The sequence below is a fragment of the Polyodon spathula genome, chromosome 20 (assembly GCF_017654505.1).
Source record: "Polyodon spathula isolate WHYD16114869_AA chromosome 20, ASM1765450v1, whole genome shotgun sequence".
Lineage (NCBI taxonomy): Eukaryota > Metazoa > Chordata > Actinopteri > Acipenseriformes > Polyodontidae > Polyodon > Polyodon spathula.
The window spans coordinates 8,904,329-9,048,507 of NC_054553.1; positions in this window are offsets into that span (position 1 = coordinate 8,904,329).

The window sequence follows — 144,179 nt, forward strand, 5'->3', positions numbered from 1 at the left end:
TGGGATTAACTGGGTGGCTGGTGCCATCCTGGCTGCTCATAGCTACAAGCTAACAAGGTGTTATGGAAGGTATTTTTAAGTTCTGAGTTTCATTGTCTTTTTCTCAGGATATCTGTTACACTTTCAAGGTCATTTTACCCAAGCAGTGTCTTCAGTGGCAAAATATGTTACTGGCTAACGGTATGTCAGTTAATTGGGAAAGCAGGTGATTAATGACAGGGAATAAACTGTTGAATAGGTGGAGAGTATGATCAAAGAAGTGCAACATTATCTGAAATCACAGATTGCAAACATAACTCCTTATTTAGTGCAGTAGCAGATATCATGCTTTTTTTAAATAAACATTTACTTTACCATGCATTCCTTTAATAACTGCACATTTGAGACCTATATAACAAATGGAAATGCACAACAGGTAAGATTGATGGAATAATTTTATTACCCACAACCACTTTCAAAAAAGCTATGCACTACAAAATATCCTTGAAATTTGACCCTGTGACACAGACGTTATTTCTTTAAAACCTAGCTGGTCATGGCAGAACAAAAAAAACATGCCTTCATTTACAATAGCAGCAATTCAATTTTTTAGCTTTGTCACTACAATTTATAACCAATTCTCCAGATGCTGCTACTTGTTGAAGCAGCACATTTCCTACAGTACTTTTGTCTTATGGGAACTTGTTTTCAAAATAATTGATTCAATAGAGCTGCTACTATTGAATGTAATGAAAAGCCCATTGGAATCTGCCAAAAGCAGGATCAATCAAATCCTTCTCTCTCTCTCTCTCTCTCTCTCTCTCTCTCTCTCTCTCTCTCTCTCTCTCTCTCTCTCTCTCTCTCTCTCTCTCTCCCCTCGAAGTTGTTAAAATTAGTGTTTATTGTTAAAACTGATCTGGTACGAACATTGTCGTGGGATTGGGGCTGGGATTGAGCTGGAAGAGGTGTCAGATTTTCCTCAATGATACCCCAAGATGAACAGCGTTTAAGTCATATATTAAAATAAATGACGTATCATAGCTTTACAGTCATAAGCAGTAAGGCAGCAGCTGCTCTGTCACATACTGCCTCAAATAAATTGAGGATTGCTCTGTCCACTGAGGCTGCTAATTGTATTTTCTTTTAGCAGCTAGTTTTTGTCAGGGTCCATCAGTCTTACATGACATCTGTAAAATGACAGTTATCCTAGTTTTTGCCAGCGTCTGCAGTTAGGTCAAATACTTTTTTTTTTTTTTTTTTTTTGCAAACTTTCAGAACATTTTCAAATGTTAGAGCCAGGGGTCTATTTTAAAAAGACCTAAACTGCGATGCATTTCTGCTTAATAACTCTATTAATTTTGCTGTATTGAACTACTTGTTCACTAAAAAACACAGTGGGCTGAGGTTCCCAAAAGATTAGGCTTATAAATTAAATTAAACAAGGCTCAAGGTCATTTCAGAGAATTAGCTTTAATTATTACGCAGTAAGCACAAATCTAACCCAAACCATATAACTATAAATTAAACTATGCAGTTATACTACTAAACATGTCATTATAGCCAAGCAGTTATACTATAGCACCAGATTAAACCAGCAGCACAAGTGATCTGAATTTCTCTTACATGGTTCAGTTCAAACACAACACATCTCAGTATTGTTACTAAAGTACCATACCAAACCTGTGTAGACTATACCAATACCAATAGAAGGAACTTCACAACTAGAACATCCACAGTGTTAAATAATCAAGCAGCATCATCTGGTAACCTCAGGAATAATTAAATTGTAGCTATTTCAGTGGTTACCAGGCACAACTACTTGATTAAAAATGAAATACTGTTGTACAGTGCATTGTTGTAAATCAATGCGTTGACATTTCTATCAGGTGGTATCAGTATTTTTATGCTGTCTTTATTCTTTATTATTTTATGATGCTACGAGCTTCCCAAGGCAATGTTCTTAAGTGACGGTTATTGTTATTAAACAAAACTGGTCAATATTATATATCATTGTAAGTATTTATTTACATTCTTTGTTTCACTGTAATCCAAATGACAATTACTTCAAGACAAGCTCCAAAACACTGGAGCAATATTATAATTTGAAGCCTTTTCAATGAATATTTCTTGATTTATATTTACACCTAAAACATGTAGCACACATTTTCTCTAAATGGACTCAATGGGCAACAGCAGATCTGACAAACTTGTATAGAGACCTGATAGTAGGCACTCCTAGAGGGGAGGGGGGACCACACAAATAAGTGTAGCAAAAGTCTATAAAGTGACCTATGGGTCACACCTTTTTTCAGCTTTCCATACCCACTTTCCCTGCAATTAAAGGCTCTATGGAATGGTTGCATATGAGAACATTCTAATTGTCTTGCAAAGACTAATCAAGTCTAATTGCCCATAGAGGTGCAGTAGCCCAAACCAGTCTGCCTTCATAAATAAATGAATAATATTTGGGGTACCACTTCAACTGTGGGACAGGTTTCTTGTGTATACATTTTAAGATGGGATTATTCAAGGATACCAAGTACTTTTTGTGACAAGAAACCTCAAATGCTACAAAGTTACATAAAAAAAAAAAAAGACTTTATATTTCAAAAGCCAAAATACAATGACTTTAAGTTAGTTTAAATGTTAGCTTGCGTAGTTCAGGAGGCATGCAGCAGGGGGCTTCCAATTTCCTGTCAGTTAATACCTATTTCTATTTAAGCCCTGATCTCTTGCACCTTCGCTGTCTAGCATTTCGTTTTCCTCCTCCTCCCCTCCTCCACCTTCTCATACATGCCTTCGCATTGGTCGTCTCTGGGGGGCAAGTGATCATCAATTCCCCGACCTCAGCGCAGGCTTCAGCCTCCCTTGACCTTCAGGGGGGTTCTCAGCATGTGAGTCAGAGCGGACCCCCGGCCACACTCTATTCTTTCGCAGCTCCTGCGCTTATCTTGCCTCACTCAAGGCTCTGTTCTATACTTTGTTTCTGTTCGGGACGTGGCTACTCATGCTCGAATCCCATACTAACCTCTATGCCTTGTTCTTATCTCAGGTCCCAGGCAGCGTGAAGTCTCGGCCAATTGGAGGTTTAACTAGCGCCCCTCTACAGAAGTCTCAGACGCTGGGTACCACTCCCTGTCTATCTCCTTTCGTGTCCCGGTCTTCTGGGACCGTCTTCCACTGAGGGGTGGCTTCCCGAGTCATAACCCTCATATATGTTTTCGGTTGCTAGGTCCTTCGGCCCTGGGCTTGTGTCGGCATCGCCGCCCTCAGTCAGTGACCACTTTCTGTATCCTGTCTTCGGTTGCTGGGTCCTTCTGCCCTGGGCTCGTGTCGGCATTGCCACCCTCAGTTAGTGACCACTTTCTGCATCCTGTCTTCGGTTGCTGGGTCCTTCGCCCCTGGGCTTGTATCGGCATTGCCGCCCTCAGTCAGTGACCACCTTCTATCCTAGCTTCCATGTCCAGCTTCGCTGGTCTGCTACTAGAGTGGGCCTCGCCTGCTCTTCTATCCTAGGTCCGGTCCTTTCTAGCCGGCACTCCGTCCTTCTTATCGCTCCCTTCTGCTTCTTCTGCCCTATCTCTACCCCGCAGCTCACGCCTCGTGAAATTAACAGAAAGTCCTGAATATGTTTTGAAATTGAGAATTTGGGTGCATAGTTATTTTCACCACCAGTAAATCAAGAATCAGAGGTTGCATGGCATGACTAGGGACTTACTGTATTGACTGAACAGCTCTGAAATACATACAGGCTGGACCGTGGAATTGCAGTTCTATAATCGCTTTACAAACAACTCTGTATCACACCGGATTCTGCTTTATTTCATCTCTCTTTGTTCAGTGCAGTTCTTAGGAAGATATTTTATGAAGTATTCCTTGACGTGGAACACACTTTCCATTAACACCTCACTGACCTGTTCCCATTTTGATACATAAATAAACCATAGTGATTTAAATGTAATTATATTCTTAATAGTGGTAGCTTGTCAGCTCATAGATTATTTAGTCGAGATGCTGAAAATCGTCAGCTGTCAGAAAGCACATAAATAAAATTATTTATATCACAGTGAATCATTCACCCCACAAATGTGCATTTTAAATATTAATGTACACGTTTGTAATTACAAATGTTTAAATCCATGTAGACAACAATGGAACTTGGATTAGACATTTGCGAGGATGATAGCCAGAAAATGGTTTTATCTGAAATAAGTCTTATCATTGCAGATAACATGTGTAACAGCAACACTTTTTAAAGTGCAGTTCAATCAAGCTGTAAATGCTGGGGGTGGGGGATGTGCAAAGCTGAAGAAAAATTACCATGGTCCTACCAAAGGACAGTAGTAAATGGTGCATCATTTTCCTGTAGTTTATAAATCACAGAGTGGAAACAAAATTAGATTAAGAGGGTCCTTTAAAAAGTTCTGACTAAAAGCTGCAATGAATTACCCACTTGTTGGGGAAAGGATTATGTATTTTTATTAATGTTTAATGAATGGCTTGTGTTTTTTTTCTTCTTTAAAGTCATATAGCATGGTCATTTCTAAAAATGTCCTTGGGATTTTCTTTAACAAAAGGTTAATGCAACAAAATATTACTGCAAGAATTAATTACTATTACTAAATATATGATGAACCTGCAATATATATATATAAGTCTGGGACAAACATAAATGAACTAGTCCTCAGAATTTATATTTTCAAATCATACATTTCTTAGTTTTTTGCTACAGTTACTACATTTTAATGCCCCATCACCTAGTTCTGTGGCTTGCCATTCTAATCCTTTGTAGTCCAACAGTCCATGTTTTTGTTTTAACAAGGGACTAAATGCATGTTGTCCAGTGCACACAAGATAGCTTTCAAACATACCTGATGTCACACTACAGACACTTACATATAGAACTGTTTGCCCAATTGTGGTGACATTTTATAAAAACATTATTTAGCAAAGTTACATTTTACATATACATGTCTATAGAGAACAACATGCAATTTAGGTTATCATAATCTGTCTGTCTGTTTTTTCATCTGTCTGAATGTCTTGCTTACTATTAACATACTGTACATTGATGCTTGGCTACGCAAATCCTATTGGTTCCTCAACCTATATAGTCCAGGTTGACCTTGCAATACTTGATCTGCAAGCCTTTCTCCTCCACCTCCTTTGCAACTGTATCTCCATTCTGGGAGTTGGTGGCTCTCCATCATTTGGCCCTGGTGACCTCTGACGGCGTTGCACCTCAAACGAGGGAAGCTCCTATCGGTCCAGAAGGTGAGATCCTGGGCCAAACAGTCAATCATCTCACACTACACTTTACATGTTACACTGCTGAGGTTCAATCTTTGAACAAGAGAATCGTTTAGTAAATTGTGATGAAACTGGGTTGGAACATTCTTTTATTATTTAGTGTATCATAAATTGATGCTATATGGAGGTATGGAGATCTACTTTTTTGTGTTATTGAAAGCCCTCCTTATAAAATGTTAACCACAGTATTTTAGCAGTTTTACTATGTTTTTCTCATGTTCATACTATGTATTTACCATAATTTACTGTGGTTTGCCATGTTTATTAGGATGCTTTACCATACCTCGCTATTCTTTTCAATGCTTGCCTATGCTTTACCGTGCTTAATTACACTTTGCTATGCTTTTACTATAGCAAACTTTTTTAAGGGTCTAATTTTGTATTTACCGCCATGGTTAGGGATGTATGTCACCAACATGCCAGTTGTTCTCTGAATTGTATTATCATACTTCAAAAACACTCAATAATAAATTCAAGGTACAATTTATGTTATCGGCTAGTGCATTCATAACACTGATGGAGTGTTTGTTGAATTGGTTTAGGTGATTATATGTTTTACCCTTCTTCAGTATCATATGTTAAAAAAAAAAAAAAAAAAAAAAAAAAGTATAGGTTAAAATATATTAATTCACAGCACTATAATACACTGCTAGTTTTAATAAATTACATATTTTGTTGCTGGGAATGATGGCGGAATGAACTATGTAAAGGTGATGCTGTGGGTTAATGGATTTGACATCATCTACTATGTATGTTAAACTGAAGGAAACACATACATATATATTAAAGTAGCTATAAATTAATGACTGTGTACATGTACATTTTGTAACTAAGTCACTGGCAACAATACTGTTTTTATTTTTAGCTTTATCTGCTAGCCAATACAAATGTTACATTTAGGCTGGGAGAATTTGAGCAGAATGCTTGTCGCTATAGTTGTGTATACAGTAACTGTCCAAGATCAAATCAAATCAAATTGTATATATATGGCACCTTTCACACAAAAAAGTATCTCCAAAGGACTGTACAAGGCAAAAGAAAGTCAGAATAATATACATGTGTATCGAGAAATAGAGTAAAAACAAAGCAAGATCAAAAACAAAACCGGTTTGGTATAATGTTAAAACAATTTAAGTACAAAGAAAGGCGTGTACAAGACAAGGTTTAAAAGTTAATTAAAAAAAAAAAAGCTAAACTACAAAAGTATGTTATATTTAATTGACTTGTATATGTTAGGGATGAACACACTCCTGATATTTCTGTTAGATTTCATTCGGTGCCAATTCTTGCTGTCGTGTTCTTCAGGACACATAAAGAATTTCATGGATGGCTCAGTATCTATCACTAACAACTTGTCATTTATCACAGTTGAGCAATACAGGCAAGTATAAATATGATTAATATCACTTGACCATTTTCAGAAAGAAGCTGTATAAATCATTTCAAACTGCTCAATATGCTCTTTTTGAGAAAGGCTTTCAGAAAAAAGTGTAGCAAAAAAAAAAAAAAAAAACATTTACAGACAAGCCAACTGACGAATATTATTGGTGCAGGGGTGTCTTAAAACATGAGGACCTGTCCTTGGTAAATTTTATTTAAGTATTTCTTGATAAAGAATCTAATTATGTGGCTAATAAACGGTCTGCATATAAATTATTGACATTTCACAACCCTATAAGAGCAAACCTGGTAAGACCATCTACACAATTCACAATTGATACCTACTGCCACTCATTAAAAAGATAACCAAGGTATGAAAATTGAGAGGTGTTCTTTTATAAAGCTTAAACATATAGTAACTTGAAAATATGTTTTCCTCACATGAATTTGCTTAAGTATCTATATTCAATCATTCTGTCTGGGCTCAAAATGTTCCCAAAATATTTAAAAGATGAAAAATTAATTTGTGTCAACGCAAAATATACATTTACTGTATCATTTTCTGTTTATTACCTTATGAAAAACAGGGTTCCGATTCAAAGATTGTATCATTGTATGTACCTTTATATAACTGCAGTGTTTTGTTTACTGCACATTACTTGAAAGGATGCAGCTACATACCCTTGTTACAAATTGCAGCAATAACCACAACAGTTCTTAAGATAGTCATTGTTGGGTTAGTGGTCAGATGGTCATGTTAATTTTCTGTTTAAGTAATCGGTTGGAGAACAAACCAGTAAATATATATATATATATATATATATATATATATACACACACACACACACACACACACACACAGATATCACTGTAAGTAGATGTAGAGCTTTTTCAATTGAGCTGGGTGTACAGTCAATATGGAATCACCAGCCAACAATCTTTAGGAATTTCCTCACTGGAATTACAAAAATATATTTTATGGTTTTGTTTAGTATTGTTAGCTCTATTCTCACTAACTTGTATACAGTACTTTTTTAATTACGTGGGACAGAAGGTGGGACATTTTGTTTGAAAATGCTTTTATACGAATTCTATTCAGCACACTTGCTATAGAAACAGCTTTCTTTTTCTATTAGGTCCCAGTCCAATTTCCTGTCCACATTGACAATACGTGTGCTAAAAGGTAAGAGAGAGCTGGATAGATGCCTAACAAAAGCTACTTTCCCAGGCAGTCAACATTAGAAAGGCAACAGTGATTTTATACGTTGAGGTAAATGGATTGCCAGCCTGTGGTACACCATTATTTTACAAAAAAAGATGAGTGTCTTTTTAAACTTGTGGTCATAGGGGGTAAGAATAAGCTTTGCATAAGCTTTACATAATTAGTGAATCACATCAACCAATGATTTCTACCGGTCCAACAAGTAGATTGATAACTGAAATAGCTTGTGATGTGTTGAAACAGCACAATATAATGTAACAGTGTATCAGATGTAACCTTTAAAACACACCTCGCCCGAAGCCAAACTGCCAAATATGTACAGTGGTGCCTAAAAGTATTGACGCTGTGTGGTTTCTAAAAAACAATCTTTTAGCTGTCTGAATGTACTGTAGTTAAATACTCCTGTCCAAAAAACATTCCACAAGTACAAAAGATGTGATATCTACAAAAGGGGTCAAACGACAAATCAAAAAGTTCAGCCCTGTAAAGATGTAATCAAGTACTGTAGCTAAAATAAACCAGGCACAATTGGGGCAAAAGCTACAACTGTACCACTATATATATATATATATATATATATATATATATATATATATATATATATATATATATATATATATATATATATATATATATATATAAAAGACAAGTTCAAACATTGCATTCCCCAGTTCTTTACATTTCCCACAAGTATGCAGTTTGACGAAGATCAGTCTTTATTTATCATGTTTTGCCCCTTCAACAACAACAAGATCCACCCTTTCACTACCTCTCTCTCGATAGTACCACGGTGATTACATTTTTTTTGCATACGATGTTAAGAGTGTTTAGAATTGTCCGGAATTAATAATGGCAAGACCTGTGACAAGACATGTGTTTTTACAGAAACAATGAACAAGAATATGTAGAGTAAAGAAACAGATGGACATAGAATACAACTTATATAACTGTCATTTCCTGAGCTTTAAAGACCACACACATTTTTTGTCAGCTATTGGATAAGCCAACATTTCTACGTTCTCCTTTTAAATGTGTACAATAACAGTTGGCTGTCATTGTCTGTTATAAAGTATGCATTGTAAATTTCTCTGACCTTCAGTTAAAAAGTTAGCTTTTTTATTGTTCTCTGTTAATAGATTCAAGGCCCTCTATCAACTTACCTTGAAATGTTTCACGTTTTTTAATTCCATGGATTCCTTTGAGAGATATAGATACACAGTCAAGAGATGTGATTTAACAATCAAAGAAATTCTTTTTCACCCATGCACAAATTGATGAAAAAAATGTTGTTCTTCCCTGCTTTTTTCAACTTTTGAGTGTTTTTTGGCACTGTGAGATGATACATTTTAAAAGGTTAGATTGGATTTCTATCTGTGTGATACTATGCAAAATGTCAGTCCATACCAGTCACCAGTAAACACATATTTACTGTACAGCCAGCGTGCCTGAAAAAGATTGCAATACATTTCACTGTTTATTTTTGTTTAAAACTATATCAAATAAATGATTGTGTCCTACATAAGTTCCTATGCTCAAGATTTGATCCACAAATAAAATTACCACAATTCCCAAAATGGATGTTACACTGAGGTTACTGTGGTACAATGTTCAAATTGAAAAAGTCACATTTCTAAGGTAGATAATGAAAAGTGCAACATTTAGTGGAATAATTGATTTGTATGATGTATACATGTATTAAGATTGTCTAAAATCTGTGCTACTTCAAATTAGAAAATGATTGAGTGCAAACAGCCAATCAGCTTCCACATCTAGCAGGCTTCTATTTTGTATAGATGCCCGCTGGAACGTTGAAGTGCTTAACTGCCAATTATATTTTAAAACCAATCCGTGCACAGATATTGGCTTTTTTCCTTAACATTCAAATCTACAACTAATCTGATAACATAAAAATCTACTTAAACATACTTTCTGACGCTGGTCTAGAGACAAGGGAAATCAGGTATATGACAGGACATCATAATGAAGGCTCAATTCGCAGCTATTGGAGAGCAAATTAACAGGGAAGACATGATTGGTTCTTATCGGCTGGATCCAAACAACACCCTCCCTCAAAAATGGCCAGTCAAACTCCCAACCCTGTTTCAGTTCTTTCCGCACGAGCCAATCCATTTCCTGCCTGCTTGAATGACACCCCGCCTCCAACAACAAGTTTCGAGTCAGACTCAATACTACACAGACTATTCAACAATTGTACATGTCCAGATAAATCATAATAAGAAAGAGAAAGACCCCAATAAATAAATGTTAACAATAATAATAATTTTAAAGAGAAAATAAATAAATAATTTTCTAATAGCGATAGAACCCCCTCGATGCGGCTCTACAGTGTGGTAGATGACCGTGACTTTAGTTGGCGTCCGCATCAACGGGCTCTATCGCTTAAATAGAACCTCAGTTTGAGTACAGAATGTAGAACATTGTTACAATATGAATTCTGTGAGTTTAGTTGATGGACTTTGGTAAACTTTGGTTCACAACTCATAACCACTCATTGGTACTGGCAATAAAATATAAATGATCAAAACCAATAAATAAATACAAATTAGGACTATATGCAGTGAACAATGTTTTGTGCTGTAATACCCTTGCTTTGTAAAATGCTTTCAGGTACTTCAGTGAATATTAGAATGCTTTAGAACTGTAAAGATCACAGACAAAATTTTTCACCTTGATGACACAACTTCCAGTTCAGTACAAGCCCATCAAATAAACATATATACATTTCACCAGGCTCCTGCAGAGAATGTGCCCTTTTAATGGTCGAAGGGATGCATGAAGTTTAACTTAGCAGTCCAATAACTCCCAATGGAGGAGACGCAGCATTAGTCACCAAGTATAGGGCTCTCAAGGGCTAAAGCTGTCTCAACCTAAAGACAAAAATGCTCTAAGAATCACAGCGTTGTTTACCCTTTTATAAACAAAAAGATGAATCTGCACTACTACAGCCCAAACACAGGATAAGGCTGATATTGAACTGGAAACATCTGTCACTTCTTTTGATCTTAGAAACTTGGCAATCCTTACCTGAAAAAGGATACAACAGAGGTTGTATTTGAAACGCTCATGCACCCCTGGTTTATTTATACACAAATCACAGATATGTCAAGCAAGATGTTGCTTTAGCATAAGAATGTGCTTGTGCTATATCACCCATGGGAAACACAGTGCTTTAAAAAATCCTACCAAAATGAAGACTGACCTCTATACTTATTGGGAGAGTTTGAAGCTACTTAACTTACGAAGCCAACTGATCCTGGTATGAACCTCTTCCTGCAGCAACAAAGCTGCTTTTCCCACTAGCTGACTACAAATACGCTGCATCAATCCACAGTCATCATTCCTACCATTTTTATGCAGCTACCTGTGGTCGCCCCAACAGAGCACCTGTTTTTCTTTTGCTATATCATCAAGCTCTTTGGTTTTAAAAGCTTAGAATCCTCACTGAGTCGTGCCCACTATCTATTTGAGGATGTGATGCACCTGCAACCAAGACTCGTCACATTTTCAAGCACCTAGTTGATCAGTGTAAACAGAGGACATGGTTCAATTTAGCAGTTTACTCAAATGCCTATGAGAGTAAGTACTCTTCTGTCACAGATTTCAGTCAATAAAAATGTGACTAGATGTTTGTGCTTAGTATACTGCGCGTTTATTGTGCATTGTATCACTAAAAAGCTAATATATGATGGTACGATGACCTTCTTGGAGTCTACACAGAGCACCTAACCTATGCTGTGAGGCAGAAAAGGGTATAAACCCAGCAACCAAGATGGAGGGGAGATGGCTGAGAAACAGGGACCACATTGCAAGGTAGAACATTGAAACCACTGAGACCACAGGTTGAAAACCTTTTGTTAGAAAGAACCTTAAGTAAAGGTACATGATGGTACAGTGTGACTTGTTGGTTATTTCCTACTATAAATACTTATTTTGTGTTCATCAAAGCCACACCTGTACCACAAATTTAATTTGTTACTTACCAAATTAAAGCAAAGTCAAGTAGTCTAATATGTAGAAACTATGCCAAACGTGGTGCAATATTTTTTCAATTAAAGCCTTTACTGCACAGAAACACAATTTCTGGTTTTAAATCCAATGAAAACAAACACAATTTCAGTTTTCAAAAATCCATTTCAGGTGGTCTCTTTAGTGTATTCAATTGTTTGATTTGTGTGCCACTTTGAAGTAATGCTGTGGACCAAGATAGCCTGCGATACTGACTACACAATTTGGCTTGATAGATCAAGCCTTTACATCTAATTTATTGACACAGACAACAATACAACGATCCATCACACGGGTATGGGTACGATTAAGTATATTCTATAATCAATAAACTGCATTAAAAGATTTTTTTAAAAAAGTACACGAAACAACTGTTGCTAAAATATCACTTAAAACTTCATATGATAAACAGGATACAGTTTTCTAATATCAGTCTTTAACAGGTTACCTGAGTAAATGGACTGAAACCATATTTTTTTTTTTTTTTTTAAAACTAAAAACCATGTAATCCAACCATTGCAGATATGACTAATTTATATTTTTAACACATGTATATTTCAGTTGGGGATTTAACCAAGCAGCTTCCATTTGTTTTGCTTTAGAGCGCTTCTAGTAGCTAAATGTTTTTGTGGGTATCATTTGTCCATCTGCCCTGCAGTGCTGTAACTGTTATACAGTAGAGGTGAAAAGAAATAGTTATTGTGTGGCTCATTGCAAATCCCAAGGCAACTGGAACCTACAGCAAAGCAGTGGGCAGCACTCACTAGGATAATAGATATCATTTTTTGTGTTTTTGAAACAGACAGAGACAGCTGCTGAGTATGTGCTTGCAGCATTTTAATATAAGGTGCTGCATCACACTTCTGTCAGGAAATAAGGTCAAACTTTATATGTAAACAGTAGATCCAGTTACTGATGCTTGTAATATGTAATTTGTAAGGAATTATTTTTATCCAGGCTGATTTTACAGGTTCAGAATATTCTTGGAGTTGATGCTAATATGCACTGCTTGAACTTCAAATGTTTATTAATGTCTTCTTTATTAATGTGTTTGTTTAATGACCTTAACTGCTGCACACTTAAAATTGTTACCTTAAAGCCTCTACACACTGGACACTATGCTACAAGCGAATGTATAGTAAGACACACTGAAACAATTTCACACAAGGATTAATGTCCATTTTTGCGATTTTGTTGTTTTTATTGTAATAATAAGGAGTTAAAATCACATTATACGTTATAAAGTGAAAGTTGGCCGTACAGTTAATAAAATATAATATTTAAGGCCGAATGCCAAACTAAAAGGGAACCAGTGTGCTCAGGACATTCCCAGTATCCACAGTATAAAAGCAAGTAGAACTGTAAACTCTGTTTCAGCACTGAGAATCCGCAATGAATAAATGATTTATTGGTTGCAGTTGCTCAGGGACGAGGCATGCTGCAAGGTGGTGGCTGGGGAGGAGGAGGCCGAAACAAAAGCAGCGACATGGGAGAACAACACACAGAGCCTTTATGCTCGAGGCCGGCTGGAAAAATATGAACTGTTACATGCATACAGGATAGCTATGGGCCACCTCCCCCCAAAAGACGAGGCTGCCAAACCACGATAGAAAAGTAATAATAATAATTAGTGAGACACGACAAATATTTTTTATGTGAGTAGGGTAGCCCTGAGGGTAGCCCTTCCTCCAAGTGGTCGACTCCCATTTCGGCTTCCCAGCGTGTGACTGAGAGCCTGAAACAAAAGAAGTAACATGGGAGAATAACACACAGAGCCTTTATGTGCTTGCTGATGATATGTTGGTCAGGGGCGGATTCTCCTTCCCAAAAAGCAACCAAGCTTACAAATCTGTAAGGCCTCAAAATATATAAGTCACAACATTTTAAAATCTAGTTTTCTCTGCTTTTGAAGCTAATGAATTAAAACACCAGTAGATGGCAGCAGTGGTATTTCAGATCCATTTTATCCAGGACCTTTACTGAATGCAGTACCTGAACAGATAAAAGGTTCTAAGCAAATGCTGAAAGGTTACTAGAATAATTAACAGTAATGTCAGAACACCCACACCTCACAGTAAACTTCTTTAATCCAAGTGCTTGCAATATTGACCTTACTTATCCTGCTCTCATCTTCACTCTTATTGTGAAAAGCTAACTGTAAACAAAGAAAGAAACAATTCAGGAGCAAGTAAGTGCTCCAAATGTAGTACAACATGATCTCAAATGAGTAGATATGTGATTAAAATGGAATACATGTGAAAACAGTACAGATATTTTGGGGCAATCAGAGGCCCTCACATATAGACCTAGGGGCAGCTGTAAAGGCAGAGAAGGGACAGGTGAAAGGGTGATAATGGTAACATGAGTGCTGTTGGCTGACTGGAATATGGAAAATTTATTAGGGGTGTGCACAAACCAAGGTTGGTGATTTAAATCTGATTTTTAAGATTTTTTTTTTTTTTTTTTTTTTTTTTACCAAACCAAACTAAATTACAATGTGTGTCTTCAGAATACCATTTCAGTGCAGTATTTGTTTTTTTTTTTTTTTACATCTTTGTTCCATTTATGTGCCACAGAATTGGGCGCCATTCACGCTTGCACTCACATTTGAGCTGTGATCATAATACAGCCCTAAGAGTTTACGATGTTGATGTTAATAAAAAAGGTTTTTAAACCATATTTGTGTTTTTCTTGAGAAACTATATAAAATAGGTAGTAAATGAAAAAAAAAATGATTTAAATCAATGATTTTTATTTTTTTAAACATCAGTTGAGGTCCTGAACAAGAGCAAACCAGGAATAAGTCATGAACTGGGGCGAAGCTGCAGAACGAACGTAAGGGATGCAATGGACTTGGGCAACCTCACCCAAAAACAACTAGACGGTCATTTGGGGAAGACCGTGCTTACTACCCGGCTCCAAAATTAGTTAAAATAAGCACCTGAATTCAAAGGGGTGTTGGAGTCTTAATGCAACTATCTGGAAGCTGCTTTACAGTGAATCAGATGCCTCTGTGAGCAGCTCAGTTTATTTTTATTAAGAAAGGCACTTCAATTTACTATCCATGTATTGGAGACATGCAGTTAGTTTTGTTTGTCTGCTTACTTTTACTGTCGGTACACTGATTCAATTCACAGATAATGCCACAGCAGAGTCATATATCAAAATTGTAGTAATGGACTTTATTATTATTATTATTATTATTATTATTATTATTATATTATTATTATAATAATTAATAATAATAATAATAATAAATATTATTATTATTATTATGAAACTGTTTTTAAAGATTTCAATTGTTAGTTTTCCTAAATATATGTATTAAATATCCTGACAATGTTTGAATGGCAGATTTGCAAAATAACAACTTTATAAGCACTTTTCCTAGAATATAGTAATAGTAATTTACAATATAGTAATTTTATTTTTTGGTATTGATTTTTGGTATAGCCTACAGTGGTATTATTTTAGTATACAATCCCCACCCCCACTTCCTTCCTGGCCAACACGGAAGTATGTATTTCAATGGAATGTGGGGGGTGGTGTGGTCTGGCTGTAATTCAATGAAACTGTGTCTGTGTTTTATGTGACAGCTCCTGGATGTAAACAAACCTGGGAGAATATATATATATATATATATATATATATATATATATATATATATATATATATATATATATATATATATACACACACACACACACACACACACACACACACACACACACACACACACACACACACACACAGAGTGTTATGGAATCGTTTTCCCCAAATCTTGAGATTTTTGCATTTTGATTTGAGAGAAATTAAAATTATTTGCTCTGGCAACAAAGGCAACAAGGATTTGTCCACAAAAATGTCATTCGAGGTGCGCTGATTCCCACAGAAGCACTCTGCTGCAGGGTCACGATGTAATAATCAGCCCTTAGCCTATAGCCAACTATATGCGTTCCCAGAAATTAGAACTAGTTACTGTGCCAAATACAAGAATGTCTAAAATGTTTACAGAATGATTGACTGACAGTGAAAAAAAAAAAAAACATCAAGCTTGCAAAAAAATAAAAACAAATGCATCACTTACACAAGCATGCACTTACAATTCAATGCAGCAACCACAACAAACAATTCATTCAGAATGAATAATATTAACTGGAGAGCACACATTAAAACTTTATCACCCATTAATTAATTGACCGTAAGGTTGCAATATTCCGTTTGTTTAAAGCAATCGTCCAGTGCAAAAAAAAAAAAACGAATACAAGACGCGGGCTACAAGCTCAGGAGCAAAAAATATGCCCATTTAAACAATAATATCCAAGTTAGCCATCCAGTAAGATAAAATGATACAATTTTGTTTATCTCACCCATTTGAGAGAAGTGTAGCAATCAGATCTTCTGAGTTTTAGTGTTCAAATTAAATCTTCATTGTTCATTAGTTTGTAATCCACGAGGGAAAAAAGATAGACAACACAGCGGCAGTTAGGTTAACCTGGTCTTAACTGAACTTTCTTTCTTTTCAAGTGCTAATAGAGACTACTGATAAAGAAAATACTAACAAGTGGTAGTCCCTCCCAGCAGACCTGCAGGTGCGTGGCAAAGTATTGTATGTAAACTTGCCCTGGGTGCTAAACTCTGCTAGGTACAGACGGGGATTGTAGTAACCACACACTGGCCATGACTTGTAGACATTAAAGGTTTGCTGACAAGGTTTTTTTTTTTTAACTTTTGTATTAATCAACCCCCCCAACTTCAGGATTGTGTTTTGGGGTTAAATTTCTCAACTTATACTAGTACTAGTACTTATACTTATAATAGCAGTATAGAGCAGTATTGAACTGTAGTATATGGCTGTTAAAGTATGACTTTGTAGTCATGTTCCTTTAGTTTGTGAAGAGACTTCTCATCACCCAGCTTGACAGAAACTCAAAGAAAACTCTTTTTGCACTCGGAAAAATATAATTGATTTAAATCAAGTGCCTTAGTCACCATGCAAAATAGCCGTAACTGGGGTGGAGGCTAGGCAAATACAGCAAAGGGCAGCTTTATCTTTTATGAATTTAGATGTTCCGATTTATAAAACTTGACAGCAAATGCAATAACTTCAAATCATCACAGGGAGTCACAGACCACACAAAGGAATACATCTACTACAATGTTGTTTAAATTAAACATCTGGATGAACCAATTAATATTAATCTCCGAATGGAGACGTTTTTAGCACCCATAAAATAATGGATGGCAGCAAAAATCGAATTACTGTGGACACATATCCTCATTAATTGCTATGTGAAACATAACTAAATGGAAGCTAATACATGATATAATCCTCTGTTACCAAACTCTCTAAAGCATACATCAAGCAGTGGATTGTTAATGCCAATTGTTTCATCACAACAATCCTGAAATAAACGTCAATGAGCCTTGCAGTAACATAGTGCCACATGGTGCTGAATGTAATGAGACATGGAATCAATGCAGACAAGGTGTAATGGACTGCAACGTCATCACTCACCCTGCGCAGTGACAATGTGAGGGTTTTATTACATGTCATTTGTAAAAGTTACATTTAGACATCACCTTCTTAGCAAGTTTGAATAGGAGAGTTCATTATTTAGATCTCAATGTCTATGGATGTTAAAAAGTTTGTCAACAGTTAATAGGGTTTAAAAAAAAAATGTACTCCAGTTAACCACTCATAAATGTTTGAATCTGTTTTGTTTGTTTGATATTACTTTGTTAAACTGTGCTGTTTTTATTAAGCGTCCTCGTAAGAAACAGTGAAACGTTTCACTGCCATATTATTTTAACCACTAGCCATATTAATGTTACTATTTGTTTTCACGTGTCTATTTTGTCTGCTGTTTTAAGGCACTTGAAGTTTGAGCCATACACATGTGAACAGTTACATAGGTTTACATAGGTTTTATTTTTAAACATAGGTTTCAAAATAAAAAAAAAAAGAATACATTGCTTATAACTATACAACAAAAGATATAAACAAAGATAATTATCAAAAAGAGATAGCAAACAGTTAATTTTTGTTATCTTTCATGGGGTTTTACCTCCCTCCTAGTCTTTATATTGTACCTTATTTGACTCTGCCTGGTGCATAACTTATTATATAAAGAAGGAAGAGACTGACGGTTTTATGAAAAAGGGTTGTTTTCAACAGAAATTTTCTTGATTGGTTACAAGTGTGGGACCTATTTGGAGGCCGCACCATTGGCTATATTGTGATAGCCCCGGTATTTTATTTTTTTCTGTGTGGCTCCTCTTCTTTTTTGTGTGTTCCCTCTTTGTGCTGCCCGCTGAGATTTGTGGGGTGGGGCTGCCACCTGAGAGGAGGAAGAAGTGAGATAGCGGCATAGTATTGTGCAGTGGTGGTGGACTACTTACCGGGACGAACACAGCAGGCTCGGTTGGGGCGATACGGTACTGGGAACCTGAAAAGACACCAGCAAAGGAGGTAGTATTCTGATTACAGTCATTGTGTAATTTCATGTTAAACTTGTACAACTGGGAGAAATCTAGCAGCTGCTTACCGTGGGCATTGTACCGGGGTACCACTGGGTGCAGTTGATGACAGCGATACTTACCAGTTCCAGAGTTCAGGAGAGAGCAGCGGCAACGCGGGTTCCATCTGGGCTAGGGAGACAAACAGGTGGAGACAGGCAAGGGCACAAGTCTAGCTAAAGGGAAGTAAATAGCTTTTCTGGATTTAGGAGGAATTGTGAACCTGCTTACCTGTATTTCTTCTTCCCTGAAAGCTACTTTTGTCCTTGGAGGATGCTTCCGGCGGTTGTAGTGCCTCCTGGAAGACAATGATCTCAGGCAGGGACAGTGGGGGGGAGCATAATGCCCCCCTTTTTGTATTCTTCAATCTTTTCCATTCCTTTGCAGGATTCTGGACTACTAACTACGAACTGCATTATTATTCCACTTTGTTGGAATTGCTGTGTTTAGTAATTGAGTGTTTTATCCACGGGAGGGTAGCTCCAAGTAGTATTTCTAGACTTTGTATTTTGTTTGTTTTAGTGGGAGCTTCCTTGTGTAAATTGAACCTAACCCTGTGGAGAATTAATAAAAGATTGTGTTATTAATTTCAACCTTGTTGTTGTGTGTGCAGAACCCAGGGGATCTAAAGAACCTGTGTAGGGATAGTTAAAAGATTTCTCGGTCACAAATGTCCTTGCCCTTCTGAAACCCAAGGTGACGTAGTTGGCTACGTGTATTTAAGTTTCTTTAGTATACTGGTTACTGCAGTCACCCTACCCTTGACAGTTGCGCCACTGGAGAAAATTACATTTTCATACTTACTGGCGCGCCCCTAAAGATCTAGTGTTTGTGTAATGTTTAATATATATATATATATATTTATATATATATATATATAATATATATATATATATACATGAAACAGAACAATCAGTGTCTACAAATATGTTTTGCATATTTTTAAAATATTTCTTACAATTTAAAGCAGATATTATCATGGTTTAATGGGAACCTAGACATTTTTAGAAACCTTTGAATAATGCTAGTGTTTCTTCAGTCTGTATTCTAACTTAGCTTACCATGACTGTAGATAACACTCCCAAACAGGCAGAAGCTTTTGATTGATAGCAGCGAAGAGTTGGTTGGGCTCCAAGCCTTGATTTACTGCTCTGTCCACAGCTATAATCAGATGTAATTCTAAATGTGCCAAACCCCTTTGTGAGAGGGGTGACAAGCTTCCTCCAGCAGGGTCTCTTCCTTTTCACTTAATCTTCTTCAAAATTTGGATAGCTGTCTTATTAACTGACAGATCTTACATGAATTTCCATTAGAAACCAATTAAAATGTGATAAATTCCTAATCCCCTTTACACAATCTCCAGCAAAAGTACTTGTCTTTACAACTAAAACGATTCATTGCAAAAAAATGGCTTATTTCATGGCAAAACCCCACACAATGCTACCGTAAATCGTATTTAGCCGCCTGATTGTTCACCTGACGTTCTGCACCTGCTATCAAATTTGCACTTTGCCATCATTAATCCACTACAATTATATTGAAATGCATTCAAATGAAGAACAGAGCATGCAATTGGGCGGGATTTGGATACTAAGCGGACGCAAACATTGTAATGTGATGTAAGGATTTTGCCTTGCACTTAGGCAATTGCTGACCAGTGGCAGCACCAGGCTCTCCACGATGAGAGAGGTGAGGGGGTGTAGGCAAAAATTTGAGGAGGCTACACTGCTCTTTGTGTGGGCATGATTGTGTCAATGCTAACTTCTCTAAGGACAGATCGTTTGTAATCACACCAGCCCAGGGCTCACGAAGCATTCGTGATCATATTTATTTAAACACTTTAGTCTTCATACACTCTGAAGCTCCTGCTAGATCTGGAAATCAGTCATTTGGTAATATGATTGATGTTAATAGTAGTCCCAGTCCTTCATTTGACATTTTTTATTATTGTTTTTAAGCCTACAGATTTAAAAGCAGACCAAGCAGATTGTTAAATAGATACATGCATGCTGTTTGTTTAAGTCTGGTTTGGTATACAGTTATATACAAAGTTGCAATTTTCAACTATGGTATTCTTGCATAATTGCTAAATTGTATTGCTGTGTTTTGTTACAGATGTGGTTGCAGGTAGTTTACAAACCTTGACATTTCACTGCGCAGGGGAAACGTTGTTGTAAGGCAAATACTTTGATTGAGCATCTTTTATCTCCTGTATGATATTGAAAAGCTTGTCACCTTTTGAACTGTTGCTGTCGTATCACTTTTACTGCCCACTTGTGTCGCACATTGATACAATGTTGAAATAAACCCTTAAACACAAATGACAGTCATAATAAAAAGATCCCCAAAATGAACTGTTATTTGCCATTATCGATACATATCAAAAAATGCAGTGCAGCATAAAAATCAGTTGGGCATTCGATGCCCCCATGTGAACCACAATGCAAATGAGCTGAACTCGTTTACAGTTGTGGTTTTAGAGCTTTTAACGTCATCTCATCTCACCGACACAGGGCAGGATTTGTAACAGCAGTGTATCACACAACATTGCCCGTTATACTGTAATAAAATAAAAAGTCACAAAGTGAACAAATAACTGTAACGTCTATAGGTTATATTTAAGTGTTTAAGCAAGGGGTAGAAGTTGAAATAATTAGAAATGTTAAATAACATGGATTGTTTACAACTGAAAGTTAAAGTAAATATAATGTTTAAAAGTAAACCACTAAGTTTTACTATTTTTTAAAAAAAAAAATTATATTTTAGAGTAGGCACTTTTTTTCTAGTAGGAACTTTTGAACATATCGAAATGGAATCAACAGAAGAGTTTGTGAGATAGCATTTCCTGGAGGGAATGTTTAGTAGTAACGCAGTTCCTCCATCAGCACGAAAGGGAGTAGCTTGTTGTCGGTGCTCACACAGCAAGCGCCCAGTCCTGGGTTCATGTTGAATGTCTGTACTGTATTGTTGATCCCTGATTAAAGTCGTCTTGTTGAAGACGAAACCTGGAATGGTTTTCGATTGTTGAAACATACATGAAGTCTCCGAAAAGTCTTCCACAACTTTAAGTCACATTGATAAGTCATACATTTCAGTTGCTCTATTTCAGAAATTTAAAAAGCCATCACGAGTTATGGGGGGGGGGGGGGGGGGGGGGGGGGGGGGGGGGGGGGGTGCTAAATGCATTGTAAAAGGTAGGCAAACATTTGCTATATTTATTTTAATTTAAAACACAGCCTTAGTTGTATAAGTGGCTCATTATTTCAGGACAGGGGCTGGGTGTAAACCATCAACCATGCAAATCATAAGATCATTTTGCAGGATTGGTTATAGAGCTAATTTAATTCTGATAGGGCTCAGTATCTTTTATGGCACTGCATCACACAACATGACCATATCTATAAGAACTGGCAACCACACCCACCACAAGTGAAAAAGTGAAAAAGTGCCAGGGTCTTCTGCATGAGTGTTTAGCACTGCCAGCATGCTGGGAATTTTTGGGAGATGTTTCCTTTGTTAAGAATTAAGGATGTGTCCATTTGAAATTAGTCAGGGCCAAATATTCAAAGGCCTTGTATGTGTCGCAAGGGGAGTTGTAGAGATTTTAAAGTTAAAAAAGTTGCGATTCTGAGTGAGATCCACAATAGATGGTGCGCTGGAAAAGTTATTCTCTCGCAAGTGCTTTTCCCTCAAATTTGTGGAGGTGTACGCTGGATGCAAATTAATAAGCATACATGCAGCACTACCTGATATACTGCTACTTTTATTCATAAATCAGGAGATACAGTAATTACCAATATACTAGATTGACTCTTCACTTCTTCATGGGTACGCAGGCGTTTTGACAGCCATTATTCCATATCAAGCTCAGGAGGGTGCATCTGTTTTATTGGCCAGTAAGTACTTTCTAACCAACCAGCATGTGCAGTTGTTCGTAATCAAAAATGGGTATGAATAATGAGTACTGTAGGCAAATCAATGTACTTCATTTTAGTAACAGAAAAAAGCAATCAAATCTGAAATCAACTTCTATTTTACTTTACTCGAGGTTATATGTAGCAAGGGACACATTTGTAATTTAAAGCATATTTCAAACATCACGGGTTCATGTGGCTGTGGTGAGATGGTTTTCTTGAATAGTTTATAATGAGCTAGTGGGTTAGACAGCACCCACTGGCCCATACGAATAGGTTGATAATCCTTAATGTTCCATTCAGTGGGCTGATAACAGTCAAATTGGTCAGTTGGACACTGTATCCATTTTTAGAATATATGTCTATTATTGGGCATGGGGTTATGACTTTTGGCCCATGTATTTAAACAAAGACTAGAGGAATGACAAAAATGTTCTTGCCTCTCGGTGGATACTATATACCCTTAATGAAGACAGAAATTTTAAATGGTAATTTGCCACTGTCATTTTAGAGAAAGAAGAAAATAGCAAATCCATGGTAGAGAAGTCCTCATTAAATTTGATGAATACTGCTGATATGCATATTCTAACCTATTATCCTTTGAGTATGACATTTTCTTAGTTTTTAAAGTATTTTGCCCATTCTTCACAGATCTCTGCTCATGAAATCTGTATCCCTTGCACTGTCACTAAACTTTATGTACAGTAGTCAATAAGTGTGCCCATGTGCGGAACACACTCCCATTACTGGATTAGTAATGTATATATTGTTAGCATTTTGAAAGGATTACATGCTGTGCATACATCAACAATGTGAATACGTTAACCCACAGGTTACTTAAAGGCAGTATCTTCGAAGTCTGCTTATTTTATTAAATATGGTTTTGATTTTATGAAACTGCACTTGGCTTCTTTGATATCTTAAATTTGAGAGCTCATCTTCTTTTGCACCGTATATGATTTCTGAATCGATAGCATTATGTTTCCTTCACAGCAAATCATAGAATGAGAAATAAGGTGAACAACATGAAATAAATTACAGCAGCCACTGATGCAACAGAAATGTGCTCCATTGTACCATTGTATTTCCATTGTTCAGGCATTGCCAGTGAAGATTGTATGTGATCTGGTCCAAAAAGGTTAGAGACATAGAAGATCGAGTGTGGCCAAATATGAAAAACAATGCATCATATGTGACACAAGAGGGAGAAAGGAGTATGCCGCACTGTCCAAGTTACAACACAATAAGGGCAGACATGCTTTAAAGATAGGCTGAAGAAATTAGAGTGATAATAGAAAGAAGATGATATAATGAAAAATTCACTATAACATAATAGACATGACGGAGAACAGCAAAACAATTTTGAAGTACATCAAATAATGATGCTAAGAGAATAAAAGAAAATCCCATATCTGTATGAATCAGTGAATATCTTGTTATTACTAGATATACCAATAGTAGTAATAATGTAGAAAACAATGGCTTGGAGTCCATTGTCTGAGAGTAATAAATACATGAGGGGAAGGACACAAATAGGTCCTTTGAAACCCAGGCGTCTTGTTAACATCTTAATAATGAATGATTCAAGCTACAACATCTGTGATTATTTAGACTAAATATTGCTTTAAAATGAGGAAAGAGAAATGTTTGTCTAATAGCTGGCCAAAAAAATAAAGAATAACAAATTAGTGGAGTTTAAAATCCCAATGTTGATCTAAAAAATATGTTGGAGGAAATCATATATTTTATAGGTGAGAGAGATAGGAATAGTGTAACAAAGGCAGTTTGATTGTAATTAAAAAATATTTATGTCAGTTCAAATGTGAAACTATGGGTCACAATAACACAGCTAACTACATGTGTATTATTATTATTATTATTATTATTATTATTATTATTATTATTATTATTATAATAATAATAATAATAATAATAATAATAATAATAATAATAATAATAATAATAATACATGTTAATATTATTACATGTTAATATTAATAACACATTGTACATTGAGAGAGTGAGACTATGGGTAATAACAGCAACATTCAATTGTAAAAGTTGTTTTATAATAAAACAAAATTATAAATACAGTCTAAAGGGTTTCATTGTATTGTTTATATTTGAAATAGAAACACAACATAGAAGTAAACCCTTATTCTTGTATGGCAGGGTATACTTTTCTAAAAGATTATAGGTACAAATATAACAAAAGTGATACGAAGTACATCCGATAATGTTTAAGGAGAACAATGGTACAGTAAGTTGTGTGTTTTTGAAATGCTCACCAACTTCATTTAGGAAATATGCTAAAAAAAATTATATTTGTTTCATGCTGTTTTTTTTTTATTGTGTTTTATTTTTTGGTTTTGTATGTTTTCTATCTCATTCTGAAGCCATTTCAGAGTGTGTGGGGACAACTGAAAATGCAAAGTCAGTGCAAGATCTGACTCGAAGCGCAAACACGTTTTAATGATATAGGAGGAGAAACCTTACTGGGCTAGGTATCTGATTGATAAGACTGCAAGTCTTGTTATATATAGTGGTGATATTACATGTACAGTATATTAATAATAATAATAATAATAATAATAATAATAATAATAATAATAATATAATAATAATAATAATAATAATACATCAACATATGGCTTTTATTATTATTTATTTCTTAGCAGACAACCTTACCCAGGGCGACTTACAGTTGTATACAAACAATACATATGAAGAATTACAGCACAATTAAGAGCACGATACAAAATACAATGACTTCAGACCTAATAAGAGCAAATACAAAACACAGTAACATTTAAAATCGGGGCAGTTCAAGAGCAGATAATAGCATTGATAGTTACAGTGGCTTGCGAAAGTATTGACCCCCCTTGGCATTTTTCCTATTTTGTTGCCTTACAACCTGGAATTAAAATTGATTTTTATTTGGATTTCATGTAATGGACATACACAAAATAGTCCAAATTGGTGAAGTGAAATGAAAAAAATAACTTGTTTCAAAAAATTCAAAAAATAAATAACGGAAAAGTGGTGCGTGCATATGTATTCACCCCCTTTGCTATTAAGCCTCTAAATAAGATCTGGTGCAACCAATTGCCTTCAGAAGTCACATAATTAGTTAAATAAAGTCCACCTGTGTGCAATCTAAGTGTCACATGATCGCAGTATATATACACATGTTCTGAAAGGCCCCAGAGTCTGCAACACCACTAAGCAAGGGGCACCACCAAGCAAGCGGCACCATGAAGACCAAGGAGCTCTCCAAACAGGTCAGGGACAAAGTTGTGGAGAAGTACAGATCAGGGTTGGGTTATAAAAAAATATCTGAAACTTTAAACATCCCACGGAGCACCATTAAAGCCATTATTAAAAAATGGAAAGAATATCGCATCACAACAAACCTGGCAAGAGAGGGCCGCCCACCAAAACTCATGGACCAGGCAAGGAGTGCATTAATCAGAGAGGCAATAAAGAGACCAAAGATAACCCTGAAGGAGCTGCAAAGCTCCACAGCAGAGATTGGAGTATCTGTCCATAAGACCACTTTAAGCCGTACATTCCACAGAGCTGGTCTTTACGGAAGAGTGGCCAGAAAAAAGCCATTGCTTAAAGAAAAAAATAAGCAAACACTTTTGGTGTCACCAAAAAGCATGTGGGAGACTCTCCAAACATATGGAAGAAGGTACTCTGGTCAGATGAGACTAAAATTTAGCTTTTTGGCCATCAAGGAAAACGCTATGTCTGGCGCAAACCCAACACCTCTCATCACCCCGAGAACACCATCCCCACAGTGAAGCATCGTAGTGGCAGCATCATGTCGTGGGGATGTTTTTCATTGGCAGGGACTGTGAAACTGGTCAGAATTGAAGGAATGATGAATGGCGTTAAATACAGGGAAATTCTTGAGGGAAACCTGTTTCAGAGACCTGTTCTGATTTGAGACTGGGACGGAGGTGCACCTTCCAGCAGGACAATGACCCTAAGCATACTGCTAAAGCAACACTCGAGTGGTTTAAGGGGAAACATTTAAATGTCATGGAATGGCCTAGTCAAAGCCCAGACCTCAATCCAATTGAGAATCTGTGGTATGACTTAAAGATTGCTGTACATCAGGGGAACCCATCCAACTTGAAGGCGCTGGAGCAGTTTTGCCTTGAGGAATGGGCAAAAATCCCAGTGGCTAGATGTGCCAAGCTTATACATACATACCCCAAGAGACTTGTAGCTGTAATTGCTGCAAAAGGTGGCTCTACAAAGTATTGACTTTGGGGGGGGTGAATACTTATTCACGCTCAAGTTTTCTGTTTTTTTGTCTTATTTCTTGTTTGTTTCACAATAAAAAATATTTTGCATCTTCAAAGTGGTAGGCATGTTGTGTAAATCAAATGATACAAACCCCCAAAAAATCAATTTTAATTCCAGGTTGTAAGGCAACAAAATAGGAAAAATGCCAAGGGGGGGGGGGGTTCAATACTTTCGCAAGCCTGCGTCACTGTACATCAGGGTAGATACCAATCTATGAACTTCCACTTTACTGTTTGATTGGGTCCTAACCCAAGTCAGGTCCTGTGGGGTCAGGGTGGGTGGGGGGGATAGAGGAAGAATCTGAGAGAGAACAGGAGATGTCCCAAGGCTGATCCTTGGGGGACTCTTGTTGAGAGAGGGTGAGGTGTAGAGGTTGAGCCACACCAATTCACTTGGTAGGTGCAGTCAGAGAGATTGGAGGAGAACCAGACAAGAGCAGTGCCGAAGATTGCCAGATCAGCAAAAGAGGATAAGAGAATAGAGAATAGAGTGATCAACAGTGTCAAAGGCAGTAGAGAGATTGAGGAGAATTGGGACAGAGGAGAGAGAGAGGCAGCACTAAGAGAGAGAGAGGCATCACTAAGTTCTAAGTTGTCTATAATAAAAAAACTGAAATAAAGCAGATTCAAATATACAGTATACATGGTAGACTCTTGAAGAGTATATGGCATTATACAGTTTAGACGAAACTTCAAACAACACAGTTCAGTTAATTTTCCCATCCCACAGTAAATGGCATATGTTTTTTAGTGATAAAGAACAGGCACTTCAGCCACAGTAAAAGCTAACTGGGGGAATAGAGTTGACCTGTAAGTATAGGTATAGAGAAATGATTATGATTGTAACCTCAGCTTTTCTGTGACATTTCCTATCAATTTTGCCTGCATTAATTTTTTTTCTGCTGACATTTCCAATTGTAGATAGCTTCATATTCCTAGACAATGACAGGCATGTCTTCTTTATTGTTTGAGCAGAGCCTAGCTGTTCCCAGTCCCTTTGACTGAAATTGAAAGGGAGTTCATCATGTCCTAATTTACAATCTAAAAACATTTACGAATCTGGCACAGATCACCCACATTCCTCAAGCTATAGGAAGTGGGTGGCGAAAACATGGTACGACTTAAAAAGGTGGATAAATCACCTTCTCATGCTAAAAGACTTTTTTTTTTCAATGGGCTAATTCAGTGGGCTAAGATGTCAGTTCATTTCGGTGGCTTCACTGGCTCAGTTGTCCCACAGATCAGTATTACCATATAGAATTATGCAGTTTTGCTTCATAAAGTCAAATGAAACCTGCTAAATAATGTTACAGTAACATATTGAATTGCTTACTGCTTTAGTTCCATATAATTAACAAAAACCTTACAAAATGTGAAAAATATGACATTTTTTAAATCTAATATTAAATACTGTACTACTATTATGGCTTCCATTAGACTTGCGATATCATTTTTGTAGTTTCTTTGATAATCTTAAATACAATATCTAAATTATGTACACACAAACACACACACACACATATATATATAAGAATCTCCTCCAGTGGACAACCATGTAGGGGAAAAAGGGTAGCGACTCCCATTAGAATTAAGTCTATATCCACACTGAGTTCTCAATAAAAGCAATAATCTTTATTTCATATCTTTAACATTTCACAGTAAACATCGCTAACACGTTTAGACCCATAGGTCTTCTTCAGAGCATAAATAAGAAAGGTGAATATCGCCCTTAAATAAACATTATTCATTTCAGGTGAACAAAAGGAAGCATTAAGCAGATCACATTTCAATTAGACAAACCGGTAGATCGTAGGACTCAATTAACAAATAACACATTATTTTAAAGGCAACAAGTTGAAACAATCAAATACGATCCATAACAATACGTTCTTTTTCTTTCAATAGCAACAACAATATTTAATCTTGCATATTGGTGAATATATACCTACGTCTCATATTAAGTTCATACACAAGTTCAGTTCCTCATTAAACCCAAGTGGTTCCAATATTTGATATGCCTGTATCCAATATGTCTCTCTCTGCAATAGGCACTTTACTGAACTTCCACCATGAGAGTGTTCATTAACCTTCTCCACACACACAATCCGTAGTGAGTGAGTGTGGAGAAGATCCATGTCTAACTTTGTTTGTAGTGCTTAGCAATAGAAAAGCCTTGACTATTATTATTAATAATAATTGCTTTATGTTCGGCAATTCTTAATTTAAAGCTCTTTTTGACTGACCAACATATATCAGCCCACAAGGGCATGTCAACATATAAATTACACTAGTACTGTTGCAATTAATAAAACCATTATTTTATTTATTTTTTCTTACGAGATCTAGGATGGGAAATCTGTTTGCATTGATTGTATTGGAGCCATGCATACAATGGCCACATTTAAAATTACCGTCAATAAATGGTGGCCACTGTGTATTAAAGTTGCAGTTTGCGGCTCGTTCATAGCATATAATGCAATGCATGGTCTATATATTTGCTTTTGAGATTTTTGTTCATTTGTTCGACTTATATAATATATATATATATATATATATATATATATATATATATATATATATATATATATAATATATATAAAGGTTGTAGGAAAAATGTAATTTTATTATCAATAAATGGTGGCCACTGTGTATTAAAGTTGCAGTTTCGGCTCGTTCATATATATAATCAATGCACATCTATATATTTGCTTTTGAGATTTTTGTTCATTTGTTCAAAAACAATAAGAAAAAAAAAACAAAAACATTCAAATAGATAACCAGAACATAAGTTCTAAAGACTCCCTCTATCACCTTTTGAAATAAAACGTTTTACACTGTGTTTCATTACATGTGAAGAGTTGCAGCTAACAATAATGATGCATAACATATAGTACTTGCTTAACAGTAAAAGCTCACTCACAAAATTGAACAGTATTTGCAAAACAGCAATAAACCTTCAGTCCCAAAGTTTAACAGTAAGTACAGTGCTTACATCATGGCCCACAGTCTTCTTTCCCGTTGCTAACCATAAATAACCAATCTTAAAATTATAAGTGATGCAAAACATATGGCCTTAGCTGTAGAATGGGACCAACAGATATTCAAGATTAGTACATAAGGGTCTACGTTTTCAAGGAGTATCTTAAAAAGAATACATGGTGAACAATTGTGAGTCAGCAGACAACAGGGCTTTAGCTGTCTTTCTTTTTTCTTTTTTTACACGAACAGCTAATTAAGTTGTGTTTGGATGAACGCACTATTGATTTGCAAGAGAGCTCATTTAATAAAGCCGGTTCTTTCAAGTCCAAAGGAACAAGTCGTTTTACATAAGCAGAGATGAAAACATGCCAGCTGTGATGTAGTGTATCCAAGGATGAGAGTTGATTATTTTTCTTAACCCATTTTCAAATACTTTCTATCCCAAACTTTTATTTATCTGGTATGATGCATAACATCTCATCACCACTTCCATGTAGAAAGGGTTAAGGGTTGCTAAAATATGTGGCAGTGTGGTACAAAACAAACAGCATTATTTAGACCTCAAAATCACAGTTTCATGAAGAATCTCTCCAGTCTCTTTACTTTCCTTCTCCTGATGGGCAGAAACAATGATATTATTCACTTTAGGAAGTCATTCTGTTGCTAGCAATTCCCATAATTTACAAATGAATGACAAAATTACGGTTGTAGATATATGTACTTGTCAGAAGGGGGTAGCGACAAGTATATGTGAAGTATATGTTTTCAAAAGATATTTTTCTGTAGTTCATAAATGAAGTATGATGAGGTGACCTCTAAAAGAATATGTGCTAACACCTATTTCTGAACTGCCAAGCTGGCTGAATATAACAGAATACATTAACTACTTTTTTTATTTTTAGCAGAGTTGGCTGATTTAAATCAATCAAGTTGAAATCAATCATATCTTGTAATATTAGAGTACCACACTGATGAGTACTGTTATGTTGCTCTCTCCCTCATCTGTCACGTCAAACGTTCTCAAAGCCATTACAAACTAATTTGAATTTAATTCTGGAAAGTAACCTTATTATTGTTGTTGTATCCTTAGATACACAATAGGAAGGTAAACTATATGCACCTCAAAAGTGCCGCATCATTGGTTTATAAAATAGTTGTCTCGGTATAATTAAACGGAATTTCAAATAGGAGAGAATTAAGAGAAAATCAAATTAGCCAAAGATGCCATTGGTTGCCACTACTTTTACTTTTTTTTTTTTAATTCTCTATTTTTAGGCTTTTAAAACTGTTAAACTGTTTGTATATAGTATTATATTCCTCTACTTTAAGACTGAAAATGCACCTCTGCATACATTTGAATAATGCTGTTAAAACTGTTTATGCTAATTATGGAAATTGTAGCTGAACACTGTCGCCATTTGTCAGTAATGCTCAATTTGATTTCCACCATTGCTAAGAGTGGTACAAATGTACATTACTTCAGTTTGTTACTTAATTGCTTTGGTCTCTTGGCTTCCTGTGGTCAGCTAGATGTCTGATGTGCTAGAGCCCATGCAACTGACTGGAAATCACCTGCAGTTATACATTCCGCATCACATTCCATGCATGCATTCTTTGATTGGCTAATTACCCTAGCAAGGCAAGTAGAATGTGTAAAACAAAATGATTTCAATCAGTGCAAGTTCCCCCTGATCAAAATCCTCTTAAATGTATATACACAGTTTTAAGTTTAACATTTACTGTCATACAAGAGTCAATGTTGTATGCATATTTTGATGACGGACATAACAATTAATGCAGAGGAATGCCTCCTGTACTGCACTGTAACTATGCAGGGTCTGTTTAGTATGCTGCAATGTAGACAACATTTTTATAGCAATACCCAATACATTGCCTAAAGATGTCAAATGAAATGGTAAAAAACAGATATATCATAAAGGACATGCGAATAAAAATATGAAAACAATCCTGGTTATCTGTAAACACAGCAGGTAGTAAATGATGTGCTTTGTTGTAAACTCTACAATGCCTGTTCAGTAACACTTTAACATCAATAATACACTTCATCACAATAGTACTTTTAGCATGTATCTCATTATATTACTATGTATCTCATTATATTACTGTTGAAAACAAACCACAAAGTCTATTTTAATCATCAGCTTCCCCCTATGCAATCAAAGCAAACCATCCAAATAAAATCATGTTTACCTTTATTCACAAACATAAAGCAATTTTGTAGACTTTCATTTAGTCATAACTTTCATCTTTTGGTTATTATGAAGCTTACAGTCAATTACTACATTCTCTGCACACATAGGCACATTATGTGTTAGGCAGAAATAAGCAATTTCCTTTGCACTAGGGACAGTGAGTGCTGTACAGTATAAATGTGGGACTATAAGGTCAACTATTTTAGTTGCACTGGCCCTTCTGGGCAAGGTCTCTTTGTACAACTAGGGAACAATTAAGTTTATGACATTTCTGTATTAATAATCAATTCTGTCCAACACTAATTACATATATAAACACCATACCCTTTTACAAAAACTACATGTAGGTTAAATCAGTTAAACCCATGACTGAAACCAAGGTTCCCTGGATTACATGTTTGCATATCTAGGAAAGTGTTTCTGTTTGAGTCTTATATCTTGTCAATTACATATAAAACATGACAGTTTTCTTATAATGCCTTTTAATGTATAAAACATTGTAAATACCCCAGACACAGAAGTTCTGTTTCAAATGGCATGCACAGCAATATTACATTTAGTACCTGTTAAAAGATGATCACACTTCAGGAATACCCAGGACCAGCTATTCTCTGTTGTAACAAAGGTGGTCAATGCATTACATATTTTGTGTCACTCCTAGTGACTAGTACAATAGTAGGAAAAGACCAGCAGGGGAATTGACTACTAACTATTCAGCTCACTAAGTTTGTTCTACACTGTAATATCAGTATTAATAGACCCGGCAGTTTGCGTCTTCACCCTGTGACAACACAATATCTGAATATTTACCTCAATAGGCAGAGGATTCGCATTTGATAGAAAACAACGTATGCTAACTGCAGACACAGTTACAGCCAGTGCTAAGAGCTGGATGAAAAGTTGCCATTTGCCACTCTTGTGATGTTTTCAAATAAAAGCTGTATGAACACATTGCTTGTTAAAATCAACTTGTGTGTGAACCTCCACATACAGAATCTACCTGACAAGCACCAAAACAAGCAAAAACAAAATAGGGAAAGAGAAAGCAAATGTTATGTGAAAGAACCAATGTCTCCACCTCACTGTCTCAGATTCTTAAAAGATTGTATACAGATGTAAATACTGTACATAGTTTATCTGATCATATTTTCCTAGAAATCAGTTTGTTGTTCCATCAATTATTTGCTGTCTAGATGCATGTAAACCTTGCTGAACTGATTCATTCTAACAAAATACTACAAGTGACTGTATAGTAAGTGTGGCATTTAAGGATAAAGTGTGCCATTTTTAGTAGACAGATACAATTTACAATCCTCTTTTACTATTGTAAACATAGCTTTATGACATATTAAAAGCACAGGTGTGTATCTCCTACCTCTTTCCAGTTAGTGGGTACTGAAGGGGTGCTCAGTATGTACAACTGAAAAACAAGTGAGGGATTGTTTCAGTATGAGAGCTGCAAAAGGTGCAATTTGGGTCAATGTTTGAATGTATTTTATTCGTATAATAATTATCAGGATAAACCCTATGTATGATAGTAAACTGAATTTCTTAAATTTTTGGCAGTAGGGCAAACTTATGACAAATTGTCCATGTTTTCTTCTAATTAACATTGCAGTTCCAGGACACTCACGCTAGGTCTTGTATAATCTAAGACTGAGAAGAGCTGTCTTACAAATCCATTATTGCACTTGGAATCAAATAAACTAACATTACAAATACGCAAATCTAGAAAGGTAGGGTCTAGATGACTGTATTCAAATGATGATTTACAGAGGTGAAAAAGGCTACTAGGAATGGCGTCAAATACTATTCCACATTCTTTTTGAATCAGTGGAACTTTAAATTTATCCAGAAATTCTAAGTAATTTAGAGGGTCACCATTGGCTTTTAACAGATCATAAACAAATGCGTTTAAATATAGATTTCCGTTTAAACAAAATGCACCTATTCTTTCAGATATGAAGTCTGTGAGGAGAGAAGTTGTGATAGAAGGCCAATCTTGCTGCTTTCAGTACCTCAAGATAGAATCCAGTGAGTTTATCCGGCAATTTCTGATTACACTATGTAACACAATTTTTGTTCCTGGGTAGTAAGTGTTATTTCCTAATTGCTTATGCCTCAAAAGTATAGAAAATGGCTATTATTCCCCACAAACTTTGCTTTTGTGACCAGGACAGTGATATTTTGAAATTTACCTATTTCCAATGAGAAAACGGTCTTTTCATTCACATAAAGTCAGAAAAAAACAACATATGAATCCAAAATAACATGTATTTATACTAAAGTAATACAAAAATGACTACAAAAAACTTAGAAGTGAGTAGTTTTTTGGGATTTATGATTATACTGTAAATCACTTTCACGAATCAGCCCCCAAATGTAGTCTCCCATCATGTTCTCGTTATACTGTCCTTGGTAGTGTCGTTCAAAGTCTAGTATATCCTGGTGGAAGCGCTCGCCTTGCTCCTTCGAGTACGCTCCCATGTTCTCCTTGAATTTATCAAGACGATGGACCTTGAGGGACATCCTACAGCCCACTGTGCCGTAGTTCTTCACCAGAGTCTCAACCAGCTCCACATAGTTTCGGCCTTGAGATTGCCCAGAAAGCCCCAAACCACTGCGACAAAGCTGTTCCAAGCCGCTTTCTCCTTACTAGTGAGCTTCTTGGGGAATTCATTGCACTCCAGGATCTTCTTTATCTGTGGTCCGACGAAGACACCGGCTTTGACCTTTGCCTCAGACAGCTTAGGGAAGAAGTCTTGAAGGTACTTGAAGGCTGCCGACTCCTTATCTATAGCGCTGACAAATTGTTTCATAAGGCCCAATTTGATGTGCAGTGGTGGCATCAGCATCTTCCGGGGGTCCACCAGTGGCTCCCACTTGACGTTGTTCCTCCCCACAGAGAACTCGGTCCGCTGTGGCCAGTCCCGCCTGTGGTAGTGCGCCTTGGTGTCCATGCTGTCCCAAAGGCAAAGATAGCAGGGAAACTTGGTAAAACCACCTTGGAGACCCATCAGGAATGCCACCATTTCAGCCTCTTGATGCCATCTGGAACTAAACTGAACTGGTGGGCTTAAGGCCCCTGTATTTATACTACTATTTATATTACTGGAAAGTTCTAGAAAGTTCTAGAAGTTACTCCAAGTTTACTCAGCACTGAATCTATCTGGAATGTTCGGGAAAATAGGTAAATTTCAAAATATCACTGTCCTGGTCACAAAAGCAAAGTTTGTGGGGAATAATAGCCATTTTCTGTACTTTTGAGGCATAAGCAATTAGGAAATAACACTTACTACCCAGGAACCAAAATAAATAAAAAATCGGTTACACAATGTAATCAAAGTCACACTTAAGCAAGAAGCTAAGACCCCCATAATTTCCAAAGATTAATTTCAGAATATGAAATCAAATTGAGTCATCCCTTGACAAGGCCTTTCTGATCCATTTTACTCGAAAAGTGTTTTTTACTCAAAATTGATGAAATTTATAATGTTTAATCCACGTTCAGAATATTCATTGGACATGACAGTTTTTTTTAATTTATGATTTTTATTTTTCCATATGAAGTTAAAAATGACTTTGTTTACCTTAAACCAATCTGGATGTCCCTTCTGCTTTGGAGAGCAAAACCTTCCCCGTTCAAGAGTTCTTGCAATGCAATGTGGCGTTTTATTGGTGTCATTACACTTTTTTTTTTTTTTTTTTTTTACTATATTTGGCTCCATCGCATTAACATATATGCTGATATTTTTAACACTATGATCTCAAACATGGCCCCTTTGACATCGTCATCTTTCATGGACCACGCCCCCCACACCCCCAGACTCAGCCCTGCTTTTTTCAACAACTTATAGTGTGAGTATAGGCTGGATTAGGTTAATGGTGTATTCTTAAGAATAATGTTTACTGTTGTGTTATGTAGCCCAGAGCAACTTTATAACATTATGCATGCCTGTCACTTTTATTTGAAACCCACTAATATTAGATTAAGTGGCTGCCAGTATTTTGCTGCATTACACTGTTATTGTTCATTAGCCCCAAACCATAATCTATCAGCTTGTAACAGCAATGCTATAGAAGGCTGTAGCTGAGAGAAAATGTATTCTGTTTAATATTAGTTTGACGAAGAAAACAAACAGCCTATAGAATTTACATGTGTATTCAAAATGATAAAACTCTGTAAAAAGTAACCCAATTGATATTGTTTATTGAGCAACAGGTTTGAAGTGACCTATCGTTGTGCATTATTTTAGGTATTAAACACCAACCTTTTGGTTAAAATAAGCAGTCTTTTGTATGGTTAGAATAGATCAGTATATACAGTAGGTTAAAATTAATATTACAAACTACAGTTCGGCACAGGGTGGCTTACTTTTAGTTATAAGAAAAAAAAAAAACTAAACAAAATACAAAACAAAAACAGTTCTGCCCCTTAAAAGTTGGACCAGGCACACCAAGAAAACACAGAGGGTAGATTCTCAAAGCATTTTAACCCAACTGCCATTAGCTTTTTTTTTTTTTTCAGAAAGGAAAATTGCTCCTAATAAAATTAACAAACCAGAAATAAATTACTTAAACATTTAAATTATGGGGTTGTTAACAGTCTAATGTTTATTTATGTTTTAATTGGTTTTAGAATTGTAATTTGGTGTTTTTTTTTTTTTTCATTTTTCATTTCGTTTCAGAGCTAATGAAGAGTTGGAGAAAATAGCTTTAGGAATCTAGTCCAAACGTGTATTTCAAAGTGTAATTCATTATGTATAGACAGTACCTTCTGTTCCACTTCTTGTTTTTGTGAACTATTACTTCTTTTCCGTTTCTGACCAAGTTAAACATGCAAAGCTCAAGATGCGGGGTGTTAAAGTAGTTCAAGCATCAGTCGCACATACATTAGCTGCTCAAGTTTCTACTTGCACTTACTGTAGAAGCACTTACATTTTGACTCAGTTCAGGATCAACAGCATTTTGAGGTTATAATTAACATTGTATTAATTCATATCATCATGTAACAAAGTGAGTGCATACACAAGCTGAGTGATTGGTTAAGCAGACCTCTTTTTCTGGTTGCATATCTTAATTCTGATACCGTGTAGTTCATGTCAAGGGAGACAAATGGGCTTCAAAAGACAAAAAGCTGTGGACCTAAAACGTAGTTGGGGATTAAACTATTCATTGTTTATTCCTAATAGAACCTCCTCAATTCTCAATGTTGAATAGCAAATCGCAAATGACCTGAGTCTCTAGCAACAGGTTAGCCACAAGCCTCCAAGGTCATTGTTGAAGAACTGTGCCAATAAGGTGATTTATAACATGATCGATATCCAACAGCATTGTTCTACTTACACCCACATATATGAGAGACTTGGCTCTCTACAAATCTAAACTTCTGCAAGGAATAAACTCACAACAATAGTATTCATCCATTGTAGTGATAATGGGGTTTGAACAGCAAAGGAATTGCCGAAAGAAAAAACCTTGATCTTACTGCACACGTTCTCTACCCTTATCAAATGTTCAGTGTTTCATTAAAATCAAGACCCCTTAGACCTGTAATAATGAATGGACAAGTTGCAATTACAAAGCTGTGGCCCATACACAGTATGTATTGGATTTCTGTAATGCACAGGTTTTCATATTGGTTTAATTAGGCTACCTTGGGTTATACAGAAACACATAGTGCAATTAACTACCTTGCAGTCTACTTCCCCTACAGGCAAATTGATTATGTGACACATTTGTTCAAAACAGCGAATGCCTGTTAATTGGATTGTTTTACTTTTAACCTCCTCTCCGGAGATGTTAATATTGCAAGCAAAAACTAATTCCTGCGTAGAGTATGTCGGCTGCACTCATTTGCATTTTTTGAATCCCAGGTGCATTTTATCACTCATTGGCAAGTTCATATGCAATGTCTCAGCTGGCATTTCAGAGAAAGATCAAACAGCAGAAGATGCATTTTAGACTTATACTGTATTCAGATGCATATGGAGAGTTCATAAAGTGTTACCCAATATGCATAAACTGGTACTGCCTCTTCAGTCTTCATTACCGTGATTAAAGTTCTCATTGTAGTATAGATAGTGGCTGAACATAAAAATAGAAACACCTGCAATATATTGTGTAATAAATGGCTTGACCCTCACTTGACGAAATGTGTTTTTAATACATACATGTATTCTGTAATACTGTGTAATGCTGAAAGAATCTCCCTCTGGGGAGATGAGATAGCAATTCAATAAATCTCTATACACCCACAATCCTTCTCCATCAGCAAAGGGACCTAGTTCCAAGTCTGAGCCTGAAGTTTTTTGATCCAGCCCAAAAGGCATCTTCTTTTTGTTCTTGTATATTCAGTGGTCTAGGCTAAGAGACCACTCAAGAAGCAAGCAAAGTGTTCTCTTAGCATTTCTTAGCAGTTCTTTAAGACGGAGTTGACCACCAGACACAATATGAATCAATAAATAAATACATATGTATTACTTGTAATGATGATCATAACATCAACATATGAAACAAACAGAATAAGTAAGAGAAAAGCAATAGGCAAGTGTATGTTATTGAGCTATAATAATAAAGTAACGGACAAACTAACGTTAACAAACTAGCTGTCAAACAAAATTAACATAGCATTCTTACACATGTTAGAAAATGCAGCAGCAGCTCTGGATTATTTAGGAATACCTACACAGGAGCAATGTTCAAGACATGCACAAAATCATTTAACAGAACGGTGAAGCAACTCATCAGAACGGAAGACACCAAACTGCTCAGTGACGTGTGTCTGGTTCAGGTTTTTTTGGGGGAACTTAAACAATTTCCAACTTTTTGTAGCAAGAGAAAAAGTGGTGGGTTTCGCGGTTTGTTTACATACCATTTTGTAGCGATGAGTTGACCTCGTGGAAATACAAAATGAGGCAACGATATGACGGCGGTTCTGGAAACATTTAATAAACCAATCAGTGTGCCTCAAGACACTCTCGCGATGACAAGTCACATTTGAAAAGATTGAATAAACCATTTGAATTTAATTTTGATGATGATGAGTTATCAGGTTACAAAACAGTACTGTATCAGTTGTGAACAAATCTCTAGCGGTGCTAGGCGAAGTTTCCGTTCCTTCAGTTGGAGCATTTACAATGGGAACAATCTGTTTCACTGTACCTGTACCTGCAGTTATTCTTTTTAGCAGCTGACCTAACATTACCCTAGTGTGCTGCATGTTATCCTGGTATACTCTAGGTCCCTTGGTTACTCAGGAAGGCCGAACTAATGTCTTTGTTTATTTAAGCATTGTTGCGGATCACGTCCACTCAACAATGTTGCAATTGTACCTTACACTTGTACCCTAATGACAATGGCTGCTTTTAAAATGATAATACATGCATCCACCATTCTATTGAACAAACATATTATATATGACTGCTGCTTACTGTGTCAGACTTAGATCCTGCTCTGTAGGTTTTATTGGGGTGAAATTGACATACAACACAGGAAGGGACTGCAATGCACATTTAAATTCTACAGTTGTATTTTTTATAAATTTGAACATAAAAAAAAAAAAAAAAAAAAAAAGTATTCTAAACGACCAGCCATCAAAAGACCGTCAATAGAAGTAAAATGGGATCAATGAAATATTGCAGTATTGTAAGAAAATGGATTTTAAAAATCTGGCGTATGACTGCACTCGACCAGAGGATATTGTTTCAGGGGATTGTTTTTTCTGCTTTACTTCTCCATAAATGGTTATGATCTTCTCTGTAGTGAAATTTAACAGAGTAGTTCACTGTGGGGGGGCAGGCATACAGCTGCTGCCATTTCTACAGACAACCTCTTTTAAGAGTTGAGCTTTGCCCATCAGTGAGCAGCATCATTTCAAATCATTTCTTCAGTCCTTCTCAGTGGCAACTGCTTATTTACAGCATTAGAATCAACACCTTGGTTGGTCAAGGACAACATAATTATTTTCCAGTTTGAATGTGTTTGTTATACACATACACAGCATGATACAAATGTATTTGGAGAAATCTTTGTAAAAAATATATTACAACTATTTTCATACTGAGGTTTATCACTAGTACATTTCTCATATACAGGCTTATTCTGCAACAAAATCTGTTGAATTGTTACCTATTTAGTTTGCAAGTAAAACAAAACAAATAATGCTTGAGGATTAAACAGAACTATTAGAATCCAACAAATGTGATCATCATTAAAGTACAAGGAGGTTTGCTTTCCTAATCCCATTAAATCTTACTTAATATGCATTGCCATAATTTCTTAGATCTCACATTTTCCTATATTAAACACAAACATTTTGATAAAGGTGAATTTAATTTATTTGGGAAACAACCAGTCCCCTTTCATTACAAAATGTTGTTTTGTTCAGGTAAAAAATAAAAACATGTTTTTAATACTTTTTTTGGATTGCCCTGAATCTCACTTGCATACAAACACTTGCTATGCCACTTCTCCACTCACCCTAGTGTTATACAACACATTTTAATTAATGTATAGTCAAGCGTTTTTATTTATTTATTTATGTAATCTTTTGAATTATGGATTTGTTCTTCCAGAGTTCAATGTAATAGACCGGTATTTTGACCATTTATTGTATTGGAAGGTTCTGGACTATAATGGTACATTGTTGTGTAATCTGCACAATGTCAGTCTAGAGTGTTCTAGTGAGGTCTACAAAAGTACATACAAGCAACTCTGTTTAGCACTGCATACTTAGGAGTATGCTGAGTGGAGGTTCCAGTCTGTGTACCTGTATAGAAGTTTACCACTATCTTTTTGCAGTTTTAGCATTCTTTTCCCATGGTTGTACTATGCATTTACCATAGTTTGCCCTGGTTGGCCATGTTTATTAATATGCTTTACCATACCTTGTTATTTTTCACAATGCTTACCTATGCTTTACCATACTTTCACTATGTTTTATTGTACTTTATTTTGCTTTTACTATGGTAAACCTTTATAAGGGTAATAGCAATCCAAATGATGCAGGATCCAGGGAAAAGGAGCACTATATTTATGAACACAATGAACTGCAAGTACAGATTAATAGGTGCACATTTATACAGAGTCCACTGTGACCTCAAATCCCAACATAAAACACCCTTAAATAAGTTTTGTAGCAGTACTGATGGAACAGGCATCTCACTGTTTTGTTAATAATAATAATAAAATGTTCAGCACAGTGTTTTAATAATCCAGCAATATAAGGTCTTTTCACTAAATGAGTTATAAAGGAATTAAATGTGGTTCCTGGCAGTCCATCACCGGAAATAAAATAAAGGAAAAAAAAAACACATTTTGGTTTGAATACGGCAGTTGCGACGCAACTCTGGGAACTCCCACTAAATTGTGTCCTTTGGTACTTCTAAAGGAAGGAACCTCAGTCTTACTATGTGTTAAATTGGGCTTGGTTGAATATAGCAATTGGAAAATGGCATCTACTTTCAGGCACTCAGACAGCCTACAATGTCATACATGTGGGCCCCTATATTAAAAAGGGATTATACATTATGGCACCAGAAAGCTGAAAACAATAACAATGCATAATTTGTATTTGATACTTCATAACATACAAGCTAACAGGTGACACAGTATCAATATACATTGACTGCAAGGTGAAAGTGGATGTATAATAATAATAATAATAATAATAATAATAACAATAATAATAATAATAATAATAATAATAATAATAAAAACACCTGAGCGTAATATTTTATCAGACTTTCTTTTTCGGCCTGAAGAAATAAAGAATTTTATATTTTTAATTATTTTTAAATATTTTTACATAACTTGTCTGTTTTGTAGTTTTAATTTTAAATATTTTAACCATGCAAAATAATAATAAATACATATCAAGTTACTTTTGATAGAGTTTTAAAAAAAAAAAAAAAAAAACATTGAAAAGTAAAATAAATCTGTATTTAAGATTTTAATACAGGCATTGTTTATAATTTTCTGAGGTGTAATACAACCTTGATTATTGGGCATTACTTTGGTATTAAACCTCTGTATGGAAGCGGGCATTGTAACATGTAACATGTAATATAACATGTAACACTGCTATAAGAGAGTGTTCATTACCATTTCTATCACTGTGACACCAACCTACCTTGTTAACTAGTCAAAGCAGCACAGACAGTTAACACTTTAAATTGCCTTGTACTCTACAATTAATTACATTTGAGAGCACTAGGGGTAACGTCTGATGGATTAAAAAGACAGGCTCTAAAAATATGCAGTAAGGGAATTTAAGCTAGGTATTTAAATATTGCTACAGTACAAGCTGGAGTTACATGTAATTCTTGGCTGTTTTTCAAGGAGAATTTTTTAGTCTCTGCATATAGGAATACTTCGCCTAAGGGAACACCTTTGTGGTGAAATTGATTTTTCCCATTGTAAATGCTCTCGTTAAAAGAGTGTCTTGAGGGACAGTGATTGGTTTATTAAATATTTCCAGAACTGCCGCCATATCATTGGATTGTTTTGTAGTCCGATTTCCACAAGTGCATCTCATCGCTACAAAATGCCATGTAAACCAACGGCAAAATGAGTCGCTGTTTCTCTTGCTACACAAAGTTGGAGATTGTTCTAGCTCTTGAAAAAAAAAAAAAAAAAAAAACCTGAATCAGACACAAGTCGCCAAACAGTTTGGTGTTTTCCATTCTGGTGAGTTGCTTCACCATTCTGTTAAAAAATGTGCATGTCTTGTATATTGCTGCTGCATTTTGTAACGTGTGTAGGGGTACTGTGTTAATTTAGTTTGACAGTTACTTTATTAATGTTAAGTTAACCCTAAGTAACAGTCATTATTTTTGACTCTGCCATTGTGATAGCTCAAAACACACCCGCCAGCTAATTTCATAGCACATATCGATTTAAGCTTTTTGACTATGTTGCTTTATTATTACAGTTTATTAACATAGACTTACCTATTTTTATGCTTTTACTTATTTAGTTAATTTCATATGTAGATGCATGTGTGTCATGACAAATAATGCATGTATTTATTTATTGACTCATATTGTGTCTGGCGGCTAACTACGTCTTAGAGAACACTTCAGCTAAGAGAACACTTTGCTTGCTGGGGGGGGGGGGGGGGGGGGGGTATTCTCTTAGCAGGAGAGCACTGTATTGCCTTCTTGAAATTATTTACAGAATCCCAAAGTTAAACTCAGTTTTCTCCAGGGGAATTTGTTTTTGTATTTTATTTTAAAGGTCTCTCCCCTACTTGAACCCTAATCACTGGCACCACCATTAATTCTGCTTAACATCAGTTGTTTTGTTATTTGCTCCTCCGGCACTACAATTTGTCATCATTATTCTGTCATAAAATATTAGTTATTTACTTCTGGTGAAACAATAGGTCACATTTAAAAAAGGCTCAATAGTTCCTGAGGCAGTTCTAATTGAGAGTAACACTGTTAGGCTGCTCCACATAACTCTTCACTATACTGAAGGGTTACTCAAAGAGGCTGATGGCGTGATTCATTTTATTTTTAAATGACATTCAGAGAAATGCTTTATAGATTTAGGAGAGAAAAATATACATAACTTAAAAGTTAGTCTGAGTCGGACATGTAGCATACCTTCTTAAAATATTTATCTTTATGTCTATCAATCTCCCCCTGTGACCTTTTTGGCAATAGTTATAAATGAGATGCATTTACTCAAGACAAATTGTCTAAACTACATTGAAGGTGGCTTCAAATTTTTCATAAAGGAAAATTTAACATTAAAACAGTAGAGGTTTAAAACAGATAGATATAATCTGGAAGTAAAACATACCGTATTCTTACTGCAACCATGCAAGGTTAGGAAAAAAAACAAACAAACAAACAAAAAAAAAAAAACGTGTTTTCCAGTATGGTTCTTCAAATGAAGGGGCCTTCAAACTAAATAATAGTACTATACAAATTAAGAAATAAGATGGTTATCAACGAGCTTTATCGTTTGGCAAGGCATTTCTCGTTATGTGAAATACCTTTGTGTTTGACTCAGGATATTTATCTGCATGAGACGGTCCTTACCAGAAGGCAAAGCCCTTCTTCAGGTTATATTGCTAAAATAGAGTACTAGCCATTTAACTGCATGCAATATCAAAAATGAGGCTGCTTGATTTTATGTTTTACTAATAAATCCTGAAAGGATTTTATGACAGAGTGGTATTTCTCTGCCTATATTGCCATCGTGTTACACTAGGCAAGAAAACCTTCCCTTCCAGGAAATCTATTACACTTGCACTTACACCTCTTGGATTTCACCTCAGCAGTGTCTTTGTAGTCATGCATCTTACTGGCTGCAAATTATGTCAGTCACTAGGGGAAATGTCTGGTTGGTTACTAACAGAAAGTGAAATTACTGAAGTGCAAGACTATCAAAAGCAAGGCCTTCAATGATTTCCTTAACATAGTGTAGTACCAGTTATCATTTAAATACATATGTACTCATATATTTCTTTCAAAACTATACATGAGACCTTTATAGTGAATTGATGTGCATGGTGTGGAAAAAATGTGGGATTATTTTATTATTTACGATCACTTTAAAATGAGAATTAAGTGGGTTTCTTTTAAATGCTAGCCAACTACATTAGTAATAGTCTCACCACATAACTAAAGTAGACTGGATTGTGTCTAGTTTGAGTAAGTTAAAGAAGCAGAAAGGTTACATTAAAAATAAGATGTACATTTTCCAGAATTAAAAGGACAATTCTTCACAAAAGGTTAAGAAACCCCTGACCATGTTACCCTGCTCTAAACACCAAGTCACTGTAGCAGCTCCTTATGTCTTTTTTTTTTTGTATTTAGTAGTTGCCAATTTATTTAACCCTATTTCTCCAATTTGAAATGGCCAATTGACTGCTCACCGCTATCACCCCTGCACTGACTTAGGAGTGGTGAAGATGAACACATGCTGCCCTCTGAAACATGTGCCATCAGCCAACCACTTCTTTTCACTCTGCAGACCCACCATGCAGCCAACCCAGAACTACAGCGTTGGAGGGCAATGCAGTTCTGAGCAGCTTACAGGCAGGCCCACATGCACCAGGCCAGTCTTTCAGGGTCGATGGTCCGAGGTGAGCCGAGGACACTGTGGCCCGGGGTGCGCTCTGCCAATTGTGCACCACCCCCTGGGAACTCCTGTCCATGGTTGGCAATGGAATAGCCTGGACTTGAACCGGTGACCTCCAGGCTATAGGGCACATCCTGCATCCATGCAGAGCGCCTTTACCGGATGTGTCACTCGGGAGCCCATCTCCTATGTCTTGACCTTACAAAACAACCACTTTATGTTGGACACCAGCTGGGACGGGTTTTGCTTCTTGTGCCAAGTCTGTGAACACTTCCATTTCATTTCACAAGGGAACTGCTATCAAAAGGAATTGTTCCCTGCCACAAATAACAGGGCACAAAAAACTGCAGAACAATGATTGTTTTGATACCATGATAGCTGCACTAAGAATTCTCATTTTATACATTTAGTAGTGTTGTTTATTGTCACAGTAAATTTAAAATCACTGTGGAATAACCTTTTAGCCTTGCTATGTTGTAGACATTAACTGGTTCCAGTGAAAGGGCTTTGAGGGCTACATTAACTTGGCCCACTGCTACTTTTTGTATCCAGAGGTCAGCTGCTATGTATCCTGCAGAGAACACAGGCCAATTCATGGAGCACTTCCTGTCACACTTCATATCCCAGTTGCCACTTTACCATCCCATGGGTATATTGCAAACCGACACACACATTCACACCTTTTCTAGCACTCAGAAAATTCACACTAAAAATACAGTTGTCATTGCTGACCATGATTATGCATGCCAATCTTTCCACTTCAGTTTCACTTGGAATGGTAATAGGCCAGGATCATAAAACCATAAGGGTTAACCTTTGGAGAAGTCTGGAAAGTGAATATCTGGTACTGAGAGAAAAGAAAGGTTACAAGATATTGATTTACTTATCTGCTTTTGGCAGATGGAGGTCGAGAAAGAAAGAAATAAGAAAGATGCTTGGTTATCGAAAATTGTGGAATAATGAGAATTGAGAATTTCTCAACTGATAAATCTTTTTGGGGCATTTAAAAAAAAGCTCAGTAGTGAAAATTATGACACTGTAATGATTCTTTACTAATTAAGTACTCTGCTGTACCTGTAAGTTACATTAGTAATAGGAGAACATGATTCTCTGACAGAACTGTGGAAGTAGGCTACAGTATGTGTGATCTGAAGTATTTGTCTGTTAATATCCTGCAATCCTTTGGATTTTTAGTGTTGTCTTTTTTGGTAACAGCATACTGTACTAGACTGACCATCGCACAGTACCATCTATTAATTTCGTTTTTTTTTTTTTTTTTTTTTTTTTTCCAGTGTAGCATGCAATAAATGTTGTTTTGGAATAAATGCTTTTAGACCTTGCTGGCATTAAGATTCTTGAGCTGTTGAAACTGATGTTTTAAGTAAAAAGCATATAGTATTCCTAATAGTTAGTGTGAAATGCCCATTGCGTCCACTAATTTTTGTATACTATTGCGCAATACTACTATAGAAAGTATAGTAATCTATCGTATATACTGTAGAATTCCATAGTAGTTTATAACGATACTTTAACATACTCACCAACATTTGGAAATTGGCGGGCCACATATTGCATATCTGGACAAAACTAAATACAAAAATAATTAGGACATGTTGGATACCAAGGATTTACATAAACAAAAACGAAAGAGAGAATGATACAATTCATGGTGTGTAAAGCACACTATAAAAGCAGCTCACTACAATAAAAATACAACAGTTTCAAATGAAACCCAGTAATTACTGGAAATATACAACCATGTGTGTAAATATACTATTATTGCATAAAATGTCGGCAGCTTCCTAAATATGCATGTGACTATGCAACATCTGTGTAATAACCAACGTTAAACAATGACACTGTTTTAAAACGCCAGAGTATACTGTATGCTTTAAGTACCTGGACCTTCTATACTGTGCACATACCTCACACAGATTATGGTGTTTAAATAGAGTGGCAATAAATTAGCTCTGATATATTGGTTTAAAATGTGTACTCCACTTTGAAAGCTACACAATACAAATAGTGGACAATGGGAACTCATTAGAAAGCATTTTCCTCAGTGGTTTCAGGTGCCACACTATTCATTTTCACTTTCCATTTCTTTAATAACAAATGGAAGTTGAAAGCCCAGAAGGGTCACTGTTCCGTTAATGAAAGCTCCCCTTCATAAGTCTTTGGATTCTTAAAAAAGAAGCTGTCCGACAGCATTAGGCCGTGCCATTTGTATGACACAAGGTATCCGTCTGCTTTGTCCTCTTGTCTAAAGAAAAGGGTTAGGCATTCTTAGCTGAAAGAAAGCAGAACAAAAATATTGATATCGAAGAGCCTGTAGAAAAATGCCTGTGCAATAACGTCCTTGCACATTAATGTCAGGGATTACAATCTTACTGTCCAGAATACTGTATGGACTGAATAATCCGTTTTTGATAAGGAATTGTCAGATGAAGATTGTTCCCTGCTGATCTTGACAGATCGGGACAGCATTAAGCCTGCTCTTGTACTTTGGGATGTTTAAACATAATTCTGTCTATGGCTATTGCATTATAAACCATATATAATGCTTCATTAATACTATATAACATAGTTATTAAGAATACATCGTATATTTATAAAACATTAATAAGCAGCACCTTAGTATAAAGTGTTACCCATTTTGTATGTGTATTAAATAAAGAAACAAGTGTAAGTACAGTATAACTACTGTGCAGTTAATGTACTATGCCTCTATACTAACCTAACCTTCCTCTTTTAGTGTGTTATCTGTGCCAAAGTGTGTGCTGTACTGAGGATAACTGTAACCATCTAGCACATTTGAAGTAAAAGCCTACTCCACCATTTGTATTCACAATGCAGACAATACAGCAGAAAGATCATTCACAGTTAGCTGTGAGTGTCAGTCCTGCAACCCAGGTATTAACATTACATTTCCCCTTTGACAACAGAACAAAGGTTCTTGCACTGAGAAGGTTAATATTAGGATGTCGCTATGACACTAGAGTTGCCAGCCTATTATAAAAACTAAATTGATCCCTTAACTGATATAGAAATAACTGTCTCAGAGCCACTGGGGAGAAAATGGCTGATTAAATTGTTTTAACTTACTTCACTGGAAGTTAATGTTTCAATAAAATTAGCCTGAAGCAATGGTAGGGTTAAAGTAAAAAGTTTAAAGAATTAAAAGAACTGATTAGTCAGGAAATGAGAGCTGTATTCATAGTTTGGATGAAGTATGAGCCATAGATTAAAATGGACGACATAAGTATAGAGACTCAGTTTCAAAGGACATTTAACGGATTCCTATTAATATTTTTGTTTTAATGTCAATTACAGTATATTTGGACGGGGTTACATTTTAAAAATAATCTTTTTATTAGAAAAATATATAAATTTTTATTTAATATATATATATATATATATATATATATATATATATATATATATATATATATATATATATAGATAGAGAGAGAGAGAGAGAGAGAGAGAGAGAGAGAGAGAGAGAGAGAGAGAGAGAGAGAGAGAGAGAGTAAATGTATATTATTAATGTGTGGTAACAGTAAAATGTCACCTTAGATTGTACATAACTGCTTGCAAGGGCACATATCTTATGATTTCCAGATAATAGGAAGTATATTATTATAACTCCATTAATACTCAGCGTGCCATTTTGCTAATGGGACGGAATTCCTCTAAATATAATCGCTACTTTAGTCATAATAATAGGCTAATGAGCTCAATCCATCAGCTAAATCACCTTTATTTGTTTCTGCCTATTTTTTTCTCTAGCAGTAATTTAGAGAACTCTTCATGCGGTGAGATGTATTACCAGGCTTCAACTCACCCCCATAGGAAGCTCTTCAGTTCTGTTTGGCACCTACAGAGAGGATTTAATTGTTCTCACTGAGGGAAATAAAAATACAGATGAAGCATCATTTTCTGCATATTCACAGAGGCTTGTTTTTAATGCTTGATCGTCAAAAGGGCAACCTTGAAATGAATAGTAAAATCACTGGGAATACTGTACTTAAATACATCGGTGTTAACTGAATTTCCTTTTCAATGAGCATGTGTGACAGAATGAAGGCTGGGTGCGACTTGGTGATCGTCACACCGCAAGTGAGCCTAACCACTGTGCAAATAGCCAGCATTTAGTATTGGCTAAATTTCAGAGCCAACAAGAAATGTGTGTATTTGCTGGCCAAAGACTTAAGGTCACACAAAATTTTCTTCCTACTTCAAAGATGTGCTATTATAACAATCTAGTAATTTAACACTCTGGGGAACAATGGGAAACTGTATATTTGTTATATATGGAGTGTCCCATGTGACTGACATTGATGTTACCTTTAATGGAGTTCATGGGCTGTGAGCCAGGGCTTCACCCCTTCCGAATTTCACCTGCCTGTCATTATTGACAAATTTCACTTGTCTATCATCATTGACTCCCTATTTAAACCTAGTCCCAGCTCCGCTGCTTCTCTTGCGTTTTGCTTTTTCCCTTCTCCTCCTCACTTCTTGCATATGCCGCGTGCCTCTGTGTCGGTCCCCTCTGGGGGGGTAGTGAGTCTCACTTCCCCAACCTGGAGTTCCAGTAACCCTGCAGGTTCTTCATGTGGTCAGAGGGGACCACCAGCCACATTATTCTTTCGCATCTCATATGCTATATCTTGCCTCAAGAAATAAGGTTCTTTCTTACTTCTTTCTTTATCCTTCTGGGAGGTGACACTCTTACTCTTAGTGCTCGAATACCATAAATAACAATTATTTGTGCTCTTTCAGATTCTCTTTTCTTCATTACATCAAGGCTACATATGAGCTGTTCCATCCTCTGAGGGTCGAACCCGGTCGCTAACTGGAACCCAGTCGTGAGGCCAAGCCTATAACCACTCTTGGAGAAGTCAGAGGACCAGGGTCTGGAGGCCATTAGGGCTAGTCTCGATTCCATAGGGAAGGCTCTCTCGATTGGAGTCAGGCCCGTCTTTTTCTCTCTGCCATGTCTAGAGGCTGAGCCTCCAAGCCTAAGTTGCAAAAAACACTCCCTTCCTCTCGCAGCCCTGGCTCCCGTTCCGTGGATTTTAATATAATTGCCTCCCTGTAATGTGTTTTGTAATATATAAAAGTTGCAGAGTTGGGCACAACATAAGATCTTACAATCTTTGATTGGCTGATAATGCTCAGTTAGAAGGGCATTGAAAGGAAGTCATTGGGGCATGGTTACACATCCCTTCAGAAAATCTTGAATCAGTGCTGCCTTGGGTGTCCATTGTGATTCACAGTGTTATGGCAGGTGCTTTTTTCTATGTTCTGTTTTGATCCTCAGTAACTAGACCATTTTCAGACTGCTAATTATCAGAAGTTAAAGCTTGCATATATGCCACCATTATCTGTATATTGCCCCATAGGAGGCAGTGCAGTCCAGCGGTTAAAGTCCATGGCTTGTAACCAGAAGGTCACTGGTTCAAATCCCACCTCTGCCACCGACTGACTCACTGTGTGACCCTGAGCAAGTCACTTAACCGTCTTGTGCTCCATCCTATGGACGAGATGTTAAATCAATGTCCTGTTGTAAGTGACTGCATATAATGCACAGTTCTGAAAAGTGCTTTGTGATGATGGTCCACTATGAAAAGGTGCTATATAAAAATATGTGTAACATAAAACTGTATAACAACAAATAAAGCTGAGAAAGAGTAAAAAAAAAAAAAACAACATCACATCAGCAAAAAAATCAGCAGTAAAATATGACCACTTGAGGGCAGTATTGTATTTGAATAAGAAAGACAACACACGATAACCAGAATCAGAAAAGAGGGGCTGCTGTTGCCATATATGTCGGTAAAGTACCATGACAAAATTTGCAGATCTGTCAGTCACTATACATTAGGGCTATGAATGTTGAGAACAGGTTAGCTTGATATAGTTAGCAACCTAACTAAAATGCATGTCTAAAGGTTTTGCATGAGTCAACAAATGTTATTGCTGTCTGTTTTAGTTAGAACAACAAACCATGTAACAGTAGCTGAGGTGGTAAAGCAGTGCTTTATTTAAAATAAATGAATACAGTTTTCAATGCAGAACTGTATTAATAAAGGTATTTCTAAAACATAAGACACAATCATTCATGTTCACAGTTCAATTTCTCAATGCAAGATGCATTGTAGGAATAGACAGTGCTGTACACAATCCCATGATATACTGTATTTTTTTCATTATGATGTTTTACTGCCAAAATGGCCAAAAGACAGCTGTGCTCTTTTAACACATGAATTACACTGAATTATTTTGGCCCTGAAAAGATTTGTATTTTTGTCATGGAAAAGACAACAGTGAGTAGGCCTACTACATAAATTGTGACTAGCCTGTGCAGCACATTGAAATAGTCGGATAAGCAGGTGGAAAGTTAAAGTTTCTTACAAGAAAAAAAAAAAGATAAAGAAATAAACCACACACTTGCAATCACTTTAAAAGAAACATATTTATATTTAGCTAATGTTTCATTACTCGAGTACCTTCAAAATAAACCAAAGGGGGATAAAGGTGAAAAAACAAATATTTGTTTTCAGTTTTCTGTTTCTTTGCTTTGACCGTCTCAAAGCAAGACCTTCCCAGTGTTACGCAGAGTTCTGTATCCCCGCATGATTCCATGCCTGTGCAGATGCAGTTTTTCAAAGCTGGACCTGGATGCATAATATATATGTGCCCGAGTCCCGCTGTGTTCTCAAGCACTGCCATTGAGCTCTGCTGCAGTTTGTTTCTGCACAAATATTGAAAATGACCAAGCTAATTCTGTAGCAAAATAAAACAGCACATCTCAGCCTCCTGCGTTGCTCATTACAAGAAACCCTTGATTAAAAGTAACCTTATAAAAGGTTATTGTTCTTTTAAACATGAGTTTTAATTTTATTACATGCATAGCGATCTTGATCTATGCAGGCGTCAAATCTAAGGGGATACAGAATTTTATGGAGATACAGAAATCTGCGTAACACCAGATCACTGTTTAGTGCATGAAGCCCTCAGTCTTTTTTTACTTGCGGATTTTGTGTTGCCATGCAGTCACTGCTATTGTGACAAGTGTCTGACTTTCACTAATTATAAATACATTCACAAAACAAAATGATAGCTACCGCTTAAGAATGAGCTTTTTCAAATGTATGGTTAGCTAAGTTCTTTTCTATCTTCAGGCTATTCATGTCAAATAAAATAAATATCACCTCACGCAGCCTCCATATTTCCATTAGAAAATCTAGGGCTGTATTCATACATGTTTTTAATACAATTACTAGCAACGACACAATCTATTTTACATCTGCGGGTGATTCATAAACAACTATTTTTATATCAAAGAATCAATGATGGTGAACCTTAACAACCAACCCAATTCCAGCTAAAAACTGATTTACATGGGAATTCATTCCACAGACAGGTAGCTTGAATCTGATTAGCTTGTGCATATAAACAAGGTCATTGTGATGTTCACTATTGTCCAACAATGTAATCTCTGGTCGTCAGAGCAACAGTGTTATAGGACAACAGGATCCAGGGGAGGGAACCATACTATTGAAGAGGTATACCTCTGTGAAGACATGTTTTGAACAACTGAATAAAATGTATTTCCTTTCATTCTCTTGACTGCTCATTGGAAATCACCTCCGATCTATGCAAAACTAAGAATCAGTATTATATGTCTATGGTAAACTGTAGTAATTTGGAGGCTTTCTCAGGTTTAGAGACTTCTGTCAAAAAAAGTAATGAAGCAATCTCTTTTTTTTTTTTTTTTTAAAAGCAAGCTAATTATGAGAAAGTGCACACATAGATTTTAATAAATGGGCTTGCCTTATCCTGGCATTGTTGAAGGCCAAACAGTCAAATTATTGCTCTAATTTCATCTTATGCGCATCGAGGAAAAGCTAATGCGCTAATGAATGCTAAGAGAGTTGAGCCCGACAGTCGATTTCCTGCCGTGTGTTTAATTTCTTTTTTTTATTAAAAAGCTTTGAGAAGTATGAGATAGTACAATATGCTGTGGGAAGTAAATGTACAGTGATTTCATATGGTATTATTACCCTCTTGACTGTTATTTAATTTAGCTAGATAATTGAATGTAAGTATGCAATTCTATCCGTGGTCCCTTTGCTCCACGTTGCCATCTTTGAATTATGTTATTGCAGCTACATATTATTCTTTGGGTCTTTTTCTTTTTTAAGCAGCACCTTTTCTGATTCTTAGTGTTTGACAAATGTTTTTTACATATTGTGTGTATTGATACTAAGAATTTTATTTGACTAATCAAACCTATATGCTTTGATCGATCAAAAAATAATTGATCGATTAATCTTGTCTGGAGTGGTATCAAGATCTCAGAATAAAAAAAAATTTAAAAAAAGATGCGATTCAGAAAAGTTTTTTTCTTATTAATTCCATTATGTCATCATTTACCGGGTTAATATAATTCCTCCGTGGGTGCTGGGCAACAGTCAAACAGACTTAAGTTTTTATAATTTTTAAACACTGAGAAAATCAACCCAATCCGACCCCTCTCCATAGACAATGAATAAAAAATAAATAAATAAATAGCCCTGGAGTTCTCTTTATATCCCTTGTGACAGAAGTAAAGGCAAAGTTAAGTATCTTGGCAATATAGAATACCTTTGGACTGTGATGATACTATGCTATATGACAATAAACACTTCTGCCTAGAAGGGAGAAGTAGGTTGTTAAACATTATAGTATAACTAGGGTGGGGCTGGTGTACAAACATTTGAACAGTTAACTTAAAAGTAAAATAAAATTCATATTTTGGAAACCATGCTGTTTGATGAATTACGCAGTACTGTAAAGCCATCAATGCATTAAACCTGTCAGGCCGTGACTTTAAAATACTGAATACTGTTTCTTCTGCTTTACAACCAGCAGACATACCCCTTGGACTGATATGGCTACCATTTCATCTATCAACAAATACGTATATATTAGAAATACTAAAACCTTAAAACGTGTAACCATTTTTACACTACAAGATACCTTACAGTTTCCCTCTCTTGAATCTAAATCCTGATAAAGTAAATTCATGCGACAAAGGCAGGCAGACGTGAACTTGAAAATACCCGATTTATCAAATTCCACTGTACAGTTCTTCACTTATTTTAGGAGCTAGTTTTAGTTCAGCCAGGGTACTAAACTGTTTTCGCTGCCCATTCTCAAAGTGAAATTTCAGCATTGCCAATTACAATAAATCGCTTTTTACCACCAAGGTAGAAACCTTTGAAGTAAAAACTTATGATTGTGAATTACATTGGGTGCTGTATAGGAGGTTGATAGGTTAGGGAAGTGTACACTGAACCCCTCTGATGTCTTTTCTTCTATTAAGCCCAGTGTGCTCAATCAGCCTGCATTGAGAATGCTTAACGAACCACTCTCGCTGAAACCTGAATGATTAAACAGAAAAGGCATATTCTTGAAAGGCAAGAATCATAATGACTCAATTCAAACAGCAACATACATTATGTACAGGATACAGTCTATATTATGCACAAAACAAAATAAATAAATAAAAGAGTTGTCTTTTATCTGTCAGGCTTTATTTTTGAAACAAGGAGGCAACCAGGCATTCAGATCTAGTTCATGAGAATGACAAGATATTGAATGACAGTACATTAGTAGTGTTGTTCACTCAAAAGAAACAGGGTGCCTTTTCTTACACATATGAAGATTCCTTTCCTTTTTCATTTTATTTTTCTTTTACACAGGTTAAGGCTGTGGTGATCATTGTTTTTACCACCTTCTGTTGCTCACTCTTGTGTATGTATTCCACATTTCTTTTATTAAACCTTTTTGCATTGCTATTTTATCCGCATTTCAAATTATACCAAAAGTTATTTCATTCCCACAGTGGTCTGTGTTCCAAGAACATCTCCATTTACTCTACTGAATGTCAACCACCTCTTTTACTGAAATTTACCAAAAAGAGCGTACTTCAACATGATAGTCAAAAGAACGAATGAATGCAATTCTCCACTAAGATACATATGTTGAAGATATAGATGACATATAGAGGTCTCAGCTCTGAAAAAAAGTACTGTAATAGCATGTATTTTCATTAAAAAAAAAAAAAAAATCTGTCCCCTGTGTTTCAAAACTGCCAATTTAAGGGTAAAATATGCTACAACCACTTTAATGAAACATATTAAATATTTGATTTCCAGTTCAATAGTGTGCTTGGTAATAAAACTGAAAGATATTACCTTTATAAGAGGACCACTTTCTCAATTCTAAATGCACATCTTAAACCTATACTGACACCCCCTAAGCCACACTAACTATTATAACATGTTTAATACTGTAGGTTGCCAGTTATTGAACATGCCCCTTGCTTGTAACTTGTTATGCATGTATGTCAGTGATTTCCTTATTATGTGCAAACCAACACTGTCGCCACTTCAAAGCAATACTGTATTGCTGTAACTCTCCTCCACAATCACTGCAGTGGATCTGCCTCTGCATATAGGCAACCAGCTTGAATCAGTAATGAGTTGCTCAGGTTCCTTTGCTTCCCTGTAGCTGTCAATGATACTAACATGCTATTGATAAATTAACACTTGCAATTTGTGATTATTATTATTATTATTATTATTATTATTATTATTATTATTATTATTATTATTATTATTGTTGTTGTTGAATAACTTTGTTCATGTTTTAAATGCTGAGTGTGCAACTAGCTTTTCACAGTTTGTGTGGCTTATAAACCTTCTGCAATATAAACTTTTCTTTATGATATTGGTATATAAGAATGTATAGTATTTTGGTGTACAATACTTATAATAATTGTAATAGGAAGTAACATACACTGTTAAAAAAAAAAAAAATGATGCAAAAGTGTACAGAAAATGCAACACTGTAACCTCTAATTAAACTTGCTGATAAAACTTTAGCCTCGACGCACAGTGTATGTGATCACCTGGTAGTAGAGCCCAATTTGGGTCTAAACATAATTCTGATATTGCCTGCCACATGAGGCAAAACCTTTCAACAAACATGTAATCTGGGAAACGGTCTAAATGTATCTGGTGTCTGATATGGGGCAGACAGGATTTCCCCTGCCTAATTCTTGCTCTCTGATGCCTTCGATGTAACCAAAGAATGGCAAACATCTTCCTACTTCTCCCATGTGTACGAATGGGTTAATACCTTATGTTTTAAAACTGGACTTTTTCTGGTTATATTCACTAATACTTATAATAAACAAATATCCTGAATGTATAGCTACCCTACATTAAAGATCTGTCAGCTTAATAACTCATTTTTGACATAATCTAGTTGACTTGAATATCACTTTTACTTAAATTAAGTACACAGAGTAATGAGCTTTGCTATCTGGAATGTAGTATTTTCTCTTATTTTGGTGGTCCACTCTGTCTCATAAAGGTGAGAAAAATAAATAAAATAAATAAACTGTATTACATTCCCTTACTGCCAAGACAGTGATCAAGGCCAACAATTGTGTTGTTCATAAGAAAGCAAATATGTTTGTCACACATTTAGATAGTGTTTTGCTATGCTTTATCTTAAGCTAATATAAACCGCAATACATTGAGTTTATGTGCTTTACAAAACCACTTGCTTCTCATTACTATTTTTCTCTTATCCTATATGTAATGATGATCATCACAGTATTCATCTTAATAATGTGTATTAGTTTTCATATACCTTAACATTTATTTAAGGCAAACAAGCGATCACATTCAATATCTAAATTCTAATAAAGAGTATGAGTTATCAGAACCTTCTCATACTGATTTAATAGCTTCCCACACATCACTTCCAACTGCTTTTCACTGCATTTCTAATAATAGCCCCTCATTGCTTCAACATGATTCCAGAAAAAAAAAAAAAAAAACGAAGGCCCTTTTGTGAATGATTCAGTAAGATGTTAAAGTTGTGAGTGTTTTTTTTTTTGTTGTTTTTTTTTTTTTTTTTTTTTTTTCTACAACATGTTTAAAACGAACTGGTTGAACTTAATTTAACACATTTTTTGTTATCTCAGGTCAAGGTCTTCCAGTACTCTTTTCCAGTTCCTGAGTTGCTGTTAAACACACATTTCAAAAAAATAAATAAAATTCTAGGCAAAACTCATTACAAAGAAGGACTTGCAGTACGAAACATCATGATCTAATTTATTTTTTGTAATTATTCACATTTTTGTGTACCTACATAACTTTTATATATATATATGTATCTATAGTAGTGAAATAGGTTGACGCAGGCAGGCACATTACACAGGGCGAGGCAATCCACACGCAGGCGGAGAGTGGGCCGAACCCGGGACCTCTTACATTAAAGCATAGCACCCATACCACTGTACAAAAGAGCCGGCTCCTTTGCAAGGAGCATATATCGGACATATGTCTTTGTATGTGATTACGTCACCTACCAGCCCTGCTGCTATATATATATATATATATATACATACACACACACACACACACACTATATATATATATATATATATATATATATATATATATATATATATATATATATATATATATATATTTAAACGATATTAATGAATAACCCTTCTTACAATGAACACCTGTTTTTAACAATCCCAATAGCAACAACTGATTTTTTAAAATGCAAATTAGCCCTATTTGAACGATTATGTACAGGATCGACCCAAATATAACAATCTCAGTACTGACTAACACTGAACTTTTTCCCGTGTCAAGTGTGTTATTCTCTAAGTGAAAACAAAGACCATGGTTGACTAATTCAAAGACAAAATTGACCTAATTCAAAAATGACCTACTGTAGTATGAATCATGTATGATAAATGCAATCATTGCCTGTCTGCCATCTTTACACAACCTGCAACCAGGGAATGGGGGTGAGGAGCAATCTATGCTGGATGAGTTTTTTAAAGAGAAATGACGTGTAATTACGGTATTCAGCATGTAAGTGTACATTCTCTCCTTTTTCATTTCTGTACTGTTTTCTTTAAACACACAACAGCATGATTGCACGGCACAAGAGACATTAGTGTTGGTGTAACTTATATGTGGAAATGGGTTTGTTTGGTGTGGTTTTTGGAGTTATGTTTGATCAAATGATTGTTTACAGACGGGCACTCGACTGAGACTTGTTGCCTGCCTGTCTGTCTTCTCTATGTGTCCTCTGTGCGTTACCATCATTGGTAGTGTCACGTGACCCATTTGTTTACTTTCTGTTTTGTGTTTAATAATCCTGCGCACCTGTGCCAGCGTTTCTCTCCATCTTGCAATGTGGTTACCTACACATGTGTCACAAGAACCTTGTCACAATACCGTTTAAATGTTTATCAATGTGAAGGAATCTTCATAAAAGTACTTGCTATTCACTTCAAATTTGTCATTTTGTCATTATTCTGATACAGAAAACAGCCATACCGTGTTATATGAAAACCCTGATATAACAAACATTTCTCCAAGTCCCATGGGGGTTCGTTATAGTGAAGTTAGCCTGCATATATGTGCTCCCCTTTTTATAATGCTATAGTCAGGAGCCATAATTAAGAGTGTGCTATTTGTGTTACACCTTATAACGACAATACTAGTGTTAGTGTAATGGCATTATGAGACAAATGGGAGCCATAACCATACCACCTTACAGCCTATTCTGCAGTATAAAGGGCCGCCTTATAAAGGAAGAGCACTGTATACAAGCAATTGTGATTGACTAATCACTATAAAACACAAAAAGGGCATCTGATGTCTAACCTAAAAGATCATAAGGTCCCATAGAGTATATAGAGATGCTACACTCTCTAGAACATTGGAACAGTTGTTTTAGAAGTTTCAAATTCTCATGAACAAAAACATGACAGTCAAAGCTATTTAGTTATACAGTGCTGCCCAATCCTCCTAATTAAAAATCAAAGCTCTGAAAGGTTTTAACCTTACACCGAACAGGAATGTTTTTTTTTTTTTTTTTTTTTTTTTTGCAGTAATTTGGAGCAAACCCCAAGGAGTCACTGCATGTAACACATATCCATTTTTAAAGCTCACAACTGGGAGAATTCTTTCTTAAAAACTTAAATTGAGAAGGATGGGGTCATCCAATTAACCCTCACACATGTCCCTTATGGGTTCCCTTATCCTTGTTATTTCCTTGCCAGTGGGTATTGCCTAGATCCTTCAGTCACTAAATTACCACTAAATATGTTATGCTTCCTATTAAGAACCTTATTGAACTACACCTCTCTTCCTGCATCACACAAGCTGTTTTTACAAAGGTCACCTTTAAACAGGTCATGGATTCATAATTTTTATTGTCTTTAACATCTGATTCTTCTCCAGAGGCATTTGTTTCAAGTTCAACCATCCTCTTTAGGACAATGAGAAGTGAAACACATACGCCTCATCTATAAACTTGGTGATTCATCATTTAATTACTGACCTGTCTACAGAAAAATCTATATTGTTAATTATGATTTTTGGGTGGAGGGGCTGGATTCATATTGTCATTACGTATATACCATGTGTGTTGCTTGATACATTTTAAGTTAAACATGGAATCTAATAAAAGATTTGCTCTGACTTGTTAGATAAATATCATACCATGATAATCTATTCTGTACATACCTGTGTGCAATAATGATGCATGTTGTTATTCAAAACATAGACGACAAAATCAGCAAAGTATAAAAAAGTTCTTAAGTTCACATCTGTGTCACTGTTCTAGGAAATGACACAATGGGTGGGTCATAGTTTAGGGTCTTTCTATTCTTCCTAACCATGAGTTTTGTGGAGCGTAGCTGCTTATTAAGCTTTTACCAGTAAAACATAGTTAATGTGAGTAAGGCTGAGTGCTATATCGAGCATATACAGTATTTAAAAAAAAAAATGAATTGTGTTCAAAATTGTTGCAGAATTGCATTTCTAATGGGTTTCCTCTGGTGGCCTTCGCCAAGCAGTGGTTGAGGGTAGTGCTGTCAGCTTCTGCTATGGGAAAAACACCCATGTGCTATGCAAAATGCAGCAGGTGAATATGATGAATTGGATGTTTTGGGGCTGTTTCATTCTGTTGAGGAGGATCTGTCATCTTCTTTAAAGCCTGCCAAATACTTGATCGACAACATGAACATGGCCCAGTGGTGTTTAAGGCATCCTTCTCTGGTGTTTTATTATGTGATGGGTAAATCATGCAGATTAGTTATAGGAATAAGATGCTACCATCATACCATGCTCCCTCTAATTTTGTTATAAACATTCATACAGAGTGAAACACATTTCTTGATTATTCACTCAAGGTTGAAATAAACCCAACTGCATTAGTCCCATATGTATGGGGTGCCATGTGCAAAAATAAAAGCGTTAATATTTTAACATGCATTTGTTTCCCAGATTTAACTTAAATCTTGTATTTTTTCCGTCCCAAATTTAATTTAATCTTAGTTTTTTAATCGTGTAATATGTTTCCCAAATTTAACTTTAAATCTAAAAAAGTTTTCTAACCAGATTTACAACAATGTATATTAAAAAAAATGTGTTTTTTTAGAACTCTAATTACAAGATTTAACATTTTGCTAAATATTTAAATAAATCTTAAATCTCTTAACTCAATATAACATTTAAAACTATTGTAAAAACAAGCTAGAACAAAAATTCATAATTTGTACAAAGTAATTAATTGGGATTAATACAAACTAATGCGGCAGATCTGCTGATATTTGTTAATATGTCATGTTCAGCAGATCAGATTTGGATGTGATGATTTAAATTATGAAAATTAGCAGTATACATGTAGGATCTGCTAAATTAAATTAGATTTGTGTTACAAATGTTTTTTTTTTTTTTTTTCTTTTTAATACATTGTATACATACCTATTTTTGAAAATTCACATTAGACTTTGTTTCACTTTTTATTTAAAAAATCTTTAAAACATTGTTTTATATCATTTGTCTTTGCCTCTGGTAATGGTGGGGCACATTTAAGGGCTGTGGAGTAATCAGTTCATGGTCTGCTCAGTTTCTTATGTTTTTGTTTTTTTTCAGTAGGGTGAAAATAAACCATTTTTTTCAGATTAACACATATGTTTTTGTTGCTGTTTTTCTCTAGTGGACCCAGTATTATATTTTGTGTACATCTTTCATTCTGTATTTGGAGGCATCACAAAAAAAAAATTATAAGCTGTCTTCAGTCCACTTATATTGTTACAATAGTGAGCATTATAAATCGCAAATCAACCACTCAGTGTACATACATCTTATTGTGTATGCAGATGGCATCCAGTGCATAGGACATCACCTTAAGTTAAAAAAATCTAAACAAAACAAAACAAAAAAAAAACAACACACATACCTAATACCTTATGTAAAATTAATCATTCTATTCGCTTCACTCTTTCTTTAAATTCATTAATTTGACACTATTTTCTCCAAATAAAATGTTATTGAAATTGCTATGAACCTTTAAAACCACACATCTCTCTTCAGCTGCTCATCAGACAGTACGCCACCACTGCAGTGTGTCATCTGCAGTGTGGTGAATCCAATTTTCGAACAACTTTCTTCATATTTCTGAAGTATTTGTTTGTACAATTGTACAATGCAGTGGGAACAGAACTGTTACTGATTCTCAAACACAATATCATCCGTCATTGGGTCTCCGCTTTATTAAGCACAGTTTTCCAGACTAAATAAAAACTAAAAAGACAACAGCACATTTGCGAGTTTGTAAAATTCATATAATTTCTGAATAAGGCTACAGCACAGCAGCTAGTAACATGTTACGTAGCAACCATATGTAATTGCATAAAAAGTGCCAATGTAATGGCAGAAAATTTATGAATAAATAAATATTAATGCTGCACTTTAAATAGAAATGTGTGATTACTTTGTTGATTTCAGAAATAAAAAATAAATAAAAACATCAAGGTAAAATACAGTAATGTCTGTGTTTTATTTCTGTACATTTACTATGGAAATAGCTTTAAATGTCCACACCATGAGGCAATTTACATAATTTGTTTAATTCAAATTTTGCACATCTCAAACTATTTGTACTGTCCCCAGAGATTTGAATTAAGCAGAGTTCAATGTACATATATTTAGCTCTTAGTGAAGTGTTGTACAAGTCAAGATGCATTCTGCCTCACTACTGAAGAAAAATCCACAAAAAAGTTTAATTGGTGTAGTTTGAAGAGTACCTATTTCGGTATTATCTTCTTTAATTGTTGTGACCAGGAAAATGTAAGACAGCATGATATTGGTGCTCAAACCTAAGCCTGTTGTGGCACCAAGACACAGAATAAAATACAAATACATTTCATAGCTGCTGGTTTTGTAGTGGTAGTAATATACATTCCTAATTTAAATACAAAAATGTATAGCGAATAAAAAAAAGGTATGATTTGGGACATATTTTGGTTTCATGAGTGGTACATTTTCTTGTGTCCCGTCCCATCCCGTCCCGTCCCATCCCATCCCATCCCATCCCATCCCATGCAACCTCCGGAAACTGGCCCTCCATCACCAAAACTTTGAGAACCCCTGGTCTAAATGATTCACAGGGTTCTCAGCAGGAATTTCTCACAGCATGGTGGTGGAAGGAGTGGGGGGCGGCCCCGGGCTGGGAGGATCGGTCCCACCGGGTGGGGCAGGGGTGGCAGCAACATGGCGAAAGAAATGGTGACCATATATTTATTTTCTTGGGCTTCAAAGACTTTCACAAAACTATATTTTTAATTATAGGTAATCTTGTAAGCTGCAGTCAGGTTTTAATTATTTAGGGTAGTACATTATGTCTCAGCTCTTGGGAAAATTACATTTCTAATTGAAGTGCATTTGAATTGTAGGAGATTGCCAGAAGTCAGATGTTGAAAATGTTCAAAATTGTTTAATCCCTTTAAGCGTTAAGTAATATTAAGGGGGGGTGGAAAACATAAGTTTACACTATACAGAGGGGAATTTTAAAACTATTTGTGCTTCTCAAGGCTTTTTAATGTTGTTGTTTCCTGTTTTCAGTCCCACTGGGTTTCAATTCATCTTCAAATAGAATGATATAACTCATTTAATCAGTAATGTTGCTCTGCCTTACCACACTTTAAGCATCTGGCTGACAAATCCATTTATGAAACGGAGTACTTCATAGGTATGGGCTATAATTTGCTTGTAGTTTTTAGATTATGGGCCTGTCATTTTTTGCACAACTGTGGCAGGAAGATAGTTTTGAAGAAAATTAACCCCAGTGGGTATACACCAGTTCTGCAACTGCAAATGTATTTTTAAAGATCTTTTTAGGTCATACTGTGACTGAATAAATTAGTTTTCAAAACGCAGACGATTTCTTTACAAGAGGCATGCCAGACTGCACAGCTGTTGTTGGTGCAATCCATTAAATCAAGGTTTTATTCCAAACACTGGCTTTTGGAAGAACCACCACTATGACACTATTATTAATATCTATAAGGACTACAAGATCAAATAAATAAATAAATAAAAGGGTTAAAATATTTCACATTTCCAGTGCACTGTATGATTAAATAGATATCCAGGTCTAAATTAAAACAATACATAATACAGTCTCCTTGTATAAAAAAAACGAAAAGTGAATGAATCTAAAAATAAATAAATAAATAAATAAATAGTCAAAGCACAAGACGTATTTATAAAATTACCTCAAAAGATGTAAAAAGTATAAAGGATATGTTAAACAAAAATCTAGCATCCTGAAAAGCTACCGTCTTTTACTATATTTTTTGTACTATAGTCAGTACAGATTTTATAATTGCATATCTTCTTTGCACATATTTTTTTTTACAAAGGTCTCCACCTGAATAGGATAGTATTTTACTGTAAAATACACAATTAATACAACAATATTATACTGTGTTATGCAGGCTAAAGTGTTTATAAAAGACACACACAATAGATGTAAAAACTCCTCTGTTAAGAGAACATGTTTGTTCTTACAGAACGGAAAATATATACTTTTGCTTTGCTTTTTACAAAATACATTTAAAGTATGCAGTCACAGTACATTTGTACCTCTTGTCCAGACAAAGACAGTGAAACAGCAATGCTGTAAGACAGATAAATAGTCACACTATAATGAAATACAAATCAAAAACTACTTTTAAAAAAGTATATGAAATCACTTGTTTTGTCTTTGATAAATGAAAACACTTAGTTCCATGGATGTGTGCACACAATCATAATAAATGCCCTTTTCTTTGACCTCTAGTGGAGGGTGTGTAACTCAAAGACTGCTGTAATAATGCTGTGCTATAAAACTTGACATTTTCAGTAACAAAATTCATAACCTGTCTTTGAATTATTTTTTTTTTTCCAGTAGTTTTGACATTACAGGCAATAAGGACATTGGATGATAATTATTTATATCAAAGCAGAGACAGATTTAAAGGCAGGTTTAATATTTGCTTGCTTGCATCTGTTTGGAATTTGACAAGTCAGTTAAGAAGCATTAAACATGCTTGTCAAGGGGGATTTAAGAATGTAAATTCTGCATTTCAACAGAAGAATATTGCAGTCATCTATAGGACCTGCCTTTTGAATTACTAATATACATTAGTTGCATTTTTACTTCATTGGAAGACAGCAACCTAAAAGAGAGTTCCTTATTGCAGTTTGTTTTACCTGTCAGTGTCCAGACTACATGTGGTAAAGTACTTTCAGAGATCAGCTGTTGTATCACCACACTGAATACCATTTGCTATAAATGATTCCAAAATTCATGTTGCTGGGTTCCTTGAAGATTTTTTTTCCAAAGATTCTGAAGATTTTGTAATTTATCAGTCGTAAGATTTTGATAATAAGATGCTTTAGATCTACATATTTCTTTTGCACGCTGATTTCTACGTTTTCTATATTCTGGTCAGATGAACAAGAGGATAATGCACCTTGTGCAATCTCTATGTTTACATAGAGCTGCAATATCAGAATTATACCAGGGGAGAATGGGCCCTTTATTCTTCTAGATTTCAGAGGAGCTTGAGTGGCACACACAGCATTCAAATTATGTAAAAAAGGAACACATATCATAGACCACATAGAATTCCAATCAGTATTTATATCTCCTGTTATAATTACTTCCCGAGTTGGATTTACTGCATCTAAAATTGTGGAAAATTCATAAAGTATAATTACAAGCTAACTAAAACTAACATGGCATTCACACACAAACACACCATACCCCTGACCCATCTACCCTATAGGGACTAACCAAAGAGGTACATGTTATAATGTAACACCCGCTCACTCAAAGGGGCTAATATGTAGTCTGACTATGCCTATTCAGTGAGATAAAGGACAGAACAATATTATGTAACAGGTCATTATAATTAAGACTGATCAAAATAGTCATTATAAATCACTGAAGTGCAAACTGCAATATTTCACTTTAAAAAGTGCTTAGTGTATTAAGAAGGGGGGTAATTCATTAACCAGGCGTAAAATAGAGGATAATACAAACACTGACCATTGTAAAAAACACAAAACATATGACACATTGTCTGTGCAGGGGAAGGAGCATTAGAGCGAGAGAAAACTGTATAACAATCACTTTACATACCATAGGTTCCAGTGAGCATCCAACAGGCATAAAAACTCCATTCCAAACACAAAAGTTTTTGTTCCCACTCCTGCACAAACAAAACTTACAACAGAGGACAGACGGACAGGCAAACAGACACAAATCCCCAGTTTGCTAGAGATGTGGGCTATTTATATTCAGGTGCGTAAAACCATCAATAATTCAGTTAGTCCGTACCCAATAAGGCATAAAAGGTGAAAAGAGTTGAAAAGCTACTAAAACGTGACAAATCAATTACAAAGTGTTAATCAATAATATACAAAATGTGCAGTAATCAAATCAAAGTGTAAAAATATAAAAGATAAAACATACAAGTGACAGATAAATATGTAAAAGCATTATAGCAAGTTTAAAATAAACAATCAATTAGTTACTAGGAAACAGAAGCCCATGTTGTAGTTTTGAGATATCTGCAGATTCAAATATGAAGTATAACATGCAAGAGAAGATCTAACAAGGCCAGTGGTAACAAGGGGTAATAACAATTCATAATGGCAAAATACCCAATTATTTTGTTGAACCACTATGCACAGTTTTAATTTGTCCATATGTATAAATGCCTTACAACCCCACAAATATATGGCTGTTAACAGCTTTACTGCAATGAAACATATTCAAGTATTGAACTATAATGAGTGACACAAAGAGGAGATTGTTGAATAGTGATGAAATAATGTACTAAAATCAGACTTTACCCAAGGAACAGCACAGAGACAAGGGATGTAGAAATTATTTTACACTGAAAAGCCATTACTGTAGCTGCATTGTCATATCAGATTTTTTTCCTTGGTTTCTTTATTAAATTCTTTAAAGCACCATCAGAATAGAAAGAGAACAAACCTCCCCTTCCCAGATTTGACCGTCCACTATTGATGCATCAGTACCTAATAAGTCCTACTTTTTGAAAACAGGAAAATGTGTTTTATACAAGTTCATTACAACAGTATCATGGCAAGATAATTAATCCAGCTGCTCAACATTGTTATTTTCATGTTTTATTATTTTAAGTCAATTACCAAATTACTCTTTGCATTTATATATATATATATATATATATATATATATATATATATATATATATATATATATATAATATCCTGGTGTGGGGCACACAGATTATAGAAAGTCTGTGTTCCGTGAACTTTGTTGTCAACTCCCCACAACAGTCATACATTGGATCACAAGTACTTGTTTCCACTTCTGAACAAAGGTGAAACATGTGTGATATACCACACAATTCCCCGTTTTTTTGTTAAGGGAGAATTATATATAAAAACATAAACAAGAAAAGTATATAGATCTATATATATATATATTAATATATATATATATATATAATATATATATAATATAATATATTAGGGAATACCACTCATAAATAGTAATACAAAGCCTTTAAACTCCATATACAGTTTCATATAATATTTCTATTTTATATATACATAAATGGAATTCACATAGTGCATGTAACCTACTTGCATAATGATATAGCTTGTTCTTTTGATCTTATTTCTTTCATGATTGAGAATATGTGTTTTATGGTTTACATTTAAAAGTGCTCCTTTATAATGATTAATCCTGACCAAGTTAATACATTTGAATAAAGGCTGGCAATTATCATTTCATTAATCACTTAATAATTAGGGTTTATGACTTAATTGTGACTTTGCACTTTAATATTCAGAGGGAAATGATAAAAAAAATCATTAATCATTTTAACTGTAAGAGATATGAAGCTTTTCTAATAATAGATCTAATTATCGCTGGATGTACTCGAGGAAGAAGGGATTTTGATAAAGAGGGCCTTCATCAGGGCACAAAGCATGGTCTCAGGTGGTCTTATAAATAAGGCTAAAGAAACCCTGATAAAATAATTGAGAAAAACGGTTAAATATAAAAGCTACATCAAAAATCAGTACAATAACACAAATTAAGAGCTTGATTTATGACAGCCAATGCTTGCTTGCACCATGCGGTAAAAGGCAGGGAGCTCCGATTAGACGTAATTGCGTCCATTGAACCCCAGGTAACTCAAGACACTGCCAGTCTATTAACAGTCGCTCCATGTCTGCAACAGGTTTACTTCTGTATGTTCTTTTAAAAGGGGCCATAAAATCAGAGATTACTAGGTTAAATCTGAGCACTTTGTTCAATCTCAACCCTTCTTTACTCCTCTCCCAGGTTGTTATCTGTGTCATGGTTGTGTTCAGTGCAGTGCTTTATGTAAAACAGAGAGCTTTGTACACCCTTTTACTGGTAAATTTTTTCGGATCAAACAAAGGATTACTTGTAATACATTCAATGTTGTTTATTTACTGTTGTGTCCTTGTGGCCGTGGATATGTGGGAAAAACACTTAGACCTCTAAAAATTAGACTTGGTGAACATAAAAGTGCAATAAGATGTAATGATCCCACATCCCCGGGGCCCTGACACTTTAAAGATTGTTCACACAATGTAAATTATTTGAAATGCATAGGTACTGAAGGTGTTACCCATGGTAGAAGGGGAGGGAATATTGCAGTCAAACTATTGAAACGTGAAACTTTTTGGATTTTTAAATTAAATACTTTAATGCCTAAGGGACTCAATGAAGACTTTGAGTTGTCCCTGTTACTTTAGTTACAAGTGGTAATTATTTTGATCAGCTGATTATCTGATATTCTATTGGAACTCTTTAATGGGTGTAATAATACTTGTTGCATAATTATGCTGCATTTAGATATCTCAGATGTTACTGATCCTTTTAGATAAGTGCTTGTAATTTTATAATCACTTAATGACAATAGGATTAATGGGTGTTAAGTATATTGAACCTTTTTTCTGCTAAATCTCCATTTGTTATAATTAAAATTGTATGATGTATTAACATGTGTCGACTATATCTTTGGATTAGTTTTTCTAATTGAGAAAATTGATTATGATTGCTAATGCATGCTTAAATAGATTGCTGCCTTTTGTCAATTGAAAACACTGATGAAGCCTGTGGGCAAAACATGTCTGATTTTCTTTTCTTTGTGTTAAATTTTTGCAATATGTTTTAAAAACAAATTAATAAATCTCAAATGCGGACCTTTTTTCATTTTTTCACTTACTTCTGTATTAATCCAGTCAAGCCATGCACCTAACAAAGGAGCTCTCTCCTGAAAAAAGTCCATATATGCAAATGAAGGATTTCTGGTCAAAATTAAATTTGAATTAGATTTTAAAGTAGGGCTGTGCAGATACAAAGATTTTTTGTCTGTAGGTGATGACTAAAACCCAAATAACTACTACTACGACTAATAATAATAATAATAATAATAATAATAATAATAATAATAATAATAATAATAATAATAATACAACATTTGTTAGCTGACAAGAAAAATCTGCATTTCCCTTAAGTGCCGTCCTCTATACAATAGAGTACTAATTCATTTGAATAAACTTAAACTAAATACTGGGAGATGTAATTTGTTGAGTTTAATAGCAGGACTACAATCCCACAAGGCACTGAGCACAGATACACAACCTGTGCAAATGAGCAAAGTAAAATCCAGGAAGTTCAATCAAAATTATTTTATAATAATAAAACAATGACAAATAACGGCAGATACAGTAACTATGCGTTGTTTTAGTTTGTTAGATTGGTACTCATCCTGGTGCGGTAGTAAAAATGTATAAAAGACAGCATCCATTCACAACTGTACACCACTTCACTGAAAAACCTTCAACTCTTTCTGTTTTTCTGTAAGTACGCACTAACTGCAATTTTGGTTTTGGCCTTCCATTTCTTATCATTTCTGTTTCCATTGCATAGTTTCTCACACTAAACTTTTTACTCCCATTATAGCAAGAATGTGCACTGCTTGCTGTTATATCAAGAACGATTCAGTTCTACAGTTGTATGCCTTGTCTACTTTTTCCAACACACAGGTCAGGAGGTTTTGACCAGCATGCAGCATTTGTTTGACCAGCAAAATAAGAAGACAACCGACGTCAATTGATTGCTTTCATGCAGGCCTATGCATATTTTATATTCTTAAAACGGTATAGTTAAATAAAGTGAATTCCATGGCAATAAATGCATCTGTTGCATACATAGACAACACACCACTGTTTTAGTACAAATTCATGTTGCTTATATACTTGTACTACTTGATTGTGTTCTTTCAGCCAGAATTACGATGAGGATGAAGCTAGGGATAATGGATAAGATGGTGAACAGGAGGGACATCTTGCCATATCACATAAAAGCCACCAAGATGACAGAGACCACCAGGAGAAAGAGCCAGAGATAGAAGTAATTATGAGGAAAACACTGGCTTGTAAGGAAGCATCTGTTTCACATGCTGCTAAATCAACTGTAGATGTCATATATGGGAAACATGTGGCTTCAAAGATGAGGGCAATATAAAACTCTCAAGCCAAGAGACAATTTTAAGATACAGAAAATACTTTTTGAAGATCAGCCTGGCATGATGGCTTCACCTGTCTCCTGTTTCTCATGTTCCTCTTAACTCAATCCAAATCCCAACCAAATACGTATATGTTTCTCACATGGAATCACACATTCTACACATCACAGCCCTTCAGAATACACACCTCCCTCTGCAATACCAACATATGAGCATCATGCATGTAATAATAATAGTAATAAGCCGCTCAGTTTAACCCCATGTCCCTTACTCCGGATTGAGGACAAAATACATTTTATACTTTTGACGCTACTTTGAGGACCAAAATGAAAAAAAAAAATAAAAAATAGAAAAGCATATATGGGTTCAAATACTTGAGATTTAACGTTGCCTGTATTTTGCCCTGGATTGTGAAAAAATAAATTATATAGAAATATATATTTTCCCCCCCTCCCCCTTTTCCCCCCCCCCCCCCCTCCCCCTCCCCCACACCCCCCCCCCCCCTCATGTTATTTTTTTATATATATATATATATATATATATATATATATATATATATATATATATATATATATATATATATATATATACACACACACACACACACACACTTCCTGGGAATTCAATCTACCATAACTATTTTCATTTTTATATATAAAGAAAAGAACACAAGAAAGAGAAACACTTTGATCTTTTTTTTTGTGAACTGAATATCAGCATTACTGGCATATCACACTGCATAGGAAATACGTTCAGAAGTATGTGTGTGTGTGCAGTACTGTGTTACGACATGAAAGAGAATACTTGATTTCTTTATAAAGTTAATATACGTGGAAAATAACTTGCATATTACTCATACATGTAAAAAATAGTCATACTCTTAATAAATATTAATTTGTGCTAAGGCACACCCTTAATAATAATAAAAAACATAACTTTAAAGTTATGTTTAAAGTCAATACAACAAATAAGAAACATAAATAATATACACATGGAGAAAATGTATTTTAGCATAATGTTAAAATTTTACAATGTGGCAAGTAATACAAATATAATAACTTCAGCACCTACGTGAATCATACATTTGACTGCACAAAGATGATGTGCTACTATGGAAGAGAAAATTGTTCATGACGTAAAAGCATGGCTGTACTATGAACTGAGAGAGAGAGAGAGAGAGAGAGAGAGATGGGCTCAACCTCCTCGTACCTCCTCTCGCCGCCCTCTCCCTCTCCTAAGCGAGATATTGAATTCATGTAATATACCTGTACAACACGATTGACTGTGTTTAAATACGAACTTTTATGCTCTGACAAATGTCTTCCAAAGGACTGCGACGCATATATTCTTTTGTCTATAAGTTCCTAACCACAACAAAAAGAACCGGAATGGCTGAATAATTCATTGTAGAAATCAATTGGAAGCTTTCACTTCGAAAGTGAACTTTTCAATGATCACTGTTTGTGACAAATATTATACTTGCTAAACAACAACACATTCACTATAGATTTGCGCCAAAAAAAAAACATGCTGCTCTTAAAGTGATTAATGAGATGTCGATAGTCTTGGATGCTGGTAACTTTGTTGGTGCTCTATTCTTAGATTTGTTCAAAGCATTTGATTCTGATCTTATGATAGATTGTTACTTAATGTATTGAAGATGCAAACTATGTTATTCTGTTCTAATAGAAAGCTGTATAAAAACCCATATTGGACTACTGTTTCCCTGAAAGGTGAGATAATAAAGAAAGTTCTTTATTATAAATACTTGGGCATATGGATTGATGAGCGTCTTACATTTAATCATCATATTGACACACTGACTTCAAAGGTAAGACCTAAATTAGGCTTTCTTTTGGGAGATCTTTTCTCAGTCTATCAGATCGAAATTGGTGACTACTATTCACCCTGTCCTTGAGTATGGGGATTGCATTTACCAGTTCACTTCTACTCAGTCTTTACATAAACTAGACATATTTTACAACTCATGCTGCAGATTTGTATTAGAATGCCCCACCTTGACTCATCATTGCAACATGTATGTAAAATTAGGCTGGCTTTCACTTACAGACCAAAGTGCTGTGGTTAATATGTATGATACCAACTATAATCTGTGTTCCTGTGATTGTGCTAGCCTGGTTGTTCCAAGGGTGGGCACATGTTTGGGTAAAATGTCCTTTGTGTTTTTTTTATTGTATAGATTTGTTGACAGGACCTCTGTGTAAATGAGATCTAGGCCTCAGTGGGTTAAATTCCTGTATACATACATACATACATACATACATACATACATAAATAAATAAAACAATCAGGAGATTAGATTTTTAAAGATTACTAGGTTCATCTTTAAATGCTACTTCCTTTAAAACCGTGTCTATGGTGTAACATTTTCAAGGCATTTACTCCAGTCTTTAATAAAGTCCTATATAATTCAACTCAGTGTTATAAACATGAGAATGCTTATGAGACCTTGTATTATAGTATGGTGTTGCATTGCATGTTTTGTAAAATTAACTGCAGTTTTTCACTTTTCAAAAACATAAAACGTAAACGTTCTAAAAATAAGGATGATGGCGTCTTTGAAGTTTTCAGTCAAAGAACTGTCATTTATATTTCAATGTCAAGTTAACTTTCCAAAATGTATTTAATTGGGAATTTTAACATATATAGGCCACAGCAGTGCCAAATTGATAATAACTTTTTGGAGAGTATTACAATTATTGTAATTATATAAAAACTGTTTAGTTGTAGGAAGGTGCAATACAATTAGTAAGTAGTTTCTTGTTGGTAGTGTATACCTTTACCATGGTTTCATTAAACACAGGGTCAAAGCATATATAGTTAGGGTTGAGTAGCACTTTATGTTGAGCTCCAATTTTTATATTTTAATAACTTTGACCCCCGTTCAGTGGATTTGCTCTAAATATTGCATGTGTGGTCTCATGGATTAGATTTCTTAACGTGGCCCATTTTGTCAGTGCCATGTGTGCATCTTTCACATAGGAAAATGTAAGACTTACATAGAGATGGTAACCCACAGGACAAAGCAGCCCAATGCCCAGGTGGAGATCAAGTATTAACCACTGTACAAAATATGTACTTCAGAGCTTAAGTCTATGCCAATCCTTGCTTTATTTATTTATTTTATGACTAGCTTTTAAAACATAAGAAATTGATTCAAGGGTTGTCATTTCTTGTTGCCTCTTGCTAAGCTCTTCTTTTAGAGAAAATGCGGACAAATACTGACAGATTTCTTTATGTAGAATCCTATGTGTTGCATTTGTTGATCTAAACATTTTGTCTTTGATCCATTATTACCTGATATTTATTTTAGTTTAACTGCAGAGCCCTGCAGAGATGTAGCATCATTTTAGCTCCCTTAGGAATGACGGAAGAAACACATCTAAGGAAACAATCAGGTCTATCACAGATGGCTCAGACACAGATATAAAAAGACATAAACCTGAAATCTCGCAACCCGTTATTTTGCTTATACAAGGATCTTTTCAGTTTCCCTAGAGGATGATAGATAAGACATCTGCAAGCATGCTAAGGCAATGCATACTAAGCATGAGTGATGGTGCAACTGAATAAATAAACCAAATAAATAAGTACACAAAAAAAGGTTTTAGAGTGTGGCTTTATGGACGTGAACTCTTGTCACTTCTCTAGAACAATGTAGATAAAGAGAAAGGCAACTAAGCTTAAACAAGCACTTGAATTGAGGACAGGTTAAAAACTCTTCAGTTAAGAAAAGATACATACTGTATATAACCATGATAAAATAATAAATGTTAAATATAAAATGTAATCGGTATAAAATTAATAGAGAACAAAGACTTTGGGGTTGTAGTGGACTTAGAGTATCTTCAAAAGTATCTTGGCAATGTAGTGATTAAAAAAGTCAATGGAATGTGTGGTTGTATTGCCAAGTGTTTAGGGAAATGATGTTAAGACTAGGCAGTGCAATCTAGGTAAACCCCACTTAGAATACTCTGTCCAGGTTGGGTCATCTCACTATAAAAAATATATTGTTGCACTTGTGAAGGTCCCTGGATCCAATGGCCTGAGCTATGAGGCCATGTAAAAACAAATGAAATATCTAAATCTCTTCAGCCTTGAAAAAAGAAGGGAAAAGTGGGGCTTAAAATGTAATGAAGCATAACACAAGAGATCAACAATGAAAGCTGAGTGAATCTAAATTTAGAACCATAAGTAGGAAGCACATTTTTACTCATAGTGTTATAAATGTACAAAATGCTTACCGGGAGATGATGTCGCATCCAGAACACTAAGAAAAAACTCACTTTGAGCTGGTCGTGTGAAGGGATGAGAGTTGATGGGTCGAACAGCCTCTTTTCATTCCCAAACTTCTTATGTAAAAATGTTGAAACTGTGTAGGATCAGAGGGTGCAGAGTAAGTTTAGAAGAGAAAGCTATATATATATATATATATATATATATATATATATATATATCTATATATATATATATATGCAGAGAAATGACTGCATGGAATAGATTATAAGGTGATTATAAGGTGAAATGTTAATAGATAAAGTTCTAGGAAAATTTAAAAAAAAAAAAAAAAAAGAAAACAGTTCTGCCCCAGGGGGGTTAGATATCCATTATAGTGGCACCATAGTGCAGCCATAATTATTGTTTAAAAAAAGAAAAAGAAATTGAAGGAGCTTTCCTATTATGCTATGGTTTGTTCATGAATACATTAATATCAGTATTGATTGAAATGTAAACATGCTAGTATGGTAACACTTTTCTTTATTCAATAATGTTTATTATTACAATTTTACAACACTGCAAAGGTTCCTTGAGACACTGCAAAACATAAAAAAGAAAATACAACAGCCCTATATCATGACAGATAAATACTGGAAAAGACTACTGTGACAAATCTAGTCTAGAAGGATCTGTAATGCAGAAAGCTGTCATTTGTGAGTTCCTCTGCATGGGGGGCAACACACTGGGTATAGGATGCAAGATTTCACTTTGTGATTTAACTTTTACTTCAAAAGTAAAATAAAATATAGGATTGAGATGTTAGAAATTTCCATTATTCAGTGGCCTTCCATCTTTGCAATGCAGAGCCTGTATTAGTTATCATATTTGATTTAGGTGTTGTATTTTGTATCTTTCTGAAGGAATGCTTTATATAATGTAATTTTATGTTGAAAACACCAGGGCAGGATTTTCAAAGCATTTTACTGTTACCACTATCATCTAATGTAACCAACCTGAAAGAAACCAATTCAACATTTCACAGTAAGTAGCATCAAATTGTAATTGGTGTTTTTTTTTTTTTTTTTTTATTTCCTTTCCCCCTAAATCGTGCTAACAACTATTTTGAATAAAAAAGCTTTGAAAAGGATATCATAAATTTTAAGGTAGAAATGCAATACTATATTAGTATTAATATCACTCCAAAGGGACTGGGCAGAAATTATGATAATAAGCTTAGTTGACATTATTAGGAGTTCACTAACCTGGCAAAACAAACATGTTGGGCTTTTGTTAAACCCAACAAACTATGCACTATTTCTCACTATACTTCTATACATGTACACCCACAAACTAAACATGTAGTACCTTAACATAAAAATGGTAAAAATATAAAAATACTCTACTGTATGGTGTTAGTATACAATAGTTTAATATTAGTCTGTACCCTCTACTGTAAATATACAACTCAATGTTACAGTAACATACAAATGATTGAAAAAAATATTTATATCCCAGATTCAGTAATTTCCATATGAACTGTCTGATTTTGCTGCATTATTTCCAAAAGTGATGCTTTTCTTTGAACTCAGTAACTTTATTTAAAATTAAAAAGGCTGTAATAGCAACGACTGAAACATAAACGTAAACTGTCCAATCTTCATGTTTCATTTCAGAGTGTTTGAATTTTTATTTGTGAAGTCAAAATGTTTCGAAAATCCTTCAAATGTATTTACATGTAAGGACTACTCTATATGCTTTTTACCTTGGTCATTATGTTTAAATATTTTAGTTTCTGAGACTTTTCCATTTTAATTTGAATGCTTACAAAAATATAAACGCTGTCGAGCAGAACCAGCAGTTGTTCACGTCAAGAAAGGCGATAATGTAGGGTAGGGTACACAAAGTGTCAATATAAATGAATGCAGTTTGCAGGCATATTAAGTGGAATGAAAATTTGTTGCATGTGTGTGACTAACTTGATGGGTTGAGTTAAAAACCCTGTGACTTTTGTTATACAATAGAACAACTGTGTCATTTTCACTACTTGGGGTATAAAGGTGAAAGTAGACATTCTATTTTTAAAAGGGAGCACTTTTTCTGCTGTAACTGCATTGACATAAATGACTGCATTCGCATAAAACACTGTGTGATTTAAGAAGCAAGCTATTTTTTATGTTTAGACGAGTGAACAGTGCAACAAGGCTGATTTAAAAGAAATAGGGGCTTGGATGAAATCATAGTTTATGACGATGTAATAGCTATAACGTGAATCACTATGAAACATCGTCAGCAACGGCACCATGATTAAACCAGTATCTTAACGGAGGCAGAAGACTTTTTTACTGTATGTACACTGCAATTAAAAACATACTTAAACCCACCTGTGGAATACATTCCCAGTAATTGACTAAGGTACTGTTTGTGTGGAGCTAATTTACTGGGAGGTTAAAGATTTATTTGCTCTTCATGATAATTACAACAGTAATGGCAAATGCCCTAAAGATATAGCAACCCATATTATTAGGAGGGATTTTTCTATTTTTACAAGTTACAACTGGTCAAACTAGCATTCTCTGGTATTAACAACCTCCTCTTTTAATCCCTTTGGAGAGGTAAACCTTAATAATGCACAAGGCTATTTGCATTGGTAACATATTTAGGGCATTTAACATGACATATCAATAAAGTTTAGCATTTCCAACTTAACAGTGTATGCAGTGGCATTACCAGCTTTTTATTTTGTTTGTGACAGAGCATCCCATGAAGCATAGAGAAATTTGCATGTGGCAAAGTGCCCGCCCCTGTGTGTATTTTGAGTTGTATGTTGTGTGTTAATGTTGGTGTATAGTCATTGGTACATGGGATATAAACGGGTCTGTGTAGCACGAGTGTTTAAAATATATATTTGTATTTAGGCACGAGGATTGCACAGCACTTCACGTGCAAGTAAAAAGTAATAATATGTGAGCACGGGGAATTGCACTTTATTAATTTACATGCATTTGTACCGAGACTCCAATTGAATGATTGATTAGCAATAGAGTCTCGGTACAGCTGCATAAAAGCTGCATGTTTTCACTCACTCGGGGTTGTGTGTTCGGTGAGTGGAGAACGGGATTGGAGACGGAGGTAATAATACTAATAGTAATAAGTAAAATAGAAACTCACCGTGTTTGTCTGTGTAGTCTGTTTTGTTTGTCTCTTTTGTTTTGGCAAATGTGCTGTGTCCTGTGTTTTTTGTTTGGTACAACCTTTTTATTTACTGTTCTGTTAATTCATTAAATGCTGAGCACAAGCAAGCGCTCAGTTCCACCTGACTCCACCTCTCTGTTTATTGCCTGGTTCCTGTTTCTTTTCTGACGTCCCCCACTCCGGCCATCTTTGTGACAGTCCAAAATGTGCATTCATGTATATTTCACTGTGAATGCTATATTCTGATGAATACTTCTCAAACCTAGCAGCGTTTGTCACCTGGTAAATATTGTGACATGTGTGTACAAAAGTTGAAGATGGCTACCGGACACTGGAGATTTTAATAAATAAGCTAGGTTTAACTAAATCATGTTTAAGAGAGCAAGGTGAATAAATGTAATGAATACAACATGTGTGTGATGATCTTTTAGAAGCCCTAATAATGGGTGTTCTATAAAATTGAGACTGACCACACGTTCCATTATTTCAAATACCCACAGCAACATTACCATATTTATATTTCAAATAATGTGTTATGCTTCTTGGTACAAAATCATTTCCTGCACTGTACGATAGCTCAATTTCACTCCAATGACCTTCTGTTGCTGCAAAATTTAAAAAAAAAAACCTATAATTGTACAGACCATTTTCTTTTATTAGGTACAGTAGGCATGATGCATGACTTTAATACACAAAATGTTTATCTATACAGCCACAAACAGGTAATTGGTTGTACCTCTCAATAGCACTCCTTGAAAAGCACTAGATGGTGAATGCGAGCTATATTAAAAACTCAAAGAAGATGTAATTATTTGTTAAAAAGCATACAGTTCTTATGTGTGCTTATTATCCATATTTCTAGGTATGTAAAACCTCTCAAAAATGTAATTCTTAGCTTTGCATTAATGATCTGTGTTTTTATACATTTCAACAACAATTATTAGTTAAAATGGATAACAACAACAACAACAAAAATGTATAGAAGTGAGTTTAAACTAGACGCTGTGAATTGGTAAACTTGTAACAAAGTAGAAATGCTGACCTGTTCTGGATGATATGCTTAATATAATTGTTGGTTACTGGACAATTGAAAAGGTCAATTATTTCTCTATTATTTATTGCAGGGAAAAACAGCATATACATAGCAGGCAAGAGAGACCAGGGAGCAAATAGAAAAGCTGAATAAATACCCGCTCTATCTATATTCAGGAAAAATTACATAAGGTACAGAAACCTGTGGTTTACATTGAATTGAGCGATACTTGTAAACTATAATAAAGTTTTCCTTTAAAAGTATTGTAGTGCTTTCTGAAACATTCCCTTTGATTTCACACTTACTGTATTTCTCCAGGAATCTGAATCTGGAAGAGTCCTTCCTTGTTGCACCTAGCATGAAGCAAGACCACACGTTCACATGCACAGCAGAAATCACTGCTGCATGTTGGTAGCCCCATCTTAACCATTGTACCATTTTACTTAACACTGAGCAAGTGACTGTTGACATGGAAGTAGACGAGGATAGCCCTTGACTGCAGGAGCTACAAGTACCAGCAGATTCCCACTCTCAGCCTCTCCTTATAGGAGTCATTTTATATGGTTTAAAAGAAACAGTCCCCTGGGAAATACACAGGGATTAGAGGGGATAAAAGATTGAAAAAGTAATTACAAAAATAATGGGCTTTATAATGACTAAACCTATGGGACGCCCAAATGTGCTCTTTGCTCATTTTCACTTGTGTAATATAAAATTCCAACTGCTTAATTACTCCAGGTTACACAAAGCAACAAGTTTAAACTAAACAATTACAGTAAATTGCACCATGGCTATCATAAATCTGAAACAATTAGTATTATGTGCTTTTTGTGTGGTATTTTGCCTTCTACATCCAATATGCCACCCTTAATGTCTTAGAAATTGTATTCATTCTCATGTCTATTTTTTTTTTTTTCAACAAATTATAGAAAAGGTAATCAGCATTGGGTCTTCTGACAACAATTATAAATGGCAAGCTGTTCACTAGCTGTGCCAAGTAAACAAAATGTGGACTGATTATGTTGCTTAAAAATATTGTTTTCAAATAAAAAATCCATATATCTTTGCTTTTCATGGCTGTTTCTAACTTTGATATGGGTTTTGCATATCATGAAACATAACATCATGTTAGTTTATGTCTTACTAATAGTGGTCTGTTCTTTACAATGCAAATAGAGATAGCATACTGTGGCGTAGTTTACATGCAGCTCAGAAACTCTACATTCTCTCTGCATTGTCATGAGAATGTGACGTAGCACATACATGTCATTCACATTCCTCATGCTATAGACCTCTTCATTCACTATATATCTTTTTTATGTGACACCATTTATTTAATGTTTCAAGTTATTGTTATTTGCAAATGACTCATAAAATGATAGTGCTTTGTATTTTTAGTTGTTTTATAAGCAGGATGATACAAAAATACTGCAGCTAATACAAATTTTTTAAAAAAAATGCAGCACTTTGTAATACATATATAAATAAATAAGTAACTTTTATTATTATTATGTTTGGTGATCAGACAGCCAATTGCTTTAAGCTTAAGACCTTAAGACCTTTCTGTCCCTTAGCAATAAGATGCAATTCATTGTACACTATCCTTAAGTAGCATCTATTATGGGTTCCTACTAAGGACGAAAAAGTCTATGTGTTGGTACACCAAAGTGTATTAAATTAGCATAGCTGTGAATTTGTGCCAGTGGTCTCAATATTATTGGTGTGGGCTACTGACCTCAGCACCAGGCTTTACTGAAAGGGTTAGGGTTAATTTGGATTCAGGTATTATTATTATTATTATTATTATTATTATTATTATTATTATTATTATTATTATTATTATTATTATTGCAAGATCGTAGTTGTCAGACAAGGCCAAACTGGAATGCAGATAAAATCATTAAAATATATCCTACCATATTTTAATATTAATTAGGTTATTTTAATTGGGAAGGAGTATTTCTCTCCCTATTACATGGAAACCCAATTTACCCAAAAATACTATGAAATGGGATGAGAAGAAGATGAGATTTACACTTATTTTTGCATTTAAACCACACCTATGATAGTTGTGCTGTTATTCATGAAAAAAACAAACACTTGACCCCATACTTTTATATGCTATGGCTTCACAACAAACTTCAAAGTGCCTTGCCAGTGGGAGACATGAGGGGCTACACAAATATATTGGATGTCACACATAATAAGAACTGTACATGTTCCAATATTACTTACTTAGTTGAGGCTAGTCAGGTTTACAATTTACAATTGGATCATTCTACTTATCATCCTTTTTTTTTAATCCATGTACAGCACAGAAAATATTTGTTAATATGTAGTGCCAATGCAACCAATTATATTCAAGTTTATTTGTTATCTACATGCCTTTGCAAAATCAAAAAACAAAACAAAAAATATAGCACAATGACTCTATGTTGACATGCAATTCTATAAAAAGAATGATCTATTCTCTGTGCCAAAAAAAACCTTGTAAACATATCGTCAGTAAAGCATGGTAAACTGCAACATTACTGTGAAATGTACTTTAGCAAACCAATAGTATTAAATGGCAAGTATGTGTCCTCACCCATCAAATTCTACACAACTTACATTTCCTATAAATATGTTTAATTGGCACTGCCTCAGAACATCCTATACCAGCTTGTTAAGTGCCCATTTAATTGTGCTGAGAATAAATAAAATACCTGAGTCATTTAATTCTAGAATGACAGGCTTGACAATGATGTAAAAATCGCAATTTTCAGCATGATCCATCTTTAAGAAGTAGAGAATGAAAGTCCCTAGTTTGTGTTTTCCATAGTCACTGAACATTTACTGTAAAGATCAGAAGCGCTTCATTAGCTTTATGACAGTAAGAGGTATGTGTAGCACAAAGAAGAAACATTGGGGGAAAAAACAGATTGTTTTAGTCTGCACTGTGCATTTGGAGAGCACATTTAAACAGCAGGAAGCCAAATTGTTTTCCAGCTTGTCGGAACCAATTCTTTGGTAAAATGAACATATGGACACTAAAACCAAACACAGGTAATCAACCAAAAATCAACCAATGATTTAAACATAATAATACAAATCACTTCATTAATAGTCAAATACAATGCTTCAATTACCTATATTTAAAGTAGTATATTACTTACGTTACTATACTTAAAGTAGTGTGTGTGTGTGTGTATATATATATATATATATATATATATATATATATATATATATATATATATATATATATATATATATATATATATATTACGCTATTACTGTATACGTGTGCTCTGTTTATGTCATATCTTTTCATGCGCAAATTCATCAGATATTAGGCTACAATTTTCAAAACTGAGTGACAGCAAATGATATACAGTCTTTTCTTTCTCATATTTATCTTGTACTTGAGGTGGCAAGATAATTTAGAGTGGGTCACACTCCATAAAATGTGCAGGAACACGTCCTTTTTCTGGTAAAGATTGTATGCAAAACAGACTTTTAAAGATATATTAACTACTGTTGGTAACTCTGGCTTGTACTATATGGTTTTTTGAATAAACAATGTTGTTTCAGTGATGTGTAGGCAAACACATAATCTTTTTCTGGTGTTTATATTAATAAAATAGTAAATTTCTGCTTATTCAGTCTTGAAAATAAGCCATGAACGACTTCACTCTTTGGAAGAGGGTCAGCGTGACCTGGAGGCCGGATGGTCCCCAGGGTATGGTAAAGCTCCTCCCCAAGAGTTGGGCATTGGACGAAACCCCATAATCTGTCTGCTATAGTGAAGCCTGTCTATAGAAAACTAAATTAGCACTATGCAGACTAAAGTAGCACTATGACAACAACTTCAACAACGCTGCTTTACCATCTCCGTTCCTCCTTTGCTAAACTTGAGGAGTCACTCAGTCACAGTTTTCAAATTCTAGTATTCTCAGCTAAAATCAGGGACATTTTGGATACTGCATCAGCAGACAATGCAAAAAAAGGAAACTTTCTGATATGTTCTGTGCATGGATTTGTCCCCAAAGTACTAGAGCCTAAGGCCTCTTCATCAGCTAATAAAGATGTAGAACGGAGACCAGGCTCTTCCAAGGAACAAGGCAGAAGATTCCCCAGAGAATTGGTTTGTTTTAGATAAATAAACCTACTGTAGGTATTTAGAACAGATTGTTTTTCTTGGTAAGCCTCATTATTCAGCTAAGGTTCCTGCTGTTGATTCTGTTTTACATAACTTTTTGCAAATGGGTTCTCTTCCTCATCTGCCTAAGAGTTTTTCTGCCAGATATAATATGCATATTTCAAGGTCTGATGAGCTGCTAGCTCACCTCTCCCCTAATACTAATTTAACAAGCAATGTTTTGCAGTCCCAACTTCCCAAGAAATACTTGAAAGGGGAAACCTATGTTAAAAAATTCAATCCCCATGGTCTAAAGTAAGATATATTTCCCATGATCCCAATCTTTCAGAGCTGAGTAAAGTAGAGGAGAAGAATGGTACCTTTGCAACTGAAGATATAGTGACTGCCATTTTAGGTCTGTTTTAGTAAGGTAAAGAGAAGAGAAGATACTTTTGTCGACTACAGCTGATAATGTTGCTGCTAAAGCCAGCTCAGTAAAGTAAAAACATCAGTATTAGTAAAACATGTGTTTCTTTTATACACCTGTATTTCATGGTGTTTGGTTTCTAATTTCTGTCATGCTTTTGTTTTTTATCACATGAACTTATTATGAAACAGTTTAGGCACACTAAGATTCATAGCCACATACCGCGCCCTTGAAGGCAAATATAACGTGGCTAATAATATAATTGCTACTGGTTATGAGATGCATTAGTCTGATGGGTGTATTTATTAATATTAACTGGTGAGCAATTTCAAACAGCGACGCATCTCTACAATTCTCTAATGTGCACATCTAATGAAAATCAAGTAAATCCAAGAGAAACACACGTTTCCAGCATTGAAACTACCTCGACAACAGGATCTCTCTTTTCAATCTTTGGGTCAAACTGCATTCTCCATGAGTCACCATAAACAACTATAATCAACCCCTGAAAAATCTCCCATCCACAAACAAAGATGCTTCGTAATACATCGATTCTGACTGAAGGTAAGCCACTTAGGTACACAGAAATGTTAGCAGACACAAACACCCTCGGAAAAAAATGGTGAACATAAAAATGGCAAAAGAGTTAATTTGAACATGCTCCCTAACCTTTTTTTTAACCAAAAAAAAAAACAAAAAAACAAAAAAAAAAAACAAGTTGCCACAAAACCTGATGCCAAAAAAACAACAGAACTGGCACTCTGTACTGTCTCACATAATGCAAACCTTGTTTTAAATTGTGTTCAAGTTATCAAAGGTGCTACTAGTTTAAATAAAATTCTTCATGCAGTTTACTCTCTGTCTAATAACTTACTGACATAAGTTAAGTAGAGTAAGCCCCCCACAACAAGTAACACAGAACTCTGGCAGGAAAACAATTGCTCACCAGAGATTATAGAAACTACTCCATGGGGTAGCGAGTGATACATGAGAATTTAATGCCCATTTAATGCCCAGGGTGGTATGCTTAGATAAGTTTATGTAGCATCCCACCTCTTGGGTGTGCATTAGATTCTCATATCACACACTACCATATACAGCAATTTTTTAATATGCATTAGTATTGAAAAGCTGTAACTATTTTGTATCTATACTCCTAAATATATACAGTATCTTAGTATTGCATCTCACAGAACATAGTGAACATGTGTTTAATTTTCCTTATATGTGTCTCCTTAAATATTTACATTTAACCCAAAATATTATACAATTTACCATAGATAGGATGAGATTGCTGAGTAAAAATGTGTTCAGAACAGAAGAAAGCGATTTCAATGTCCAAATGATTTCATCTTGTTCTGATCATTTTGAATGTCCTCCAGTTCTAATGTTACTGTACATACCAAATACATCAACTTTACAAGCCTTATATAGAAATGACTGCATCACTACAATCTGTCTAATCGTCAACTACATGGCTAAACACTCTTGTACTGAAGGGGGCAATGTTGAACTAGTATTGCTAAACACAGACCTATACATCTTTATGGCATATCTCTCGATTTTTCTTTGCTGGGCAGTTTAAAATCAATAAAAGCTCCAGTCAGGCGGCATAAAATATATTGCAGGTTGCCCTGGGGACAAGGCATGAATGTTTAGTAAATCTGATGTGCAATAAAACAGCTGTTGGGAAATATCATTACAATATAATATAACTTATTGATGTCTTACATCTGGTATATCAGTAATATTTATTTTTTAAAAGTCTATGTCTAATATTTGAAAATCAATGCAGTTTGTTTTACACTATCTATAGAGGTCATGGAGAACTTTAAAGAAAGCTGTAAAACAAAAAGGGGATTAGTGCCCTTTATCATGTATGATCTTATTTTGTGGTGCAAGTATTGGATAATATATACAGGACATGTTCTAGTTGTCTGATTTAAAGTGTCCATCTGTAACAGGATGCTATACATGCTGTGGCAATGATGTTTAATTGAAAATCATTTTTTACCAGTACACAATATTTAAACAAAATATATGAGTATTAAAGGAAATAATACATACAAATACTAAATAAAATCACTTTTATAAATAATCCGAGCACACATTTTCTGAGAGAAATTGTAATGGAATCAAACTAGCAAGAAACAACGTTGTAACATGAAAGAGAAATTATAGTATTTTCTATTAAAACCGGTGTATGAAACACATTCAAACAGAAAAGCAATACTTGCAGTTCAAATATTGAATCAACACGAATGATTTGTGTTATATATATATATATATATATATATATATATATATATATATATATATATATATATATATATATATATATCGACTGACTTTTACAATGTTAGTGTTGCCTTTGAGATGTAAATTCATGAAATACAGTATATAATGGATTCTTGATACATCTAAATTGCTAATGCTAACAGTGTTCAGAGTGAAGGTTGCCCTTGCAAGAATTGAAGTTCTTAAGAAATAAAGCTGATAGAAAGGAAAGCCTGATCAAAGCCATGCCAGATAGATGTCTAGTTCAGAGCCTGCATTTACTGAAAACAATCAAATTCCTTCTATTTCTCACTTTGGTTTGACTGAACTTTGTGGAAGGATTACAGTGGTATTTTCAAAGTGTTTCTTAATTAAAATAGCTCCATGTTCCTTATACTTTAAAGGATTTTCAACACTGCTGACCTATATACAGGTCATGGAAAGATAACTCAACATAAACCTGGAGAACACTCAAGAAAGATGACTCAGCTGAAACCAGCAGACTTATCCAATATACTAACATATATATATCTAGGGTATATATATATATATATATATATAATATTATATTATAATAATCTGAGCTGGATTATTTAACTAGTTATCCTTGATTATCGTTCTGTGGTCATGTAGTGTGAACAAGCTGGAATTGACTGAGAACTAGATTTCATATGCAGTGTTAACCTGGGAAACATGGGAGGGGAATTTTAGAATATATCAGGATTGGGTACATTTACCCAGGCCAGTTTAATTGGTCTGTTCTGGGATTTAGCTAGGACATCAGGTTTAACAATTGTTCTGACATGAAAAGGTGCAAGAATATTTAATATTCACAGTACACTGTATGCAGGGCCTTGTTTGAATATTTCTTAAGGTTGAATTAAATAGCACAGTGTCCCCCAATATTATACTGTGGTTGAGCTCTAGCTAAAACAAATGAAAGCCACTTAACTCTTCCACCAACACCACTTCCTGCAATACTTGTTTTTTTCTTGGACGTCTCTTATAAAGATTTAGAAGCACCTAGTGTTCCAATTCAGTAATCTGTATAGGACACTTTTGCCTGATGAATTACAAAGGAGCCAATTAAATGATTATTAAGTCAACTGGATTTGAAGCTTCTATCAACTGTTCTTAAGCTATAAAGGGCTCAGAAAATACAATTATGTGTCTAGGTGAATTCTGTGGCATAACTTTAAACAGCATACACAACCCCATGGTAGATATAACATTTTTATTTGCAGCATCTACAGTATAAGTTACAAAATATTTAATAAAAAAAAATCACTTCTGGAGACACAGACACCATAAATTAAATAAGGATTGGCAAATCCAGACACAGTTCCTACCCAGAATTAAGATGTCACAAGACATTCCCCGAACGCCTGTTAAATTGTGCCTTTCAGCCCCCGTTGGCATTGGTGCAAAAGGGATTTCACTGTAATTTCATTTTGAAGTGCCTAGAAGGTGTTGCAAGTTTGAAGCTAATTACCTGGTGGCTTCCTAAAGAAAGGTGTTGTCCCATACCGTTTCTTGTAAGTAGTGATATAAGTAGACACTCTCAGTGGAAGAAAACTGGCAACAAAAGTACCTCCCACAATTGTTCTGAATTTATTCCGCCATCTCAATATATATTACATTTGAAATTCCAATACTGTTTAAAATGTATTTGTTAAGTATTTCCTGTTTGGTAGTTAGAAAAAATATATATTTGTCATATTAAAGGGAAATTCACAGTCCTTTTTTTTTTTACCCAAACCACTCTGTGTGGGAACAGTTTGGATTAATGGGACTAGTTACATCTAAGCCTAAGGCCCCTCCATCTCCTTTAATAGAGCCTATCAATTTATGTGTCAGCATTTTTGTGGATGGTGAAATTGCTTAAAGTAAGTGTTGCGCATCCAAAGAACAATTCACTATGGTTCAGGTTTAAGGATTTTAAAAGATGATTGGACAGTTTAATTTTGGAAAACTAAATACATAGACATCTTTATATTTTAAAACAAAATGTTGCTCTACACCATAAAAAAGCATTTCAGGCCTTAATCGAGAATATCTGATTCCCCATAATACAATTAGTTCAACTTAGTTCCCCCCCCCCCCCCCCCCCCCCATTTCCAGGAGCCTGAATTATCTGGACTGAACTCACTCCTCTGGCTGCCTGAATTCTAAAGTGTGAATTCGGGCTGGGAGAAAATTACATCTCTAAATGGCAATCAAAAATGTTCTATGGTAATTATACACCATTTTTACTGAATAAAAAGATTTGAAAACATTAATATAGAATGATATAGAGCTATGTATAATTACTGCTTGAAACAAATATGATTATCTAGATGGATTTACCTTTTAAATCATTGATAATCGTTTAACTATAGTAGTGTCTGCAGTGAATTCACGTCTTGACATTTAACTGGCAAGTGTTTCTGGGGAAAAAATTTAGTATTCTCATATCATAACTTTGGTAATTTGGAAAAGAATGGAAACGCCTTCTTTTTCATCAACTCGACCTCTGGGAGAGTTCAAGCCAATTCATGGAATTAAGATAATAGTGTGAGATATTCCTATCATGACAATTGTCATGAATCGTCAGACCCCGTGATTTCTGACGACAAATACACATACATTTATTACTTAAAATGTAGGTCTATGTTTCCATTCAGTCAGTACACAACAGTTGTGATTCCAGTACTTTAAATTGGTTATAGTGAATATTTGTAGTCATGGCACGCTGTGTAAATTCAAAAGGTTTGGCAGCCGAGCACTGTAAATTACTCAGTAATGCAGGAGCAGTCAATTATTAAGCATGCATATGTAAATGTTGATGTTTACAGTGGATTACGATTTACAGTACTGTAAATGCATTTTTTGATTTTCATGATCTGAAAAACAATTTAAAATTATTACAAAATATATGTTTTAATGTAGCAGTTGCGTAATCTGTATATTCTGCTTGAGACAACAAATAAAGGCTTCAGTTACAAACTTCTGTCATGCTTTGGGACTACTGTCACTGTCCCCCTGTTTTATCTTTTATGTATCATCGCTGTATGGCCTTTTATGCAAATATTCACCTTATAATCCATTAACTAAGTATATTAAATATTACTGTAATTAAATACCTTATAGTTCATAGTCGCTGAACAGGGTTTCTGATAACATTTTCTGTTACCTCAGGACACCAACTTTAAAATCCTGAAATCCATTAGAATCTTGAATCGAAGCCAAGTTCTATAATAGGTAAGGGAGCACTTCCATTAAAAAAAAAAAGATTGAAGATTCTATTTGTCTGTTAATTAGTAAAAGATTAATGAAATTGTGGAAGTTAAAGGAACAGGTGAAAAAAAGAGAGTTAGGATAGTTTCGCAGTAAAATCCTTCTTATGAAAGATTAGGCCAGTGTGGCCGAGCATCTAAAGTTGGGAAATTAGCTTCATTTTTCCGCAAAAGAGCATCCTTTGTTGGCAGGCAAAACAGGTGGAAGGAGCCCTGAACCACACTTAATAATAATAATAATAATAATAATAATAATAATAATACTAAGAAAAGAAGAAGAAGAAGAAGAAGAAGAAGAAGAAGAAGAAGAAGAAGAAGAAGAAGAAGAAGAAGAAGAAGAAGAAGAATTCCTGAGCTGTAATGCAACACAACTGTGTTTATGTAGAAAGTAGATGTTGTCCACATAAGCCGTGTTGAGTTGGGGGAACAAATGTATCCATCACAAAAGTCTGTTGAGTCTGTTGATGAGATTGTCAAAAAAAAGGGATAAAGACTTGTTGTATCTCACTTTAAAATGGGTCCACAATCATTTTGAAACAGAAGAAATTCAATTTTACATTTTCTAACCCAGTTCTGCATTCCACAGATAAGCAGTTACAAGAAAATCAGATAATACAAATATAAACTTTTCTTTTTTCTGAAACGATTCTCAACCCAGTAATCTGTCTGTAGCTTGTGCCATCAGCCAAGCTTGTCCAAACCTATTTGTTATGTGGCCTAAATTAATTGAGTTACTGCTTACTGTGATGTGCTAATCTAGTTTGTGAACTGTCAAGGTTTGCAATGATCGCTTCATGATAAATAGGCCTAACTTCTCAACTTTACAAAGGTGTTTAGTCATTAAACTAATCACTAGTCTCAAAAGAGTAACTATTCTAAGGACAAGTTGGGATCTTTAACACTTTAAAAAATATGACTATTCCGATAATTCTGTTTTGACAATGATTTCCAAAGTGATGCAAAATGGACATGGTCAATTAGATAATGAACCATGTCTGATTCCAGTCAGGCTGTGCTGGTTACATCTTGCTAGCTTTGCCGCAGCAAGAAGCATTTGTGGATATATGTCAGTATAACAGTGCGTAGGTTGGGTGCGGACAGGCGACCAGACACACACACGCACGCATCTTAGCAGCTATGCAAATTAACAAGATTCATCTGCATTTGTGCTTTTGCCTGGTATGGATCTCTCTCTTCTCTTTACCCTCTCTCTACAGGTGTACCTCAAGGATCTGTCCTAGAACCCCTTCTATTCTCACTCTATACCCTGTCAATAGGTACTCTTAATTTGGCTTCTCATATCACCTATATGCTGACAATGCTCAGATATTTCTCTTTTTTCCTTTCTGTGACTCCCATATCTCCTCTCACATTTCAAATAGTCTCTCAGCCATCTTATCTTGTACACATTCACATCACCTCAAACTCGCCTTTCTAAATCTGACCTCCTTTACTTTCCTTCTACTTCTCCCTCCTCTGACCTCTCTATCTCAGTCTCCTTTGATGCTATCAATCTTTCTTCTGCAAGAAACCTAGGTGTTATTTTGGACCCTTCCCTCTCCTATCTCTTCCCTAACACGTATTTGTTGTTTCTATTTTAGCAACATCTTTAGAATCTGCCTTTTTCTATCTACTTATTCCACTCAACTCCTGGTCCAAGCTCTTGTTCTTTCTAGATTGGATTATTGTAACTCACTCCTCGCAGGTCTTCCTGCTTTGGCTATTCGTCCTCTTCAACTTATTCAAAATTATATTGCTCGACCGGTATTCACCCAACCCGCTACCGCTCTGATTCACACTTTCCACTGGCTACCTGTCTCTGCTCACATCCAATGTAAGACCCCTTCTCTTGCCTATCACTCTGCTTATCATACTGTCCACTCCTATCTCCATTCCTTTGTGTGTCTTTATATTCCCTCTCGCTCTTTCCACTCTTCCTCTACTGCCGACTTAATCTCATCTCACCAACAGGGGTCAGAATCTGTAACGGCAGCACACAATGCTGCTAGTTATGTAAGCTACAGATTGTTGGTGCATTGACAATGGCCACGGTACAGCATTTAAATCCAGACTTGAATGCTCCACTCTCATTCAGTTCTCACTCAGGCAAAAAATATTTTTGTCTGATTCCCAGGTTGTTTTGGTTTTGAGGGTTGGGGGAGTTAACTTGACTTCTTGTAAAGAAAATACAAAACAGAGGGTCTCATAATCCTAATATGCACATTCTTGTGTCTTACACATTTTCTTAAATAGATTGGCAGTTTAATTTTCTTTTCTTTTCCTTTTTTTTTTAATAGTAAAGCTGTTTTATTTTTTGTTATTCACTTTCTTGTAGCAATACACCCTCAAAAGAGGGCTTTAACTTCTGGTAAGGCCCTTTTCATTATGTTAGTGGCACGAGGTGGCTCTTACCAGACTGAAAAGCCCTCTTCTTCAGATTCTATTGCTTACACAACAGTCAAATTCCTTGCTTAACTGTCCAATAAAACATGATTAAAAAGGAATAGTTTTCCACTGTTCTGTCTGTTTAAGCAGCTTGGATATACATTTACACATGTTTCTCTGCCTCTGAATCTGCATTTCACTTAGTATACTTAACACATGCATGATATTCAGTACATAACATTCAGTGAAAATTATAGAAGCACAGAAGATTATGTCATTTACGGTTATAATTGCTTCCAGGACTAATAAACTCAAGTTTGTCTGCTAAGGAAATTTCTCACCCACTACAGAAAATGTAATTAATCACCAAAACACGTTGACATTTATATTCCTAGTAATACATACCTTGCTTTTCAAATTACTGAGTTGTTATTTCCTTTTAAATAAATTGGATGTGCACACTATCTCTTTGCAATGATTATCATTATTAATGTTTTATCATACACTGCTAAAAATACCTTTAACTATGCATTTCATTAGTGATTTAATGGCTACATCTTTAGATATGATTTCTGTAGTAGTGTGGAAAAATTGTGCCAGTTATCATTTTCACCCGCTGTGCAACTTTCTTACAACCTTGTACTGTATTGTGTTATAGTTCATGAACACTTTATTTATCATTAAACTGTTTTCAGTCAATTCAAGACACTGTTTGGATTGATTTATGTGTAGAGTGTAATTTTCATTTTTTGTACTTAGCCCAAGAGGTTCCTTAGAAGTTTATTAGGGCTCAATCTTACTTATATTGAATAATTAGGAAAACAATAGGTGTATACTGCATATAGATTATACAGGGTCTGGATACTTTATCAGATACACTTGCCAAGTGTTAGTGCTGTCAACTTTGGACTAATGCCGTGACTTCATCGCATAATGAGTCATGTTGCATTAGCAGAGACTATATCTATATCTGACAGGCAGTTGTTTACAATATGGTTAAAGGTACAGGTTTGTGTGTAGTATACATGGTAGTCAGTGCCAGTGACAGAGACTGCATCTGGGATACCAGGGTGTACTGTATCTGTAACTTCTGAGCAGCCAGTTTGTGGATGAATATTCATAGTACTCAAGTAAGACACTTTTTCCTTGACTGTCATCTTATGCCAACTGACAAGCTGTTAGTTCCTCTGTTTAATCTCCCACAATAGAACTGGTAGTCAGAACTGGGAGACAGAACCTTTCTCTTCTACAGTCTTTCACTATTAAAAGCACTGCAGTCATCTGTGCAATCTGAATGCAAGTTGTAGTTTGCATACAAATAAAAAGCAGCAGTGTCACAGAGCAGCAGTTTAAACAAGTCTGTTAACAAGTTAATAATTGATTACTGGGTAGGAGAAACAAACCTGGATTTGGGTATTTTACAAGAGGTGAGTTTTTGTTTAATCCCCCCACACACACACTTCAATAGGATGACCAGACATCTTGGTTTAGCTAGTACACCCCCGGTTTTCCATCAAAGTTCCTGGTGTCCTAACACTTTGCTCAAAATCTTTAAAGTGTCTTGGTTTTCAGCCACTTCATGTAGCGTGACACTCTCCAAATACCTTTTGTTAAAATAGCGTAAATAACCGCTTTTAGTTTATGGCAGCTGCAGTGAAAAAAAACAACAAAAAAAACAAGGTACTAGTGTAATCAAGAACATTATTTTTTTATAAAGAGATTAACACAGACATACATGCTTATTCCTTAATGCTCGGTGGGTTTTCATTTAGTTTATATTCAATATGAATCTACAATTGTCTGTAATACAGTAATACTGTTGAGTTCTGGTCGGATTTAGCCCAAGCAGAGCAGCAAGAGGTTACAAGCATTTGAATTCACCAGGTTAAATCACATCAACAGCGTCAGTTAATAGAGCCTGACACAGTCAGTAAAAGAAAGAAAGAAAGAAAGAAAAAATTTAAAAATGTTAATGTATTTTTAGTGTATAATTTATTATTGAACTCAATAGAAAAGTACGCAATACATATAACACAATATGGTTACTTAAACTAATTAGCCACAAATTATACACCAAGGAGTGTACTGAAATTAGCTAGCTGCTTAAAAAAAAGAAAGATAATATTAAGAGTGAGAGGATAGCTATATATTAAAATAGCCTATATATTTAACAGATTTAATTAGTCTTATCAATTATTTAACATGTCCTGGTTTTGAGCTTTGAAAATCTGGTCACCCTACCCTTTAATAAGCAAATATGTTGGTCTATTCTCCAAAAATTTATGCTGAAACAGTGTTGTACACTGCACTGTGACTGCTTAAACATTTAATGTTTTTTTTTTTTTCTTCAGTGCCAAAGGAAATGTAAAGGATATTGGAAAACACCTCCTGAGAAGCACTCTAAAATGACTGAAAATAAGGTTTTTCCAGTTGAAAGCACACAGGTTTTTGAGCAAACAATCCAAACTAATCTGACAGATTGAACACTTTAAATATTGCAACTCATAACCAATATTTCATCTGCTTTCACAGTTAATGGCAGTACACATGGTAAGTCCATCAGTTGTCACTCAGTTGCATTAAACATTATTTCTAAGCCAGGGGAAACTTGCATGAAATGATAACTGTTTTACATATCTCTAACTGATGTAGAAAGTATCCATTGCATTTTTTAAACTTGGAAAAGCTTTAAATTACTGGTCATATATAACACACTAGTTGTAATTCCACAGATGACAGAGTAATACTACAGCAATTACCTGTGTCCTTACAGGTCATCTCAACCAAAATCAATGTATTCCTAATAAACTGGAGCAGTCATTATACTATGGTACTGTAGGATCCTTACAACTCTCAATCTAATAGTGGCTTGTACAGTTTTACACAGCAGAACTAATAAAAAAAAAAAAAAAAAAAAAAACATTTGCAATTATATCTTCTGCAGCAGGTATGTATCTCACTTTGCTGTCGGCATGGTCATTTATCAATCAGGAATTGCCACTATGTTGGATGTCAATGCTTAAACAAAGCAAAAATCAGATTTTTCTTTCCACAGTGCAAAATAATCAATTGACTTTTAAGATGCACTAGATATATTTAATTTTAATGGACCTGTTGCTTTGATGGCAATTGACTATGTTAGCATTTCGAGACCTTAGCAATCGACTGGGGACAAACCTGTTAGACCTCCTTACAGAAACAGCTAATAGGTTAAGTTCCTGAAGTGAGTCTGGTCAGTAGGTGTCAAACCCACTGTACCACAGTGAAACACAGCTCATATTAGTCTAGCTTTAACCACAAATCCAGCTTTTAACATTAGCAGAGCTGTGCAGAGCGATTAGTTTAATTTAGTGGACTCCAGAAGGCACATACATTTGGCACAATAATGTGTTTCCCAGGTAACATAATTATTATGATGTGCTGTTAGTCCACTGTTTAATCAATTGAGAGTATCCAGAAATAGATATCACAATAGGATTTGTCTGTCTACTAGTTCTTTCCAAATCTTTTTTTTTTTTTTTTTTTTTTTTTTACTGAAATTTAATATACAAATCAAATTGTAAATGCAGTGTAAAGTGAAGATCCATTACTTCTGACACAAAGGGCAGCTTTGAAAATTCATCAATTAACTTGGTCACAAATTACATAACATTTTGCAATTGTGTTTTAAGACCCATAATAGCAGGTTTGTCATTTTAGTAGCAGTGTGAGTTCCTCTCTTGAATAGCATGCAGTGTGCTCTTGGAAAAAAAAAAAAAAAAAGTTCAAAAAACAGCCAGGGATGGATCGTGCATAAAAAAAAAAAAAAAAAAAAAAAAAAAAAAAAAAGTTCTGTTTACAATTCAAGACAACAAAGAGTGGATTTTAATTATGACAACAGAGATGATAGCTACCTGATATGACTGATTATCATGTTCTGAACAGCCAGGGATGGATCGTGCATAAAAATCCTTTTCTTGGCATGTATTTTGTTTTAGACAGATGATGCAGCTTATATACTGTACATCCTTTTGCTGTAATTCGTTTTCAGTTTTTATTTCAAAGATTTCATTAATTGTTTTTGATTTCTCAGACCAATACTCTGACAAGCATGACTACCAACATTTATTACAAACTCTTAAGTTTAAAAAAGTTCATTTTACTGCTGAGCTACGTTAAATGAACAGAAGCATAATTAGAATGTCTGTTGTATAAATACCATCCTCCTGATTCCTGTTTCATGTGAAAAAAATAAATGCCTCTACTAGTTTACACTGCTTGTTCAGGCATTATCAATCTTTGTGGAACTTGTGTAATCTTGTGTATGAATAATCATCAGATTAGAAGGTTATAGACGGATTTGACTTCCAATTAGATAGAAGCCTAAAATTAACGACACTTTTTAATCAGTTTAAGGGAAATGAAATGATTAGAAGGATGAAACCAGTGATCTTTTTACTACTTGAGGAAATGAAGTTCTAGAGTGAAAGGTTTAATAAAAAAAAAAAAAAGAAGGAAAGTTACACTGTGCCCTGTTGATCCCATATCAATATAGTATACTCTTGTACTTGAGGCTTACAGCCATTTACTCCAAAGAGTACATTATTATTTTATTAAAGTTACAAAACTATACTGGAACATACATTTACTTTTAGGTGGTTTAAGTAACCTTGGATGTTTAATTCTCATGTTGTAACTTGAAAGTATGTATTTTTACCTTTTGAAAAAATTAACTAATTTACACGAGAAAAAATGTTCCCCATTGAGCCAGTATGCAATTGCATCGCAGTACAAAACAAATGGAAGATGAATGATACAGACCTGTGACCTGTGCTGTTCATTGTTATGTTATTGTTTATGAATATTCCTTAGCTCATCATTAATGTGTCCTGTGATGCATTGTTAAACCTGATTTGCTATGATTAACCTTAGACATCTCATCTAACACAATCGATCTATGTTCCACATACACATTTTCATTGTTAGGGATGTCACAGCATGGCATACCACAAACAATCAATGCTATAGCACTCTGGTTTAACAAATTATAGGAAAACAAATAAAGACCCTCAGTTAACCGTGAAATTGACAGAGAATGTAAGAATAATTTTTTCAACAGAGAATAAATGAGCACCCTTATTCCACTTACATATCTCATAATGTCACATCACGTGTATAGTGATGTCACCATGGAGGTGCTATCAAATTCAAGTCAACACAGGGTCCTGGCAAGTGGAAATGGAAGTTGTAATTGATAACAATCTTTAGTCAGGTTTTATTTCAACTTTGGTTTAAGACAATGCAGCAAGAAAAGCGATCATTGGAAAGCAGTTAAAACCAGTAAAGCATACGGAATAGAGTATAAGACATTTTCAGTAAAGGGGATTTAACAAAGAGCATTTCATTATGTGAGGTCTTGGGATTACTATCATAGGACTATAACATTATTAGTTAAAGGCAAGTAAATTAATAAAGATTATTTTACTGAGGCACAAAGTCTGGTCTGCCTTTCATTGGAAGTCACCTCCAATTATTTTGAATCCTAAAAACATCAACCAGATGGACTTAACTCTTAGTACAGCTGCATTGTTTCAATAATGAAATAGATCTTTGATAGCACTTTAATGAAACCCAGAAGCCTGGTGTTATTAAAGATACATAAACCTAGATGTGGTTAATCTGACAGAAAAATTTCCTATAGGGGATTCACGAAAAACTCAAATACTGTCATAGCTAAAATCAAAGGTTCTTAAAATGTCAGTGAGCTTTATCTGTCATTTCAATTAGAATCTGGCTTTGATTTTTTCATGCTGATAAAATAGAAATAGGAGCCATGTATTATTAGCTCATTTTTGTAAGCTTTTTAAAATGTTGCATAAAGGTAACATTTTACAGTATTAACAACGTATTTAATAAGTATTTATAAACTAGTCATTTTGCACTGTTAAAGAAATACGCTAATTTCCCTGTAATTTGTTAAACCAGAGTAACAACTTGACCATGAGTCTTTCAGCATCTCTTATTTGTTTGAGGAATATTTCAATCAGGTTCAAACTCATTAATCAAACACAATTTGTGAGAGGCCAAATGTCATAGTTTTTTTTTTTTTTAAATCTTTTTTAAAGAAATTCTAGCTAACAAAATAATTCCATACATTTTATGGACATTTAAAAAAAAAATAAAAAAAATCTGCTGGTTAAAGAGAGTCCTCAGCTTGCTTGCCTTGTTTTCAAGGAAATCTTACTATTTTACATCGTTGGCTATTTCAGCCGAGCAATGGGTCAAAGCATGTCAGTCACTAGGGGAAACAGCAATGAAAGGCCAGTGCCCTCACTAGGTAAATCAGCAGCAACCCATATACCAATGATTTCCTCTGAAAATATTAGTTAAATTGCATACTATAATTCTACAATATACATTACCAGTTTGTTCTGGTAGTTTTAGAGCGATGAGCTTTATGAGTGGATTCTCACTGAGTCATTAATGTTTAGCCTTTGAGGTATCTCAGTCATGATGAATCTTTAAAACTAGATGAACAAGGTCTAAACCTTTCTTATAAATTCGGTTTGAAGAGATGTTTAGAAATGTTCCCGTTCATTCTTATTTATACGATCTTATGATCAAACATACCTTTCCCTTTGATAAGGAAAGATAAATGAAGAAAAACTAAAAGCTCCAAAAGAGATGAATACATTGTCCTTTGGGCTCTTGTTTATATCCTACAGTAACAAGATTAATAATGGGAATAGGCAGATTAATAATGGGAAGTGTGACATTCCTGAATGAAAATAATTATTTAGACAGGAGACACTGTAGGAAGAAGTAAAGGGATGGTTCATTTTGAGATTTAGTTTTAAATGACGATATGTCTCCATGACTTGGTTTACACGCTATAGGAAGTGTGCATCCAAAACATAGTTGCATAGAACCATGTCAGAAAGCTGTATCTTATGTTCACAAGACTTCAGATGTGAAGAGCCACTCTGCCCGGGTGTAGTAGCATCTACTGAGGAATATGTTAAACTTGCATGGGCTACCGGTATACTGTTGTATATACCAAACAAAAACATAACATGTCAAGTTCTCTTCAGCACCTTCAGGGTGTTTTGTTTCTCATGTTGTAACATTAACACGATTTGTTCTAAAAAAAAAAAAAAAAAAAAAAAAAAAGGAGTTAAAGAATAGAAAAAGCAAACATTCTGAAAATATGTCCCAGAGACCTATAAACAGGAAACATTATCAAAAGATCTTAAACTTCTTGCCCATCAGTATCACAAAAAAATCCCCATTTTTGAGCATAGGTTTCTAATAAAATGCAATTGCAGCTCACAGTAAGTGAAATTATTTGCTTAAATGTAGGTTAAAAAATGTTGTGCAACATAGGATGGAGTTTATAATGGGAGCTTATAGGTTCAAACCTGGGCACACTCAGTTGCTGATTTTTGGCTGACAGATAAGCATCACAGCATTCGTCTATGTGCTCCCTCGGGCTAACACAATCAGCAGTGGTTGAATCACTGTACTGGCTAGTGCCAGGAAAGAGATCAGTCAAACTGAACTCCCTCCTTCAGAGGTCAGTTGCTTGATAAATCCACTATGAAGAGCGTCAGTAAGAGGTGGGCGCCTGATTTAGGAATTTTAGATTTTTAAAAATAAGAAAAAAGTTTTTCGGTTGCAGCTGTAGCAGAGAAAACATGCTTTAGGAATAACTTTTGAAATTGTTTATATCGACAGGAAGAAAAGGCATCCTTTGAAGAAACTATGCTGCTGATCACAGGGCAGATATGGAAACACAGGGGATTTCTTACTGAGCTATCTGTTGAATTTTGCAATGAGGAGGTACGCTGTAGAAGATTACCATATGTTGCTAAAATACTACAGGGACTTCACACACCACAAACTAGACTGTTTTTACCTTATTGTTTTCTAACCTCTGTGGTCATTAAAAAGATGGCCCAATTTAAAATATCAAATTTATTTTATGGGTTAACCTTGGTCTCTTCACCTTCGCGAGTGGAGAGTAAAAAATAAATGTGATATTTTCTGTTGGGCCAGGGCATATTAGATGTATACAACACTTCCACTGAGTTGCTTTCTGTATTTTTTATTTTCTTCTTTTTTTTTGTTTTGTTATTTTTTCAGTTAAAATTGCGACTGTGTTGTGACTTAGTCTTCTATTACTACGCCAGTGTCCTACCATTGACTGTATGATGATGGAACTTGAATTTCATTGGTTCTTTGTTTCCTGAGGGTGGGGGTTGTATGTCTTTTTGAAGCTCAGTCGAAGTGGGGTGGTGAAGGAGGCAACATGTCCTGTATGAAGTGCTATATAAAAGTAACAGTGTTAATATCACAAGCATGTGCAGGCTTCATACTTTCTGAGCACGGTCTTCTTACATTCTTTTTTTTTATGTAAGAAAAAATAGTACGTTAATTTATATATTGTCACCTTTTTGCTTGCCACACAGGCTCTCACGGGTTCTTCTCCCTTCTGAATCACGACCCAACACACAGGATTCTACTGAAACAGCGCTCACGCGCACTTTTAATAAACACAAAAAAAATGAAATAAACAAAACAAACACCTAGCTCCTATTTGGAGCACTCACTAAACATAAACAGGAACCTAACTATCACGCAGGACGGCTAAACCGTTTACCTGCCACAAACATTCAAAAACACACCCTTACACAATACCTCAATACGACTGCTCACTCACACAGTCGGGCTCTTCTCTCAGCAGCAGCCTGGAACAGACTGGCTGCCTCTCTTAAATACCCTGCACCTGGCTCTAATTTACAATTACCACCAGGTGCAGGGGATTACTAAACAATAAAACAATTACCCAATTAAACCCCATAACACCCAAATGTGCATTCTCACAAGGTTTTTAGCAGGGAAGGATTTTAACCCCCTCCCTGCTATCTCCCACATCCTCCCCCCCAAGTGTGAAACACTGATAGGCCATACCAAGGCCACCCCCTCCCCTAAAACACAACCACCCACCCTCAAGTCCAGAAATGTCCATTTCCGCCCTCTTCCACGGGCGGGCTTGAGGGTGGGTCGAACCTTCCGGCACCTCCGGGAAGGGACCTTGAACCGGCGACAAGGGACCCCACCGGGATGACAGGGCCGACCGAAGCGATGACCGGGGAACAGGAGGATACAGCAGTGGACAGAGATCTTCCACTGGGGACCAGCGCAGCGATGTCCGATCACCCAGGGGAAGCGAAGCAGCGAACAGGGGGAGCACCAGCGACGTCTGGCAGCAGCCCAGCGACGTCTGGGTGCTCGGGAAGAGCGGAGCAGGGAACCAGGGGAAAAGCTGTGGCCAATGCTGCAGATTCCTGGGCTCCAGGTCCAGCGCAGGAAGGTCTAGGAAGACCGGCAGGGTGTCCAGGAGCAAGGGGCAAGGGACCGCACCTAGCAGTGCCGGACTGGTTCGCTGGGGTGATGGAGGTGGGCACCTCACTTCCTCCTCCTCCCCTCTGGGCTCTGGGAGCAGCACCTCCTCCCCTCTGGGCTCTGGGAGCGGCAGCTCCAGTGTTGAGCTCACCCACTTCTTAAACACTGACACCAGCGCCATTGGTTCCGGCTCTGGAAGTCCCAGTTCCACTTCACTTCTTATTTTGCTCAATTAGAGCAGCTCTTTTTATTTGAGCTATGAGCAGCTATGAGCTCCTGCAAATCCATTGTTGCGTGTTGAGTCAGAAGGGCACTTCTGGTACCATATGTCACCTTTTTGCTTGCCACACAGGCTCTCACGGGTTCTTCTCCCTTCTGAATCACGACCCAACACACAGGATTGAACTGAAACAGCGCTCACGCGCACTTTTAATAAACACAAAATGAAATAAACACAAAAACAAACACCTAGCTCCTATTTGGAGCACTCACTAAACATAAACAGGAACCTAACTACCACGCAGGACGGCTAAACCGTTTACCTGCCACAAACATTCAAAAACACCCTTACACAATACCTCAATACGACTGCTCACTCACACAGTCAGGCTCTTCTCTCAGCAGCAGCCTAGAACAGATTGGCTGCCTCTCTTAAATACCCTGCACCTGGCTCTAATTTACAATTACCACCAGGTGCAGGGGATTACTAAACAATAAAACAATTACACAATTAAACCCCATAACACCCAAATGTGCATTCTCACAAGGTTTTTAGCAGGGAAGGATTTTAACCCCCTCCCTGCTATCTCTCTCTCTCTCTCTCTCTCTTCTCTCTCCTCTCTCTCTCTCTCTCTCTTCTCTCTCTCTCTCTCTCTCTCTCTCGAATACATGACTTTTATATGTAGAGTATAGTAATTATCCTGCTTTTTGTCATTTGGGTAGTTTGGTGTTGTAGAGATGGTTTTCTTTCTGTAAATTAACATTGATATACAGACAGTTTCTGATTGGAGTGTTTGGATTCTATGCAAAATTAAACATCATTGTTTACGTTCTTTTGAAATTTTGACCTTTCTGGCACCTATAGGCACATTTGTAATTAAATAACTATTGTCGGCAATGAGGGAATTAGTTTTTTTTGAAGAATACACATGGCATGCTAAGTTTGAGGCAAGATTACTTCATGATATGTTTTTAATAGTTCCCTCAGTAACTTAATTGATCCAAAGATGATTTGAGCATTAAATGCATTAATATTTCTGTACTAATATTTATTTCATACCATGTTTCTGAATATTTTAACAGCAGAGTGCATTTTAAATCTGTATTCAATCTTGTCAGTCATACTTAAAAAAATTAAAATCTCACAATTTATTAAAAAAAAAAAAAAAAAAAAATTCACAGGGTAACCCTGACATAGAGCACACAGAACTCCCCCCCAGCTCCAGACAGATGTGCCCAGAGATCACCTTTCTGGTGCTTGGCAGGGTCAGCATATACGAACACCAAAGCTGCAGGGAAGGCAATAGCAGGATTAAAAATACAAATGGAACCCTTGTATGATACTAGTCATGACATGAAGATCATATCTTGTTTAGTTTCTTAAAATAAGCTGCTTAATTAAATGTTGTATTTGTAATGATCAACTGGCTCTACAGACGTCTATGTATTTTTAAGTGGCAAAGTGCTAAAAAGAAAACATAACAAATTGGCAGAAACAATGTGGAGTCCAGCAGTCCTAGTATTCATTAGAGCCAGTTCATCAAATAAATAATTGGTTCTTAAGCCACTATGATGGCAGCAAATATGTTTGGCTTTGAGTCAGCATTTTACAAGAACAAAAAAAATAATTAAGTTAATTTATTAACTTTTGGAGAGACATTGGCAAAATAATATTCGCACATGGAGTGTTTGCACTAACCTTTTAAAGTAACTGGTGTTTCATCTTGATGTAACCGTTAATTGGTAACATGACTTTAGCAAAAGAAAGTATACACATTTAGTTCACTTTCTGATGGAATAACTTCAATAAAAGAAAAGCTATGCCTTGTAAAAAATAGATCCATGTGGTATATGTGGTGTAGTTTCTTTGACAATTTTCTTTTGCAGTAACACTCCCTAACTACTAGGGAAGGACTGATGCTCAAGATGCCAAGTATGCGTGCATCGAAGCATATTTGCACTCACTGTTCTGTGTTTATAAAACCAAATATATTGGTCTCAAATATGCGTACCTGCTTTTTTAGAATAGAAAACGTGTGCCCATGAAAGAGGAGCATTTTTTTGTTGCGCTCGTTTGACTCACAGTGCTAATGCATTGTATGTTGGGCTATTGTGTTGTCATGAATACCAATGTATGTAAGTAAGCAAGCAATCTGTGTGGGGTAAACCAGTCAACAAATGCCCCACCCCGCAGAACCATTAACCAGTTTGTTACTTGCCAGACTTCAGAAAGTTATTCATGCGCTCTCTTCTCCGCTCTTTCTCTCTTTTATGTCATTATAATACATTGTCATGAAATGATTAATACTGAGAAAAAGTTTAAAGTAAGCACTTTCTTTAATTTTCATCTATTAACTACATTCTCTGTAAATGAAGTCTCTTATATCACAGACTCATGATATGGCATTTGCACAAGAGCTCCTTTAAATACTGTTTTCTTATCACACAAATGAGTTGCTGGGCCAAATCAGTCAGTGTCAACCTCGAAAAATATATGCAATATTTCTACCAGTCAAGGCATGTCTTTTCATTATCTTATGCCTTATATAAAAAATGAATAAAACAATAGTTACTGTAAAATAAATGGTAAGATTCAACACTTCACAATACAGTGCTCCCCTCTTTTTTGTTGACTTATACAACATTGAGGGCCTTTTCATTGTACATGCAGTTAAAGTTGAGGTGTCTCTCACAATCAAGATCAATTTACACTCAAATAGAATTCATTTGTGCCTGTTCACTATGGTGTTCCACTTGACCAGTTCTGTTATATTGCCTAAAGGTTTTTGTCAGCTGCAAAGCCTTGTCACTACAGTACATCTCCAAGTGATCATAATAATCAGTCGTACTACTTACATTCACAGAGAGTTATTAATGACGTAGTCAGCCTATAACATAAATCTGAGGGATTTTTTTTTTTGTCTGAATGTTAATGCTTTTGAACTGATCTTTTCAATACAACTGTATACTTTTGATCTTACATATAAATACTGTGAAAGAATATTTTAAAAAAATGTCACAGCTTTAATGATGGCATCCGGTGTATGATTTCATATTAATTAAAAAAACAAAACTAAAATTGTTTGTATTTGGGTGGATTAAACATTGCATGTCTATATGTGTAAGATACTGTGTTCAAATTTTATTGCATAAGAATCAGTTACAGTACACCACATTCGTATTGTTTTGGGAGACAACAGAAAACTGGCAGGTGTTGTTAATCCTTTGATGGAACCAATAGGTATCCTCTAGTACTTTATTATCCTAATTTGACCCTCATCTGTAGTTGGTCAGAATAACATTACTATATAAATATTACATATCACCAGCACCTGCATTTGTTATGTGTAAAATAAATGTCATACAAATGCATCATCCGCATGCTTAAAATTGTGTTTCAGCTTGTCTGTGGAAGGAAATGATTATGAAATCTTGTTTTCCAGTTCAAAGAGAGCCTACTAACACATCTGGTTATTTACAAATTAATTTCCCTAGAGGGCAGTGTTCCAGTAGTGAAAATACCTCTTAAAAACCTTTGTGCAACTTTACTTTCCTTTAGTTTTAATCAATCTTCCAAAGATAATTACCTTAATACATTAGTGAAGCCCCACTTATACCATATTAGCCTTGTTAGGGACATAACAGCAAGGGTGGAAGTGCGACTATCAGTACAGGTGTAGTATTGCATAGTTTCTGCATTTGACTGGTTCTCATACAGGTTGACATCCAACTAGATATCAACATTTCAGATTTCAGAAAGACACTAACCTGTGCCTCCCTCTGTTTATTCACTATGTACCTTTACCTTATGTAGAACAGACTATGTCCACACCCAATGTTAATCATTGAGAACTTTCATTGCAGACATTCTGGGTAGTCATTGAGGGCTAGTCAGTGTTGTAAAATGGCAGGTGTTTTCAATTTTTAATCCAACCCCAAAACATTCTATGTTAAACTTTAGGTGGGGTTCAGGGACAGGAGGTAGGGCTCCACCTCCTTTCTCAGATAGCGCCAATTCATTTGCCAATCATACATAAACCCTGGGCACTCCCCATTCTGCGTCTGTGTTTGAGTTTTTTCCTCCTCCTTCCAGCCTCCTCCACTATGCTGCATCACCTCTGCAACGGTCTCCTCTGGGGGCAAGGGAAGCTTCACTTCCCAACCTTGGGTCGGCCAGGCCACCCCGTCCTCTGAGAAGAAAGATTCTCTACATGAGTCAGAGGGAAGCCTCTGCCAAAAAACCTTTCCTTTCTAATACCTTCTCTTTTTGTTTGCTCCTCTCCCTCAATTCACATTCATTCATTCGTATGTTTACAGGTTACCCCAGAGCCGAGCTATCAATCTCGGAGACTGAAATGCTCGGTCCTGCACCTCTGGGATGTCGGCTCCTTCTTTGAGCAATGGGATCCTGATGTTTACTAATACCACTTAGCCATAGCTCCTGCCCAGTGAATTAATAAATACATGTGTCTAGCCACTATTTCCTGGATGAAGCCAGCTACATGGTGGAGGCAGGAGAGGTAAGGACATATGAATATTAATTGGGATCTTCTTTACAGCCAGGGATTGACTAGGTAGTCAATTGATGGGGATGTATAGTTTCAAAAAACAATAATTATTTTCTAAGCAAGTGAAATGATTCTTTTGTTTTCCTCTTTTGTCAATTGGTAAAGGAGTTTGTTCTAAGAACTAATTGAAACCTACATTCACTGTGAAAGCTAATTGTGTCAGAAATATAATACATCCAGTCCCTATGGCTTAATTATCTTTTATAGAACTGATTTAAACTGACTGCTAAAAAGGAAAAAAAAAAGGCATTGTTTAATGTATTATTGTTATTATAATTATTTTCTTTTACAGCAGGTTAAAAGTGAAAGTAGTTGAAATGGATTTGGAGAATAGTTTAATTCAAGAAATTAAGCAACCAGTTATTTCAAATAACGTGTTTAAACGTGTATAATGACTCTACTCCCTGGCTAAAACCTCTGATGTTAAATTGTATGCAGTGCCTTCCCCAAAGCTGCATTTACTAAATACCATGGTTTAGTAGTTTTAGCCCATCTATTAACTATGTTGCTGTACTTTACACCTCTCCCTTTACTTTACACGCCTCCATCATAGTTGTAATCACTGTCCAAACTTCTTTGCAGAAAGAGCAAACCCAAATTGGCCAATAAAACCTAGAAATATTAATAAAGATCAGTGAAAATAAATACTAATTTACAGTGTGCATCCTTGGCAGAGGAAGCCTGTTACTGACATGTTGGTATTTTGGTAAAGCTTTGAAGTTGAAACTATGAAACATTTATAACCAACTTCTAAAAGTCATAATGCTGTATAACTACTGCATACTCCTTTGTAAATACTGTACCCCACAAACATACTTTATTCATTTCCGATGAGCCCGGACAGTGGAGCCGTTTTTCTGGGCTCTTTAACAAGCAAACACCAACAAACACCAATAGGCAGTCTCGTGATTCAGAAAAGAGTTGTTTTACTGAGATCGCATACTCATCCATTTCTTTCTTTCCTTCTCGCTCGCTCTCTGTTAGCCTGCCGTCCTCCAAGTCCTTTTCACAACACTCGGCCGGTCAGAGCGTGCTTTTACACAGGTGTGTTGAGCTTGTTAGTGCGGAATAACAAATGACAACAAAGGTGAAGGTACATAGTGGCCATCAATTACCCTAATATATATATATATATATATATATATATATATATATATATATATATATATATATATATATATATATATATATATATATATATATAGTGAAGGATGAGTTCACTTTTGTGTAGGATGACCAACGTGCAAGTGGAGCTTTGAATGAGCAGGCTTGAGACCAAACGTCAATGAATGGGGTTTTAATGAAAAGCAAATTATAACATAAACAGTACATGCCTTGCTCGGACATTGGTCTCCTCCGCTGTAGCACAGTCTCAGTTTAATAATGCACTTTAAACTTAGTCACTCAAACCATAAACAAAACAAAAAATATGTCACTTAAATAATATAACTGAAATCCTTTAAACACAACAGTTCCTGTTGGGTTCCACCATTTATGTTTGATTACAGACCAGGTAATTGTAAAACTTAACTTTAATTGACCACTGGTAACTTACTTTTAGACTGTTTCTTTTCCTTTTTCCAGGTTCTGTGATTTCTCCACTAGAGGGCGGTGGTGTTGGTAAGTTTGCTGCCCCATGAGGTCATCTAGAGACCTGTGGCTTGAGTGCACACATGGAGTTTGTGAAAAAGCATGAAGATGATACTGCAGACATGTGGAAAAAGGTTTTGTGGTTAGACGAGGCAAAAATTGAACTTGTCGGTCTAAATTCCAAGCTTTATGTCTGGTGCATGCCCAACACTGCAAATCACCCAGTCAACACCAAGCCAACAGTCAAGCATGGTGCTGGCAGCATCATGTTATGGGGATGCTTCTCTTCAACAGGGACTGGAAAGCCTGTCAGGATAGAGGGGAGAATGGATGGTGCAAAGTACAGGCGAATCCTTGAGGAAAACATGTTTGAGTCAAGCAAGATTCTGAAACTAGGGAGGAAATTCACATTTCAGCAGGACAATGACCCAAAACACAAAGCCAAAGCCACACTGGAGTGGTTGAACAAGAAGAGAATTAATGTTCTTGAGTGGCTCAGTCAAAGCCTTGACTTGAATTCAATCGTAAATTTATGGCGAGACTTGAAGATTGCAGTCCATCAGCGATCAACAAACTTATCAGATCTGGAGCAATTTTCCCGTGAAGAATGGGTAAAAATTCCACCACCCTACTGTACAAAGCTAGTAGAGACCTATCCACAAAGACTCATAGCAGTAAATGCTGCAAAAGGTGCTTCTACCAAGTACTGAGTTAAGGGGCTGAATACTTATGCAAGCAATACATTTCATTTTGTTTATTTTATTTCTAAGTTTTGCTGACATTTAACCTCCTACCCATACAACAGTGTCCAGTTTAAGTACTACAGCTTTGAATAAAAAAGTTAGTTTGAAAAACTCTGCATACATTATTTGTAATTCAACAAAATGTGACATTATTGGTAGGGGGTGAATACTTCTGCAAACCATATATATATATATATATATATATATATATATATATATATATATATATATATATGATATATATATATGTTTAGTGGTAAGCAAAAAAAAAAAAAATAGTAATTGTTTGGTGCCAATTTAATTGTAGCGTTTGGTGCCTGTAATGAATTATTGATGTAAATTAAGGCAATATGGATTTTAAGATATGAAATTCAGTCAATATGAAAATATATTATTAAATTCAGTGTTGTGTTGGGGGTCTGGATTCACTTGGGGATTGAATCATTTGAAGCATTTGACCATTAAGAATTCAGTTTGACTAAAGAAAGCTAAGAACCTACTTGTTTCTTTATTTCTTTAGATGAAAAAAAAAAATCTAATGATTATATAATTAAATCGTAAACCTAATTTCTTTTTCATTATCAGAATGTGGTAATGTGCCTCTCAAGATAGCTTTCATGATTACAGCCATGCTAACAAACAAAAAAGGGAAAATCTAATTAAAATATTTTCATTATCACTCTGCAGGACTTGAGACAATTACCTGGAAGAATTCCATCTAATTTACTAAAAAAAATAATCATTAGAATGCCCACGACACATACATATATGATCCCTTTTACTGTTAATAAAGACAGAATTGCCTTTGAACAGTTATAGCCCCTTGCTGCTTGATTGTTTGATTTCAAATCAAAGGCTTTATATTGCATAGATAAGTGCTTTCTATACTCTGGTGTCCCATACATTTGAAAACAGATGACGATAATGATAATACAAAAAGACCTACAGTTTAACTGTTGAAGCAAGTTTCATCAACCATTTTGTTTTATGCCCCCTAAAAACACTTTGACGGTGACATCACCTTAAAGCTTTCAATCTGATTGCAATAAAAGCGTTATGATTAGTTAATAGGGTTTCTTTGCAGATGTTATTATAGTAATCAGCAGTGTCAGGAGTAAAACATTACATGTAACGCGTTATTGTAAATTGATTTTCAATAACTTGTAACTGTAATGGTTCCTTTATCAGACAGGTAATGAAATGTGGCAACAGATTACATTTTATGTGAAAAAATTAACATAGTTGCTTTTTGTTAAATGAAAATAGGGTTAGAGCTAATGCATAATGTAGAAATCAAAACGTGAAAGGGGGTTCCTATCGCTGTATATATATATATATATATATATATATATATATATATATATATATATATATATATATATATATATATATATATATAGTTAAGGTCGGGAAGTGTATTAACATTGTGCAGTGCACTAAAGCCCAGAGGTGAAGCACTGGGCTCTGAGTCATTATGTGTAAAACTGATATTTTCCACACATCTCTTCAGAAAAATCAGCCTTGAGGATATATTGAGGACCATATTCAGAATGGGAATTGGAACACTGTCTTCCTACTGAAATACCAGCTGGTGTATAAAACCCTTGCACATGTTTGCAGCAATTGGATTAAAAAGCACTTTACTTCAGAATGCTAAACCGAATGTATCTGATGTTCAAGAGTACATATGTTAATTTAGTTCGATTTTTGTACTTCTAAGTGATAAGACAAATACAAAATCGCAGCAAGCATTCTAGACACTCAAGCTCTCAATTTAATGCTTTTATCTGGAATTGGGGAATGAACCTAAAATTTGACAAAGCTTCCAGAGCATAAGACTTTGACGTTAATTCATAAATAAATATTTAGTGCATTTTTTGCCCTATTATAATTAGAAATTAATTAAAGAATAAGGCAAGCTGTATTAAATACAATTTCAGATAATTCATTTGAAGTATTAACATAATTTGTTTCTTATTAATACTGATCACTGCTTATGTTTTAATAATGGAATTTGTTATGCCTATAAAGTACAGTTGCTTTTAACACCATTTTACAATAGTTTTTTTTTTTTTTTTTTTTTTGTTTTGTTTGTTTTCAAATGAGGGAATCCAGTTTGTTTAAACTTTAAGTACTGACAGAAATGATTTAATTATGTGCTTTCTGGATTATCAATAAAGATATTTGATTAATAAATTATGGTGTTTGTTTTCTAATGGATTTGGGTTATAACCATATGTGGTCTAGCCACTTTATTATGACCAGTCTGCCCAACTGGATTTGGCATTGCCCTGGTGTGCGGTATGCTCTCCTGGTCCCATGATTAATGAGGAAGTCTGAACAAATACTGTAGTTACATTAACTATCAAACTGGAGGTGTCTTGAAGGATAACTGTCCTTTAAGATAACTTCTAGCACTCTGTGGAGTCAAGGTCAAAGTTTGGACCAATATTAGGTAAAGTTACTTAGAAAGTGGCATGGCAGTGAACATTGCCTAACCGAAACACAAAAATCCATGTAACTTCCAGAAAGGGTAAGGGGTTTGAAAAACATAGGGATTTCAATATAAAAACAATGATGTGCCAGTCACACAAGGTTGTCAAACTCCCTAAGGTGCCCGCCACTGAAAAAATTAAAAACGTCTACTAAATTACCAAAGATAAAAGGGGTAGTGGAGGGACCAGCCCTCCAGGGCAATGAAACGTTCACTGGATAAAATACATTGAAAATATTATCACACCTAGTTTTTACTTCCTTGCTGCAGTGCATTTACTAACAACAGCAGTACATCCTGTTGGAAATTCAAGCAATGGCAAGATGTATTGGTTGAAGAACTTGTTATGTCGGTTCAAGAAAGAAAAATAACTTCCATCTGTTTAGACTTCCATTAGGGCAGTTCATTTTCTCATTATACATGTTAAGCCATTGTAGAATGACCAGAGGATCAGTTGCCTATCACTCGTCTAAGGTATTGCATCTCATAATTAAAAAACAAACAAATGCAGGTACATCACAAACAACTGTCAGCAACAAACATCCCCACCCCAGCTGTACAATGAAAAAGAGGTTCACTGTCATCCACTTTATACACAGGTAGTTATGCTCCTAGATATATGAACAACTCTAAAGGGTGACCTACATATCCAAGTGGGTTGTGTAATGCATCCCCAGTGGAGGATAATAACACAACTGATTCATCCCCTGGCAAAACATAATGTAGATAAAGCTTTAAAAAATCTAGAAACTGACTGTTCTGCAGGATAATTCAAAGCAATGAAATTCATGAAAGTCAATGTGTATATATTTTTGACAATTTAAAGAATAATTTAAAAAGTGGCCGTGAATACACTGTCACTCCAATGATCATCAAAGCATGTTACATGCACCTTCCCAGAATTCTTCATGAGAAGCACTTTAACGTATTCATACTATGAAATGAGTAATTGGTGTCACAGCAGAGAACTGCTCAGCCAAGGAAAGAAGCAGTAGGTGGTTGAACAGGAGGTATGAATTAATCAAGTTCTGATTTAGATATGCTGGTGCCAAAAATGAAACCTGTGTTTTAAAATAAACAATGTTCTGCATCTCATGCAAACTTATTTTCAGATATTTACAGAAATGAAAACTATTTCTCTATGCTTAGCTGTGCATAGCAGTCTTATAAGATTCATGACTCTAATGCAGATAAGGACATTGTGAAGTACACTAAACTGGTTCATTTGAGACATCAGAAAAAAGTTTGATTTCAACATTTAGGTACAAGTTGAACAGCTTTTCAATAACCTAAAACAAATGTACAAAATGTTATGCCTGCGAGTAAGCAAAGTAAGATCAACTCGGGGTCCTGCACAACTCACTTAACTGTTTCAGCACCATGGAGAGTAACTGGGAACAATATTTGCTTGCAGGTATAGCTCACTCTACATTGAGTTAAACAGCTATCAAGTGGACAGCACAATCGACTGGAAAAGCTAGCTGAAAGACAGAGGACTAAATACACAGTTCTTATCAAGGTATTCAGCAACATCTCAACATGTCTGCTTGTGAAATGTATCAAAACCAATTGCTTGCAAGAACTTGACATGCCACACCCTTAACTAAATTCTTAATATATTTGAGATAGTTTGTCACACAAAGTGCCCGGAACAAACTGAATAGTCCAATTAGCTGAAAAGAAATCCAATCAATGAAAAATTAACTGGTCAGGTTCACATATATTTAATAAGACATTTTATAAGAACAGTAGCATAACTAATGTGGTTGTACTAAGGCAAACTGGTGGTGGTTGAAGGCACTTCCCAACTTGCCTCACAGTGCACCTAAGATGTTGATTGCCTCTCTTATAGAGTGTTTGTTTCTTACTTGTAACATCATAAAACTTCATATCTTCTCTGAAAAAAGAGCCAATTTAAAGCTGTGATAAAACCTATTAATACTTTCAGATTTATAGTATAAACCTCCAGCTTTACACTGCTGACATGCAGCAGGAATGTCACCAGGTTTTGAGTGTTGATTTTTTTTTTGTAATTATATATATTCTGTAATGTCTTTCTAGATTTCCATTGTGATGAGAGAAAAAGTCATGTTAGCTGTTCTTGTGGCCTTAGCATGGTTCATAAGAATGGCTTTTCCTGTTAATATATTATATCCATGTCCAGCATGACATTTGGGCAATATTTTTGGAGCCCTAACCTACAACAGTTCTTTCAATTGACCCTGACCCATTACCCAAATGCCAACCTCTAATTGCTAACCTAAAAGCAAACTCCTGTCACTGGATATTAATCGTTTCTACATTTGCTACTTGTTCATTCAGAAATCACAATTGTTTAATATTAGCTCTGGAGCAAAAGTCTAGTAAATATTGAATTGTTTTATTAGATGGTTAGTTAGTTGGTGTGTGCTTCTACTTCTGTAAGTGATTCCTTCAAGCACCATTAGATAAGGATACAAAACTACAATGCTGACATCTCAAAAGACATCCAACCAAGAACACAGGCCTACCATTATATAAATATCTATCAAGTCAAATATGCAATTAAGTCTAACAGAATACATTAGAACTGGTGCTGTCCAATCTAAACCAAGCAAATGTCATGTCAATCTGACTCTGCAAGCACAATCTACTCTGCATAGCCCCAGAGATATTATTTGATTGTCATTGCCTTCTGTATGTATATTTCAAGTACGCAAACAGATGCATGTGGTAAATCATTGTAATTTTCTCTACATTAATTTTCTCTACATTTCTCTACATAAACAATTACAGTACAAATTAGAAATTAGAAAAGGGGGCCCATAGTAGTTATATGATGATACGCTCAATTCATATTATTAAGATACAGCAGGGAGAGATGGTGATGGTGATTTTTTTTTTATTCCCTAATTGATTATCTTAAGCAGGTAAATATGACAAGAACTCTAAACAATATGCACAAAAAGCTGATCTTGCACTTAAACTTAGTAAGTGATTGACCGATCATGTTTTATTAAGATCCAGTACAAGATCTGAATCTGGGGCTAGAGCTGATACTGTCTGTGTCAAAGAAAAGCATTGATACGACTCATCGCCTAAATTGCTTGGCAGTGAAGCAGGTATACAGAATCTCAACACGATTGTGCCAATCACAGAGGGAAAAGGCTAATTAAAGGAGTCAGTATGCATTTTAAATCCGAAGGATATTAAACAGGATTAAACTAAAGAAGATACAGGCAGAAAGGAAAGTGAGCATTAATTGACTGCCGTAGAGTAAGGATAATTCACTTCTGAGCTGGCAAGCATGGTGGAAAAGTCAAACCGATTTTCATGGAAGGATGTTATTAAACCAATACCTTACTAAATTGAACATAATAGGTATGTTACATATAAATCTAAGGAGATATACCACTTATAATATATATTTACTATTTACTGCAAAATACAGAAGAGTTATGAAGTAAGGTAACAAAAAGTCACAAGGCAGTTATGCTAATGGTAATGGCAATGTCTTAAAAGTTATAAACACTTTTAGCAAGGAGCCACAGGGTAAGATGTTAGCATAACAGTACAGGGTAATGTGAGGATGCTCTAGCATGTCAAGTTAAGAATGAATGAACAGGTCTTAACCCTATCCGGGGGGCCAGTTAATGATGCAAGGTGGAGAAGTGCACACTGCAGAGATATTCATCTGTGAAGCTGGAATTATAAATGGAAGTCACGTAGCAGAAAGCCAATTTCACCATTTAACAATTTGAAATGTACTTGCTCTGTCAACCTCCCTAATGAGTTCTCAAAATGTGCCCATGGAAGTCAAAAGAACAATGTGACTATGCAACTCAGCCACTACAATTTGAAAGAACTTGCAGAAAACCACAAGTTAAGTTATGGAACTGTGGTATTACACAGAACATAAATAATGTCAGGATTTAAAAAGGCAAAAGCATGTAGAACATTTTAGGTATTCAATTGACGTTTAAGGACCAATCTTTTGACCCTTAACCTTAATTCAGTCCAATTTAACTTTCTTTTGAGAAATATATATATATATATATATATATATATATATATATATATATATATATATATATATATATATATATATATATATTCATGTACTGTAAGTAAACACGGGTTAATACTAGTGGTACTGTATGGCGCAGATAACTTACAGGGACCAAAAAGGAAAATATAATTGATAGCCGAAAAATCAAGTAAATATGGTGGTTTATAGTAAGTTCAAAACAAAATCATATGTTGATCTAGATAGGAATTGATAACACGCACACACATAGGCTTTCCAACCCACTAGAAGATAATACTCTATTTAATATTCATTTTGTTAAATTTTAGGTGGAGTCAAGTCTCAGACGTGGCTTTGTATTCAGTACAGACATTTTTAAAGGCACTGAAAACTGAACAAGTGCTGGAATTCCAGGACTAGTTTCTATTATAATTAACATTCTACTTACTACTACAGTAGTATCCAGCTAAGAAAATACCCCTCGGGAAGCAAGCACAGTGTTGTCAAAGACAAAGTTTGCCACCAGACACAACATGAATCAATACATAAATACATATACAGTACTTGTCATGATGCAAGTACATCAATATATGAAATTAATTGAATAAGTAAAAGCAAAACAATAGGCAAGTGTATGTTAATAAACTTAACAAAGTAACAGACAAACTAAAGTTAATAAAACTAAAGCAAAACAACATCAACATCAAAAAGCTTAAATCGCTATGTACTATGAAATTAGTTGGGTGTGTTTCGGGCTATCACAATGGCAGAGGAAAAAATAATGGGCGTTACTAAAATGCAGCAGTAATATACAAGACATGCACATTATTTAACAGAATGGTGGAGCAACTCCCTAGAATGGGAAACACCAAATTACTCGCCGATGACAAGTCGCTAATTTACCAAACAGTAGTGTATCCATTGTGAACTAATCGCTATTGGTGCCTGTGACAAAGTGCCCGTCCCTGTGTATATTTTCTGTTACATGTTGCGTGTTGTGTGTTAATGTTGGTGTATAGTCATTGGTACACGGGATATAAACGGGTCTGTGTAACACGAGTGTTTAAAATGTATATTTGTATTTAGGCACGGGGATTGCACAGCACTTCACGTGCAAGTAAAAAGTAATATGTGAGCACAGGGAATTGCACTTTATTAATTCACGTGCAGTTGTACCGAGACTCCAGTTGAATGATTGATTAGCAATCGAGTCTTGGTACAGCTGCATAAAAGCAACATGTTTTCACCCACTCGTGGTTGGGTGTTCGGTGAATGGAGAACGGGATACGAGACGGAGGTAGTAATTGTGATGATAATAATATTAGTAAAATATCTGCTCACCATATTTTCGTTTAGTATTAGTCCGTTTTGTTTGTCTCTTTGTTTTGGCTGCATGTGCCGTGTCCTTGTGTTTCTGTTTTGTCATTATATATTGTAACAAGTAGGAAAACTTAATGTTTGATTACTTTACCTGTGTGTAACTTCTCCAAATGGGACAATTTCTAAAACAGGTCAACTGTACTTTCTGCTAACCATCTCAAGGTAATACTAGAACTGTCTGAGTGTATCCTGTTATAGAATAATTTACCTTTGTTTAATAATTTTCTGATTACATTTAACGATTAGGAGTTCTATTTCCTGGCTATAATGCCACAATGAAATATCTGTGCTCTAATGGCTAGACATATTTTAATCTATCCCATTAATACTTCAGTATGCAGGATATTATTGTTCTATCACAATTACTATAATTACACTTGTTTAATAATCTCTGTCAGTTCTAAAATTGCTCATTTATAACACATCTTAACAACCACTCATTCATTTTTGTGGAGAAAGACTTTGCAAGTTGCTTTTCAAAACTTCTGACTTTATTTTGATACCCAGCCATATTATTGTATGAAACTATGGAGCTATGTTCCAGAATGTATCATTCTTGTGTAATTCCAAATTTGAGAATATAGATTTTACATATTTTTTATTTTGCATGATACAAATTAAGCCATACTGTAATATGGATTGTAAATAAAAGATATTTTATATAATGTGTACTTGGTTTTAATTAACTGTTAATAGTCATATAACCACAAAGTTAACTATTTTGGGAAAATGATACATTGTATTTAGCATATAATGGTAAAACTCAATTTCTCATATGTTGTCTTGTAAACATTTACATAAAATGCAACTTTTTACCATCAAATAGCTTTTAATTTGCATTAAATTAACTATGAATGTGTGTGAATTATTCAGTGAATGTGTCACATTAATTAACAATTCAGATTCTGTGGAAGGCTACAGTATTTGAATGAGAGACACAAAAGCCTTTCTATAACTCTCAGGTATATATTTCTGTGTTAAAGGAGGCTTTAGCAAGTGTTTTTTATCAGAGGGAGGTTTCAACTACATTGTTCCTTGAACGTGCTTAATTGCATACTGTCAAATGAGGTGTTTTCATCAATGTAACTGGAATTAATTGATTTCTTATCGATAGGTAAAACAAATAAGTTCTGACAACATACATTACATGCACTTATTACAGCTTCATTAGAGGTCTGTAAAACCACAGTTCAGTGAGACAGCCCCAACATACGGTGCAAGCAGCATGTTTCTACCCATGCGCCCAGATTAAAGTGTGTCGCATGACAATGATTGCATGCTTAATAAATTCCATGGTTTTGAATAGATTCCTATTAAATCATTTGCTCTGTGTAAAGACAATCTGTTAACTTTAGATCAAATAATTAGAAGAGTCTATTATAGTAATTAAATCTGGTGTTGTTTTCAGAATAAAAGATTTATATATTGTAATAAATGTGAGTATTATTATTCTAATAATTGGAATCCTGAAATACCACCGAGATCCATTTAAGAATAATATTAAACAATCCTATTTATAACTGGCAGTCCAACTTTGAGAAAAGGCTTCTGTGCTTCAAGAAGTAATTTATAACCTCTGCATTTGCATAATATGTATTTGTTTATCCAATACTATTTCAGAATACTTGGCATGTTAATAAAGTCGCCAGGGTATTTTACCTTTGGGACTGCCTCTGAAGAAGCCAGAGCAAGGTAGACTTTTTGTACCGAGGCCAGAATTGAAATAAACACTAGTTGTGTTGTGTGCAACATTAATTTCTTCGCCCATGAAACACTGCAAAGCTTTAACAATTTCACTTCATAATGGGGAAGAAATTACAAGTGCAGACTGGCTTTTTCAGAGATTGTCAAAAGGTGGAATTTGCTGGTGCCTTTATTAAACATGCTAAATAGGGGTTAGTACAGAATTAGTAAAACATGTAATTAAGAACACATAACATGCAATGTTATGCAAATCCAGGGGTTAAAATAAATGTATTGGACACGTATGTCTGTGTTACATATTCTTTAAAACTTACACTGGTTTCATAAAAAATGTCTGTAACACAATAATTATGTCAGCTTATCATTCAACCTCTGGATAGCTGGACAAATGTTGAAAGACTACAGACATTTTAATGTCCTAAACCACTTGTTGAAGTTTCAGAAAAAAGGCATAGAAATAAAAAGAATAACAAAAACCTAAGTTGTTAAGTATTGTTAACATGGGAATAGTACAGGTATCACAACACAGCAGCTTGTTAAATACATCAGCAACATCTCTGCCAAAGAATCAAAATGCGTTTGTTGATGAAGATCCCTAGTACAACTAGTAATTATAAAACAGCATGGAAGACACAGACTTCCCTTGTGTGTAATAATTGCTCAGTTGATCCCTGCTGCCACATTAAGGGGTGTCACGATAATAATACACCCATTGGTTGTCAGCGTGTGATGACTAGCAGTTGGTTTTAGTCAAAGTTGTTTCTAATAGCTGAATTACTGAGGTTTCTTGTTTTCTGCATATATATATATATATATATATATATATATATTATCTATATATATACTGCAAAATTATCAGTTTCTTTGGTTTTACTATTTATAGGTATTTATAGGTCAAAATAACAAAAAAGATGCAGTGTTGTCAGACCTCGAATAATGCAAAGAAAATAAGTTCATATTCATTTTTAAACAACACAATACTAATGTTTTAACTTAGGAAGAGTTGAGAAATCAATATTTGGTGGAATAACCCTGATTTTCAAGCACAGCTTTCATGCTTCTTGGCATGCTCTCCACCAGTCTTTCACGTTGATGTTGGGTGACTTTATGCCACTCCTGGTGTAAATATTCAAGCAGCTTGGCTTTGTTTGATGGCTTGTGACCATCGATCTTAATCTTGATCACATTTCAAAGGTTTTCAATGGGGTTCAGGTCTGGAGATTGGGCTGGCCATGATAGGGTCTTGATCTGGTGGTCCTCCATCCACACCTTGATTGACCTGGCTGTGTGGCATGGAGCACTGTCCTGGTGGAAAAACTAATCCTCAGAGTTGGGGAATATTGTTAGAGCAGAAGGAAGCAAGTTTTCTTCCAGGACAACCTTGCACTTGGCTTGATTCATGTGCCCTTCACAAAGACAAATCTGCCCAATTCCAGCCTCGCTGAAGCACCCCCAGATGAGTCCAATTTTCAGCTTTGCCCAACACCTGATCGTCTAATGGTTAGACAGAGACCTGGAGAGGCCTACAAACCACAGTGTCTCGCACCCACTGTGAAATGTGGTGGAGGATCGGTGATGATCTTGGGGTGCTTCAGCAAGGCTGGAAGGGCAGCTTTGGCAAGCTATTTGGACAATACAGCTCTGACTGTGGTTTGGTGGAGCCGCAGAGCCTTAGGAATGGTTTTGTAACCCTTTCCAGTCTGATAAGCATCAACAACTTTTTTCCGTAGGTCTTCAGGAATTTCTTTTGATCTCAGCATCATGTGCCTCTAGAACTTGTGTGCTGACAACCTCACTCTGATGGTAAGGGCCAAATTTAGTCAGATTTATATTGGGCAGGGCTGGCCCAAATCAGGCCTGATTGTTAACCAAAGTATTTAAACAGCTGACCCTAACTATCCCTTTAATTGTGTTGAGTTAACTAGAGGGGCAATAATTTTTTCACACTTAAAGATAGCATGTTTGATTACCTTGCACACCAAAAAACTCCCTCTATATGCTACTACAACCCACACAAAAATCTGACCAAATTCAATGTGAAAAATGTACCAAAATGAAGAAAATCAGACCGGGGAAAATACCTTTTCACAGCACTGTATATATTGTGAGCAGGGAGAGGGTTAATTTCCTCCCTGCTAGAAAAGGAACATGTGCACTTTTTGTTTATTTAATTTGGTTGATTATCACCCTCACCTAGGGATTATTGTAAATTAGGGCCGGGTGCAGGGTATAAAGAGTCAGCAGCCAGACTATGAGGCTGCTGAGTAGAAGGTGTGCTCTGTTCCTGAGCAGTCAGAAATAACGTAAGTGTTGTGTTTAGACCTGTGTGTTTATATTTGTGTTTACTTTACAGGTAAATGGCATATCCGTCCTGTGAGCTGCAACAAAAGTGTAGTTAGTGCTCTGAAGGAGCTAGGTGTTTATTTTATGTTTATTAAAAAATAACATGTAAGCGCTGGAAAAATCAAGTTCTGTGTTCTGGGTCCTGCTTGAAAGGGGCAAGAACTGTGGAGAGTTTCAATCTTGTTTACATATGGTGGCAGCGTGTTGGGCTCCCCTACGACCCAGTGAAAATGGATTTAAAAGAATCGATCGACAAGATCAATTTAAACATTGCTGCTCAAAAAGAGCAGAACAAGAAGTGGAGGCAGGAACGAGGGCTGCCGAAGCCGACAGAGTTGGAGCTGCTGCTTCAGAAATGGGAGCAGACACGGGAAGCCCCATTATCTCCAGAGCGAGAGGGAGAAGCAACAAGCAAGGGGGAGGAGGTGAAGATCCCACCTCCACCACAGCCCTGACCACCACCCCTGCGATACAGTCCGGCACTACTGCGGGTGGTACCTCGTCCCGTGCTCCTGGACACCCTGCAGGTCTGCCTAGACCTCCCTATGCTAGACCTGGAGCCCAGGAGTCCGCACCATCAGCTGTGCCCAGCTCAGAGAAATGCAGATCAGTGGGTGTCCTCCAATCCCATGACCATACTAAGTATCTCCTTACTCCCAGGAGCTCTGCAGTGGTTGGCAGCGAGGACAAAGGGCAGCCCTGCAACTGTCCATTTTGAATTCACTGGATTCCTGTAGCAAGGATAGAATAAACAGTCTCTGCATTTTTGCCTCCCTAACCTGCTGGAGCACAAGAGCCAATGCAAAGCTCCCTAAGGAATCCCCAGTGAAGGTCTGTAACTTTACACAGCCTGGGTGCAAAACTGCACTGCCCAGACTGTATAACTCTGCAGGAATAGCCTACTGTCATGCCTTTACTAGGTGGTCCATGCTGATAATAAATAAAGCTCAATATTTTAGACTGTTGTTGGTTTCATTAAGAACAGTGTAGAAAAGATGTGAAAGTACTCCTTTTTTTGTCAATGTTATTAAAAAAAAAAATGTAGTACTATATTTTATGATGAATTGTTTAACGTTATGGAAGAAAACAGCTTTCAGCTTTTTCAGAGTATCTAGAATATGGATAAATCTCTATTAAGCTGTATTTATAACTATGGCTTCTGATTAAGTGATAAAAAAACAATAAAAAGAAAAGATTGCTGTATTGCCACTAAACACTGGGAATGGTTTCTCAATTCATTTAAAAAGACAAATAAAAATCTACTACAAATAACAAAAACAAACTACCTTTCCCAGTGCAGTTGGGCAATATCCGAGTGGCAGAAAATTCCTACATTTCTATGGAGACGAAAAACCAAAAAGTAATTTGGAAGTCGGCCATCCAGAAAGGGGGTGGAGTCACAATAGGGGAAGTCAGCGCCTTAAGGCGGTAGGCAATGTGTCAGTCATGAATTGGAGGATAGATGATTTCACACCCTACTGAATGGGCATGACTGATGGTATATCAGGGGATGTGAAAAAAGTAATCTGTTCCTTTGTTGTGGTTACAAAAGGACCAGTAAAGGATTACCGTTGTAGATAGGTGAGTTTTTGTGTGTTGCTTTGTGTTCTATTTAACTGTTATGTTTGTCATTAGAAAAGGCTAAACTCTTGGAGGTGTAGCTAAACGCACACTTATAAACCTGTAAATCACCACTTTCAGTAAGAGCCCTGTCGACTTGTGACCATGTTGCGTTTGTGTGTGTCTTGGTTAATGACTTATTTTTGGACTAAACCCTGTAGTTTAACTGAGCTATACACACTGGTTGTAGAGCCAGTTATTTAAGAGTTGTGAGCACGCAACCTAGCCAAAAAAGAGCTGCTTTTCACCTTGAACTGTCTTGTGTCTGTTATACCTGCACACTGCAAGCCACTTTGTCACAGGGACAGATCAAATGTATAGTATTGTCACATACAGACACTGTCCTTTGACACCTCAATCCTATCTAAATGTTGATTCTTGAATGCATAATTACAGATGTGACTGAGACACCAAGGAATAAGTTAAGGGAAATTAACTGAACAATGACAATTGAGTTCTGTTGCTTTTACCTTCTCCTATCTTCAAATAATACACCAATTACTTCATTTGAATATCTGACATGATTAGCAATGCTAATTAAAAATAAATTGATTAACAAAAAATATATATTCTTGATCATATAACATCTAAAGAAACCAAATAATCTGTTAGTTTAGGCATCTCCAAAAAATATGAAGAAACATGTCTGTGCATAGGCTAGGCTTATCTTTGAATTAGCCTACCAAGGCCTTTGTTTTCACTGTAAAAATAACACATTCATACAGATAGTTCAGTGTCAGTCACTACAGATCTTGTTTTATCCAGGTAGATTTTGTAAAAGTGATCCTTTTAATAGGGCTAATTTCCATTGAAAAAAATGGTTCTTGCTTTTTGGAAAAGGGGGTTTGTTATAAGAAGGGTTTGTGATAGTGAAGTTAGACACATTATATATAGTCAGTGGTTGGAAATTCTGGCCTGTGATTGGTAAAACCATCATAGGAGGAAAAAGATTGAACTATTTCCCTAACATCCTTACAACTTCAGGCAAAAGTCTCCACCTGTCATGTGATTGTTTCACATCACTGTCAGTCCCGATCCCTTTTCAAAGGAACACCCTCCATCTCCACTCCAACAAGACAAAATGGCTGAATGGTGATTCTGTGACAACAGAAAATGAATTAAAACATATTACAAGATAACTTATTTATGTTGTTTAGTTATTTACTTATGCTGCATCAGCTATATTTAAATCAAATACTGTAAAGCCATACATATTTGGGTAATCTCACTCATAAAACCTATTTTGCAAGCCGTTGCACTGTTAATAGTATATTACTTCGTTATGTACAGCACTAAGATATTCATGCCATAATTCCCCCCCCCCCTATACAAAAAACACAAAGTCCAAAGTTATATAAGGCTTATAGTTGGTGTACCTTTTAAGACCATATTCTAATATGGTTGCATATACTTCATAAAAAGCTACAATATTATGTATGTTATTACCAGCACATCAATGAAAACAATCCCTTTAATATAGGAAGTCACACACAATGAACTTCAGGTAAGTGCAGGCTAGTTCACTTTATTTTCACCTTCATGTGCTGCGCTGTTTCACAGCTATGACACGACATAGCAACCAAAACACTATGGCCATTTTGTAAATCCAGTCCACTCTAAATCAATTCTGTCAATCATACCAGTCATTTTGTGTTTAAACATATCGATAGTACAGTAATGCTGTCTAGGTCTCCACTTAATGTAATTGAAACAAGACTTTATATTTACAGTTCAAAAGTTATCATTTAACAGCAGATATTCACTAGTTATGTATGCTTGTGACAGGATGACAGAGGGCTAAGGCTCAGAGACAATGTAAAGTCAAAAATAAAGTTCTTTATTAAATAAAATAATCAAATAAACAGGCACAAGGGCCAACAAAAAGAGGTTCAAAAATAAATAATCAAAGTGAACTTACAAAATAAATGGTCAAGTTCCCAGGTTCTTCAACACCAAACAATAAAACAAACAAAAAAAAGGCCTTCTTTATTCACAAACACAAAACTCTCCACCACAAAGCAAACTCCTAAACAGAAAACATATCTCCCAGCCAGGCCCTCTCCCCTGGCTTTTATCCCCTGTGGCTGGAGCCCAATTAATCTATAATCATTCAATTAGAGCTCCAGCCACATTCTCACATGTTTTCCTGGCAGGGAGAAATCTAACCCCCTCTCTGCCAGTTCCAAACACATCCATATAGACGGGCAGTTCCCCGTCACAATGCTTTACACAACTTATATATAATAATAATAATAATAATAATAATAATAATTTGAAGTTGAATATTAAATCAATATTCACAAGTACATTGTTTTACAAATATGTTTGTGGTGCTTAAAAAAAAAAAGAAAATTGGTTACAGTATAATATGCAAACTTTGGGATTATTGGGATGCTATACTCAAGATACTTATTTAAATTCAGGAGAGAAGCACTTCTGAAGGTTTGCATTTGAAGCTTTTTTTATAAACAGAAACATAAGGATGTTGGATCAAATATTTCTAAGATTAACAAGTGTCGCTAATACTCATTCACATGTGCACCAGATTTAACAAAAGTACTCTTGAATTAAATATCATACTGCAGGATTCCTTTTGTTGTAATTAAGTCATCATGAAACACACTTTTAATCTGTAAACAGTGGGAGAACAATGTATGCAAACTCTATGTTTATGCAGAATAATACACTTTGTTACTAGAGACCACTGAGAAATAAACTCATCGGTATCTTTGAGCTGTAGAAGCAGGGCAATGCCAAGTGAGTATAAGGAGCAAATACTTTCTATTTTATAGTGTCTCATAACCCTAACATTTAGTGGCAGAGCTCAAAATAAGACATGACCCTGCTATTAAAAAATAAGACATGACCCTATTGTTTAACCAACAAAGTGACAATAAGGTACTTTCTTGTCTCTCAGCATTGTGCAGTGAAATAGAATTCTCTAATCTAAGGGTATGCTTATTTACTTTGTTTTTTTTTTTGTTTTTTTTAAACCTTTGGTTTAAGAATGAGTAGCAGGTTCATCCTTCACCTCTATGTGTACACAGCCTTGCAAAATTCAATTCTACATCCCTGCAAATGGTTGAGGTTAAAAGGTTGATTCAGGTAACACCTCAGGGACTTTGCACGCCTTGAATGTTTTTGTTTTATCAGCTTTGGAAGGCGTAGCTATTACTCTAGTAGAGTCGACACAGTCTAGTAGTCTAATTTCTGATTGAATACAATTTAGTGAATTTGTTTTGGCATTGTAGTGAATTAGGAATACAATTTATTTAAATATAAACTAGCCTCTAGTCGCCCACTCAGGGATGTCAAAATATGAGAATTGAGACATACCATATTTAAGTTCTGGATCATGTAGAACTCGGATTCCCTTGACAATAACCGACATTCAAAAAACAATACTTTAGGAATAAGAAAGGTGTGCACAACTAATCTAATATTACAGAAAGGAAAGGCTATTGGTTAGAGAGATGCATGAATAGTATACACTTCATTGATTTCATATTCAAACGATTACAACGACCATAACGTTAGCAAACATGGCTAATATACTAATATTAATTGTGGCTGATCACACAACTTATCTACTTTGCATTAATATTTTCATTGCCTGTTCCTCACTGTAATTTATATCAATATGCATGAGAATTAATTCAACTGCCCATTCAGAATGGAATCCAACATTCCAGTCCCTAATTTAGCAAATTCGTTTTACCGTATTTATTTAGTTTAGACATGATGTAGCAAACTAATAATATGTCATCAACTTCAATTGATTATATAATCAAATTAACTCAGAAATGGGGCAATGATCAAGTTCTCTGCATTTACTAGGCAACTCTTTTAATGTAATTCAGTCCAGATAATGCATTGCAATTGAAAAGTTATGTAGTTTGTAGAAGTGTTCTTTTTGCAATTCTTCTGTATGGCTAGTACATCACCTTAAGCCCAGCTGCTGGCTATGCTTCTGTTTGTGCCGTGCAACGACGTGGAAACCAAGACTCGCTTTCAAATCAAGGCAGTGTCCTGTTTACTGTTTCAGTCTGTCATAGGACCAGGCCCGGCGGCAGCATGAACGTTGTGGGGGTGGACATCCACTTATTTTGGGGGGGGCTCATTTTAGAAAAGACAAATCAATTAGCTCATATTCTGTACTATTTTACTTCACTGTGATGACAATAAAATAAATACATAAATAAATAAATGATAAGACAGCACAATATTATGAACGATGCACACCAAATACAATACTGAATATAAAGCAGACCCTCTTGTAAACAATCCGACACGGTGGCCCTACAAAGGGGTTTCCAAACACCAGAAACAACATTTTTATATTATTATTATTATTATATTATTATTTATTATTATTATTATTATTATTATTATTATTATTATTATTATTTGCTTTAATTTGATTTGATTAATGACTTCTTTAAGCGATAGTCCCCGTCGACGAAGGCTCTACCGTGTGATAGTTGATACTGCGACGGGAGTTATGCGTCCCGAATCGAAAGCGAGGGCACTAACGAAAATCAAGGTCAACTATCGCACGGTGGAGCCATATATATTTAGCCAATATTACTGAACTGTTCGCGACTCGCTTTGTTGTTGTCGAAAGATGCTGTGTCTGTGCTCCAGTCGAGCTGACAGTCTGTGATTGGATCTCGTCTGTTGCAGGTACAGGATTGGTTGCTTTAGCCGAAGCAAAGTATTGATTGGCTGGTTTTGGTGGATAATAAAATTAATTTGGACCAATTTTGTCTTGGTTTAGTCCAATAGTGAACTACGGTTAAAAATGCAGCAAGTCAAAAAAGAAAAAGCCAGCACTTGTGCGATTGATTTTAAATTTGATTCATAGTCGGTGCTGAGACGTTCCAGTGGGCATCTATTGCTAGAACTGGAAGCTGATGGTACTGAATCAATTTAGAATCTGAAACTGGGAGGCCACTGGTCCTAAACTGGATGGGCCAGGCCCCCTAAAGCCCGTCCGTAACGTCGTGCCCTGCTAGGGCTCTGTTCAAACCTGATTTCAACCTTCTCAGAACATGATTTTAGCCAGTCTTCAGACCATAGATACCTTGTTCTCAATTGGTCCACTGTTTCGCCCCCTGTCGACTGGATTAATGAGATGGACTGCTGTCCGAGGTGTCAAAACACCCAAAACTGTCTGCCTTGTGAAAGATACTAGTGGCATCAAATGATTCATTCAGCGATGGGGGAAGATAAAACACTTGTCCAGCAGTTAGTTTATGACTGTTTCGAAAAGCAGTCTAAGTCAGTATGGAAGTTTATTACCAGAAACCAAGTAGACACAGAGAATGGCTTAGGACCCCCCTCTATATATTTCAGTTCTGTTAATTTCATACACAGAATGATATTATGATCCACTCTGATGCTATAGCATGGTAGAATTACATATTTTTAATTTAAAGTTAATTATTGACCTTTAATTTTATTTAGAGGTTGGACAAACACATTGAACTACCTGAGGTAGGTAGCACACACTTTTCTGGCAATGCAATGCCTTACATGACTGATAAATGTACTGCATGCTAGTGGGATCCCTGAAACGTTTACTACAATATATAAATGCATAACAGATCTCACAGTCTTTGATTGAGACCTGATCAATGAAAGAAGCTTCTGATATTACTCAAAAGTAATGACTTTTTCCCTGCATACTGTGGAGTTACTGTGTACATTGTCTATTTTTTGTAAAAGGCGTGTAAAATCACTTATTTATGCAGAACTTTAAAATTTGAAAGACTCCAAAGACTCCCAAAGTGTGTAGTGAAGATGTTATAGGCAGTTATAGGTCACATATTGCATCATGTCTTTCAATGTTTAAAATTCCCTTTCCCAGACAGACAAACAGGGTGAAATGCAGCTGAAATGTAAAATGCTTATGCTACTGTTGCAGTTCATATTTGTAGTTAAAGTATATTGATTGTTTTGGGGTGGATAATGTAGATTATTACTGGTTTTAAAACATGTGTTCTAGCACAGGGTCCGGGAACCCCATATGTCTTCTGGTTTTCATTCCAACCGAGCTCTCAATTACTTAACTAGACCCTTAATGGAACAAGTCATTTCCTTAAATTAAACCTTTTTATTTATTTGCATTTCTTAAACAGCTGCATATTTCAAGTTTGCTATAATGTTTTATAAGTAACTTGAACTCTGCAACTTTTTAGGAGCTGAGAACATTTAAAAAGGTCTGATTAAGCAAATTATTATTTCAGTTGGGTCTAGTAAAGGAGAGAGCTCAGCTGGAATGCAAACCAGAAGACACATGGAACCCCAGGACCATGGTTGGGAAGCCATGTTACAGCTGCTTTGAATCAGATTAGTTCACCACAGTTCTGGTATTAAAAACTGAAATGTCATTCTAAAAATATTTTCAGCACTTATATAGAAAAATCAAGCCTGTCGTTATACAGCTGCTGGGTGCATATGCCAGTTAGAATATTTAATTTTCTGTCTGTTTGCATATGCTGGGTTTTGTATGTACTCACTGTGCAATGCATAACAAATACTAACTCCAGAAAAAAATGAAAAAAAAATCAATAACTTAATCCTGGAATTTACAATATGAAAATTAAAATGGCAGACATTTCTAATATGGACATTTTTTACAGCCCCTCTATCTACCACACAACATCATGAAACATATGCTAAAAGTGGACTTCTGTGCTAGATTGGAAATGAATGACAAGCATGATGAATACTCACTAAATGTGTAAAGTTGATTGCAAAGGAGAAATAAGTGACTCTAATCAACCATGAGTGGTACATTCAATACTCATTAGAAAATCAAATGTTATCATATTCACGATTATATAAATTACTAAGGCCTGTTTGAGTTGCTGTCTTGTGATCTCCTAATACATTGTCTATATCAGATTAATCAGTGCTCAGACCAAAAGATGGACTGCCTATCAGTTATATTACATTTGTACAATGCAATTTTAGCACTTTGATGGTTGTTTTATTATATAGGAAAATAAGACCAAGTATAAGTTTATGATTCATCCTTAATCACATCAGGTCAACTATAAAAGATACCTCATTAAAATCATTTTTGTTTTTGAAGATGAATATCTATTCAAGGAAGCCAAGTGGGGATAAAAGGCCAGCTCTCCTATTATTCAGGAAGGCATCATTTTGAATAATATGCTGTACTTTTAGCATTGCTAATTTGATCTGTGTTGTCGAACATTGTCAATCTTCATTTTATGTCTCACCTTAAGGCCCAGATGGAATTTTAGCAAAAGCTAATCTGGTCAAATGGCATCATATGGCATTGTTATAAAATGGGTTTGACTAATCCTGCTTAAATAAAATTGTACTAAATTGAACTTAATAAAAGAGGTATTGACCTAAGTTCTTCTAATCGTACCATAATGAATATGTCAATTATAATCCCAAACTGCCTATCCAGATGACAATACCCAGGAAATACAATAAATGACACCAATAAATTGTTTATAAATGAATTAGTTACACATGAGTTAATTATGAATTAAGCTATGTTGCTTTCTCTGGATCATTATATAATGCTAAACATGTTTTCCAGCCATTTCTTAAACACCATCATTATATTATACCAGCGTATTTATTAAACACAAATAATAATATTACTAAAACTGTATGTTCATTCATCATATATTCTATTAAACCAACACAAGGCATGTTTGCATAGGTCACACTATAATAATTGCTAAATGAAAATAATATGCAAGGGTCGTGATTTTATAATGATCAATTGCAATGATACATTATAATTGCCTCAAATGTATTAAATAAAACACAGCTGCTATTTCATGCATGATTGCATCAATTACCATTTGTTTTCAAGTTACACCAACAGCAACAAGCTTGGTTTATAAAGGTAACTTAATACTGCTACAACATTCAATTCTGAAACCTGTCTTGTCAGCAGAAACTGAGGTGAAATATCCCACACAGTCATTCTGCATTGGTAATAAATGGATAACATTTGGGGAGCTATTTCATTTTTGAGACATTTTGCTTCAGTGAAAAAACAATCTTCTAATTATAAACCTTTTATAAACTTGCCTCTAACTGGAAAGAACTACATACTTCAAATATATAATTAGTCTGAAATGCACCATAGACACATATGTCATGTGTCAATTTGACAGGATACTAGTCTTCAGGTTCTTTTCAGGTAAGCCCCAGCTTTTTTTTTTTCCCCCCATACAAAACAAACATGAATATACAAAAGCACTTGCATTATTATTACACAAGCTAATCCTACAGACTAACGCTTGGGTTTTGCACTTCATTGAACTGCATGGAACGGCAGAACCTGGATATGAACCTGGACCATGTGGGTAAAAGACGAACGCCTTACCAGTCAACCAAAGAGCAAGCTCTCTAGTTGAGAGGAAAGTATGTGCCTTATGCTGATGGTAGCGTTATAAACCCATCAGCCACTAGGCGGTGGAGCATTACATACTTCCCCTGCTTAACTTACGCTCGTCCTCGAGCGGAAACATCAGACAGACACTAGGAGGGGGATCATTACAAGACTGCCACCCTTGACTGGGCTTTCTGCAGCCTTTTCTACTCAGCTGGGTTCTTGCCAAATTGAATAACTGATTAATTGATTAGCCAAACAATCAAGGTCCCAGTGTCCGCCACTTCAGACACATTTTCACATGGATGGAGTTCAGAGAAAGAGACAAAAGGATTTGTATCCCTATCCCTGCCAAACCACAACCAAAATACAAAATTGTAACGACTAATGTGACCGCAGCTCCAAAAATGATTAATTCTAAATCGCATGATTGATTAAGAAATGTCACACAAGTACTATCCACGGGTCCCCTGGACCCAACTACCCACCTGTGCAGAAAGAGTAGCCAGCCCAGCAAGAATGCCACCATACAAATGGCGCTGACTTGAAATAAAAGGACTAGAGCGCATAGTGAGCTGCTGCATGTAGCAGAAGAGAAGTGGACATTTTAAAAGTACTCTGAGTCCCCAGAATCTATGGACAGTAGTTATGGGTTAACTTTACCTTAGGAAATACTAAAGTCCTGTATTAATTTCACAATGGTTATAACAAAAACTAAACAGAGCTTTATACATGTTAAAAAGGGAAAAAAAATAGAATATTGCTTCATTTTGGCTTTGGGAAAGACACACAAGGTCAGTGGGCCAATCTACTTTATTTCAAATTATGTTCAAAAGGCCAAGAACATTTAAATGCTAATATAAGCTCACAAGCATAATATGATACACTGACAAGTTTAATATTATAAGCTCCAAAGCTTAAAGAGTTTTTCTTATTAGTTATCAGAAAGAGCATTTCACTGTTCCGCGGTGCTCATAGGTATAAAATTAAAAACACCCTTCAAACTTGCATTTTAGGGAAGATTATTTTTTCACAACTTTTTTTTGTGACAGTCAACTGTTTATCAACAATCACTTGGTAGAAGCAATGTCAGCACAGACAACCCAGCTTTAAGAGAGTTTTTTTTTTTTTAAATATGTATTAACTGTAAAACACTAACTTGCTAACGAATGTTTCATTTTTGTGTCATGTTAGTTCATAAAATGAGTGGTTTAAGTTGTTTTTGTCAGCTATTAAATTAAACAAAATAAGGATACTACTAAATGAGTTCATTTCACAAGGTACGTTTCCATCACCTTAGCAAGGTAGTACCAATCAATGGGAGATTCGCTATGCTCTGAGGTGCTGTAAGCTTATCCTTTCACCAGGATGCGCTGACCATTGTACTGCTGTACAGATGCTGTAAACTGGCAATGGAAATATGATGTGACTTTTCCTCAGTCCTGCTTCGCTGTGCATTTTTATTGAGTTCCAGAGCCTTTACCAGCACAAAAATCCCACAATTCACTACAGATTTCTAAGGAAACGAGCAAAGGGAAATCAAAATAATTTTTATATCAAAAGGATAAAAAAGACAAGACGAATAATTAGATAAAAAAGTAGCGGTTTTAATTAGTTTGATCCCGTCAGGTTCTTATTACTGTCAGATTGTAACTGATTTGGAATCAAAAGTGTGTAACCAAGGAGATCCAATGGAGCGTTTTTTAAAATTTTGGTTTGAATTTGATTTAAATAATACCAAAAAACTTAAAGCACATCTTAAAGCAAAAAACTTGAACAATCTGTGTATCTGCACACCTCTATAGGTTCCTATAAACCATAAAACAAATGAGCATGTTAATAAGTTAAAAGAAGAACGCTGCACATTGTTATGTGGCCTTTTGTCCAAAAAAAAAAAAAAAAAAACCCTCTCTGCCTGAATATTTAGCTGACCAATGAGATTTAATGGTGTATGAATGTGAAGCGAACAACAGATGACGCTCCAGTCATCCATGGAAACATGCCTTTCGGTTGTCTTGTTTCCTTTATGTGGAGTCGAAAAAATATCCATGCCTCCTCGCTATAGAGCACTGCTCAAAGCATAATTTTTGACCAGCAGGCAAACACCACCTAAGGGTCTTAGGACTGGCTTCAGCATCACTGTTACATGAATTCAGTTAAATAATTATAACTGATTAGATTGGATTACTTTACCATGGAAAATGTAGATATTTCAAAGGCAATACTAGATTATTGATGCTTCCTGATGTATTTGAATATTGATGTTCAAACTCACTCCAATTGTCTAGAGGCGATCTGACTATATGATATACAGTGACCAGGATGCCGCAGTCTTATCAACAGCATTGTATTTGAAACATTTGCATATCATGACATGAAAAAATACATAAACAAACAAGGGAAGGAACAAAATACTATTACCAAACCAACTGAAGGTAAGAATAGTTTGCTGTGAACAGAATCTGGGTTTCACCGCTGTTTTTCCAGGTTAATTCGGATGAAATGTCTGTTAGACTTCATTTAAAAATTAACAACGGAATCATGCATGTCGTTAATTAATGTCACTTGGTATGCTGAAAATTGTTAAATATAATTAAATGCACTTTGAAATATGTCATGGTAGCCTAGTAATACATGTCTGGCATTGTCCAAATTAAACTCCCCCTACATTGTTTGCAAATTGCCTTCCCGACAGTTTTTCATAATGCAATTTAAAATGTGTTTTAACATACTTCTAAAAACATTTTAATTTAAAACACTTGTAAATCCTCTCAATAGTTGTTTTCTAATTAGTCGTAATATTTAACTTTAAATAATCCCTATTATGGGTGGGACAGATTTTCACTCAGAAAGTGACCAGACTGTTATAATGTTTATTTAGAAACGCAATTTTGAGGACATGCTTTGCTCTGTCCTTTACTATCTGCATTAACGCCTGTGGTTGGCAGTGTGGTGTCTTTTTGAATTTTCATATGTTTCAAACTTAATAGAAGATGATATTCTCTTCAAAAATACATGATCTAGGTTGATATATTAAAAAAAAAAAAAAAAATCTTTCATTCAAATCTCTATTTTTCACATCAGCATTAAAGTTAAGGAAGCCATGCTCCTTATGTCATGGGTACGTGTCTTTCTGAGCAGACCTGATGGAAAACCACCACCTCTCAAACACGAATGTGACGAAAACTGACATTAAAAGTAAAGATGGCTTGAAAAATGACAATCCAATCAAATTGTAACCATGCTGGAAAATAAGTCAGCAAAGACCACTACAATAGTACAATAGCTGTAGCTATTACTGTTTGTTCTCCTGCTTAGCTGAAACATTACATTACAATTCATATTGTGCACACGGACAATCTTTAAGGTTTGACCTCCCTTTTATATTTTAAATTACAAATCCTATTGAAAGATGTAAAGATGCAAAGAGACAATGTCATAATATAATGTTCCAAAAGATATCCCTCTGCCCCCTACTATTTATTAACGGTTACAAATCAGAGTTTAACAAGGCAAAAAATTTGAAACCATAACTATTTTTATTATTTACAGTATCATGTCCTCTCCTGGAGGTTGTAACTGATTTCAATATACTCTATAATAGCATTTATTAACTACATTAGCAATAGAATGACTTGGTTTAGTATATATATATATATATATATATATATATATATATGCTTTAGTCATTATTTCAAATGTGTCTGGAAAGCATGGTCTCCTTATGTCCTAAGCATTGGATAATAATCCATTTGATTTATTTTCCTACACTTCTCAGGAAAGTGCATACAGTGGATCATCTGATATTTACTGTTTGTCTCACAGCTGGGATGTGACAGATAAACTTTTATCACCTCAACAAGCCAGAGGAAGACAGTGAATTGTGAAAATATTTTATTGGAATTTCATATATTGACTGTTGGTATATAAAGGGATTACACAATGAGTGGAAATGTATATTCTACGAGTGCCAATGTCACCTATTGTAAAGTATAAAAACATTCTTAGAATTACAATTTCAATATTCTATTGAATCGGCAGCGATGTCTGGAAAATAAGGGACGCCCTTACTTGTCAAATAGTTTGCTATATATTTATTTATTCCTTCACACATATATGCCAAACTATCTCCCTCCCGACCTGTGAGGGCACTATATAACAGGAACAGTATGCCCTGGACTAGACGGTTTGGCAGTTCATTCCAGGGTCAGTCGGAAGTCGGCCATCCAGAACGGGAGCAGAGTCACAATACCGTAAGCCTAAATGATTATAGGATATGTGATTGCACTCGATTGCTACTAGCTAAAGTATATCAGGGGATGTGGCCAAGCAATTTGTTCCTTTGTTATGGTTTTGCGAGAGCCTGTAAAGGACGTAAAACTAAAAACAGAGTGTTTTGTGTTGTTTCTGTCTGTCTATTAATTGTCATACTTGTCATTATAGACGGCTAAATATACATGAGCTGTTACTTAAAGCCAGAACCAAACCCAGATGGCACTGCACTACCGTTCACCATTATTGTGTATTTCACCACCACTTGCACTAACAGCACTCTTGATGGACTGTGATCGTGTATGTGTACAGTGTGATTATAAGTTATTTCAGGGCTGAACCCCGTGGGACGTGACTGTGCTCTACACATGGGTGTGTATAGCCAGTTGTGTTATTTAAGCAAACAATAAAGCTTTGTTTTCAGCGTGAACTGCTGTTGGGTTTGTTATTCCTCAGCACTGCATCTCTTCTTCACCTGCACTCTGCAAAACACATTGCCACAGTCCCCTACAGCTGCTGCTGCTCAACAACAAAATAATACTAGAAGTATGTACCTTACTATCCCCTTTCCCAATGGGTGCATAAGAAACAAACCCCATAAAAATGTTGGGGCACATTGTGCACCTACAGTGGACCCTTACAATTTATAGGTTTCATCGACCCTATATCCTTCACTGTAATCCCTTATTTAAATGTTTCCCATCTTTTCTAACTTTCTGTTGTCGAATCCATAGCTTTCTAGCTGTCATTGACAAAGGTATCTATGTATTATATTTGCCTACACCAATGGGGAAGAACACAGGTGGTTGCTTTTCATATTTTCTCTCTCTTCCTAGCTTTCCCAATACAGTCATAAAAATAAAAAAAAAGTGCTATGCTGTGGTTCCTCAAAGGAAACAGTTTTTTAGTGTTAATCTCCTAGTCTGTGTACCCTTCTCTGAATCTGTTATAATGTTTGATGTCTTGGTCCCTGAGATGCAAGGCTCACTGATGTCATCTTCAAGAACCTGGGCTCCTCCTGCCATCCTTCACCTTCAGCTTTAAGGGTTGATAAATGACCTGAAGCCCTTCTCTCATTTTCTGCACCTTCAATCCACTAGAAAGATTTATCTGAGCTCATTAGATCCGTGCCACAACATAAATTCACTGGCCTTTCACAACTTACCTATAAGCTGTTAAGAAACACAACCCAAAACCAGTAAGCGGGGAATAAGTGTTACAGTGGAGACCTGTTTGACCAAAATCTGAAAGAAAATAGTTTATTTTATAATTATGATAAATACAAAGTGATAGAAGTAAACCAACAAGACCAAAATCAGTAAAATAGAACACAGAAATAGTGAGCCGAATTAATGAAAGACTACAGGTAATTACACAGCTTAGTATAACATAAAGCGTTGGCCCTGGCACTTGACACTACAAGCACTATGAAGTTATATCTTCGATTGCATCCTGATCTAGAACAGGCTGGCTGGTATAATGAAATTGTTACTTTATTAACTATGATAAAGGACCTAAGGAATGTAAAATCATGTATTTGCAAAATACAAAACTTTTAAAGTAACAAAACCATGAACCACTCATGCAGCAGCTAAAAAAAAAAAAGTTTCGGTAATTTTAGTGTCCATTTGAATTATGCAGCACAATTATGCAGTTGTTATGTTGCTAATGTGATAACACTTTAGTTTTAGTTCAAACATAAGTTTTGTAAAAATTCTAATTGTATTAAACGTATAACCACATATACAAATGTAGGGCTGTAACTGTTAATTACCAGCTATATAAAATAAATAAAGTATAATTTTATTGGAGATAAAATATCAGAATATTTTTTTTTTTTTAAAGTTATTTTCTCATTCATTTTCTCTTTAATGCAGATAGCTTCAAAATGGACACATTATGAGGTGGAATGCCATACAAACAGCAGATTTCTCAATTACCATTATGTGAACAATCCATCTTATATATAATGTTGTCTGCAGTTGTTTCTGAGTGCTTTCTGCCATAATTTCTAATAGTGTCTCCTTCCTATTAGTGAAACAGTATTCTACCATATCATGAAAATCCTGAATACATTGATTTGATGGGGGGTGGTAGTATATACAAAGAATATCAATTTGGCAGAAGCAACTCTGTCATGTAAGTGTTTAAGTGATTCTTGGCAAGTGATCACTGTTTTATGTTAACACTCATTCTCAATTAATGTTATCTAGTCCAATGTATTTTATCTTTTTATTACTCTCCTTACAGGAGTTAAATTACAGTGTTTACTTGTAAAAGGAATGGAGAACATGGTTTGTAATTGTTTATATCACTGTCTGAATCACAACACACAGTATGTAATGTAGCATCCATCAAATTACAGACACTAATTCAAGTTCCAGGAGTTTAGTGTTAGTCTTAAGGGGATATATTTGTAATTCCACACAAATCAGGGGGCTATTGTTTCAGTAGACATTTTAAAGCATTTACCTGAACCAGGGAATCCATCCCAGTAACTTTTTATGGATAATCTTGGGATAACCACAGATAGGTGATCGATGCAATTAATGCCAATTTTCAGTACTGTAAATATGCTCAGAAAAACACAGCCATGGCTTTTCTCAGCAAGGCTGTATTTTTTTTACCAGTTCTGTGATTCCAAAGTCATTGAAGCATTAATGGTACCATCCCATATCCTTTTAAAGACCTGTATCACCGCTGCTATATAGGTCACAAGCCTGTAATAACCAAGAGCAGTGCATCCCTGTGTTTAGGAAAATATGCTCTCTCGTTCCATTGTGTCCTCAACAGTGTGCAAAATTATTGAGGCCAATGACTCCGTCAGCTTCTAGGAATTGTTTGAAGATGTAGCAGGCTTGTTTGACATTGAAGGTCACTTTCTAACACAAGGATTGTAAACTAAAAATGTTAGGCAGACTCTGAACACTGCTCAACATATTGCACCAATCCCAGCCTTGAATGCCCTTCACAGCATCTAAGTCAATATAGATGAAAATTTGAACATAAACCAGGCCAAGGTTAAAAAGATTCTTTTTTTAAGTTGTGACAGCTATTTAGAATGCCTGGCCCCATTATGGAACAACAGTGTCTCAATCTAAGGTTAAATGTTAAACATGTTCAGTTTCAGCAGGTGCAGAGCTTTGTCAACCTAAGAAAAATGATGAGTGTTAATTAGTCAAATGAGGCAAATATTGCAACTGTAATCAGGCTTCATCATGGTGATAAGTATTTATTATCACCAATATGCTGTTGCTCATGTACAATGAAGCCTGCAGCCAGGCAGTTAATGGAGCACTGGCAACGTGTCACTGAAACACAACAATCATCATTACTGTAAAACTGACGTTCTGAAGGTTTATTTGCATTTATGATATGACCTTAACGTTAAAAGTTATGAGACACTGTGCAGTAGGCTTTGGTTCTGGGAAATATTGGCTGCTAGATCGTTTTCTATTAAAAATTTAGATAGTAACTACTATAAGTTGGAGCAAATATTATTGGGTTCTTACTGGATATCCAGCAGGTATATAAATAGGTTCACATGTCAGTAACAATTAGATTTATTTTGGAGTGTAGACAATTCGTTCTGACTGAGTATTTGTTTCTTGAGAGCTCTTCAAGCAGCATTAAGTCTCCTTAACTAGTATGACTTCCTGAAAACCAGTAAACTCAACAGTTTCAACCAGTGCTGGTAATTTCTGGAGTGGAATTGAGGATTTGTGTTTATCGGTGTTTCTTATCTTTATTATATTCAAAATCGACTTTAAAAATAGAATTCCATTTATTTTCAATAAAGATAAATGATTAATAACTAGTACCTTCCTATAAATAATGAGAATGAAAATTGTAGATACATTAATAAAAAAATGTTGTTGTTTGGTAAAACTGAGAGGATCCTTTGACTTAAATGTAAACAATCACAAGTGTAGTGTGATATAATTAGACTTTAAATGCATTTTAAATGCAGTTATTTTTTTGTTATGTTAAAATGCAATATATCTTAATGGGGTTCACAGCTGGACTTGCCTTACTGGCTTTGCCTTGGTCACATGAGACTTCAACCTCTACCATTCTATATCAGATTAGCATCAGAACTCTGGGGAACACTGTAACCGATATTCCTGGACCAATTAGATACCTTCTTCTAAGTAGGGCAATTAATGTTTTTTTTTTTTTTATTATTTTTTTTTATCATATTCCATTTCTTGACCATATCTTCAACTCCAGTGGTTGAAGCCCAGATCACAGTATTAATGTTTTAATGATGGAAAGTACCAGCCCTAGATCACAAGCTTTCAAGACTGAAAAGGGTCTTCATTATGAGAAACTGTTTTGAGCTTTTTATTTTGGTCCAGTAAAAGGTATCAACATTGTCATTAGAAACACACAATGTAGGCATTTATTTTGGAAGCTTGTAGGTATTCTTTAGTTGTTCCAAGTGAATTTATAATTTTAAATCTGATTTTTGAAGTTCTTTAAGTAGTCCTAAAGACAATTTGGAATAAATTACTTTTAGAATTGATCAGGACTTTTAATGTTATTAAAAACAGAACCTTAATCTATCATTAATAAACCCAGCCAGTGGTCGTCTCAAATGGTTATACTGCAGTATATACAGTACAAAGAAGCATAGTTATTTGCTGTATGCGTAATTAATAAGATAATCTTTATTTTTGTTCCTGCTGTAACAAAGCCATGGTTACTACAGTCAGTGACTGGTCAATAATTAGGGATGTATACTAAACACCAATTAAAACATATGCAATAGTTGCTCATAACACACTTGCCCCATACAGTACAAGTAATATTTCAGGTATGATACAGTATATACATATGGGTATTTTAAATTGGTAGCTGCAATCAATGTATTAACTCACGTAATTAAACCATGACCTTTTTGTTGAGTGGGTTTTTAATGTTAAAAACTGTTATATTACTATTAGTCTGCATATTTTAATTATTTTTAACAGTCCAGGTCTATAACATACCTACTTGTAGCACCCACCATTGGTAGATTTTGCAAAGATGCCTCTATCTATTGCTAAAGTGCCTTGGTGTTATCTATGGACCTGGAGAGTGCAGCATGCTACACACAGATCTGCAGAAGTTTGCAGCCTCTGTTGCCTCTTAAGGAATTGCAGCGCTCCCCTGAATGCAACATTATGAAACAGATACAGTGGACCACTATGCCATTTTAAACACAAAGCTTCTGTCACCTTGTGCTGCAGGCATATTGCCTCTGAATCACATTGAATCCGTCTTGCAGGCCCTGAGGCTGATGGCAGTTGAATACAAAACTGTGGAACAGTTTTACTATCCAGTGATAGATAATGTTTAGGAGTTATTTTTTTAAGTTATCTTGTAAAGTCACTCTCCTTGTTGCCATGAGTCTTTTTGTTAACCCTGGAAAATGATGAATAATGTTGTAAAATACAGTTTAACAGAATACTGAGAGTTCTTTTCCTCAAATAGTGTTGTAGAATAATATCAATTTCTGATCACTCAATCAGAAGCTGTGTTTGACATGTAGCATAATGAATTATGAAGTGGACTTGTATAAAGGATTTGACACTTTACCTAAGCAGACATAACTGTTCCTATTGCAGAGATGGGAAGCAACACTTTCAGGTAATACAGATATTAACCACTTTGCAAAACAGTTTGGGGGAGCAGTTACAGACCTGGAGTACTGCCTTCTTGAGTAGTGCTTCATTTTCACTGCAGTTCTCAGTCATGTATCAACTCTCTACATCCCGTACCCTAATGAAACGCTGCACACCCCAGTCACAAGGTTGCAGGGTTACTTTTCGATGTGGATTTAACAGTAAAAGGGCACTTCATATAAATAAAAGCATTTTTAACAAGCACAAACCAATCCACATGAAAATAAGTTGAACTTACTGCAGACATGATATGCTTTCCAACAGTAATTTTATTTTAATTCTCATAACCTTATTTGCCATATTACTGGAGTTGACCAGAAAATTGGAATGGCTCGCCTCTCAGTAAATATTAATTATGTTATGTGGTTCCCTAATATTAACATAGAAAAAAGGTTGCCTGACCAAAACAAAACTTTGTTTAATTGGATAGATTGTTAATATAGGTTTACTGACTATAGTATATGGATATACAGTACACACTACTCAGGAAATCTTGGGCTTTCCATTAGTCTGATGTTGATTACGTATAAGTATAACCAACATATCATTTTCATGGAACAGCCCTGCTGGGAACCTCGTTCTAGTTGCTGCCTGCTATAAATCAGATGATTGTGTGACTCTTCCATAATTAAAGCAAAATACAACTTTAACAATAATTGTATGCATCATTTATCTATTTAAGTAATTTATATTGGGATAGAGACCTCCTTACAAGGGTAACCTACCTTACACAAAGTAAAATAAATTGCAATAAAAACAGAAGCATGCCTTTTTATCTATTGAATGCACTAAGGAACAATATTATCGGAAGACCAGATACCTTTGGTATTGTGTTAGGCACTACAAGACAAAAGTCAGTGGTTTCACTGAATAGAATAAATAATGATTGAGAATGTAGAATAGCACCACGGTGTACTAAAAACATTTTCTCTTAAGAGTGTGACGGCGAGGAATGATTTTAACAATGAGGATTGCTTAGCACATGTTCTTAATCTTAGTTAGGCATGTGTGGAACTTCAAAGATACACGACAGGTTTTCAGAGCTGAATGAAATAAGACATTGGAAGACATGGGAAAAGTGTTTATATTAACCTGGAGATATTTATATTAATAGACAGCTAAGTCAATTCATATATGTTTTGCTCGTGTCTGCAACTGCATTGCAGTGTGGTAATGTCCATTTTCAACCATTTTAAACTGTTATTGTGCTTGTACAAAGAACGGCACCAGATATTACTCTGGCAGTTACACTGTGTTTTAGCATAGTAGAAAGTGTTGCAGGTTCAATTGTATAACACACAGTCAAATGGGGGGTGCACAAAACCAAAGCGTATCATCTCGGGTATCATCTTTCACAACTTTCTCTCAAACTGTTTCCTATGTGCTTCAGCCTTATACAACAATGCTCTCTTTTCTTGGCCATTGCTAATATGATAGACCTGAAATTCAGCTTCTAAATAGCTAGATGATTCAATTGACCTGAATTATTCTGATTAACACAATGCAGGCTTTACCAGCTTAAAGTTGGGTCCACACTTACCCAATACGACTTTGTTGGCAACATAGGTGTCATTCTGGTTGCTTGGTTGGCATGTACTTCTGTATTATTTTATCTGTTTTAAACTAAAGTAAATGATTTGCACAAGCTTGAATTCATTTGAATCACTTTTATGATAATCCAGTCTGTTGCAACCACTAGGGATAATGTTTTTTTGTTTTGTTTTGTTTTTTTATAGTGTCAAAACCGCTATGTTTAGCAAAGGCTGTCGAACACTGTTATTAGACAGGGCCATAATATTACTATTTTCAACAGCTAAATCCAGAATGCTAATTGTATATATGTATATATATATTGTTTATATATATATATCTTATATATAATATATATATGATATATATATAGATATATATATATAATATAATATATATATATATATATAATGCTATATTTTTTTTCTCATTTGTCAACTTTCCTTATGTTGTACCATCCTGCATTCCCATCAAAGGTACAGATTCTATACATTATAGCTGCTCCAATGTGATTCAGTCTGCTGAATGTTAAAACTCATTGAACATTCTCTACTGTCCAGCATATAGGAATTCACGACATTGCCTGAGGTACACACTTGGCTGAATACAAAGACAATTCAGCACTGTGTAAATCTGATAGCTGAACACAGAACAGAGGTTTCCCAAGGGATCACTGGGGCCTGGAAGAGCAGGTCCTACTACAAATCTGTTTCAGGAAGCATTTATATTTGGAAACCATGTACAATTGATCAAAGATAAAGAGTGGTTTAAAAAGGATCACTCATAACAGACTATTAGATGATATTAATTCAAAACACAGCGTCAAAAGACACGGTTTTGTTATCACTGGTTGATATCTTAATTTACACTTTTTTTTTTTTTTAAAACATGTTTCTTTCAATTTTAATTAATACCAGCCAGCTGGTAAATGCATACATCTGAATCTTTTTTCCTGGCCCTAGGGATCTCATGTGTCAGCTTGTCTGTAATTGCAAGGGAGCCTATACAATGTGAAGGGCTGTGAATGGTTTTTTAGAAGTAAGGTGAGAAACGTGTTTGTTTAATCGTTAGTGATGTCTTTTGTAGTGGAGTCAATTAATCAGTCAGAGGAAAAAAGATAACATAGAAACTGTTAACAGTATGATCATATACTTTCAGTGGGTGTTGATGCTTGCTTTGGCAATGCAAATCAAATGTACTTGATGAAACAGTGAAGCTTGGCTGTCCTTGTAGTGAAAGGAAGGTCAATTAAAATGATACAAGTAATAGATATAATCAGTGTAGCAATTTCACAATGTTGGAAGTAAATATTTCCCCTAGAGTTACTTAATTAAATCTAAATGCATGAGTGGCTTACATGGACTTCACACCATAGTTTACAGGTATTAAAAGGTATTGACAATGTCGACCCAAGGGACTTTTTCGACCTGAAAAAAAGAACAAGAACCAGGGGTCACAAATGGAGATTAGACAAAGGGGCATTTAAAAGAAAAAATAGGAGGCACTTTTTTACACAGAGAATTGTGAGGGTCTGGAACCAACCCCAGTAATGTTGTTGAAGCCGACACCCTGGGATCAATAAGCTACTAACAACCAAAAACGAGCAAGATGGGCCAAATGGCCTCCTCTCATTTGTAAACTCTTATGTTCTTAGGTTTTTAAAGGTTTTAGTCTGTTTTTTCAGTCATGTTTATTAAAACAAATGAAAAAGATATCTCACTGCCTGCAAGGCTGAAGACATTCTTTAACAGTGCCCTTTTCTGTCAATAGAAAAAGGCTTTCACGGGACAATTGCAAGAAAATTAGATGTAAATAAGAGTGTTGGCTTTTTGTATGGCAGCCAAATGGATTTTTTTTTTTTCTGAATGGGCAGAAAAATAATGTTTTTCCTCCAGGACTCAATCTATTTATAGACCTCTGTGTTAGATTCAATACGAGATTAAATTGGTTTTGAACCTTTATTATGGATATTTAAAGTGTAGCAGAGGTTTCTAAAATTATTCAGTCTTAAAAAATTATTTCTGGATATATTATCGCTATTATTTTGTAAGGGATTCATAACGAGTTGCTAAATTAACAGTGCTGAGTCCATGGGTGCAACTACCCATGCAGGCTTTGGGCTTAACTATGCCAATTAAGGACCAAGACACAGATCATAAAAACTTTTTTTTTAAAATCCAAGTAAATTAAAAGTAATAAAAAATGTTATCGGTAAAACAATGTTTTGTTTTTGTTGTTCATTTTTGTGTTCTATACCTCAGTAGCAATAGTCCCATAGAAACGAATAGGTACAGTGTAAGTGCCTATTCAGTTATGCAAACTACAAATGTATGCCTTTTAAATTGACACATGGCTTGTTCTCAGTCATGAAACAAACCATTCTGTTCAAATTAAGACTACTCTGCTGGTGCAGTTTCCTGCAGAGTCAATTGTGTTAGATACTCAAGATATAAAGATCACTGGAAATGGCATGATTAAGAGATCTTTCAAATTCAGACTGGAACGAGCATCACATTTGGTGAAATGTAACAATTTGTGTTTTTGTCCGTTCTGTAATGGTTGGGTGTTTCCAATTACCACACAACATTTAGAAAGGTCAACCAGTGCTTACTTGCATTTAGCTAATTGAATGCCCTAGAACAGAAGAAGATGTAATTTTAAAGGTTTACTCAATTTATAACGGAATAAACTACAGTGGAATGTAGTATCCGACCATCACATAACCACCCCGATCAATTAACCGCCTCGCCTAACAAATAAATAAATGAATAAATAGATATATAAATATTAAAAACAGGCTATGAGAGTAATGGTGCTGGAGGTAAGTGTAGCGTCCACGATGGAAACGGAAAGAAAGCAATATTTGGAATCAGCCTTTCGGTACCCTTTAAGAGAGACGCGCTGTGTGCATGTGTCAATGAGCTGTGTTTCAATACGCCAGTTGAGAAAGCTTTGTGTTTTACTCTTTTTTGTGCAATGTGTTTATATCATGGAGCGCACGGTTGCAGATATTGGCAGCTTGTTGTTGTAGCTTTTAAATGCATCTGAATTAAATAAAGCAAGCTTCTTAAATGGAATGCTTACTGGCCGTTTGTTTAAAATAGCCGAAGCAATATTTAAACCGATTTTCTTATCGGCTGTTGGCAATATCAAGAAAGAAAGCAAAGTACCATGACAGAGATATTAAGAAAGCAGTTAAGTTAGTTAGTTGCAGGTTACTGTACATTTACCATTTGTTTTGTATTTAGTTTTTAAGCTTTGTGTGAAGATGGCTTATAGTTAACCGCACAGCAACACTGTGTATTGTAGCCTAATTAATCTTGTTTACGTTTGCTTACCTTTAAAGCAAAAAAGGTCCCCATGTTTAAAGCAGTTT